The following is a 123,564-nucleotide window of genomic DNA, read 5'->3' on the forward strand; positions in this document are numbered from 1 at the left end:
ACTTAGAATATGTATAACAAAATCATTAATGTTTTATCTATAAAGGCAGGATTTAATTAGTCTTACTAGTTTCATAAGAAGGTATTCGAAAAAAACAATTATGTAATTCAATTTTATAATATTATTGATATACAATATTAAATTTCGTTTATATATGTGAGGCAGGGCTGGTTTCAAATTTACAAGTTTCAGAAATTATTTTAGTTTATTTTTATATACACTTTTAAGAATTTTTTTCTAAATATTTTCAGAAAGAAAGAATGATGAGAAACGAACGGAGTTGAATTAAATAATAAAAATAGTTAACAAAAAAGAATATCAAATTTAGTGAATCAAATATTTAAATTAAATTGAAACTTCTTAACATTATATGAAGTATATTGTGCTGCGATAAAGAATAAAAAGGTTTTAATTAAATTAAATAATTAATTGGCAACTAACTGTGCTGTTTTTTTTTTTAATGTTATACGTGCTAGTATAGAGAGATAAAAAAAATAGAGGAGAAAAGATATACATTAAACACAAATTAATCTATATTGATATTATTTGTATGTAATTACATTATTCGCTTTCTTGATGGATGGTAATTCTTTTGAAGCTTAATGTTATATTACTAACAAGGTTATAGGGATGGAAAATAATTCTTTTTTCCAAGTACTGTCTAAAGTCTGTTTTTGATTTTGACAAAAAAAAATCGTGTTTATTAGATATAGATATGGGATATTTCTGATTAGTGAGAATGAAATCGAGACCGAATACGTACATGTTTAAATAAATAGTTATAATTTTTTGTTGGGTTAAATATCTTGTTGGTCCCTTAATTTTTTCAGTAAAAATTAAAATTAGTTTTTATATTTTAAATTTTTGACCAATCTAATCTTTCATCTTTTTTACAATCACATAAATTTAATTTTTTTAATTAAATTTTATCAAATTTATTTAACATTTCATACATATTTCTTAATTAATATTAAAATAAAAATGTGTGAAATATATAAATAACTTGAATGTTATTACGTAACATGTTTAAAATATTAAATAATCTTAAGTTGGAAATTCCGAAAGACTTAACTTTTTTTTTTCAAGTTTCTCCACCTTTTTATAGTGACGCCATTCTTGTCAGATTTTGAGGCTATCTTTTCTGGCTGTGAAAGGTACTGGACAAAACAAAATGGGTGGGAACCAACAACTACAATGTTCCTGTTCTTGTGGACGCAATGAATTAGCTTAGCTCCATTTTCCTTGACAAGATCACAGAAGAAGTCTGAGATGCATGCAAAATAGTTTGAAAGATACAATACGTGAAGTCTCCTTTCTGCAATGCAGATTGGTTATCCACCAAACTGGTGGCTTGTCCAATGCTGAAAGCAAGAGTGAAGTGGTTCGTGTTACTGGAAAAAGCTATGCATTATACACTGCATCTGCCTATGTACTTTACACAATGCATTGTAGCCTCCCTTCTTTAACGTTGGAAAGGTTCATCCTTTTCAACATTTCATCAATTTCACTCCATTTGAGTTTGAACAACTCTGTTCCTCTAATTCAAAGTCCTTGTCCCTGTCGTCCTAACTAATGCTGTTCGATTCAAACTCATCATTTTCTCTGCTACGGGGCAGATTGCACAAGTATCCATGACATCTATTTTACTCCGAAACCTACTTTAGATTCGTTTTGAGCTGTACCTTGGGAGATTAACTACATTCGTATCACGCATAAATGTTATAAAATAAAATACATAATGGTATTTGAAAAACATGATTTGTTAATTGGACGATGATTCTTATTAGCTCTACTTCTAGATTAATTTGATATATTGTAAGGTTTAGGGATGGCAAAACATCTGCGTATGCAGGTATCCACACATAAAATTTGTGACGGATAATTAGTATTTACACGTATTTATTACTTGCGGATAGTTTAATAATATCATATTATCTGTATTTGTGAGTACTTGTTATCTGCAAAAAAATAAAAATAAAATTGAATTTGTATTTTATTAAGTTAAATTTAATTAAAATTAAAATTATATTTTATTAGGCTAAATTTAATGAAAATTTATATTGAATTTATATAATATTATATTTTATTTAAAAAATTTATAATATATATATATATATATATTTTTTTTTTTTTATATACCACTTGTTAGATTTATAGAGGAGGTTTCAATAGGGAGATACAACACCCAATGAGACTGAGTCCAATCACATAAGACATTAACATCACTTTCAACTCAAAACTTTGAGGCTATAGATTTATGAATCTTTATTCTTACATAATACTCTACTTTCTCATTTTTAGTCAATGTGGAACTTAAACTCACACTTAAATTCCTAATATAAGTTTAAGTTTGTTTGGATTCTAAGGTATAAATTATCAAAGGAGGATAAAAATATTTGTTCTTCATATTGATTAACCATTGTATTGTTTTATTTTTACTTATTGTATTCAATTTCTATTGGATTTATTCTTATATCGATAATTTTAAATATATTTTTTCTTTGAATATTTAAAAAAATATTTCCAATTAATCCACGTTCTCTCTTACTTGGGTTTTTAACTATTTTCTGTTAAAGAACAATAGTTTATATTTTTAGACCAATTATTGGAGTAAATGAATTCTTTACCAGAAAATTCCAAGTTTTATGAACGAGTTAATGTTGTACAGATAAAAAAAGAGAGTAGTTCATGAGTAAAAATATTGTACTGTAATACTGCTTTTATTAAATTTTATTTATTGAAGTAATCACGTCCAAAAATTAGATTATATTATAGTTTATTTTACTTTTTTAAGATTTAAATATACTTTCGGTCTTTCACAGTAAAATCATTATTTTCTTTTTACTGCCTAAAACTAATCGTACACAAAAAAATTAATTTACAACCAAGAATATGATATATGTTTTGGGTATAGAGACCAAACACATATCTCCAGCACTTAAGTTGTTCTTTAAATTCTTTAAGTCTTTGCCCAACACTATATCGTTCGTTGTCTCGTTCTTTCTTCCGTTCGATTTCTTTTAGTTTCTATCCGTTCAGTTGTCCAGACGATCAGAATATCTGTCTAGAAGACTCTGATGCTTAAGTTATTTCAAGTTCGATCGGGATAGTGCAATTAATGCTGTAATAAATGCGAAGTCAAAGTCCTCACCAACTTACCTTGGACTCCTATTTATAGTTTTTGGGATGGATCCGTGATTATGGTTTTTCTTAATCATGACCTAATTGTTTTGTAAATTTGATTACTGGCTTGTATTATTTTTATTTACTTTTGACTTATTGGTTCAGTTTTGGTGTGGCTGCCCGACCTGATGGGGAAAACAATAACAAACAATATACCAGAGAATGCAGCGGATATAATTTCCCCTAACTTGCAAGAATCTATGAGGAGCAATAATCAAAGAACAGCAATAATAAACCACCAAAAGCACAAATAAAGGCACCAAGATTTTTAACGTGGAAAACCCCTCAAATCAAGGGTAAAAACCACGAGTCGTCCAGACCAAAGAAATAGCTTCACTATGATCAACAAGAGTACAAAAGAGTCTTAATCAATAGCACAAATTAGTGCCAACACCCAACCAAATAACAAAGCAACAAAGCTTTCAAATAGAGAAGAACAAGAGAGGAAAACCTCTACAAATCACTGCTGCAGTGCGAAATTAATATCTCCCAACTCAGACCTCGTATCAAAGATCCGACCGGTCAGAATGAAGAGCAATGAGTTCCGAACCTGCTGTAAAAATTTCAGCCCGATCCAACGGTGAACGAATCCGCGGCGCCGAATTTACTGCGACAGCTCTATGAAAAACGTGAACAGAATTTTCCCTCTACCTCTCCCTCTATGTGTTAGGGCTTTCAGTGTATTCTGACTCTATTGTTCTGCCTCTCTCTTTATTTTATAGCCTCCTCTCCACTAGGTTTAAGTGAGACATGGGCTTCTCAAATTTTGGGCCTTTTCTCCACATAGGAAGGGAGCCCAATACCCAACAAATCTCCCCCTCACAACTATGTGGAGATAACCGCCAAACCGGCGATCTCACAACAAACTTCAAACTTTCCTCTTGGCAATGCTTTAGTCATCATATCAGCACCATTATCATCTGTATGAACCTTTTTCAACTCCAACAACTTAGCATCCAAAGCATCACGTATCCAATGATACCTCACATCAATATGTTTGGATCTAGAATGAAAAGTTGGATTCTTACCAAGATGGATAGCACTTTGGCTATCAACAAACAATGAATAGTTATCTTGCCTAAAACCAAGCTCCTGCAAGAATTTCTTCAACCATAACACCTCCTTGCATGCTTCAGTAATAGCAATGAACTCTGCTTCTGTAGTAGACAACGCTACACACCTTTGTAGTCTTGATTGCCAAGCCACAGCTCCCCCTGCAAACTTTATCAAATAGCCCGAAGTGGACTTTCTGGAATCAATATCCCCAGCCAAATCTGAGTCTGAGTAACCCATCAAAGTAGGTTTATCACCTCCAAAACAAAGCTTCATATCAACTGTACCATGAAGATACCTCAAAATCCATTTCACAGCATTCCAATGCTCTCTACCTGGGTTTGACAAAAATCGACTAACTGTACCAACAGCATGTGCAATATCTGGTCTTGTACACACCATCGCATACATCAAACTGCCCACCGCAGATGCATAAGGAACTCTACTCATATTGGTCTTCTCAACTTCATTTGAAGGACTCTGTTTAACACTCAGTTTAAAATGAGTAGCAAGAGGAGTACTCACAGCTTTAGCATTTTCCATCTGGAATCTCTGCAACACCTTCCTAATGTATTGCTCTTGTGATAGATAAATCTTCTTTTCTCTCCTATCACGTGAGATATGTATGCCAAGAATCCTTTTAGCAGCTCCCAAGTCTTTCATGGCAAAAGACTCGCCAAGTGTCTTCCTTAACCTGTCAATTTTGGAAATATCTTTTCCAACAATAAGCATGTCATCAACATATAATAACAGGATAATAAAGTCATCATTAGAAAAACTTTTAACAAAGACACAATGATCAGAAGTAGTCTTCATGTAACCCTGCTCACACATAAAAGACTCAAACTTCTTATACCACTGCCTTGGAGCCTGCTTCAAACCGTATAGACTCTTCCTTAGTCTACACACATATTCTTCCTTGCCTTTAACAAGAAAACCATCAGGTTGCTTCATGTATATCTCTTCCTCCAAATTACCATGAAGGAAAGCTGTCTTCACATCCATCTGCTCAACCTCCAAATCAAGAGTAGCAGCTAAACTTAGCACAGTTCTGATGGATGACATTTTCACCACAGGTGAGAAAATCTCATTGAAATCAACACCCTTTTTCTGTCTGAAACCTTTCACCACTAATCTGGCCTTGTACCTTGGAAGTGTAGAATTTGAATCTTGTTTCACCCTGAAAATCCACCTAGTTTCCAATGCCCTTTTGCCCTTAGGCAATTTCACCAAGTCGTAAGTGTGATTATCATGCAAAGATTTCATCTCATCTTGCATTGCATCCAGCCACTGTTTCTTCTCTTCACTATCCAAAGCCTCTTCAAAACACTCAGGTTCTCCACCGTCAGTCAAGGTTATGTACTCATCACAGGAATACCTTGTAGAAGGTTGTTTTTGTCTATTAGACCTCCTGAGTTGGACTTGAGGTGATTCAGGTATATCACCAAGATCGTCATCATCATCATGTTCCTCTTGAGCATCATCAATTGGAACCTCTACTCCACTTCCAAACTGTTGATCATCAACATCACCATGTTGCTCATTGTCTTGAGCTTCCGTTTCAACATTCTCCAAATTGTGAGCGGGCAACCTCATCGGATTACCATCAGTGAGATTACTATCTTTCTCGGGTGTGGTCTTCTCCACCTTATCAATGTCTTCAATGGTCTGGTCTTCCATGAATTGTACATCACGACTTCTAACAAGCTTCTTCTCAACAGGATCATAAAACCTGTAGCCAAATTCATCCTCACCATAGCCAATAAAGATACATTGCCTTGTCTTTTTATCTAACTTGGATCTTTCATCCTTAGGAACATGAACAAATGCCCTGCAACCAAAGACACGCAAATGATCATAGCTAACATTCTTACCAAACCAAATTTTGTCTGGCACCTCAGTATTCAAAGCAACTGCGGGACTGAGATTAATAACATGCACAGCTGCAAGCAATGCCTCTCCCCAAAAGTGCTTAGGCAACTTTGCTTCTGAAAGCATACATGTAACCCTTTCAACCAAGGTCCTGTTCATCCTCTCCGCTAGACCATTCAACTGAGGAGTTTTAGGAGGAGTCTTCTCGTGTCTAATACCATGCTGCCTGCAATAAACATCAAAAGGTCCACGGTACTCACCACCATTATCACTACGGATGCATTTCAGCTTCTTGCCTGATTGCCTCTCAACCATAGCATGAAATTCCTTGAACTTTTCAAGTACTTGACCTTTCCGCTGAAGAGCATAGACCCATAGCTTCCTGGAACAATCATCAATAAAAGTAACAAAGTAAACTGCACCACTAAATGACTTTACCTTTAATGGGCCACAAACGTCAGAATGCACCAATTCAAGCAATTCTGACTTCCTTGAGGGAGGATGCTTCTTAAAAGATACTCTGGTTTGTTTACCAGCCATGCAATGAGAACATTTCTCCAATTCTGCATTTCTCAATCCCATAAGCACATCCTTTTTAGCTAAGCAGTTAAGCCCTTTCTCACTTATATGACCAAGCCTCCGGTGCCACAAAGATGCCTCCATATACATAGCATTCACACTGTCTTTAGCAACCAAAGCTTTAGTCCAATACAATTTAGATTGTCTCTCCCCTCTGGCCATAACCAAGTTACCTTTAGTGAGCTTCCATTTACTAGAACCAAAGTGATTGTCATAACCACAATCATCAAGCAACTGCACAGAGATTAAATTAAAACGAACATCCGGAGCATGTTTGACTCCTTTAAGCAACAACTGCACTCCCATGTTGGTTTGCAGGCAAACATCACCAACACCAATCACTTTAGACTCACCATCATTACCCATCTTCAACACTCCAAAATCACCAGAAGTGTAAGATGTGAAGAACTCCTTCCTAGGTGTAACATGCAGTGTAGCACCACTATCAATAATCCACATGCTCTCATCAGATACAAGATTAACGGACTCAAAGTCACGAAGAAGAACAAGATCACCATCTGTAGCAGTAGTGACACGATCATCATCATCATGATCATTCTCTCTCTGTTTGCCCTTCTTGTCTTTGTTCTCCTTTTTCCACTTAAAACAGTATTTCTGAATGTGTCCAGTTTTATGACAAAAATGGCACTCTAAATTCTTGTATCTTGACTTGGACTTGCTCCTACTCTTCTCTCTACCACCTTTATGTTCCTTTTTCTGACTTCTCCCCCTAGCTTCTGTAACAAGCATCTCAGACTGAGATGAAGAACCATGTGCCTTCCTTCTCATCTCTTCATTAAGAGCACCGCTCTTTGCCATCTGAAAAGAAACAACACCATTCGAGGCAGAGTTCGTAATTGAAACCCGAAATACCTCCCAAGACTCTGGTAGAGTATTAAGCAACCATAATCCCATAACTTCGTCATCAAACTTTATGCCCATTCCTGACAATTGATCTAGGAGCCCTTGAAACTCATTTAAGTGATCAGAAATAGAAGAATTCTCCATGTACCTCAAATTCATCAAGCAATTTAACAAATACAATTTATTATTGCCCGACTTAGAAGCATACAAAGACTCAATCTTCTCCCACAAAGCTCTGGCATGTGTCTCATTAGCAATATGATTATAAACATTATCTTCAACATATTGCCGAATAAAACCACATACCTGTTGGTGCTCAAAGTCCCATTCTTCTTCAGACATAGAATCTGGCTTCTGTGTAGCAAAGACCGGAAGATGCAATTTCTTGACAAATAATAAATCTTTCATCTTGCCCTTCCACAAATGATAATTTGTACCATTCAAAGTAATCATCTTTGCATTTGCCTCCATCATTCAAGCAAGTAAATATAGCCCAACCAAGAGCTCTGATGCCACTCTGATGGGGAAAACAATAACAAACAATATACCAGAGAATGCAGCGGATATAATTTCCCCTAACTTGCAAGAATCTATGAGGAGCAATAATCAAAGAACAGCAATAATAAACCACCAAAAGCACAAATAAAGGCACCAAGATTTTTAACGTGGAAAACCCCTCAAATCAAGGGTAAAAACCACGAGTCGTCCAGACCAAAGAAATAGCTTCACTATGATCAACAAGAGTACAAAAGAGTCTTAATCAATAGCACAAATTAGTGCCAACACCCAACCAAATAACAAAGCAACAAAGCTTTCAAATAGAGAAGAACAAGAGAGGAAAACCTCTACAAATCACTGCTGCAGTGCGAAATTAATATCTCCCAACTCAGACCTCGTATCAAAGATCCGACCGGTCAGAATGAAGAGCAATGAGTTCCGAACCTGCTGTAAAAATTTCAGCCCGATCCAACGGTGAACGAATCCGCGGCGCCGAATTTACTGCGACAGCTCTATGAAAAACGTGAACAGAATTTTCCCTCTACCTCTCCCTCTATGTGTTAGGGCTTTCAGTGTATTCTGACTCTATTGTTCTGCCTCTCTCTTTATTTTATAGCCTCCTCTCCACTAGGTTTAAGTGAGACATGGGCTTCTCAAATTTTGGGCCTTTTCTCCACATAGGAAGGGAGCCCAATACCCAACACGACCGGAGGTCCGTGCGTCCTAACGATTGTCCTCATAATTGTGAAGACAAAGTTCAATCGGAATGAACGCGGAAGTCGTTCGGTTGTGAGCTTCCTTAAAGCACTCCGGAGAGATTGCCACATCAACAACCCAAAAAATCCTCCATTTGACCGTTTGTCATTGGACCACCTGACCGATGGTCTGGCTAGAGATGACAATACGCCATATAGTACAGTATATAAAAAGGGAAATCAAAGTTCTCCAAAGAAGACTATAAATAGAAGTGAAGCATGAGAAGTTAGTTTGAAGAAGCAAAACCATAATATAAATAACTGGGTTGAATCAGCAACAGTGTGATGACGGTTGGAAAAGTCCAATGCTTAGGGTTCTTTGTTATTTTTCTTTGTTTGTGTTGTATGGTGCACGGAGATGCTAATCTAATAATACAACCAAAGAGAAGGTTTTTGAACGCAGCAGACGTGGTGAAGAAGGGGTTGATTGTGGAAGGTGATGCACAGAAGGACGTGGCCCAAAGTGGTCCTAGCCCCTGCGGACCAGGGCATTGCCCTTAACAACTATAGCTTCGTAACCACCAAAGTTACCACTCTTCTAAGTTTTTCTGTACTTTGTATTCTGTTGTTTACGTTGTCTTTCTGTGTGTTTTGTTCATCGAACATGTTTTCTCTTACAGTGTCATGTCTGCTGGGCTGAGATCGTAACCACCCCTTTCTTTCCCTTTCTGTGTGTTTTTGTTGGAAGATATTAGTTTATGTTGTGTGATACCCTACGCAAGTGAGAAGTTAGTTAAAGTAGTTTGTAACTTATAAGTTCAACACTTCTAAAATAAGTTGTTTTGAGGTACTTACCCTATTTTTTTTTTTTTTACAAATTAGTTAATAAGTCACTAATTAATTTAAGGAGAATGATATTTTGAGAAATAACTTTTGACAACTTCTTTTATATTTTGAGGTGACATCTTGTAAGTGATTTTGAAATATAAAGAAATAAAAAAATAGATAGAAGAAGAAGTCACTAAAAAGATGTCACCTCAAGGTTATGAGAGAAAATTGTCAAAATTTAAGTATTAAAAAATTATTTTCCTTAATTTAATGATCTAACCAAACACATTTAAAGTTTTTTTTTTTCATTTTTATGTAGTTCAAAATGAACAAAGATGTAACACTACATATAGAAGTAAAAAATATTTCATTACATGATGTTATAAAAAAATTACATACAATAAAAGTTATAAAAAAAAATCCAATGTAACAATAACTTGAATTAAAAAATTAAATTATTTTACTAGTTATAAAATATATTTAGGTTGATGAAACTAACTTATAAGTTAATATCTAAATAATAGGTCACTTATTAATATCTAAATGATAGGTCACTTATATCTTATTTAATTTTCTATTATTATCATTCTTTGTATTTTAATATATATTTTTGTTATCCTTAATATTATGTAGATAAATAATTATTACATTATTTTTAATAATTTGTAGTTTATATTTTAATTTTTTTATGTAAAAAAAAAAAACCTTATAAATTGAAGTAATCAATATTTCAGTAGTCTATTATATGAAAATTAAGCATAATGAAAATTGTGAAAAAATAGTGCAATAGTAGTTTGAATGACAAATAACAAAATTTAGTTTTAAAAAATAATTAAAAGTTAAAATTAATTGATACTCAATAGATGAACTAGTTTATATACAATGGCTTATCAAATAGAAAAAAAAAAATATATATATATATATATATATATATATATATATATATATAAGTTTTAAGAAACAAATAGAAACGTTAATTTTTGTAATAAGAAGTTGACTATTTTTTTTAAAGACACAATTTTATTGGACAAGATAAATATTTGGTGTATTTTGAAAAAAAAAATAGTGTGATTTGAAAAGAAAACTTCATCAGAATTAATAAAAAAAAATTGTCAAAATATATAATCCTTTATAAAACACCTCAGTTTCTTTATATACTATCACACTCCAATAAACCCCCTTGATGCCATCTTGAAGGAGATCCATAAAAACATTACTTTAGCCTTAAGAAATGTTCCAAAACCGAAGGCAAGGAATGTACTACACATGTAGCCGAGTTCAGACAAAGCCCTTGTTCAACTCTAAACAAATCCTAACACAGTAAAAACAGGGTTAAAACACTTTTTTAATAACAAAAGATTGTTAGCATTAGACGTAAACTTTTTTTTTTGTCAAAATTAGGGATATGTTAAATATTTTCTTATCATTTATTGTATTTCTCATTATTTAATAATTTGTACTGATTACAAGGTTTTTCTTACTATCACTGTCACCGAAAGAAAATTAAACTTTTAAATAGTAAGCGATTTAATAAACATAAAATTACTTATTACTAGAGACGCCAAATAAACATGTTTTTGTGGGTATTGTTCAAACCCGTTCTTGTTTTGACGGAAATTCCCGCATTGATTGGGTATGGATATGGGTATAGAGAATTTCCGACTTTATCAATTGGGTATGGGAATATACATATCCCCGCCATAATACTCGTCCCCGTTTAAATTACAATTAACTAAGTAACTATATATATATATATATATATATATATATATATATATATATATATATATATATATATATATATACTTACTACTATTTATTTCTTCTAATTATTTGGTTTGTCATGGAACTCGTTCGCATTTCCATAACATTTATGTAATTATATTAAAAAGATGTATGTCAATTAAAAAAAAAATTTATGTCTCACATTTGAATATTTTTATTATTTTTTAATATTTTTATTTATTGTATATTTTTCTTTCATATGAGAAAGTGTAATACGCTCAATTTAAGTACTTAATAGCACAAACATTCCGTTTACTAGGTAATATAAAAAAAAATCTTTACTTATTATTATTAGTTTTTGTTTCATTTGAAGAACTCTTTTGTTTTGCTAAAATAATTTTTGTTATTTCTCAACCATTGAGTATGTATGTTGATATTTGAAAAGTTTTCTTAAATTATTTTTCATCTTATCATACCCTTAATTATATATTTGTTGTCCTTTGTGCGATTTTTTACAATAATCTCTTAAATTATTTTTGAATATTTGTTAATTTTTTAATATTTTTATTTGTTGTTTATTTTCATTATGTAGAATGCTATTTCAATATATTTTATCTAATTATTATTTTATTTTTTAACTCATTATCAATCATACTGTAATTTTTTTGCTATAATTGTATAAATAACTTTTATTTCTGCAATATAAAAATTTAATGTGATTTTCATGAATAATTTTTTATTACCATTCAACATAATTGAAGTTTAAAAGATACAAGATCTATATTAAAATTTTATTACTATGATTATTATTTATTCTTTGTATCATTTTGATTAAATGATGTATTATAACTTTTATTAATGTATAAAAAAGAGATTCATTAAAATTTAAAAGATTGAAGCAAACAAATATTTAAAATATATTTTAATTTGAATATTTGTTTTCCTTTTATATTTTTTAAAAATTATTTTTAAATTTTATCAATTAGGTTTCATTAATATTTGCAAATTTAATAAATATTTTGGTTCTCATGAAACAATTATAATTTATTTTAAAGCATTTGATATCGAAACCATCCTTCTAATATTGAATATTTGATAATATTATGTTTCCTTTACCAATTTTTTTTATTATTTTATAAAAATTAATTAAAATTAATATTGAAGTAGTAAGAAAACGGGTATGGGTATGGGTACGAGATTATATCCGTTATCCGGTGGGGATGAGGATGAGACAAAAGTTTGATACCTGTTGGATTTGAGTACGAGGATGAAGATAATTTTTTTTTACAGAAATGGGTATAAGATAGCGAAACTTGTTCCCGTCCCGCCCTGTTGCCAATCCCTACTTATCACACAGACTAACTTAGATAACAAATTATAAACTAAAAATTATCAATATTTAAAATAGGTTTTATTGTAAATAAATAAATTATAATTAATTTGTAAATTAAATTCTAAATTAATCTCTTAACATTAATTACAAGATTTTGATTACTAGAATCATTAGTGTCTAAATTGATATCTATTTAATTAAAGAATAATTTAAAAATGAATTTATTTTGTAGACAAAACCTTCTTAGTTAACGTTAGAAACTAAATTAAAGTGTTATTCACATATCAATATAATTTTTTATTTATAATATAGATTATTTTTATATCAATAATTTTTATTTATAATTTAGAATCTAAATCAACATAATTTTTATTTATAATATAGATTATTTTTATATCAATAATTTTTGTTTATAATTTAGTATCTAAATTAGTCATTAATTATTTTTTATATCTATAATTAGTTGATATTTAAATATTTTTTTGTAGTGTAATATTTTAGAAAAAAAATACATATAATAAGTTTTTAATCATCTTATAAATATTTTATTTTTATTATACTTTTTATATTATATTACCTTGTAAAGACAGATGTCATATAAAAATAAATAGTTAAATAGAATATTTAATTTTAAAATTAAAAGAAGTTAAAGTAAAAATAGAGTAACATTTTTTATATTTTGAATACGTCAATTCATTTATTACGCTTATCTTTTTAAATTAATAATATCATAACAAAATGAAAATAAAATGTATTATTTGAAATAAATATATGGTATTTGAATAACTCAATTTTCAATTAAAAAATCAAATAAAAAATATTTTAAAAAATTAAATTTTTGTTTTATATTATTATTATTATTATATATATATATATATATTACCATCCAAAATCATTAATACTTACCAATTAAATTATTAATTATGGTTTAATATTTAAATTTAATTACCCTTTTAATTTATTTAATTAATGATATTAATTAATTTAAAATCAAACAATATTTATACCATTAAACAAACTCTTTAAATATATATATATATATATATATATATATATATATATATATATATATATATATATATATATATATATATATATTCGTGCACAGCTATAAGTGTATTCACACTCATACGAAAGAATGCACCTTTCACACAACAGAAAGAGTATCATCACTTTTATAGGCGTCAAACTTCTAGTATATTCTCTCTTCTATTACATACATCTTTTTCACGCAAACAAATGTTTAAAACATTTTCTCCTTCAAAACACTTTTTCACACACTTGTAACTATTACACTTATTCATGATATTATATATAATAAAAATTGCAAAAGCAGGACAAAAGAAATACCGAGTATGAACAACATTGGGTTAAATATTTGGTCCACCGTACGGTGTTTCCTTCAATGTTCAAAATTATTTTTTCTTCTTATTACATTGTCTTTTACTTACTAAATATAGCGTATTATTGAATTTTTTAATGCCAAAAACGTGAAATGTTGTACTATCTATGTAATAACGATGAAGCTGTACCTATCATAGTCATGCGCTTTGCAAAAATAAGTTTGGTTACTACTTTACATATTAATTAAATTGTTATAATTATTTGTTTTACTTTCTCCTCGGTAAAAATATATTTTAGGCAACATCTCAGGTCAAAGATAAATAATAGATTGAATAAATAAATAAAAAAAATTTAAGATAAATTTTTTCTCATAATTCTGACACTATATTAAAATTTAACTTTAAATTAAACTCAACTTTCACATGTTCCATTCACTTCCACCAATTTAAGAAGACAAATCGGAATTCAAAATACAATTTTCCTTCTCCATGTGACCCTGGTCTGAATGGGCAATTATTTGTCTGATCCAATTGAATTTTCTTTATTATGAGATGTAATTTCCCTTATGTGACCATTGTGCCTTGAGGGACAAGTTCTAGGCCACTAAGGCATTATAAATGGCCATTATTGTACTCATTTTTCCATGTCTTACCTTTCCTCCATCAAAACAACGTTTGCAAATCCAAGCCAATCCATGGATTCCAAGGACAAAACCCAGGAAGAGCTTCACGTTCTTCTGGTCGCTTTTTCAGCCCAAGGTCACATCAACCCTCTGCTTAGGCTAGGCAAAAGCCTACTAAGCCGAGGCCTCCACGTCACCCTTGCCACCACCGAATTAGTTTACCACCGCATCTTCAAATCCTCCACCGCAGACGCCGCCACCGTCCCTACTTCCATCACCATCAACGGTATCCAAGTCATTTTTTTCGCCGATGGCTTTGGAAACGGTCAAAACAAGCGCACCGTCGACTCATACATGGATCTCATAGGAACATTCGGACCCGTTAACCTCTCCAACGTCATAGAAACCCACTTCCTTAACTCTTCCAAAAAACTCGCTTGCATCATCAACAACCCCTTTGTCCCATGGGTTGCAGATGTAGCTGCCAACTACAACATCCCCTGTGCATGTCTCTGGATCCAACCCTGCGCTCTCTACGCCATATACTACCGTTTCTACAACAACTTAAACCAATTCCCCACTCTCGAAAACCCTTCCATCAGTGTCAACTTACCCGGTCTTCCATTGCTAAAACCCCAAGATCTTCCTTCTTTTGTTCTCCCGTCAAACCCTTTTGGAAGCATGCCCAAGGTACTTGCCGAGATGCTCCGGCACATGAAAAAGCTGAAGTGGGTACTCGCAAACTCCTTCTACGAGTTGGAGAAAGATGTGATAGATTCCATGGCTGAGTTATGCCCCATCACAACGGTTGGTCCACTGGTTCCCCCCTCCTTACTTGACGAAGATGAAAACGAAGATGTGGGAATCGAAATGTGGAAACCACAGGACTCGTGCATGGAGTGGCTCGACCACCAACCTCCTTCTTCGGTTATATACGTCTCGTTTGGGAGCCTCATCGCGTTCACCGCTCAGCAACTGGAGAGCATAGCGAAGGCTTTAAAGAACAGTAACAAACATTTTCTTTGGGTGATCAAGAACAAAGAAGGAGAAGAAGCGGTTCCGCTGCCAGAAGGGTTTGTCGAAGAGAGCAAAGAACAGGGCATGGTGGTGCCATGGTGCCCGCAAACCAAGGTGCTCAGTCACCCTGCGATAGCGTGTTTCTTAACGCACTGTGGTTGGAATTCCATGTTGGAAGCCATAACCACGGGCACGCCCATGATTGCTTGGCCTCAGTGGACCGACCAACCCACAAACGCCAAACTGATTTCTGATGTGTTTCATTTGGGGGTTCGGCTCACGCCGGGGAGTGATGGGTTTGTGGCGACGGAGGAAGTGGAACGGGCTATTGAACAGGTTTTTACGGCAGAGGAGTTCAAGAGAAATGCTTCGGAGCTGAAACGGGCCGCGAGAGAAGCGGTGGCTCAGGGTGGCTCGTCGGACCGAAATATCCAATCCTTTGTGGATGAAATTTTTGGTAGAAAATTAGACACTTAGTTGGGGATGACAGGCTAACTTGGGCTTAGTGTCATCAGTGGAAAAAATATATTTTGATACCATCATCTCGGGATAGGGATGTAAACCCGGGTAGCTCAGGTTAGTGGCTCCTTCATATTTTACTTGTTCAATAAATATCTTTGTCGTATCGTATTTATTTATGTGGGTATATATTTATTTTTTTCATAGATATTTACGAGTATTTGTGAAAATTATTTTAAAAATAAATATTTAATCATAAATTCAAATAAAATAAAATATATCATTATCATAAATTTTAAATAAAGTTCAAATAAATTTAAATTGATAAAAGTTCAAATAATTGTAGAAGTAAATATAAAATGACGTTTAACCCAATGAAAATTCTTTAATTAGTGTTTTGATCAACAAACTCGTTTCCTCCAATTGATTTCTAAAAAATAAACAAAATAAACAAATAATAAATCTCAATTGCCACGTGACAAGTATATTTAATCATTTGACAACAAACATATCATAAACGTCATTGTCTATATAAAGTTTGATGTATATGCCCGATTTCAAATAAAGGAAAGAGAAGAATATCAAGGGGACGAGTTTAGCGGTTACGGGTATCCACGGGTACGGATATTATAATACTCGTACCCGTCCCGTTAACATAATATCCGTACCCGCAGGTAACGGGTATCTATTTTTAATATTTGTTTTCTACCCGTTGTGAGTTTTATCCGCGGATACCCGCGGATAAAGATTCTTTTGACATCCCTACTTTCATCTCATCAATTCTATTTTTTTAATGTAATAATATTAATAATTTAATTAAAAGATAATAAAATGTAATTTGAAATATTAATTAGTATGATTAATTGTGAAAGGGTTCTTTATTTCTAATTAATTTTGTTTTATCTCATTTACTATCCATTAATGTTATAATATTATTTCGAAATAACTTTCTATCACGAATGTTAATTTTAACATATTATTTTTCTATTACTTACTCATTTTCTTGTCTTTTAAACCGGTTGATTTTATTTTAAAGTTTAATCAGATATTTAGTTTCTTAATCTATTAGTTAAATTTATTTTTGGTTTTTTAATTAATTTTTAATTTAATTAGTCTTTAATCTTTAAAAAAATTTGTATTTAGTCCTTTAATTATTTATAAATATTTAATTTTAAAAAAAAATTAATTTCATATCTCTATTTCAAATTTCAATTTACATGATTTTATCTTTTTTTTTTATTTAAAATCAAATTACTAATTAAGTTTCACTACAACTTATATATACATTTAATTTTTTTTATGATTTATACATCAAATTATTTCATCTAATTACTCAACTTATTTTATTTTTAATCACTGTATACTCAATTTTTTTTTCTTTTACATTTAGATAGAGTGATTTAATGTATAATTTCTAATTTTGTTAATATTTATATAAAAGTTGTAATTAAACTTAATTATTGATTTGATCTCAAACTAAATTTGAAGATATTAAAGAATAAATAGATTAAATTGAATCAAAATTTTAAATAGAAAGACTAAATTGATTTTTTTCTAAAAATTAAATCCTTTTGAAATATTGGAGGATCAAATTGAATACTTTTAAAAAATTAAACAACTAAATTAAACCCAAAAATAAATAAATAAACCAAACCAACCAAATAGAAAAATAAATCACTAATTAAATCTATTATATATTATTATGCTTCTAAAAGTGTTCTTACGATAGTGAAATACATCGAGTTAGTTTCTTTAATATATATATATATATATATATATATATATATATATATATATATATATATATATATATATATAAAAGGAAGAAGCTTGACGCTTGATGATTTTAAATGTTTATTTACTTTTTTTTAAATGTTTATTAATTAAAGATGTTTTACAAAATTAATAACCACTTCAATGAATTTTACAAAAAGGCATAATAATTATTTTAAAGAAAATGACAAAAAAAAATGAAGACCAATGGATTTTTGCACAGGGTTACTTCAATGAGTTTTACAAAAAGGCATAATAATTATTTTAAAGAAAATGACAAAAAAGAATGAAGACCAATGGATGTTTTTACACGGTTACGCACAGTTCTAAATGCCAATAAAAAAATATAGTTTTATCAAATGTTAAATAAATTATTTTTAGATTAAATGTGTTTTTAGTAATAAAATTTAATATGAAATTGAAATTTGTCTTTGTTTAAAACTTTGATATATTTTTATTTTCAAACTTTATGATTAAATGAATATGGTCTTTTTAAATCCAATTACGTCAATTTTTTTAATATGTCAAACGCGTTTTCTAATTAATATTGAAAAGAGAACATGTCAAATATTATAAATAACTCAAATGCTATTATGAAACATATTTCAGATATAAACAAATTCAAATTTAAGATCAAAATTTAGGAAATAAAAACATATTTAACCTTCTTTTTATTATCCAAACATTATTTTAATGCGAACAAATATGTTGAGAATATCATATTAACATAATATCTCAAAGAATATGTCATGAAGTTTTGTGATTTCATCGTCATTATCATGACTATATAAGTTTATAGTCTCTTAATATTTAGTAAAAGTTTGAATTAGTTTCTCTTTCAATAAAAATTGAAATTAGTCTCAATTTTAGAAATACACGTATTTAATCATTCTAACAAAATTTTGTTAAATTTGTTTGATATTTGAAACAACTCAAATGATTATTATGAGATGCGTTTAACAAAATTCGATTAAAAAAATTAAATTCACGCATTTATAAAATTTAGAGACTAAAATTATCAAAGTTTTGAAAAGAATTGGGTTAAAAGGACTATATTAATTTATTTTTAAAGTTTAGAGACCAAAATTTATTAAAATTTCGACCAATGACGAATTTTAATTTTTGACCAAAGTTCAGGGACTAAAAACATACTTAACCCTTAAATTTTTTTACAAAAAGTTTATTTTTATTAGATAAAAAGTTATAGTAATTATTCAGGCGCAATAATTTTCTTTAATCAAATAATTTTTGTTGAAAATATTATTTCTTAAGTAAATGGAATATACAGAATAATCAACCAAATATTATAAAATTTTGATATGTCAGAATTTCGGTCTATATTGGCACTATAATATGAGATTGGGGATAAATTAGAATTATAGATTGATAAAAAGGTAAGGATATAAGCTCGTGTAAGTAGGAAATAGAAAATATATATTCTAGTTTTATTATCAACTATAAATTCGAATTTAAGCGAAATTCAAAAATGTTTTTTATCTTAAAATTTTCGTGTCTTTCATAAATGATAAGGATAAAAAAAATACATCAAAAGAAAATGTCATTTTGGAGTTTTATTGACAATTTGTTTGCATTGGAGGAGATATAGTATTTTATGAATCTTTATGGAAAGAATTACAAAAGAAAGAAAAAAATCAACAAAGATGTGAATTAGAAAAAATTGGTCGACAAAAACTTAATCTTAATATACCCCAGAACAATATATTTTTGTTACTTTGAGATATATTGACAACTGCAGATCATTTGATTGGCATGAAATTTGGAATGACTCTGATACTAATTTTTAAGATCGAACACTTGTCACTAGGTCAAAAGTTATAGTAACTAGTCATGACACAACTCTTTTTACTTAAGATTATAACACAAACTCAAACGTCATGATTGATTCGTTTGTGATTCAGTCCACTTAACCTCCGCTAAAGAATAGTTGATGTCGGTTTCAACACTAAAAAACACGAGAGATCATAAACTGAAATCCTAAAATTGTGTTACTATTATACTTTTGGAAAGAGTTACATGAAGAATTTGAGAAGTTTATTCAAAATTATTAATAATTTGATTGATATAATTGATAAAAAATTAATTAATTTTTGTTATGATTAAAAGAAAGTATAAAATAAAATTTTATTATTATTATTTTAAAATAATATTTTTTTGTGCTATTTTTTTAATTTAATATTTATTATATATTCTTTAAAATATGAAATCGATTCCATCGTCATGTCTCATTGCTTTCGCAGCTGCCATGCATAGCAAAAGGCAAAAGCTTCCAATCCCGTGAGAAGCATGAAAAATATTACCGTTTGACACTTGAAATTACAATTAGGGTAATATCGTAAAAACACATTCAATTTACATTACTTACCTCCAAATCTCCTTCTTTCGTTAAAGATTATCTACTCATAATCCTGCAAATCTTCATTTTCAATTAACAATTTTATTCTTTCAAATTCACTCCATTCATTTTCACCTACTCCAGACAACCTGAATCTAAAAGATTACACTTTATGACTTGATGGATTTTAGTCATCAAGTTTCATAATTTACTTTAAAATTCTACAATTTTCATCATCTTTTTATGAGTAACCTTTTTTATATCATTTTTGAGTTTTTATTGAATCATTTTATATTTATTAATATAAAAAAATTATCATATTTTCATTTTTATTATAAAAAATTATCTGTACTCATCTTCTTTTGAATATTAATTAATTAATCATTTAAAAAAGAAATTGATAATAAATAAAATATTATTTTCTTATGTATTTAACATTGGAATGGTGTATATGTATTTTTTTAATTTCAAAAATAAAAAATTATAATTATTTAAATATTAAATTAAGACATTAAATAATAATTAAATAAAGTTTAAATGATTATAAAACTGATTAAATGTATATTTTAAAAAATTACAAAATTAAGAATAAAGATGAGTAGTTCTTTTATTTTTTTTCCCAACACATATAAAGATGATTATTAGGAGGAGAAAGTAGTTTTTTTTTCAACCATCTTAGGTCGAATCAAGAAGCCTGTTGGTATTATAATCAGAAAAATGCATAATTCTTTTTAAGACGTCTGTACTGGAATTTAATAATATGTTCTGTGACGTTTTCTTTATAAAATTGATAGAAGAAATGTTCACTATGCCAAACTTGTATAAACCGAGGAATGTATACAGTATTATCTATGATGACAAGTAAGAAAAATTCTCTCACACGCATTATATTCTTATTTTGTTTTTAATTATATTTTAAAACTAAATTTTCTTATAAACGTATATGAAAAAAGTGTTCATTTAATAAATTATTGAAATTAAATAATTTTTTTACCGATAAATTTTGATAATTTTTTTTATAATTTGAGATGTTATTTTTTAAATAATTTTTAAATATAAAAAATAAAAAAATAATTATTTAAAAAATATCATCTTATATTATAAATAAAGTTATTAAATTAGTTATAAAAAAAACATTTTTCTTTATTATTATTGAAATATTATACGTGATTACTGTGTAATCATATATGTTATTGTTTTTTAAAATCTCTATTCCAGGACACGACGCCAAAATTTAAAATAGAAATTAACGTTAGATAGCGTGTTTACCTAATTTTTTTTTGTCTTTTATATTTTTTCTTGTGACACACATTGGTGTGAAATCTTAAATACACCTCCCACTTCACATCCAAAAAAATCACTTTGTCTCACCAACTTCCAGTTATGGTCCAGTTAAAGTTTTTTTTTATTTTCTAATAGAAAATCATATACATATATATATTTTTTTCTCTTATAAAAGAGTTTATTGGAAAATTTGTCACATACGCATTTAGTAGCTTTCGCATTGTGTAGTTGGATTTGAACGAAATTAGGTTATGTGGACCAAAATAATGCCGACGGCGTTTGTGAGAGTATCGACGTCAATGTTTGGAGTAAAATGATGGCGATTTGAATAGTCGTTTGGAGGTGTGAATAGTAATGTCAAAATACAAATTCTTAGTAAATGTTAGTGTTGTTGACTATTGTTAGTCCTTGGGAAGCAAAAGGAATAACACATTGCACTCTTACAACTAGCAATTTACTAGATAGAGGAAAATTTTCAACCCTTTTCTCAAAAATCGAAGTCGGAATGAGAATCTTCAATGCCTCCAAATGTTTTTTCTGTCGTAGGCGTCATAGTAATGGAATCTATGGAAATAAATCCTCAATCTTACTTCAGATTTTGGATTCACATAAGGAATCAATCAGGCTTCGAAAAAAAAAAAAAAGATTATGGATTGATGAAAGGAATTATGGATTCACAAAAGAGTTGTGTTCAAAAAATACTGTGATTTCAAATTAAGCAAAGTTAAGGAGTTGAGATTCAATCAAGTGCATTAAAAAGTTGGATAGGAAGTTTCTATCAGGAATTGAATAACATGCTTAACCAATAAAAATGAAAACAATTTATTACATAAATGAATCCTCTCAACTATATTTACATATTAATAAATGAATCCTATCAACTATATTAAATGCTTACATTTATTTTATAAAATTTAACTTTTCCTAACTCCATGTACAACGTTTCTTCCTTAAAAATAACGTAAAATTATTGTGCTGTGACGCCTTTCCTTAAAAACAACATCAAATTATTGTGCAGAATTATTGTGTTGTGGCGTCTGTGTGTACGTATTTTTTTAATATACATGTGATATTATAATAGTAGTGGATGATAATGTAATGTTATTAAGTTAATATATAAAATAAAATTATATTTATTAAAAGTAAAGCGAAATATATCAGAAAATGTGAGAGAATAATTGTTGATAAATAGAGAAAAAGAGAAGAACAGAAATAGACGATTTTATAAAAAAATTTGTAAAAGTAACGGTCAATTCTAAAAAATTTAATAAATAATTATATTTTAAAGGATAAAATTGGTATTTTAAAATGTGGACACAAAAGAAGAAATCCTCTTTATATATTGTTATATAAATTGTGACAACTTAAATAACTAAAACAATAAATAAAATAAAAGTAATGAATTTATATTTTTAGATTTTTTAAAATAATTTATTTTAAAATATTATAATTTTGGAATACAATTTTTATTAATATTTTACAATAACTTTTATTTAAGTTTAAAATTTATTTTAATTCTAATTTATATTTTAATTTTTTTCATAAAAAATATTTTTAAAAATTTATCTTACAAAAATAGTTTCTAAATATATTAATATTCAATAAAAATCATATTATAACATAAATCAAATTATTGTATCCTTCTCCCCATTTCTCTTCGCTTTCCTTTAATTCTTACAACTCAACTTTCTAGTCTTTTTCTCTTCCTCTTATTTTCTTTTTTTCTAACTCGTTTTTTATTTATATATGATAGGAAGATACCAAAAGGTTATTGTTATTGAAAAATGGCAAGTGCACCACCGGCCACAACGTAGTAAGTAATAAGTATTTTATCATTCTTTTCTAAAGGATTTGTGTAACACAATGGAAACTCTATTTTGTATTTTTATCAAACAATTGTTGTGAAATAAGTATTTTATCATTCTTTCGTAAAGGATTTGTGTAAAACAATGGAAATTCCTTTTGTATTTTTATCAAACAATTGGTGTGTAACAAGAATTTAACATAGTGTATTTACAATTTGTCAAGATTAGAGTTCAACTACTTCATTTTCACGCATTCTAAATAATCTCAATTCCATATTCATGTTAAAATCAATCAATAATACTCCAATCCTATTCCTATATCCTTTGAGCCTATGATCACTCATCAAGTTTCAATCCCTTGAATCCTCAACAAGTAAAATCATGCATTAGTTTTAAGAGTCTAAGATTACTAATGAACCAAGTTTTATTCCTAGATACAAGCATCCATTAGGTATTTAATTTCAAGTATAGATTCTAAAGATATTTCTCAACACCTCATCTTCGACCAACGACCAGATTGCTCGCCCAACGAGTAAATGTTCGCCTAGCGACTCCTTAGTCAAAAAGCCCCTGACTTAGAATTCGCCCAATGAGTGAATGCTCGTCCACTGACTCCCAAGTCAGTGAGGCTCTAATTCGCCCAGTGAGTAGATGCTCGCCCAGAGTCTGCGTATTTCTGCAAAATATGATTATGCATAATTGTTCATTTCCAAAGCATACTAATTACAATTTCACAACATTTATGAACTCAATTTATCACATTTACAGTACTAATCTTACAATATTTCATAATCTCATCATACAACCCAAATCATGTAAATTTGATGATTTAACCTCCAATTCAACAGGTAAAACTCATCACACAACTCAATCATGCTAGCAAATCACAGTACAACAGTGCAATTAGAAATTCAAACATGTATACAAACTTAAAAAAAAAATAGTGCAATTAACTTCCCTTACGTGTTATCATGCTCAAATATATATGTAAACGTCAAACATCTATAACTCTATATGATGCTCCATCTACACAAAGAAACATCACAAGAATGATCAGAACATATCACTGATCAACAAAGACTCATACAGAGACTCATATTGATGATTAAAAAGACGCATGCAAGCGAAAGATGACTCACATGCAACAAAAATAGAAATATACTAAAAAAAAGGTTGAAACTCAACTTATGCAATTGGAGAATCTGATAGGTCCAAATTGAAGAGTTCGTCGCGATGATCACTTCTATTTTCTCAATTATTCAATCATATGACCAGATAAAAGTCCAATAACTTTAAAAAAGTAATTTTTAGAGACATAAAATATTTTAAAATAACAAAACTCTTTTATAACATATTTATTTATACTAAAACGTTTTAATATTAAAATAATCGAATCTCAATACTTTTAAATCACTGTGACTTTTAAAAATACTATTTTCTAATATTTTACAAATAATATATATGTGTTCTTGCTCTATTTATCTTCAGTTTCGACTTTTTTCTGTTATTGTTTTCCTTTCTATTTTCACTTTCATAGACAAATTAAGCACCACACTATTCTTGATCTGGTCCCTGAGCACAATAGGGTTCAGCAAGGAAAAGTATTTTGTAGTTATCTGTAAATTGTACATGATAAGATTATGTTTGGTGTGTTTCACAGCCACATTTCCGTGATCCATAACATTATTTCATATTTTAAAAAATATTTTATGTCCATGTATTTCTCTTGATAATTCATGCTGTTAAATATATATATATATATATATATATATATATATATATATATATATATATATATATATATATATAATATTATGTTCTTTATTTCTTAATGAAATCATTCCTACATAATATTATTGTAAATAAATATATATTTTTGAGATTTTCTAGCAATACAAATTTTTATATATATATATATATATATATATATATATATATATATATTATAATTTCCATCATTCATAAAGTAAACTTCTACGACCCAAAACATTTTTAAAACTTATTATTCATAATTTTAATGATATATTCATATTTTAAAGCATAATGACAAATAAATACTACAAACAACATACGCGTGAAATATTTCTTTCAAATTGTTAATAGCAGTAGCAAGGATCACCAAGTAAGGAAGATGTTGACTATGATACAAAAAAAAAATAGATAAAATCTTATTATTTTACTAATTTCATCTGATGTATTACATACAAAAAAGTTATATTAAAATTTATTATTTTATTAATTTCATCTAAATAAGAATGTTCATTCGAACAATGAATGTTCATTCGAAATCATGAGATTTACTTTTGACACGTAATGAAATTTGATTTTATAATAATCTAAATGTTTAGTTATTGTTGAATATAACAAATTTTTCTTTAAAATATCAACTTTATCTGAAAAGGCATAGTTTAGTATTAAGTTAAAACATTTACCTTTAAGTTTTATAAAGCGAAAATATCTAAACATAATTTTTAAAACAATCAATTTTAACCAAAATAAATTTTATAAAGGTCTTTCTAAACATGTGGCTTGAGGGTAAAAAATAGGGGTGACAATACGGGCCGGCCCGTCTTGCATAAGGCCCGCACACCGTGGGCTGGCCCGCCCCGTCCTGCATATTTTATGCGGGTCGCATATTCTGGCCCGCCTCGCATATACATTGGTCCGCATTTTTTTTTAATTTTTTTTTATGATAAAACTTTCAATGTTTAAAAATTAGGAAACTTTAAGAAGTTCATAAAATTAAGTAAAAACTTTGGGGAATTAGATGATAAATTGATAATTCAACATTTTCATCATATTCATACGATGACATACACAATGTATTTTTTAAATTTTAGCACATTAAAAATTACATAATACTTGTCTCTTCCAGTTATACAAGAATTTGAAACATTAATGCAAGAGTCCATAAAAAAAGTAATTAATATACACAAGTGCAAGTTTTTTTTTTTTTTAATTTTATGCAGGCTTGCGGACTTGCGGGCCGGCCCACGCGGACCTGCAGGCTCACTACCCTAGCCTGCCCCGCGTTTTTTCTGCGGGCCTGTGAGTCGGGCCCGCGTACCAGACCTTAATTGTCATCTCTAGTAAAACCCTTTTATCTTTGTCAGTTGGAATTTGGTTTAGGTTTAAATACGAGACAAAATGCAGTTTTAGGTGAGAAAAACGACTTGAAATTTAAAGAGAAAAAAAAATAAAAACTTTTGCTTTAACCAAAGACAGTTTTAAATCATCTCTTGGATTTTCTCTAATTCAATACTTTCTCGCATAAAATCAATTTAATTAGAAGTTTTCAAATTATACTATCATTAACGTGGTTTTTATGTTTTATGTATCGGTTCATGGTATTATCTTCAATTCAATCATAATATTTAAAATTTTGATGTAATTAAGTTTTAATTCCTTTTAAAAGAAAACTAAATGATATTTCAAATATTTAAGTGAAATAATTTAATTTATAAATTTTAAATATATATTTTAATATATATATATATATATATATATATTTATATATATTTATATAAGTTATAATTATGTTTAATTGTTGATTTAATATTTTTAAAAAAATAAATTTAAAAGAATTTAAAATTTTAAATATAAAGACAAAATTGAATTTAAGATACTTTAATAACATAAATCCAAAACACTAAAATCGATATTAACACGACATTACAAGGACCTGCCCCATGAAAAAAAAACTAAAAAAAAAAATCAAAAATATCATGAATTATCTACTGATATGCGAAAGAACACCGTTAACGTCACCTCAATTTAATTGCAAATCCAATAATTTTAGCAAAATTAAAACTTAACCAAAATAAATAAGAATTAATTAAATAATTAAAACAAAAAAAAAAGGATTTAAAAGAACTACTTTGCAGAAATATAATTTAAGGAAATTCCATTTGATTGTTCCCAAACAATCACGTAGGCGCAAATGGAAAGACAGTGTGCGTGGTGAGTAGGAAGAGTGAGCCCAGTTGATTAACTTTTGCATTCATTAATCATTTATTTATCCATTCCACCCCACAATACTACTATTTTCACGAAGAAACATCATTGATAGATTTAACAGCTCCATGCTTTTTTATGTCTTTCAGAAATGCATCAAGATTCCTGGCAGAGGAACCATTTGCAGCCACTGCAGCCTCTGCGGCCTTCTTCCACTTCAACGCCTTTTGCTTTAACTCCTCTGCTTTTGGCCCCACCGTTGCTTCCAATAACCGCTCCTTCACCTCCTCTCTGCTCACAAGTTTCTTCTCCGCCTGCCCATAACCCAGTTTAATGGCCACACCATAAACATCCACCAAGAACTTTGCATTTGTCACCTGGTCACCCCATGCCGGAAATGTCAACATCGGCACTCCCAATGTCACACCTTCCATTGAAGAATTCCAACCACAATGTGTCACAAAACATGCCACCGAACCATGACCCAACACTTCCTCTTGTGGGCTCCACTGCACTACTTTTCCCTTCTCTCTTGTCTCCTCCAAGAACCCACCAGGAAGAAAGTAAGGTGGAAGTCCAAACTCCTTAGCCGGTGGTTTCAGAACCCACAGAAACGAAACTTCAGACTCCAATAATCCATGCGCTATTTCCGTCACTTGTTCTTGCGGCAGACACACAATACTCCCAAAGGAGATATACACCACAGATGCCGCTGCCCTTGAGTTCAACCACCCTATGCAATCATCGCTCTTTAAGAAATCACCACGAATCTCACTTGTGTCTGTTGTTGTTGGGATCTTAAACAAAGGACCAATGGGTCTTATGTTCACAAACTCTGAAAGATAGTTTATGTAATCACTCTCTAGTTCCTCAAAACTATCCACCAGCACACAGAATGGCTTGGACAAGTTCTTAAATTGTTCCAATATAACTGTCCCTAGAGCTGGATATGGGGTAAAAGGATGCAGAAAGTCTGGAACTTCGTTGTACTTAAGGAGAACAGAAGGCAATTGAACATCAAGATAAGGATTAGCATGAGAAGGAAAAGGTACCAGTTTGTGGAAATAACTGTAGTAAGCAGTGAGGACAGCAGCAGATTGAACCCATAACATGGCAGAAGGAATACCATGATCAGCGGCTACATCACAAACCCATGGAACAAAGGGGTTGTTTATGATGCATGAAATTGGATGGTGTGCCTCCGCATGCTCCTTGATCACCTGGGAAACATATTGCCTCCCAAAATGCTCAACCTGAACACTGAAGTCACTGAGAGTTTTTATCTTGGAACCATCACCATCACTGTCCGTCATGCCACCATCTTCAAAGAACTCGAACTTGAGAAACCCATCGGCGATTGGAATGACTGATTTGTGAGTGATGTTGTTTGCAGTTCGCATTTGTTTGCCAGCTAGTTCTGTGGTGGAGAAGGTTACAAATAAGCCCTTAGCAGCAAGGAACTTAGCAAGTCTAAGGAAAGGGTTTACGTGACCTTGTCCTGGGTAGGACACCATGAGCACATGAATCGGAGCTTCGGAATCCATCTTTCACTATTTTGGTTGTTTTCCTTAGTATGTATATAGTAGTTGTAGCAGACAGCGATTAAATAGGAGGAGAAATTGTTGTTGCGGGTGGTCTCTACCCTTCTGCAACACGGTGTTCATACACAGGCAACACATATAAAGAAGTAAAATATATAATTTTTTTAATGACTTGGAATGATTGTGAAAAATTAAGGAAAGAAAACTATTGACAACTAAATTTGATAAATTTCTTTTATAATTTTATGTTGTATCTTTTAAGTAATTTTTTATTTTTTATTTTATTTTTTATTTTTAATATTTAAAAATTATTTAAAAAATAACATATTATATAATAAAATAAAGTTATTAAAATTTAGTAGTTAAAATAATTGACAACTAAATTTTGAAAATTAATAAAATGATTTTTTTAAAATTAACTTTTAACAAATTTATTTTAAAACATAAGATAGTATTTCTTAAATAGTTATTCATTCACTTATTTATATTTTAAAACCACTTAAAATTAACATCTTAAATTATAAAATAAAGTTATCAAAATATTATTTTACAAAAATTAATTGCCATCATGTAAAAGTTTCATTTTCTACATTTGACTCCTTTGTCATAAGGCTTTTTTGAATACTATGACCAGAGAGAATAATTTTAATGTAAGGACAAGTTTAAAACCCGTGAGTGCAGCTGTTTTCTTTATTGTGTCTTTTTATAATACTTTACTAAATTAAAAAAAAAATTGAGATATATTTATTATATTATTAATAAAGCATTTTACCGTTTATTTTATATCCTATTACTATTATTTATTATCATTTGACAGTGTATACAGTATAGAAAATAATTTTAATAAAACTTAAAAGATAATTTTTTTGTATTGTATTAATAAATATAACTAAAAATTTTATAGAATTTTGAATATTATTTTTTTACGTATTTAAAAAATAGTTACATCATATCAGTTTTTAAATATTTTTAATTAATTTATATATTTAAGTATTTTTATAATGTGATTTATTATGTATATTCCGTGTTTACCTTTTTATGCATCATTTAATAAAACTACTTTCATTTATGTTAAAATATTTATTATTGTTTAAGTACCATGTTCAATAAGTAAATTAAAATATTGAAAATAGTTAATAGTGGACAAGGTATTTAATATATTAAGTTGTTATTTGTTATATTTTAGATTTTTATTTCTAAATTAAAACAAGTAATAGATGAATGTTAAATATTGAGTCATCTATACATATCTGTACATATATATATATATATATATATATATATATATATATATATATATATATATATATATGAGTTTTTTTGTCGGCATCTTTTTTCAATTTTATTATTAAAGTGACAGTCTTAATTTTTTTATTTTAATTACATTTTTAAATTAAATAAATCAAAATTACCAACAATTAAAATATAACAATTTTGTATTTTTAATTTTATAATTATAATTATAATTATATTGTTTTATCATAAAATGTGTTTTTATTAGTATGTATATAAATAGAGTATGATTTTTTCTAAAAATTATTATGAATGTTAATAAACATTTAATATTTTATACAATTTCGTCATTTGAAAATTTTTTATTTTAATTTAAATAATTGAAATTAAATTAAATTCAGTCTAAATAAAAAAAAGAATTGAAATTAAATAATATTTCATATTGTGAGAAAGAAAACTAATTTATATTTTAACCTCTGAATTCAAGTAATTAGATTTATTACTATATTTTAAATGTATACTTTTTAAAACATAGTTTCAATGTTTATAATTTAGTTTATTCTAGTTTAAAATTAAATAATGTTTTCAAATTCATCTTTTATGAAAAACTTAAAAATTTGGTTGCAATTAAATTATCATAATCTTTTTTACGTCTTTAATAAATGAATTTGAATATAAAAATGGAGGAGTTGTTCCTATATCTAACTTGATAACTCTTTTAATATAAGATACTATATTTGACATATATTACTTTATATATAATTGTTTACATAATAATTTTTATTAATCTTTTCATACAATTTGTTAAACATAATTATCATAATAAAAAATATAAATAATTATGAAACCTAAACTCTACATTACAAAAAACTTTAACTTTTCTTGTTTTTGTACTATATTCTTAATGATATGCAAATATTAGTTCATCTAGTTAGTCACCATTCTTAATGTTTAAGCATAATCTTTCGGTTAATATTATACAGACCTAAAGAATAACTATGATCCACTAATTTAAAAAACATTTCAAAATTGTAAATATAAGTTAATCGATACAAGTAATTAATAAAACAGTTATGATCCTTATTTATTAATTTTTATATTTTAACTTTTATTTTTAATTTTTATAATTAATTTTTAATGTGATTTAATATAAATTATTAATTCTTTAAAAAAATATTAGTAAATTAATTAATAAATCAACAAGTCACATGAAAAATAAAAGGTGAGAGTGAAAAATTTTAAATGATTGTATCATTGTTCTTTCCTTACCGTATGACAGTAGCAGCCAGTTATTAAATAGCAGGAAAACAGGTTTTAGCTGGCGTCTGACACCATTCTTCAATGTACTGTCCCTGTCATATAGTCCCACACTTACATTCCTCGCCCACTCTATATAAAATTATTTTCCTGCACTCGTTTTTTTCTTCTCCTTCTATTTATGATAATCTGCTACACTTCAGACAAAAAGAAAAGACTTCTGCTGCATTTTAGAAATAATAATAATTATAAAACTAGTTATATTTACTCGATTAAAAAATATATTATTATTGTAATGCTCAAAACAACCCAATAAATATTAGATCTGAATATCAGTTTTTTTTGTTGTGAAATAATAACCTATCCAAAATGAGGGACGTATATATATTTAGAGATATATGATAATACCAATGAACTCCTCTTTGTTATTGTATTTGTTTCTTTACTCTATATTTGTTATGGGTATATTAATTTAATAATCATTTTTTATTCCAAAACTTACATCAGTGCCTCTTTTATTGACCGAAGTTTTTGTACGTGAATTCTTTCTTTTGTCGACTCAGACTTTCAATCCATTTCAGATATCATGTCTACTAGGGGTGACAATATGGGCCGACCTGCCCCACATAAGGCCCATCCCGCATAAAGTTAGTCTCGCATAAGGTCTGTATACTGCGGGCCAGCTCGCCCCGTTTAGGCCCGCCCCGCATAAGGCCCGCACACTGCGGGCCGGCTCGCCCCGCCCCACACATTTTATGCGGACCGCATATTCTGGCCCGCCCCGCATATACGTTGGCCCACTTTTTTTTTAACTTTTTAATTTTTTAATTTTTTTATGATAAAACTTTCAAAGTTTAAAAATTGAGAAACTTTAAGAAGTTCACAAAATTAAGTAAAGACTTTGGGGAATTATATGATAAATTGATAATTCAACATTTTCATCATATTCATACTATGACATACACAATGTATTCTTTAAATTTTAGCACATTAAAAATTACATAATACTTATCTTTTCCAGTTATACAAGAATTTGAAATGTTAATGCAAGAGTCCATAAAAGAAGTAATTAATATACATAAGTGTAAGTTTTTTTTTTTAATTTTATGCGGGCCCGCGGGCCAGGCCCTAATTGCCATCCCTAATGTCAGCCCAATTCCAAGAGTCTTTGTTATTTTCTTTTGAATAATAATTACCAAATTCAATCAATCACAAACATCTCAATATCAATCTCTATCAATTTCACTCACATAAACAAGAAAAACTACCTTCCCTTGGTTAAAAACTTGACTTGACTCTAAGAACACCAAAACATTTCTTAAGCAATATGGTACTCTATATACATAGAAATACAACAAAATGATCAAACCATGTCTTCATATCCCTTGATTAACACCCTTGATCAACAGAGAACCAAACAAAAGACAAAAGAAACACATGCAACTTTAAAGAGAGAGACACATGCAAAGATTATCAAAATTACACAAAAAGGGAGAGATGAATATCAACTTACTCAAATTGAGAAATTGATCGGATGAACACAAAGATATCTCTGTAAGGATTAGAGCTGTCAAAACATGCTAACCGACCTGGTCTGGCTTGACCCACCACGGGTTACCACTTAGTGAGCTAACCAATCCAGCTGAATATTAACGAGCCAAAAAAAATCGAACCGAGATGGGCCCATCATGGGTTGGTGGGTTAAACGAGTTGACTCACTGACTCCCTTAATTAAAAAAATACAATTTTTTTCTTTAGTCTAGAAAAAACTAAATTATAATTGTGATTAAAATCTAAATAAACTTCAATATAATCCAAAATAATGTTCAACCCCAAATAAAAACCAAAAGCACAAAAATATTAGGTTTTCATTTGTGAACCCAATATGTTTGACCATTTATCTGCATGTAGATTGCTAAGCCAATCTGGCTCATCACAATTTTAGTTCGATTGAGTCGAGTTCTTGGTGATGACAACATTGGTGTGTTTGATGCTGATAGCTTGAGGCTTAGATGTCATATTGCATTGTCAAGTGAATCAGAGGGTAACTTGACGGTAGGACAATGAAATATTGAATGGTAGGACAACATCATCTACAATAAGCAACCACACTGTTGACCAGGCTCAAAGACCGATCACTTTGACTTTGAGGTTTCACTCTAGGCAACTTAATTGTGACATAGATGGAGTGGAAGACTTGCACATGTTATAGAGTTCAAAGATGATGATAATGATGATAAGATTTGTCCCTTAAATATTTTTTTTTCAACATTGTGTATTTTTTTTATATTTGCATTGTAATTTTCAATGAATGTATTTTATCTTAAATCACAAATAAAATTAATTTTGATTAATTTTTTTGTACTTTACAAATTTATTATTTGTTTATTTCTTATAGTAAAAAATATTAATTAGATTAAGAAATTATAATTGTAAGTGGATAATTATAAAACAATTGTAAATAAAGGAGGTTTAAAACTTCCACAAAATGATAGTTACCAACAGAAAATGTTAAAATCCTCCACACAAAAAAAAAAACTTTGCAATATAACTCGGATACCAAGGGTCGACAAAAACCTCTGCAAATATGTTGTGGCGACTCTAACTGTGGAGGTTTGAAAACTTCCAGAAATTGCATAGGGTAAAAATATCCCACAAATTTAAATAAAAACCTCCATTAATTATCATTTTTTTTATAGTGGTAGACCGAATCAAAAATTAATCCTCACTGAAATTTGTGAAAAAAATTCAACTCAACTCAACCCAGCCTGGAACCCGTGGTGTAAGCTTGAAACGTTTAAAAGTCTTTAATTTTTGGAGAAAAAAATCTCTTTGAAATTTATAACCTTTTTCAAATTCTTTTGTAATGAAAATATTGTACTTTTATATGTAAAATTTTCCCTTTATTTATAATGTCTTTTCTCATTCCTTCAAATTAATATTCTTTTGTTACGTTTAATTATATTTTAATTTTTAACAACATTAAAATATAATTATTTTATTATTCAATTATTTTTTAATTATTTATAGGTATACATCAAATAAATTATTAGTTGCAACTCTATAATACTTATGGGCATTGTTATCTTTTATATAAAGTAAGATTTTATTAATGCTGATTAAGTCAAAATTCATTTAATATTATAATTAACTATGCACTTCTATAAAATTTAATACTTAATAATTATTATTAATTAGTATCATAAAAGCAGCATGACTCATCATTTTAATTTTATATATAATAAATTTGACATTATTTTATCTTATACACTACTAAAAAAATCCATATTTTTTGTCAATTTTGTTTTGAAATTTATTTCGCAGGAAATACCTACAAATTTTGTTGTGAAAAAAAATTTGCAAGAAATTGTTACCAATTTTCTTGCAAAATATTTTGTATAAAACACTTTTCGCAACAAATTTTGTAGGAAATACTTGCAAATTTTATAATTTTGTAGGAAATGATTACCCACGAAAAAATTATATGTCAATTAAAATTCTTAGAAAAAATGACAGAAAAAAAGTCTTTTCTTGCAAATTTTTTTAACAAATTTACAAAAAAAATTCTTATGTAATATGAGAATTTCTAGTAGTGATATATATATATATATATATATATATATATATATATATATATATATATATATATATAATTAATGATGTTTATTTTTTTTAAATATTAAAAGATGTTTTTTTATTGATCTTATACATTAACCTATTATGTATATCATTGTTTATTATTTATTTTCTCTCAAGTCATAAATTCTCCTTAAAATTTTCTTGCTTAAAAAGAAACTTTTCACACAAGCAATAACCTTTTCAGTTATATGTGTTAACTTTCACCCTAAGTTATAACCACTTACATTATATTGCCTATGTGTCACTCACACTCAAAATAGCTTTTGAATTTTATTAGACTACTTCTACCCTATACCTCATAAAAAACTATCAAAAACAACTATCTATGGAGAACAGAAAAAATAAAATAAAAAACATTAAAACCTCGTAACCTTTCACGATGGGATATTTCATCGTTAAAATGAAGGAAAAAATAAAACTTAAAATAATATAGAAAGAAAAGTCAAAATTACAGGAGAAAACTAATCTTTTTGCCTGTACATCATGACGACTTTATCATAACTACTTACTTTTTATATTATATCATATCATAGTATTAAGAATTTATATTATATTTAATTCAAATTTTCTCTTCTAAATCTATAAAATATGCACTTTCCAGATTTCATTAAACAATATATAATTTTTCAGAAAATAGAATTATTATTTCTTTAAGAATATTATGAGAATCAAAGAAAAAGTTTGCTAATCTTAAGAAAAGAAGTGGTTGCCTAGAAGTTATCGTTCTACAATCAACGGAAAGTCAGATTTATATATACAGATATTCAAACATGACTACAATTTTGTTTCTATCCTTTCGTGCCAACCACGCAAACCCACTTTCTAAGAACAAATATTAAAAGACTAATAACTATTTATGTAAAATTTTATATGACTTTCATTTATTCAAAGTCACGCCTTTTGAAAATTTTATCGGACCAATCACATGCATAGGTTGTATTTAGAAATTACGTATGTTTTTTATTATGTGGAAATCTTATGTGTCAAAAACCAAAGTTATCTTTCGCTCTTTAATTTTATTTATTTATTTATTTCAATTGGTATCTATTAAAAAATAAATACAAAGCAAATTCATCTACGTGCTACATAGTTATTTTTCAGGCCGGAATAAAAAAAAAAACATTTTCTTTTTTGTAAAATTATTGAGATAGAACTGGTGTTTAGAAACATAATTTTAACTTTAACTTTTTTTTCTATGTAAAGAAACTGTATGTGATCCTAATTTTTAAAATTTCTTTAAAGGCTTGAAGTTATATGGTATAAAACTTTCAACTTTAAATACCGAAAGGAAAATGATTTCTTAACTATTAAATCTTGACAACTTTCTCTTACTACCTTAACTATCATTTTTTAAGTGGTTTTTTCATTTTTTTCTTTTTCTCATTCTCAATGTTCAAAAATCACTTAGAAGATAATACATTATGTTGTAAGAGAATGTTGTCAAAATTTAGTAGTCAAAATATCATTTTTCAATGAAGAAAACAGTCTTGTAAAATATGATGATACAAAAATGTTCTGGAACTGGTTTTGTTTGAAACTTACCTTTAATCAACATTATCCCTTTGAATAAAAGAATGGAAAATGATCAATAACCATATTGTAATGCCAAATTAATTGGAACGTAGGTTTTCCCTAACTCAGTATAGCACAGTTTAATTTGGTGGCGGGAAGTATTACTTAAGGAAAACCTAATAAGGCTGGGTGTGTTTATCTAACATGTGGATGTAGTAAATTTGGTGGTAAGTAGATGTGATGAAATGGAATGCACGTGGAAGAGACAATGCTTTGGAGGACAATGAATATAATGTTTTTTAAAAATGGTTTTGTGATATATAAATCGCACAGTGGTGTACACTATCGTTGTACATCTCAAAGAAAAAGAAAAGTGGGTGAAGGAAGAAGAAAATGGAGTCTGAAGCTCCTATTCACGTTCTCATGGTGTCATACCCGGGGCAAGGTCACATAAACCCTCTCCTTAGACTTGCCAAGTTTCTTGCTGATAAGGGTTTCTTCGTAACTTTCTCCACCGCCGACGCAGTTGGCAAACTCATGCGAACAGCTAACGACATCTCTCACAAATCAGTCACTCCAGTTGGTGATGGTTTTCTCAAGTTCGAGTTCTTTGACGATGGCGGCGTGACGAGCAGTGACGATTCCAAGAGAACTCTCAGTGACTTCAATGCTCAGGTTGAGCGTTCTGGGAGGCAATATGTTTCCCAAGTGATCAAGGAGCACGCTGAGACAAACCACCCGGTTTCATGCATCATAAACAATCCCTTTGTTCCATGGGTTTGTGATGTAGCTGCTGATCATGGTATTCCTTCTGCCATGTTATGGGTTCAATCTGCTGCTTCCTTCACAGCTTACTATAGTTATTTCCACAAACTGGTACCTTTTCCATCTCAAGCTGATCCTTATCATGATGTTAAATTAGCTTCTGTAGTCCTTAAGTACAACGAAGTCCCAGACTTTCTGCATCCTTTCAGTCCATATCAAACTCTAGGGACAGTTATATTGGAACAGTTTAAGAACTTGTCCAAGCCATTCTGCGTGCTGGTGGATAGTTTTGAGGAGCTAGAGAGTGATTACATAAACTATCTTTCAGAGTTTGTGAACATAAGACCCATTGGTCCTTTGTTCAAGTCCCCAACAGCAACAGACACGAGTGAAATTCGAGGTGATTTTTTGAAGAGTGATGATTGCATAGAGTGGTTGAACTCAAGAGCAGCGGCATCTGTGGTGTACATCTCCTTCGGGAGTATCGTGTGTCCGCCGCAAGAACAAGTGACGGAAATAGCACATGGATTATTGGAGTCTGAAGTTTCGTTTCTGTGGGTTCTGAAACCACCGACTAAGGTGTTTGGGCTTCCGCCTTACGTTCTTCCTGATGGGTTCTTGGAGGAGACAAGAGAGAAGGGAAAAGTGGTGCAGTGGAGCCCACAAGAGGAAGTGTTGGGTCATGGTTCGGTGGCATGTTTTGTGACACACTGTGGTTGGAATTCTTCGATGGAAGGTGTGACATTGGGAGTGCCGATGTTGACATTTCCGGCATGGGGTGACCAGGTGACAAATGCAAAGTTCTTGGTGGATGTTTATGGTGTGGCCATTAAACTGGGTTATGGGCAAACTGAAAAGAAAATAGTGAGCAGAGAGGAGGTGAAGAAGAGGTTATTGGAAGCAACGGTAGGGCCAAAAGCAGAGGAACTAAAGAAAAACGCATTGAGGTGGAAGATGGCTGCAGAGGCTGCAGTGGCTGCAAATGGCTCCTCTGCCAAGAATCTTGATGCATTTCTGAAAGACATAAAAAAGCGTGGAGCTGTTAGGGTGAAGGAGATATAAATCTCCTTTCACACGTTATATCTTTGTTGCATGGGATGAGATAAATTAAATGCAACTAGCATAGTCAAATATCATTACAAGCAAAATAAATTTATATCACATTATAAATTCTATATATCTATGATTTTGTTTTTGTTTGTATATATGTGTGTGTCAAGTGTTTGATGAATAATGAATATTTTGAATGTAAATAATTCATCTTTGGATCAATATTTATGGGGTAGGCAATACCTACTCCCAATTCCTTTAAAAATATTACTGTTTTTTGCATATAAAACGATATGTAGTCGTGTATTTTTGGATATTTTAACGTGTTGGTGAATGTTTGTTGATTTCTGGAACACGTCATGTTGGAGATGAAAGTGGAATATTGGTACTTTAGTTTTTTTTTTTAACGTTTCCAACTCTCTCACGTTACATAAAGTTGAAGACAAACATAGGCTTAACCATGGAAGGGCAACAGATGTACTATATATAGAGGTCATTGAAGTCTGAATAATGATCCTTGGACACTCCCAAAAGTGCAATATATGGTGGCCCTTCAACAAATTATTTTGTTTTTCCAACGCAATTATTTTTATAAATACAAAAGTTTATTTTCTTAATTAGCACATTAGCCTTAAAAATAAATTAGTCAAATAGTTTTTAACATGTCAAAACATCATCTTTCTTCCTGTGTGGGAGTTTCTTTTCGTCGACTTTGACTTAAGACAAATAAAAATGGGAATGCAAAAATATAATAATGATGTGACAATATTTTTTTTATATTGAACCAGTTGAGAATCCTTAACCATTTTATAAAATATAATGGTAATAACATTTGAACTAACTAATAATAATATTTTGACTAATAATTAAGTAAGTGATTCTCAGATGATAGTATACCTAATATTGATTATCAATATATTACTACTCTACGAAGATGGTGTAGGACCATGACAATATATAATAAATTAAACATAATTGAGTGGTTTCATAATTTTTTTTTTCAGTTGTTAAGCTTAGTTGTCATAATTTAGCATGTAAATTTTGTTAACCTTGATTGTCCACTACACTAATAACTATTGGTTTTATGCTTATATTTATTTCTTTATTATTTTAATTATGATTTTAATAAATATATTTAATTACAAATTTATTTAAACCCTAAAAATATTAAGATGAATGCAAAATATTATAAGTTTTAATTAATGTATTACTTTTATTCAAAATAATTTCAATAAAATTATTAAGTTAACATATTATTGACTTATTACATACTATTCCATACATTATATAATTAACTTAATAAATTTACATGATTCTAAATTTATTTAAATTCTTAAAATGTTAAAAATATTGGTGAAGAATAAAGTAATTTAATTAATTAATTTCAATTTTATATTTGTGTTATCTTAGTAGTTATGCTGATACAGTGTAAAAGTTATTTGCAAACCGTGCAGTTGGGTGAAAACTATTGGAACAGCTGTGTGAATACACAATATATTTGGACAATGTATATTATTGATGAAGAGAGGGAGGGTATTTATACATGAGAGTTACAGTTATAAAACTGAAAAATAACAAACTCATTTACAACTGTCTCAACTAACAACTATACTTGACTTATTACAAAATATACTAACACTCTCCCTTAAGTCAAGTCCCTCAAAGAAACTATCCCTTCTTTTTTCTTCAAAGCTTCGAACCTATCAACTTTCAGTGCTTTAGTGAGGAAGTCAGCTAGCTGCACTTCTGTATTGCAGTACTGCAGAATAACTCTTTCTTTGTTCACCAAATCTCTGAGAAAGTGGTACCTCACCTCTATGTGTTTACTCCTACCATGGCTTACGGGATTTTTAGATAGGTTTATAGCAGATACATTGTCTATCTTTAACTGTAGAGGAGTTATCATCACTATCTTTAATTCTCTCAACAATTCTTCAATCCACACCCCTTGACATGCTGCAAAACTTCCAGCCACATATTCTGCTTCACAGCTAGACAATGCTACCACCGATTGTTTCTTAGAGCACCAGGAAATTGGAGCATCATTTAACAAGATCAAGTATCCTGAGGTGCTTTTCCTTTCCACTAAGTCACCACAGTAATCAGAGTCAGTGTAACCAATCAGCTCCAGTTCTGATTTCAGCCTTCCAATAGGGAACATTACTCCATAATCTGTTGTTCCTTGTACGTATCTCAGAATTCTCTTGGTAGCCATCATATGTGTCTTCCTTGGTTTCCCCATAAATATGCTTATCAATCCTACACAGAATGATAAGTCAGGCCTGCTGTTACAGATGTATCGTAGTGATCCGATAATCTGTTTGAAGAGAGTTTCATCCACGATTTCCCCATCCTCAACACTGGTTAGCTTCAGGTTTACCTCAATCGGACTTGCAGCAGCGTTGCAGTTCACCATATTGAATTTTCTCAACAATTCTCCAGCATATTTCTTCTGATGCATCACCAATCCCTTGGTTGTATAGGCAAATTCCATGCCTAAGAAATAACTCAATTTCCCTAGATCTGTCATCTCGAATTCAGCTTCCATTATTTGCTTGAATTCGTTGATTTCCTTCAGATTTGATCCTGTGACTAGCAGGTCATCCACATAAAGACAGATTATAATCATGTCTTCTCCCATGCCTCCCTTTACGTATACACCATGCTCTACCGTACACTTTGTAAACTTCAATCTGCTAAAGAAGGAATCAATCCTCTTATTCCAAGCTCTTGGAGCTTGCTTTAGACCATATAAAGCTTTTCTTAATCTGAAAACTTGATGTTCTTTCCCCTTCACAATGAATCCAGGAGGTTGCTGGACATATACTTCCTCATCTAGAGATCCATGCAGAAAAGCTGATTTAACATCTAGCTGGAATAATGGCCATTTCATTGCACATGCTACAGTTATCACCAAACGAATTGTTTCTATTCGTGCCACTGGTGCAAAGACTTCAGAAAAATCTACCCCTTTCTGCTGCAAGAAACCTTTTGCCACAAGCCTGGCCTTGTGCTTTGAAACTGAGCCATCAGGATTTAGTTTTGTCTTAAAGACCCACTTTACCCCAATGCAGTGTTTGTTCGCGGGAGGATCAACCAAGGTCCAAGTTTCATTCTTCTCAATGGATCTCAGTTCCTCCTGCATTGCGTTTCTCCAGATTGGTTGAGCCAAAGCTTCATCCTCACTAATTGGTTCCATTCCTGCTAATAGCACCATGTGGATCAATTCTCCTTCATCACCAATTTGATCATCAGAATATACATCAGAGTCTGCAAATCTGCGGGGCACAATTCTCTCCCTTTGCGGTCTCTGAGTTACTGATGATTGTGGTGTAGTGGGTTGTTCTGCTTCTACTGTTATGGGGCTGTCTATGCCATTACTGATCACTAGATTCTTCTTAAGACTGGTCTGCTTAAGTGCCCAGTCCCACTGCTCATGTTCTAGCATCACAACATCTCTACTTAAAACCATTTTCTCCTTGATTGGATCAAACAGTTTGTATGCTCCAGTGGAATGATAGCCAACAAACACCATAGGTTCACTTTTATCCTGAAGTTTAGTTCTTCTCTGATCAGGCACGTGTTGATAAGCTAATGCTCCAAACACCTTGAGATGATTTACTGCTGGTTTTACTCCAGACCAAACTTCCACGGGTACCCTTCCTTCCAATCTCTTGGTGGGGCATCTATTTAGAATATAAGCAGATGTGGAAACTACTTCTCCCCAGAACTTTTGTGGCAGCCCCTTTTCTTTGATCATGCTCCTTGTCATATTCAAGATTGTACGATTTCTTCTCTCTGCAAGACCATTATGTTGAGGAGTATATGGTGCAGTAATTTCATGTACAATGCCACTTGCTTGACAGTGTTGCTCGAACACATTTGAGGTAAACTCTCCTCCTCCATTCGTTCTTAAGATCTTGAGAAGCTTGCCACTCTCCCTTTCTACATGAGCCTTGAACCGTATGAACACCTCAAAGACTTCACTCTTGAGTTTGATCACATATACCCAAATCATCCTGCTAAATTCATCAACAAAGCTAACAAAATATTTGTTACCTGCCAGTGAGGGAACCTCAAATGGTCCGCAAACGTCTGAGTGTACAACCTCCAAACACTCCTTCGATCTCATCTTTAGGTGTTCTTGAAAAGATTTTCGAGTTTGTTTTCCAGCCAAGCAGGTTTCACAAACAGTCTCGGGCAAGTTGATTTTTGGAAGTCCTAGCACCATTTTCTTTGTACCAAGTTGCTGAAGACTCTTGAAATTTAGATGGCCATATCGGGAGTGCCATAACCAGCTATCACTATCACTTTTTACTATAGAGAGGCATTGTACATCAGCAGCCCTTATGTTCACCTGAAATGTTCTATTCTTGGAGAGTTTACTTCTCAAAACAAGATTTTTAGCAGCATCGAACACTTCAACTTTGTCGTAGCTCCCCATAACTGTTGTGAACCCCTTCTGCACCAACTGACCAATGCTTAGAAGATTGCATTTCAGTTTTGGAACAAACAAAACGTCTGAGATGACTGCCTTTGACCCATTCTTCCTTAGAATTACAACATCTCCAGACCCTTCTACCTCCAAATAGCTATCATCCGCAAATCTGACTTTGCTTTTCTTTGTTGCATCAAAGTTTATCAACCACTCCTTGTGACACGTCATGTGATTCGAACATCCCGAATCAAGATACCAAGACTCAGCCTTTGAGTTTGAATCTTCTGCAGTGGTGGTCACCATCAGGATAAGTGGTTCAGAGTCAGAGTCCTCCTTCGCCATATACACTTCTCTTTTCTGGAACCTTTTCTTCTTTCCTTTATCAGTGTGGCATTCATAGGAGTAATGTCCTAGCTTATGACAATTAAAGCACTCCACCTTACTCTTATCTTTCTTCTTGAAATTCTTCTCTGTTCTCCCTTTTCTTTCTACTGAATCACTCTCTCCTCTATCATAATCACTTCTTTCAGATTTGCAATTTCCACTGGTTCGTTGCCCTCTCCATTTCTTTTGCTGTTTCTTTTCATCACTCTTAAAATGATGCACCTTCAGGGCTTGGTCAGCTTTCTTGATTGGGCTTCTATTAACCAATCTCATTTCATGCGCTTCTAAAGAACTTTGGAGTTCTTCCACCTTCATTGCTGCTAAATCATGTGATTCCTCTATTGCCACTGCAATATAGTCAAATTTCCTAGGCAATGAACGCATGATCTTCTCCACAATCATCAGATCAGTGATGGTTTCTCCGCAACCCTTCATCTGGTTCGTGATGGTGAGTACTTTGTTGAAATACTCACCAATCCGATCATCTTCCTCCATCTGCAGTAACTCATACTGCTTCCTCAGTGTCTGGAGTTTCACCTTTTTAATCTTTTCTCCTCCCGCGTGACTCCTCACCAAGATGTCCCACGCTTCTTTTGCTGTAACAGCATTTTGAATCTTCTCAAAGTGAACATCATCAACGCACTGATGAATGATAAATAGGGCTTTGTTATCCCTCTTTCTCATACTCGTTTTCTGTTCATCTGTTGAACCAGCAGCCACCTTCAACCACATCACTGATATCTTGAAATTTGAACAGTACCCGCATTTGTGTGCTCCAGCGATCCCAATTCTTCTCAGTCAGTGTCAAAAAATTCATTGAGGAAATGTGACTCTCGCTTCCAGCCATCCCTTTTCCCGTCTTGATCAAGAAACGAATTCTTGGACACTACTGTTAACCTTTAGACTCTCCTTCGTGCTTCAATCACTCTGTCTGACCACCACTGCCTCTCGCAATCTGTCAAACGTGATTTCTGAAGTCACCTTCACAGGTCCTAGACGAACCTGGCTCTGGATACCAATTCTATTGGAACAGCTGTGTGAATACACAATATATTTGGGCACTGTATATTATTGATGAAGAGAGGGAGGGTATTTATACATGAGAGTTACAGTTATAAAACTGAAAAGTAACAAACTCATTTACAACTGTCTCAACTAACAACTATACTTGACTTATTACAAAATATACTAACAAAAACCTCCTAATCGTTATAATATACTTTAGGCAAGGACTTCCTACACCCTATCAAATTTCTTGGTGCACCCCATCAAAAGTTTCCTAGAAATTATTTCCGTATTAGAAATAGGATGATTGTCTATCGGAACAAATTTCTGGATTTGTTTTAATGTATTCCGGAACGATAGGATGTTGGAATATGGTGCTGGAAGTAGTAGCCTATAAATAAGCACGTTGGCTGGTCTCAACTTTTTTCATTGAACGTTTTCAACCTTAATATCTTTGCTATGATAAATATCGTTAGCTTTACCATAGGGTTGAAGGCAGACCTAAATGGCAAAAGGGTGGTTCTTCCGACACCCCATCAAATTTTGTCTTGTATCCCATCACAGACTTCTGAAAATTTTAATCCGGATAGGTTTGAGATAGTGTCTTCCGTATTCCGGAATCAGTTTAGTGCATACCGGAAAGCAAAATCCAGTTTGATAGGGTGTTGGAAGAAATTTGATGGGATGCAGGAAACATCCAATGACAAATTGTGACCATGCAATGCCAAACTTCATAGATCTGTAAATTCTTTACACAGAAAATGCAGGTGCAGTGGAGTGGACTCCACCCACACAATATTAACAATTTGACTATACAGAAAGTTTAATACTTTATGAACCCACTGACTATTGTATTACATTCATCGTGCCGGAAGGAAGCAAACTTTACATACTAGTAAATTTTCCGGTTGACTTGAAAAAACTAATCATAGGGTCATAAAGATCTTGTTTTGCTTGCAAGCTTAAAATGAAGTCAACATGACCGTAGTTTTCAAGATAAATCACCTCCGGTGTGGATCGCAATTCCTTGAGTGTGTGCTGGAAATCAGCTATATCTGCTAAAGCATCGTTTCCACCGTAAGCCATCCACAGAGGCAATGATTCGGGTATACGGCTAAGGTCGAACTTTGGTGGTTTGAACTTGCCGTACTCTATCATGTTTTTTAGCTGTCCATAATCATATTTGGAAAAGGTTCCTTTGCGGATCACTGGTGAACAAACCAGGTCATCAGAGATCCATTAAGAAGAATAATGGCACATAAAATGAATATTCATTTCTAGACCAACAAAAAAAAATGTATTAAAAAGCCAGGGTGAAAGTAGGTAAAAGCTTGAAATGTCAATACAGAAATTTCTAACAAGTTCAAACGACATGCTCTTGGAAATCATAATATATTTAATAACATCCCCTAAGCTTTTTTCCCACTTAGCAGGACCGGTTCCACGGGCTATTAGATACCATAATAAATCAAACATATGATAAAAGAATTTCAGTGCACTCATCTGCTGATTCACCACCAGTTAAGAAGGAATTGATGGCAGTTGCTAGTCGGTAGGAATTTTTGTACAGGTATGGTCTTTGGCAAGATTAAGAATGTCAAAAACATCATAAGCATGTATCCCATGCTCGTAACGGAATATAAATAACCAAAAGAGAAAATATAGCAGAACTTGCCTGGCTAATCTACTTGTCAGTTTGTAAAGAACAAGGACTATTTTGATGCATTTTGCCCAGTACTACGCAGGTGATCAATACTATTCACGAAGAGGTAAACAATACTATCAAACAAAAAAAATAAACCAACAAAAATTATGATTGACTTTTAGACTAATTATCAAATTCATTTCCCTGGCTAATGTACACAACAAAACCTTGTTTTCCATAGTTCAGACTTATTTTCCAATATTACGTATCCCATCCCTATAAAGGCCAGTTTAGCTATTTGGCATCATGCAAATACTATGATTATTATTAGACAGGATCAGAGGCTAATCTCTGATGATAAGAAGTACTTGTACACATAAATAAGAGCAACAACATTAACACATACTTGGGAATTGGGACAGCCACAAAGAAAATGTCATTAAAGGCTCAAATGAAGATAGTGAAGCATACTCTGGAAAAGGTGGTTCAAGTTTTTGGTGGATGATGGATGAGGTTCTTGTTCAAGATAAAACTCCACACGTGACTCGTTGAAGCAACAATTCTTTCCTGTCATTTCATCAAAGTGTCTTGAGTAGAAGTATTTGTCAAAAAAGAAAGGAAAAGAACACGGCAAAACTATTCAAAATTGTAGAATGACCCAAAAGAGCAACTTCTCATTAAATTGGTCAAAATGAGTTAACGAAATAGTTAATATGTTAGCAGACTACATCTATTAGCTCTAATAGAGATAGAATATGCTTTCACAAGGCCATCAATGTAACCAGATCTGAACAGCTTAATCACCATATCGAGTTTCAGGTAAATTCAGAGAACCAAGAGCAATGGCACGAATTATTTGGAAGTGAAGATAGTTTTCAAGCTGATACAACAATAGGATAAAGACACTTAATTGGGTCATTTTACTCTGCTATCTTATCCTTGAAAACTTTCCCTATCCTGATTATATGATTTTGGTGCATCTCAATAACAGATAATGGCATAACGCACATAAGGATTCCCACACAAAATCCAAACGCAATACACTGAAATACAAATTCAAATTCATGAAAAGTTCATGCATGAAAATAATTAAATAATTCCAACTTGTAATTACCCTACTGATAATTTTGTGATTAGTAAAAATAAAATTAGATAGTTGTAAACTTTCACAGCCTGACTCTCGGTCAAAGCATGTCTCTTGCTACACAATATTGACAAAACTAGATAAATATAATAATTTAGAGCATTGTGAAACAGAAAAGCAGATGAGAAATTGATAGAAACAAACTTCATTCAACAAATGGCATGAAAATAGGAGAAAAAATTGTCTTAGAAGAGTTTTCCTTCGACACAGAGTTTCCTCTTTCACACAATCTTCGTAATACGCTTTGAATGAATCCTTCCATCCTCATTCCCACTATTTAACAAACAGATCCCTTGTGACAAACTCTCCCCGACTATTCGTCGCATCCCTTCTGTCCTAACAGAGAGGGCTCACCCCCTTCATGCTCTAGACTAGAGGATGCAGATTTCACATAACATCCAATTCAATGATCCATCAATTTTAAACTGAGTAGGCAGGCAGTTTACGAATTCAGAAATTTGCAATCTTTTATCTGGACCAAGTTGAACTCCCTCGCAAACTCGGAAATGTTTCAAATTATAAGTTCCTGACACTTGGACATAGGAAGTATCATGCTTGCTGTGACAAATCAACTTATCTTAACTAAGTACTGACACTTTAATGAGGTATGGGAGGAAAAAAGGATTGAGAAAAATCCTTTCAAGATGCATAAAGAAAGCAATTGTCTTTGTCTTCCCATGTCATACACACTCGTCTATTTATGAATCAGAGAGACAAGATGACTCAGCTCCACTAATGGATAACTAGACAAACGTATGACAACAGATCCAACATAAAACAAAGAAATCAATCCATTTTACTTTTAGTCGTCCCACCGACAATGGTAATAGATAACTCCACGATGTGGAGAATATTATTTGGATAGAACAGACGGTTTAGCTCTCTGAAAGACACAATAGAGTGGAGTTGTCATAATTGAATAAGGCATTAACATTCTCAACAAACAGCTAAATTCAGCATAAAAATTCACAGCCTAGATAGTGAGCTCTGAATCAAATACTTCTCTGAAATTAAGAATCATAGACTGAGCCAGTGTGAAAGACATGAACCTGTTATGGATGAGAGCATGTTATTGCAACTTAGGCGGGTATCGCATAAGGAAACCAAGAGATTGGCCCCCCATTCGCTGAAAGTGAAATAAGAAAAATAATAAATTGAACATTTGCTAAATTAAAAATAAATCGATGAATACAACCAAAAGAAAAGGAGAAAAATGTAAACCTTTTGAAGTTTAGTTGATGAATACCCATGGAAAGAATCATCTGAGAAAAAACAGTAATCATGTCAAGGAACATTTCTGCAGTGAAACCTAATAGAACAAAGCAAGAAATACCTTATCAAGGTGCATTTTAACCATTCTAAGTACAAGGGGTGCACTGATATGATCCAAGTATGATATTGGAGATAGAAGAGCTGCTGCCTCAACCTTTTCTACTATCTCCGGTTGAGTGAAGGCAGCAAAAGATATAATTGTCCCCTATGAAGCATGGGAAACATAAAAAACGTATGCTATATAGCAACCGCTAAATAACAAGTGAAAAGGACAATGTCAACTATAATAAGTACCTGCGAATGCCCAACTACAAATATCTTTGAGTTTGTTACTGAATTGATGTAATTGATCATTTCTGCAACATCATACAGGGCTAATTCCTGCCAGCTCCAATCCCAGAATTTCTACAAAGGAACCATCCCAAGATCAATTGGTCATGCATCACGGACAAGGTGAAATGTATTAACTAAACTAAATATTTCAGTACCGAACTTCCAATGCTAGATTTTCTGTTTTATCAAATACATCCTTAGTTACTCTATAGAGAAAAGAAGAGTACCTCTCCTTTCATCTTAATGATTCTCCAATAGTTTACATTTTATAAAAATATCAGCTCCATTTGATGAAAATAATAATAATAAAAAATAAAAAAAACTATCACAAACAACTAACTGACACTCAATGAATTTTATAACACGAAGGATGAGATAAATATACACCTTATTCTTCTCCGACAAAGATATATGCCCATGGCTCCAACGTGTCCCACGCACATTTCCTACCCAAACATCAAAACCTTGATCTGCAAGTATGAAGCCAAGTGATTGGTCGGGAGTGTTTAGAAACCATGCGTCACCAGCCTGATCGCATCAACAGATCACTGCTTAGATTCAATCAAACAGTTTAAAACTTAAAAATGAATACAAATGTCTCGACCTGAATATATCCTAAATAGTCCTCAAGGAAATAATGATATAAGTTATGTCTCAAGCATTGCACATCAATCGTTTTAGTTCCTGAACTGATGTATTTTTACTAACTTTGGATACTTGGGAACCTACATAGAATGATTTCCAGGAGTCAATGAACTACTTACATAATTTTGTTTTTACCATTAAAGAACCCCGTAGGAGAGTGGGTAATAATCTGAGATTAAATTGAGGGTTTATTCATTTCAAATTTGGTTGTAAAGAAGAAAAGTTTACAACTATCCCAAATACAGTCCAAGAACTGTGCAAATATATAAGTGAACTGCAGTTACAATACCATTTGGAAACTTCCTAGACATCAAATCAACCACAAAGCCGTTTGGATCTTCACCAATAAAAGAAAGAAAAAAAAAACAGTGGAGACTTATAATAAACCGTGAAATCCTTGAGTCAAAAGCCAATCGATTCAATACGAGGAACAGAACGGGGAAATTAAAAACCAGAAAATTAAATTGGATGTGATCGACGGGAGCAAGCAAGCGCCATATTGCAGTTTAGTCAACGCATTTATTGCATGAATTGCGTGGAAAGCGAAAAGTAAAATGAGGAAGTGAACAACCATGAATAAGCCATGCAGAAGCAGAACCGGAGGACCTCGTTCTCCACGGTTCCCAAGACGAAGAGAAGAAGAAGAAGAGACGCGCTGAAGACCTAACAAGAAACCGTCCTTCGTTTGAGTCTGAGAGTAACAAAACAAACAAAGGAGTTGGTCATTCAATTTTCAGATTAAATGAATAGAGAAAACGAATACGCTATCACGATTGAAAGGTCAGAAGAAGTTTATTCAGAAGAGAAAGATTGTAGGTACCGTATATTCGGAACAGGGGTAACCGGAGGGAATAATGAGCTCTTGGCACAGCGTGGGTTGCTGTTTTTGGTGGCTACCACCGCCGTCGAAGCTGAGAACGTGGTTTCCGTTTCCGAAGAGTATGGAGAGTGTTATGGCGAGAGTGGGGAAGAACCTCTGAATCCCCATCATCCCCCAAATGCATCCACCTGTGATCCTCTGCTCTGCTGCAACTCTCACTCATATATTGCTTCCAGGTTCGACCATTCATAATCCGCCACGCGCCTCTCCCAGCGCGTTTTTCTCAGAACTTTTGCAGGTAAAACTGTAAGAAACATCGCAGCTCTCAACTCATAACTATAACTGTTTATTATTCTGTCTCATTGATACGTGCCACAGGGGTAACGTATCATCAATTTCTCGGATTATTTTGATACAGGTAAAATATCGTGTTTATATTTAAATTAGGGTTAAATATATTTTTTTTCTTGAAATTAGTCCCTTATCAAAAATTTTGATCAATTTAATCTTTTATATTTAAAAATGTGTGAATTTAGTTTTTTTAGTCAAATTTTATTAAATTTATATGACATTTTAAGCGCATTTCATGATAGTATTTGAATTATTTACACAGTTTGAAACATTTTTGCTTCAATGTTAACTCAAATATTATCACAAAATGCGTTTAAAATGTCAAATAAACTTCATAAAATTTGGTAAGAATGATTAAATTCACGCATTTTTAAAGATAAATGACTAAATTTATATAAAATTTTAAAGAGAGACTAATTTCAAAATTCACTTAAACTTGAGGGACTAAAAATATATTTAACCCTTTAAAATATATTCAGTTTAATTTCTTCATTTTTTGAAAACATTATTTTTTAGCCTAATAGTTTAAATTGGTAAAACTAAAAAAAAAATACTTACATCTCTAAGAATTTTGGTATATTCCAAAAAATACAACTGAAGAGATAACAAATTAGGTGCTGTGAGTTTCCGTTTGTTGGATGTATTTTTGTTGCAATTGTGGAAGCATATTGATAAGGGAAGTTTCATGGAATTGAAAAAATGTACTTATAAAAAATGGTTTTGGGCACCCAACAAAATTACCGTTTACCAGTTATGTAAATGTCTGAGAAAGGTTGGACCATAACCCACGCGCACTTGAAGGCAGTGGAGAAGGATTAAATATGTTATCAAAATCATATTTGTCTTCATTTATTCATATTATAATGAATTATTAAGCGTCAATAAGTGAAGTCTATTACTCTGTGTATTCTACCAACTGTTAAGTTAAGTGTATATAAAGGACTCTCTTTTATTGGTCCATGTGTTTTACTTGTGGACCCGCTTCAGAAAAAAAAATTAGATCCTCTTTTTATTTATTTTAGAATAATAAAATTAAAATATTTATTTTCTTCTTTTTCTCGGTCTCATTTGTTTGGGTGAGCAAAAATATGTTCTATGAGGGAACACACTGATATTCAGGATCCGTTGGGGTGAAAGAGAAATATTTTTCATGGAATTGTACAAATTAAGAGCATAAATTTTGTTTCATTGATGTTAAATAATTAATAATATTTATATTACTTTTTTAGAAATAAATGATAATTTGGTATATTTATTATAAATGTTAATTTTTTATCATATTAAAATTAATGTGATATTTACTCTATTAATATTTTTTTTAACTTAAATAAATTCACCTTTTCCATAAAAAAATTGTGAAGATACTAAAAAAAATCTAGAAAACATTATTAAGCTTTCACCATTCCCGTATAAGAAACAATAGTTTTAATTTATTTATTTTTATTGTTTTCAATCATTTTTCTCTTTAAACATTACATTACATAAGTGATGTAATCTTTCTTCAACTTATCTGAGTTGTCTTTTTAGAATAAAATTATAAGAAGCTAGCTAATGCGGACTATTGATCAATAATTACAAACAAATTGCTGAAAATTATTGATCAATAATTATGTACCTGGATGATTTTCAATTATATTAAATAATTATTTATTAAAAATTCTATACAGCATCATTTTAAAATTCAGATATTGAAAATCAAAATATTTAACTAGCCAAATGATCAAATCAGTTATTGATCCTTTATATGGATACACATTTAGAACATCCACATTAAATTTTAAACAATATACAATCTTGGAGGTAACTGAACATCCACATTAAATTTTAAAAAATTTCAATATTTGAAGATGTGACCTCCGGAACACAGGACAGCAGCTATCTGGTTATTGCACCAAAACTTGTCTCCAAGAAAATACAAACTATTTGTGTTTGGTAATATGAGGTTTACCGAACCATATGTTGAATCCTGGTGATGTATACATTTTAAGGTACTTGAGGGTCCTAAACAAAATATATACATACATGATGCATCAAGAGCATGAAAGTTTAAGCAAAATTTATCTAAACAATGAAATTCAATCAACTACGATTAGCTGTTTTTATTTCCTCTAGAGTTACCTGATATGCTCCCTCTAAATAACTTCTTGTCTACCAAGATCTTAGTTTTGGAAATGTTGCTTTTGATGCCATGAAAACCGAATCAAATGAGTTCTGAACTTTTTTATTTATGAACCAGAGAGGAAAGGAACCTCTGCTAGAGTTGGTAGGGAGATGTTGAGTTGATGAAGTGCTAGATAGGCAACAATACCAGCAGCATAACCTGCAAAAGCAAAGCCACTAATCTGCAAAAAAAAGGAGATAAATGACTTCTGTTATGAACTACACACAAACATTTTATCATGTCAAATTATCATGATGTCTGATGTGTACAGAAGGAAATACCTTTCGTAAGTACCAAAAGAAGTCCACCTTTTCCATCCCCATGAATGCAACTCCAGCAGCTGAGCCAATAATTAACATGGAACCCCCGGTTCCGGCACAAAATGCAATCAATTGCCAGAACTCAGAATCTTGAGGGAAAGAAACGACATCATACATTCCCATTGTTGCAGCAACCAATGGAACATTGTCTATTACTGCAGATATGACACCAATAGAACTTGCAATCAGTTCACTGCTAGCAACATGTGCATCAAGGTAGTTTGCTATTTCTCGAAGAATCCCTGCTGCCTCCAGGCTGCCAAACACGAGACGGGTAAAATTGGTAAAATAAAACCAGTTAACCTTAATATATTGGAAATTTCATGATGTTAGGTAATCACAGTTCATACGGAAAAAATAAAAGATCTTTCTATTTCATAATAATAGAAGGTAAACCGGGTAATATATCATATTTCCAGAAAGACTACTGTTGGGAAGGCCAACTAAATTTTTAGGGTATCAAAGTTTTAAGTTTTCTGTAAACACTTGTATAAGAAGCAAATAAGAATAAAAAAGGTAAACAAGCTTATCTTTTACAAGTTAAAATCAGTTTTTGAAAAGGATAAATTGGATAGCTTTCATAAATTAGTTTAAGGGAGAAGCTTATTTTATTTTTTTCTACTTTCTGGATAAGTTTATCCAGAGTCACAGAAAGTCCTCCTCTATTGAAAGGGACAATGACATATTGCTGACATTTTCTCGTTGATTTATATGCTTGAACACTGGGAAATAGTGCAAAACTCACCCCAGCAGAAAAATTAACATACATTTCCACATTACCTGCTAACGGATAATAGAATTCCCAGGAAGAATAGTATTCCTTGTGTGTCTATCCTTGAGAGAGCCTGTGGTACTTTTAGCTTCTGCCTTTCAGATTCACCGTAATGGATTGCATCTGTGAGGATCCAAAGCACACCGAGTCCCAGCAGCATTCCCATGTAAGGAGGTAAACCTGTTAGAGCCTTGAAGACTGGGACAAAAACCAAAGCTCCTAAACCCACTGAGAAAACAAGCTGTCCTCGAGGAGCCATTTGTTCAGATGCCAAGACATTGGGAGAATTTTGTCCCTTCCCGTTAACTTCGCTGAGCAGAAGAAGAAAAACTAACATGTCAGAGCTAAATCTCACTATTCAAAATAATCAACCTTTATGGCTGACTTTTGTTGTGTAAATAGAGTACCTAGTCAGAGACATTAGAGCCAGTGGAACAGCCAGAGAAACGGCTGAAGGCACAAATAAACCCTACAATAACCAAAGAATATTTCAGAAGATATTACTTATTAGTACAAATTTCATATAGCATAAATTTATTGTGCAGTTTCACGGAAATATTTGGCTGTAGATAGTTGGCCATGCATACAAAAAATCACACGGGAAAAAATATCCAACAGATAACCTTCACTGTTTGAACTGTAGATATTTGGCCATGTATCCACAGCATAGTAGTTGTAACATCACCGATAGGAGTCCATGCACCCCCAGCATTTGCTGCTATTACAACAACAGCTCCAAGAATCCTGTCAACAGAATCCAAATCAACAGCTTGATGATTTGATAAAGTGTAGCCAAACCACGGAATAGTTGGAAAATTCTACAAATTGCAAACTTAGAAGATTCATTCACTCTCTAAACCTTATGCCCTCAAAAACTTTTCTTCTTCTAAAATATCACTAAATACATATTGCAAATTTATATAAGGCTAACACCATTTCATATCATCTATAAACCACAAGCACTAGCAGGAACTAATAAAGTAAAAAGCTTAAGATTAGTTTCACGATGAAAAATTGTCCAGATTCCTCAAATGAGAATTGAGAATTTTTAAGAGAATGGAAAAAAAAAAGTGCTGTAGTATAAAATTCCCCAGGAAGGTGCAGAGCTGTCAAGCTTATAAATCTAGTGATTGAAATGAAACCTTAGGCAATGCATGATGAACCTTCCCAGTCTATTAATACTGTGGTATTTTAGAAAATATGGTCACGTTTAATACTTCACCACATGGCTTAAACATTACACTAGAAGTTAACAACATAACAGACACTTACTTTCTATATTCAGATGGAGGTACTAATTTCCGCAATAGGGAAACCATAACTATGGTGGATGTAAGGTTGTCTAGAACTGCACTGAGAAAAAACGTAACAAATCCAATCTGCAAATTGAACTTAATGTGTCAACTTCCATTGTTGAGACAGAATAGTTAGATATACAAATACAGAAGATTTAGAACTTAGAGTTGGGGAAGGGGCAGGGGGATTTGGAGCTTGTCTGGTTCAGTTTATTTTAAAAATAATTGGTTTTTAATAAAATTTTGAGAACTTTAAACGAACAATTATTTTCCAAAAGCAATCGAGCAGCAAACGTGCACCAAGCCTTTGGTAATTTTTTGTTTGTGATGTCTTTTATTCTCTTAAAATGCCAACATTTATAAGGATCAAAATTTGAAAAATTGTTGATATTGTGCAGCCTAATTGGTACAGCATCTTTCTACGAAAAGGAGCTCTTCAATCTGAGTCCTTTCCTGCTGTGTGTATCATCCAAATTTGACCACAAACTGTAGTGTTCAACAACTAACGTAATCATATTTCCAAGAACTCTCAATTTGCAAAGAATCTGTAGGAAGCTTTTTTAGTAGGGTTGGCCATGCAGGCACAAAGTAGCGAAAGAACTTACCACCCAGAGGAGGAGGCGTGGATTTCGGGTTGTTATATTGTCAGTAACCAGCTTAAATCCTTGATGAGAATCAACAATCTCAACAATGGTCATTGCACCAAGCAAGAAAAATACTATTTCACTGACTTCCGCAGATGCATGTGTAAGCTCTGAAACAGCTATATCAGTTGAAGGAGCCTATAAACAATCCATACAATTAAATAGAAAATAGCAGTGGAAAGTCCGATTGAAAGAAAGAAAGAAAGAGGAAGATAAAAACCGACTTAAAAACATATAAACAGACCAGGGACTAGACATGTTGAAGTTCAACAAGTGAAAGGGTATTGGGATATAATTGGGGCCTGCAAATATTTTTCAAGTCACAAGTGTCTATAGCTAAGAGATCAAGGGGCAAACTATCATTTATTAAGTGGTCGTATTATGGGATACTGTCACTAAGGAGAGAGCAACTATAGGGTCTGGAAATTACATTTTTCTACAACATATTATGTGCATCAATAGCTACCAACACAAAGTAATCCCCATATGAAAAAACTTCAAGGTAAAATCTAATGTGTAGTTTGAATCAAACCAACTTACATTCCTTAGGCAAGGAAGTCCAACTGAGTGTTATAATTTTTCCATGGACTGTTGTATTTGGATAACCAAAGTTAGACCCTTTTTTGACATGTGAAAAGTTAAGGGAAGAGGGAGATTGCCCCCATTTACCAAATTGTAGCTTAAAATTATTGCTAAGGTTAGGGGATGGAGGAGAGCAACTCCTTATCTTTGCATCAAAATATACTGGATGAGATGAGAAAAGCAATTTAGGTTCAAAAGCATTTTGAAAACATAACATCCTATAGTTCACCATTGAAACTGTGCTTCTACATAAAGGCGGGATATGGAAGGGTCATACTTTTGAACATAATGGTACTGGTGCCACATGCATAGAAATTGTCCTTGTTCTAATCCTTGTAAGTGCCTCCTTATCTTTTCCAGAGATGACTAAATAAACACTAAATCACTAAGGAAAAAAGTGTGTATGGGTATATGGACCAGACACTTGAGCATCTTTTTTCAATTGTTATTTACACATGCATATGCGGGAGTAGATGCACCAAGTGAATTCACACTGTTCAGTGTTCTACACATGATGAAACAAACAGCGATCTAAATCTAAAAAGCATGACAATGGACACATTAAATCCAGACTAACTCAAAAGTAAAAACAAAAGAATGTGGGCATTTACCCCTAGACTCCGTATCACCCATAAGCTTACAGCCATCAACAGTCCCACGCCACTTTTATTGAAGGCTAGAGATTCTTCAAAAATGATCCCTGCATAACCTAGTACAAATAGCAAAGCCATAGCAAGATCCTGCAGACCAATGTCAAAAAACGAATAACTATTATAATATGCATATATAGAAATGTATTCCCAAAAGCGTGTACTTCGTTGTGAAATGAGCAGCATAAAAATTAGGATAGACCAAGAGAGGATATTGATGAACCTGATTGGTGGCCACCCAAGAATGGTTAATTGCCACTGCTCCAGTTGCAGCAGCTGCTAATATTGCTACAGCTTTGAGCGAATCAGTCTTAGACTGGTAGCGTTCTTCAAACTCTTGTGAGCTTGTTTCATCGAGTGAACAGAGGGGATCGCAATTTCCAGATTCCGGTGTCAAGTTCTGATACCGTTTTTAAAGTGAAGAGAAGTGTGACCATTATTAACATGCAACAAGAAGTTTCTCTAATCTTGTATCAGAACTAAAGTTCAACCCACCACCATTTTTATTTTTTAGTTTTTGAAAGATTTGGTCAATCCATTAAACACTACAGTGGTGAAGCTATCTCCTTAATAAAAAAAAGTCATTGCATGAAACAGAACTGATTCTAAATAAAGACTGTTGGAATTGAATATTCAATCAATCTACAGAAAATTTCGATCTTTCATGTAAAAGTGAGGAACCCTTAACCCAGACTATGCACCCCAGCATCAAATACCCAATATCGTAAACTATAAAAACAGCAACTAAAAGGGTATTGCTAGAAACTTGGTTACTCGGTCATACAGAAAAAGAAGCCAGAACCTGTGACTGTGAACTTTGTTGAGTCTGAAGCGAAGATGTAGGGTCTCTGGCCTTATCTTCAGCACGTGCCAATACATTGCGACGGAGCAACGTGGGAATTGGACCCGTGAATCTGGTTCTGCAAGAAGAGGAGCCAAAGAAGGGTGGAGGTTCAACGGTGCACAGACCATGGAGGGGAAGTTTGGAGTTGCGCAAATGCTGGAACAGGGACAAGTGTGTCCCAATTGAAAACGTCGTCATTCGAGCAACACAACCAAATGGGTGTTCTCCTCAAAAAATGAGATTACAAGGCAACAGGGTGTGGGTGGGTCTATGGAGTTTCATGAGTACCAAAAATAACATTATTACCTGATTATGTTTTGTTTTTACTTCAAATTGCTTGTAACCTTTTTTTATTCCAAGAACAAAAACTTCAAATTGTTTGTAACTTTTTTTATTCCAAGAACGAGAACCATGATTTTGACATGCTCTATGTGGATTAGCATTGCTCGGTCGCAATGCCTGATATTAATTTTTAAATTTCAAAAATTACAATTTTTACGTTTACACATGTTGTAATGACGTAAATTATTGTTAATTACCAACTTTTAATATCAAAAAGTTTATCTCCTTTCTTCTATTATGTATTTTCCATATTCAAATCGATAACACTACTTAAAAAATCAAAACTCTGCTACCAATAATATATCATATATAAGTATACAAAGGAAATTCTTTATTTTGTGAATATTTTTTATTTTTTAATTTTATCCTTAATTATTATTTTATAATTATTTTTTCTGTAATATTTTTTTTAATTTTTTTTATTATGACTGTTATTCTAAAAATCTTTTTAAATAGTTATTTTATTTAACAATTATTTTAAAATTTATTATATATTTTTAAAAATAAATATTATCAATCTTATAAAATTAAAAGATTCGGATACACAGATACTATCGCACATGTACGTTCACTAATAAAAAGAAAATGAGTTTATATAAAAATTTACAATTTAAGAGAAACAATTATGAATATACTCTTTTTAGCTCTTTTACATAAAAACGTGACATTTAGAAAAAAAGAAATATCTTCTTTACATTTTATTATTCGAATTAATTTTTTAATTAATGCATTTTTAAATATTTTAAAATTCACCTTTACATTTTCATATATATATATATATATATATATATATATATATATATGGTGTGATAATTTGTGTCTATTTTTTTAACAATAATAAATAATAATAAAAATATGATTATCAATTTAATAATTAAAATGAAAAAATATTATTAAAAATTATATTAAATTTACAAAAAATATCTACAGAAAAATATTATTTTATTAATTTTTATAATACTATAATTGCATAACGGAAACATTTTGTAATTTTTATCAAGGTAATCATTATTTATTAAGAGTAGTTATTTTATTAGGATATAAAATTTATAAATTTATTTGTATTTTGAAATTAAAAACAACTAAACAATGTAAAAGAATTATAAAATTAAAATTGTAAGAAAATGTGTAAATCAAAATTCTATTATATATATATATATATATATATATATATATATATATATATATATATATATATATATATATATATATATATATATATATATATATATATATATATATATATATATACACACCGTGGTGTTAACAAGTAAAAGAAAATCATTAAAGAGGCCACGTGGGACTTAAAGGAGCGTGAATGAATGGTTATGGTGTGGAACAAGTATGAGCCACTGACACAGCTTCAACAAAAGCAAGAGATAAACATTAAACTGCAAAATTCGTAGGCACCGCACAATTGAGATAGTTGCAATTCACCACCATGGCACTTGTTCAACCCTCTGCTACTCTTTCTCTCTCTGTTCGTGGTAATCTCTCTCTCATCACTTTTTCCTTTAATCAGAAGCAGTATCAAGTTCAATCTCTAACACTCGGTTAAAATGTGTCGCAGATGCATGTGTTTTCACTGCTCCAAAATACTCTCCCACCGCTCACTTTCCTCATAGGAATTTGATTATAACTCGAGCATCATTCATCGCTGGTTCCCCACTGTGTAAGTGTTCTACTTCCCGTGGTTTCTCCTTATCATATTTGTTTACTTTATAATGTGAAAACTGCATTCAATTATGCCACTGTCACTGGAATCCCTTAACAATAATTACTTCCCTTGACTTCAAAATTGAATGCTCTGGTAACTTGGCGATCTTTGCTTCTTCCTTCTTTCTTTTTTCAGATGTTATTCCAACCAAAGGATATTTGTTTTGCATCAGTTTGTTGGGATTCAGGATAAATTAGAACTCTTTGTGGGGTAGTCTATCTTGGAATTTCATATTATGCGGGCTTCGAATTGACGAAAAATTACTCTTAAATTTTTGCAGTAGGAGGGTTACTATAGGCCACGGCTTCCTTTGTTATTTAACATATCTTTTGACCCTAGACTTAATTTTAGCCGTTGAGTTCTACTGCGAAATCTTGTAATTTCTATATTTTGGAGACTGCGTTAGTTAAGCCTGTGAAATAGCTAATTTGAGGCAACAGTGAAAGATGGTAATGCTAATGCACAAATGATATCTAAAACTCTTGCTTTTTATTTTTTTTGTTTTTTTATTTGTTATAAACTTGCAAAGTTGCACATTTGTAAAGCTTCTTATTTTAGATAGACTGTATGAGTTAAGCCTGTGAACTAGCTTATTTGCAGCAGATGTAAAAGATGGTAGTGGTACAAATGTTATGTGAAGTTGATTCATTCATTGAGGATTGTTGCCTTTCTTTTCTTTTTGGTTTTGCCAGTTTCTTCTGGTCAGTTCTTAGATTGCCCTAAAACTCTTTTAAAACTAGAAGCTTGGATTTGTAGTTTCATCCATGTGTTTATGACGCAAATGATGTTATTTTCTTCATTTATGGGTTTGAGGGGAGAATGAAACTAAATTAATGTTGAAATAAAATAAGGTCCTTATTAAGTTATTACACAGCTAAGTATTGTTTGACTTGCCTCTAGTGATTACACAGCTAAGTATTGTTTGACTTGCCTCTAGTGATTCGAAGAAATCATGGAAGGAAATCCACATGCAAAGCAATGCCTGTTTCAATAAGATGTGAGCAAAGCACCCAACAAGGGAACAGTTTGGATGTGTGGCTAGGCCGGCTGGCCATGGTTGGCTTTGCAGTAGCCATCACTGTTGAAATTTCCACTGGGAAAGGACTCCTAGAGGTATGATACAGTATATACTATGTAGTAACTAGTGAATTATTACTTCAGGCATGACTTGGACCGCTAGCACTTGTCTGCATCTTTGAGCCATGATCCAATTTATCATTTTCATCAAATGATTAACCCTTTGTAAAACCTCCACACCAGTCAAAAGTTTACTTTGATGTTCTAACATTAATATGCTTGTTTTTCTCTCTGTTTCTCTACGTTTATTGTGTTTATGAAATCCAGTAAATTCAGCTGAAGTTTTTGTCAATAAATTAATAATCTAATGCTGTCAACAGTTTATGATGTTTTAAAAGCTCACAATCATGGTTATGAGTTCACTTACATTTCTGATTAATCTTAAACTAAATAGAATTATTTAAAGTTTTGAGCTTCAAAGTGAGTGCAACTGACTGAAAACTTAGATAAGTTTACTCCTCTTTGTACCTCCCCTTCACAGATTTTAGAATAATGTTATGACATATCTGTTGCAAAAGAATAAAGTACTTTTGTACCTCAATTTTGCAGAACTTTGGACTAGCAACTCCCCTTCCTACAGTTGCCCTCGCAGTAACAGCACTTGTGGGTGTCTTGACAGCAGTTTTTATCTTCCAGTCAGCCTCAAAGAATTGATCACATATTTAGACTCGTTGTGCTTGTTGTAAATTCTGAAGCTCAGAGGTTTCGGTTGTTGGAGATAAAATTTCATCATTCTTTTCTGTACTATTTGATGAAAAAATTAATTGGCATTGAAGCCTGAAAAGTCACAACTGTCAAAGTATGACAATCCACTTAGATGTGTCTATCAGATGAACTTTCTCACCATATAGATCAAAGTATTGATTGTACCTAAAAATTTACTTTCTTCAGGTCCACTTTACTTGCACAGTTCCTTGGTAAGAACATATCCCGACTGGCAAAGAGGTTCTTACACCAGTGTGAATGGAGGATTTAGTAGGTCTTCATTCATCTCAGGGATGAAAACAAGTTCGTGGAACCTAAAAGTGAGGAAAACAAAGCTGTCAAATATCTGATTTAGAAAAAGAGGAAGTGGGAAAGATAGCTGGGTCTCTTTTAGACTTCCATGACATTGAATACCAGTGATAATGTGTTCTGTGATGGATCAGGTTTTAATTTGCTGAGTAAAGAATATAGAAACGGAGCATTGAATTGATTGACTATTGAACAACATTTTGAACAAGGAAGTCTGACATAATCCTGGTCATATTTCCTTTAACAAATGTTAAGTACAGTTATGCACATGATTAACTCCCACCCACAGATGGCCTTCATAGTTTTAAACAAACAAATTTCTGAACAATTTTTAAAATCATCAATAGTCAAAGGCGGTGGCGAAAAAATGGATTTGAAACGTTAGATGCATCAGTTATCGAACTATAGTCCCAATCTCAATTTGAAACAGTTCTTCTCTTCCTTTTAAGAAGCTTCAATGTTCATAACAAAAATTATGTATGTAGGAAGTTTCATGTGAATCAGACTTTTTGAATAATAAAACTGGAATTTCAATTTTCAATTATCCGGTATTTCATGAAAAAATTAAACATTTTAAGATAGAATTTTTGTCCTAAGAAAATTTCAAAAGGAAGTGAAATTACTATACTGCAAAATAAATAATCAAAGTACTAACATTTTAACCAAAGTACTTCTAAAAGCTAAATCCAAATACCTGAGACAAAAACTTAAAAGTTTATGGTTCCAAAATCAAAGAGTGTTGAATATATAATTGTTAAAACTAATTAACATCCAAAGTATATTATATTTGTTTGTTATTTTGCGTTAAATAAAAGTTATGTTAATTGTTAGGAATAAAAAATAAGTCTGTCATTTTAGCATTATTTTTATTAGTTATTATCTGATAACTTTTGATACATCTTTCTATTTTACTCATGTTATATAAATACATTAATTTTCATATAAGCAATGCATGCCTTCTACGCATACAATTTCTCATAAAAAAAAAAAAAAATCAATGAATGAATGAATATGAGAGTAGTTGATTTTGGTTACCAACTCATGAGTCCTAAAATGGATTGGGTGAAGAATGTTTCTAGTCAAGCAAGAGTACAAACAATGTGAAAAGGATTCGCAATTGAAAAGAAGTTTATTATAAGTTAAAGTCATATATTAAATATTACAAAAGAAGGATGACATATTCAGAGAAAAGACCTAAAGCCTATTTTACTATTTTAGATTGAAGAATGTCATGATTCATTATATAAATTTGGTTATAAGTTATATGTCCCAAATCTCTCCAATATCTCCCAACACTAATATCAAAATAGTGACTAATCACAATAGCCATTGATTTTTTATTCATAATTCGAGTACCTAACGTTTCACATAAGTAATATGATTATGAAAAGACCTTCCAAAAAAACAGATAACTATAGGAGCCACACAATGACTAAATTTCCATAGATTGTAGTCCAGTCAGAGCCTTTGATTTATTCTTCTTTCTGGATCCATTTTTGTTCGCTTTTTTCTTAGGCTGTTCCTCTACAACTGGTTGTGTCTTCTGTAAATAATGCTGAATGGATGACAGGGGATCTGCTTGAAAGTTAGGATCCTTAAAAACAGCAGAAAATCGATCTCTTTCCCTCAACCTAATGAGCAAGCACAATGGGTTACAAATACAATTATACATATCAGATGAGAAGTTGGCAATGCAATATTTAAATAACAATGAGAAACACTCACACCAACGTCTGCCTTGATTTACAATTAAGTTTCGAGTCATTCTCATGACCTGTTTTCTTTGATGGTTTCACCTCAGGAAGGGCCTCTAAAAGTGAAGATAGGTTATATGCCTCCAATTTCTTTTGCCGTCTTTGTACTTTGCTCTTTTTCTGATAGAAGACAACAACATTTCATAAAATCAACAATACTAATAAAATCGATAAAAGTGCTGGAGCATGTATCTCCAAAAGAACATGATTCAGTTAGTACAACAGCACAGCAATCGTATCTCCAGGACATAAGAGATGAATCACTAGTTCAAGATAGTTCACAAAAGATAGTTTATTAAGAGAGAAAACATAAAAATTATTATATTATAAAATTCCATTCATGTCAAATATAAAAAGTGCTTTGTAAATCAATATTAGACAGGTAACCAATGCATCCAGTGCCTTGTAAACAACATTATCACCACATACTTTCAAAGAGTACAAATGATGTTTAAAAAATGAAATTCAGAAACTCCTGTTACTGATTGTTAGTTATATTAGTTGATACTCGGTTGGTTTCCATTACACTCTTAGCAACACATATAGTTCTCTCCTATTTCATCATTTTTTATTTGAATCAACATGGCAAGCAACGAATGGAACTCCTGAAAGTGTTATTTGAGTTCTGTGACTTCTTGTCAAATCACATGGGTGTTAATTGCACACCAAACAATATTTTGACATCCTCTGAATATTTCTTTCAGCAAAATCGAAAGAATGCTTAATTATGAGTGTGAGAGAGAGGAAAGAGTGCCCAGGTATTTGTCCAACACAATACATTAAAACCAATAAAAATGATAAAGTCCTTCCACAGTTCAATCAATCCATCTTGAGACCAGTAAGAATAGAGTTGAAATAAAATTCTCACCCTCAAAATAGACTTTAGGGGGGCCCTCACGGAGACAACAGCTTTCACCTCTGCAATAACAAAAGAAATTTGATCAGAAGGGTTGAAACTTAGAACAGAAATTGACACGTAATACCAAACCACCACTCAATAAAACTTTACAGTTAAACACAAACAAACAGATAGAACAATATCCAACATTTTATTTAATTTTCTCAATAAACTTATTAAATAGTTTTGCTGTATTGTTAAAAAAAAAAAGTAGAAAAAACATTCAGAAATTAATCCGGAAACATACTGGAATAAAATTGGATCTTCTTCTGGAACCTGAGGCCGGACTTTGAGTCAGACCTGTACATGTGAAAACAGTGATTAGAAACTGAAACTAAAAAAGAAATGGGAAGTGGAAGAAAGGTACGAAGAGGAAAGGCATTAACTTTTTCTTGCCCATTTGCTGCAAAATCTGAAGAGGAACAGGAACAGAGACAGAACAGACGATGTGGTTTTAGTGTTTTGGGTATCTCTCCACAGACAATGATCTCGACTCAACTTTCAGCTAACGGCCCCAAATGATCTCACTACCTATGCAAAATGCACTCCAAATAGCAATTACTTTAGCAAGACTGTCCCAAGTATACATTAAAATCTTTGAACAAAATATGCATAATCAACAGCAAACCCTTTATATAAAGTCCAGGATATTTACATATACATCCTATTAGTGCTTACACCAATTTGATGAATCCAACACAGTACCATTATTATTCCGTGATGCTTAACTATTGTTTAATTGAAATGTGATTTGGAAATACAAAAAGATTAACAGTTCGTACAAGGACACAAGATCCTTTAACAAATACCCTTCCTTCAGATGCCGGTAAGGATTCGTTGCAAGGCTTAATACCATTATCACGAAAAGGTTAATCCGTCCAGGGACACAAAATCCTTTAACAAATTGATTACAAAACTACAAAACTTACAATATTTCACGACAATGCCTGTCTTCTTTGTTCTCTTAGTCTGCACCAAAGGAAGGGCAACTGTGGATAACAAAAGTAGAGAAGAGTGAAACATTCATTTATCAATCTGATATTGTAAAGAAAGAAAACTGATACAGAATTCAGAGTTTTCTTAGAAAGATTGCATCAAAAATAATTTTTACACTAGAAAGAAGAAGCATACTTTTGTATCTGGGTCGAAGGAGATGCGGCGTCTGTTAGGTAAACCACAGAATCCCAAATATATAAACCTTTCTTTTCTTTCTTTTCACTTTTCCGTACATTAATCCTTTAAAACATATTCATTTATAAAATTAAAATTCCGTTGTAGTCTAGTTGGTTAGGATACTCGGCTCTCACCCGAGAGACCCGGGTTCAAGTCCCGGCAACGGAATAAATTTTTTTAGATGTTAAGTTTCTTCTCCTCGATATTTTGAGCATTTATTACATATTTAAAAATTATAATATATTTATTACATTAATTTAAATTTATAAAAGTATAATTATAATTTAATATAAATAATCTATTTTATATAATTAAATAATAAGGTTTTATTATTTTTATTAAAAAAATATTTAAATTATTATATATTTTTTTAATAAAATATATTTTATGTAATTGTTTTAAACAAGTGTTAAAATAAAGTTAATTAAGAACACAAACTCAAACAAAATAATATCTAATAATCTTATAATTGATCAAATATCTTATTTTGATAAACAAAGTTAATAAGATTGCGAATAACAAATATGACTATAAGGAATCATTTTAATAAAAAACATTTTTATTAAATATAATTAAATAAATATATTTGATTTTAGATATGAGATCAAATTTACCACAAAAAAATTCTAGTATAACAAATATGACTGACTATAAGAAATCATATTAATATTAAAAGGTATTTTTAATAAAATATATTATTATTAAATACAATTAAAAAATATAACTGATTTTAGATATGAGATAAAATTTGCCAAAAAAATTAAAATATCATGGTTATATTATGTATTATTCTTTATTTTTTAAGATTTGAATGTTAAATTGAACATAAACATTATATAAGTAATGATATTATTTTAAGTTCTAATACATTTGTGATCATTATTTTAATATAGATATAAGTCAACCATTATATCATATCTATGAACAATTTATAAATTTTAAATGTGTGAAAAAGAAGACAAATATATTCATTCACAATGATTAAATAAATTTAATATTTTTAATATTTTTGTCTTGCTAGTAATGTATACTGTTTGATAAATTAATTTAATTTTCACTTTCTAATTTTATAAATTTTATTTATTCATTCTAAAATATTATTAAAAAATTATATAAGTTAGCTAATAGAATTAGAAATACTGTAATCAAAATAGAAAATAGATATAAATGTCATTTTAAAACAATTGCTAATTCTATAAATTAAAATTATATATATATATATATTATTTATTAACATATTTAATTTATACACAAAATCATAAAAATAATTAAATTCAATATTTAATTATATTTTAAGCTTTTGATAATTTTGAGAATTTTTAATTTAATATTTACTTTACCTATTGAATACTAAAAAAAATTATATTTTTCAATTAAATACCAGTTGACTCTTCTATTGACTCAGTGAAATGGTTATTAAATGATTGAAACATGATATTTTTTATATAAAACTGTGTTTTCAAACTTAAATTATTCATACGCTATAATTTAAAATATATATTTATCTATTCAATTTTAGTGAAAATTTATTGCACCATTGGTAAAATGTTCAATTTGCTCGTTTTGATTCTTTATATGACTAATTGTTGAAATTGTCAATAGTAATGCAAAATGTGCTTATGATGAGATTCATAGGAAGTAAGGTTCTTAGTTCTCCAAGATTTCTAGTGTGAAATGGGAATAATTGGGTAAGGAAAATAAAGTTTTTAAATTTTTAGCTTTTAATGGACCTAATTTAAACTAAATTAATATTGATTGAATTAATTCAATTGAGGTGTGATTATAAAATAAATCTTTTTGTTGAGAAAAGTATGTACTATACTAGTTATATTTTTAAAGATGATTGATTTGTTTTAATATTAGATAAAAAAATATAACCAATTGAGATTAATTGCATTTTATTAAAGGAATGTAGATTTATTTTAACTCTGGTCCCACATCTTATATCAAATTAAATATACTTTTTATTAAATTATAACAGTAATCAATAATGTAAACACACAATAATAAACATTGCATTTTCTTACATAAATCATGTAAACACACCATAATTAATATATATATATATATATATATATATATATATGGATATTTGCATATTTTTTTAATACTCATATTTTAAAAAATCTAAAAATATTTAATAATTTATTTTAATTATAAATTCAAATTTTAGGTAAAGTCTAAATAAATTTAAATTTACAAAGATTTACAAAGATTTTTCACTTGTTTTATACTTTCTTTTGGGGTATAATTATTTTATATTTTTCACTTATTTGTTCCAGACGTATTAAATAACAATCTATAATATATTTTGATAATTTATATAAATTCTTAGATTATAATTCATTAGAGTATAGTTATTGATAAAAGTATAAAATTTTGTAAGAAAATAACGACAAATTGTCATATCATAACTAAAATTTATAAGTATACTAAAATTTTAAATCAATATATATAAACAGTTATTTGAAACAAATATGTATAATATTTTATAATTAATTTATAAAAATAAGTAATTTAAAATTAATGTATTAATATTTTAATTATTATTTTTTTAATTTAAATTAGACTTTTGTAAATATCAATATTCACGAATATGAGAATAATATTATGATAGTCGTATCAGTTCGTTTGCTACCAATATTTTTTTAAATGAAATCAGCATCAATATTTATTTAATTCCACCTAGTAAATCTCAGTAGCTCTACGAGAATAATGTAGCTCAAATGCGAAGTGGTCACAAAATAGCTCTCTCACTCAAGTAGGTTTAATTATGTCTTTGATTTCCATTTTGGAGTCAAAATCTCAAAATGGTACCCAAATTTTTAAAAGTCTCAAAATGGTCCCCTTTTTTGTTGAAACGTCTCACGTTTGCCCTTTCCGTTAAGTCAAGATTGACGCCGTTAAAGGGAGTGCCACGTGTCAGTTCCTCGATTTTTTGAATTTTTTTATTATTTTTTTTGAATTTTTTTTAAAAAATTAAAAAAATTGCCACGTGTCAAGCTGTCATCGTGACACGTGTCAGTATTACACCACGTGTCATTTTGTTAATCTCAATTTTGGTCCCTTTATTTTAATTTATCTCAATTTAGTCACAATTTTTGTAAAAAGTAGCAATTTTGTCCCCTTTCAAATTGAAACAAAATTTAATTTTATATAAATGTTATACAAATATTTTTATTAAATTTGATATTTGTATTCAAATTGATATTTTTATTATATATTTTTAACATAGCTAAGTTTAGTTAAAATTATGTTTCACATTCAACTTTACTTAAAATTTTTAAAAATTTTAAATTTATATGTGTTTTATTGTAACATGAACTAGGTAATTTAAGAATTTTTTTCTATTAACATTATTTTCTATTAACAACTTTTAAACCATTTTAAATAAAGTTCAATGTAAAATATTAATTAAATGAACTTAATTTGATTAAAAATATTTACTTGAAATATCAATTTTGATGGAAATATTTGTGTACATTTATACAGAAATTAAATTTGATTTCAATTTGGAGAGGGACAAAATTGCTAATTTCTACAAAAATTGGGACTAAATTGAGACATATTAAAATAAAGGGACCAAATTGAGACTAAGAAAATGACACGTGGTGTAATACTGACATGTGTCACTGTCACTGCCACGTGGCACGATGACAACTTGACACGTGGCAATTTTTTTATTTTAAAAAAAAAATTAAAAATAAAATAAAAATTCAAAAAAAATAATAATAAAAAATTCAAAAAATCGAGGAACTGACATGTGACACTCCCTCTAACGGCGTCAACGTTTTGAGACTTTTAAAAATTTGGGTACCATTTTGAGATTTTGACTCCAAAATGGGAACCAAAGGCATAATTAAAAATTTGGATACCATTTTGAGATTTTGACTCCAAAATGGGAACCAAAGGCATAATTAAACCAATCGAGTATGAGTTGATGTGAATCAAATTTCAATTATTTTAACTAAAATAAGATTGTGCATATAATACATTACTTGTCTTAAAACACGTGATGGAAAAATAATAAAGCGGGAGAGTGTGATTATTTATGGTTTTGTTTTTTGTTCATAAGATGTATAGACGTTTTTGACGGAGACGTTTTTGACGGGTAGTCGGTGGAAGGGACGGGGCTTCCTTCAACTCCACAACAGATATGGGCCTCTCATCGTGGACGCTGCTGGGCCCATCACAAACTTCGCATCTAAACCTTTCAAACTAAATCAATGCACAACACTGTATCATGCACATGTGTTCTCATTTGTGTGGTATAGCTGTAATCTAAATTATTTAAAAATTCAAGATGTCAACGTCATCCTCGCAAGAACAGGGAAAGTATGAACACTATTGCATTACCATTCTCACTCTCTATACTTTACTGGCACCATCATCTTTTATTCACTAGTAACGCACTTCTAACAAAAACCTTTTAAAAAAAAAGTACAAAAACCTATCTATTTATAGTTTAATTTTTTAATTTATTTTAACCGACAACAGGTATCGGTGTTGGTCTACCACTGTAGGCTCGCTTGCAAACTGAGATTGGTTTCTGTGCCGGCGAGCACAGCTGCGATGACCTTGGACACTCCTTCAGACAATTGTCCCCCAGACTTCCGGTGACCTCCGTGCCGCCGGCGACAAGCCCAGCCGGCGGCTTTCCGAGGAGGAAGTTTCCGTCGAGGAAGAGCCTCCTTATGGACTTCATTTGCCCGTACTCCACAGGGATCGCGCCACGTAGCGCGTTGTAGCGAAGCGACAGGAACGACAGCGCGGGAAACGAGGCGAGATTCGCGGGAGCGTAGCCTTGGATTCTGTTAAACCCAAGGTCGAGGGCAACGAGGTTGCCGCTGCTGGGGGCCGGGCGTGGTCCCGAGATCTGCGTCGCCGTGAAGGTGTTGTTGGCCAAGTTTACCTGCTGCAGCGACGGTAAAGAGAAGAACCAGGATTCCACCGTTCCGGTGAGGGCATTATCGCTTAGCTCCACCACTTCTAACTGGTTCATCCCTTGAAAGTTCTGTTTTTGGAGAGGCCCAGATAGAGAATTGGCCTTGATCGCGAGTTCGAGCAAGTTGGGTGGGAGTTTGGGGATTGAACCGGTGAGATTGTTGAAGCTGAGATCGAGTCTACGGAGTTTGGCGAGGGAGTTCATAGAGTTTGGAAGATACCCAGAAAGAGAATTGTGTGAAAAATCAAGAGATTGGAGTGATTTGAGAGTGGTTATGGAGGGAGGAATTGAGGCTGAGAAGAAATTGGATCGGAGGGTTAAGGTTTGGAGGTTGGAGAGGGAAGAGATTGAAGAGGGGATTGAGCCGAAGAAGTTGTTATCGGAGAGGTCAAGTGTGGTGAGTTGTGTGAGTTGAGAGATTAGGGGGGTGAGTGTGCCGGAGTAGCCTGCTGGGTCGAGAGTGATTTGGTTGATAGTTTTGGAATCAGCGGTGCAGGTGAGGCCGCAGATGAAGCTGGTGCGGCGAGGTATTGAGCAGGGATCGGTGGTGAAGTTCCATGAGGCGAGGCAGGACCAGGGTGCGATGGAGGAGGGTTTGATCGAGGCCTTGAAGGCTCTGAGGGCTGCAATGTCTGAGGGCGAGGTGAGGGCTTGGACTAGGATGAAGGTGTTTGTGTTGTGGAAGAGAAGGAGAGAGAGGGAAATGATGGCGAGGTAGAGGATTTGCATATTGGATTTAGTGTGTGGTTTCTGACAAAGAGATGGTTAAGAATGATGTTAATTTTTAAGGAGTTGGTTTGTGTTGTGTTGTGGTGGGGTTGGAGTGTGGTTGGGTTTTTGAATGATTGGAGAAATTTAGGAGGGAAGGGCCACGGTTGAGGTACAATGTCTGGTTTTTCAGTGCTAAAAAAAATGAAGGTGGATGCCTCAGCTGGACATGGAAGGAGAGGGGAGAAAGGTGCTATGTTCCAGAACGGGAGGTTTAAGAGAAGATATATATAAAGAAGACAAATGAAGTATTAACAAGAGAAATGATTTTTCTTTTATTTACATTATCTATTTGTAACTCTTTTATAATAATACACTAATAATAACATCTAAATCAATTAATAATGTTATGACAATTAATCAGATAAATAATTTCATAAAATTTATGAAACGTAATAACTTATCATAGTTTGTTATACTTTATTGTTGAAATACATGCATTATGTGTAAGGGGATTTATTTATTTTGTAATGATAATAAAAATAATTAAATTTTAGTTATAAATATAAATATAAGTAATTTTAGTAAAAATCAATTGTTTAATAATATGTGTACGTATTATTTTTAAATATGCATCATATTATATTATAATATTATATTTATAGATGATAATATTGTAATGTTTTAAATTAGTATATAAAATAAATTAAAATTTATTAAAAATAATGTAAAATGAATTGAAATAAATAACGATGAATAAATAGAAAAAAATATTTTATAGAAAACAAGTAAACATAATTGTTAATTTTTAAAAATTTAATAAATAATTATATTGTAATTAAGTGAATTTGAAATTATGAAACATATATTTAAACGAGAAAAATTTCTTATATATAGTTATTTAAACAAGACACATCTCACACTACAATCCTTTCTTTAAGTGATTCACACAATGGAATAAAGTTACATCTATACATATGTGACATCTCAATACTTAAAATTAAATCATAAGAACTTTTTACCGTTAAGATCTTCTTCCTTTCAATGAATTTAATACAAGTTAAATTATTTCTTCTAATATATCAAATTCAATACATAACCTAAACATTAAATATAATATTTTCTTCTTGCAGATAACTATACCTACTACACATCACTTGTCATGTCACAACTTAACATTATATATTTTTTATTCTTTTACATTTCAGTTCAATTTAAATACCAACAAGTCTCAATTTATAATTTCACCAATCAAAACATTGTTCAAATATAATACATTATAAAATATATAAAAAATAATGGAAGATAAATTTTTCTAACATTTTATAAGTATTTTAAAACAACTTTTTTAAAGTGTATATAACATGTTCAATCACCATTGTGTTTGTTTGACGAATTAAGCACATATCTAAATTTATCGATCATCGTTTTTCTCGCTCAACTAAATATATGCTGGTCCAACAGTCAAAATAATCATTAACTAATAAATATTTAACATCTTTGGTTAATGAATTCGGTCTAGCCAAAAACCACTCGACAATATTTCAAAACATTATAATATTCTCAAACAAAATATTATCTTGTTCAATCACCATTGTGTTTGCTTAGCAAATGAAGCACACATCTAAATTTATCTATCACCGTTTTTCTTGTTCAGTCAAAGGTATGCTTATTCAACAAGCAAAATAATCATTCAACTAATAAGCATTTTACATCTCTAGTTAATGAATTTGGCCTAACCAAAATTGTTACTCAATGGTATTTCAAAAGTCTTCATCACATATATTATTCATATCATAATTCAAAACGTTGTAAATATTCTCAAATAAAACACAATCCTTACACAAAATTCAATATTGTAACCATTTCACATCTACAATTCAAATTATATATCCTAAAGTATTATCAAAATTATAACCAGCTTTCTTTGTCTTTATAACTTAATCAATTTTAAACTCTGAACTTCATATCTCTTGTATAAGAGGATTAAACTTATATATAATATTATTATCAACGTTCTAAACACATAATTGTGTATTTATACTAACAATGATTCATCTTTATCCTATAAACTTCACGTGAAATGTTTTGATTTTAGACATGCATCATTTTTCATAAAACTGCATAAAAAGGAAAAAAAGAAAAATATATTAGAAAACATATTATAATTAGACTAAATAAAAGTATTTTATTTTTCACCGTGTGAACTAAAATTTATGATATGATGAATAATCATTTGAAAATTGAAAAAAAAATAACATATTTTAAACTTTAATTAATAAAGTATTCATACTTATCTCTTTTAAATCATTTTGCATATTAAACAAATTAGTTTCATTCTCAAAAATACATTAATAATATTTAAATAAATGAACTATGATTTTATAAATAATTAAACAAATTATTATCAACTAATTGTGCATACTTTTGTTGAATATGGGACCATTAAGTATAGTAAATTTACATATATAGAGACACTTAACTTTTTGTTTGATGCTACTCTTATTAGAGATATGATAAAATGAATGTGTGAGTAGATTGGTTGTTTATTTTTGCTCATTTGCATCGATTTGGAGGAATGGATATTCTTAGAGGATGGTTAAAGACATTCGTGTAGAAGCCAAGAGACCAAAATAAAAGTGACCTTAGTTTTATTTTCAAATTAACACAGCTAATCAATTAAAGGAAATAGTTCCCATGCATTTTTACAACTTTTAATAAATCAACATTAAGGATATTAGTATTAATAATTAAAATTACAATTAATATTAATAATAACAAATTTAACAAATTATAAATTTATTGTTGGTTTTAGTTAATATTAATAATAACAATAATAAATATTAACACTAATTTAAATAATAATAATATAAAATAAATTATTTAAGATAATGACTTGAATTTATTCCATATTTTTTATTAATTTTACTTTTATATCTTTCCATTTTAAATACTTTTTCATTACAATCAAGTATTTTTTAGTGCCTACACTTTGATACACTTTGACCTGAATTTGAAATTTGTCAATATAAATATATATAGTTCTTTTAATGCAATTACGTTAATTATTTTTGTACATGTCAAGTATATTTTATGTTAACATTTGAATTATTTACAGAGATTTATAAAGTTTGATACGTTCCTTCTTCAATGCTTAATAGAAAAGAAAATGCATTTGACATTACTTAATTGGTTAAGAATGACTATGTCTATCATTTTTTAAAGCTTGAGTACCAAAATGTGTCAAAGTTCCAGATAAAGACCAATCATAGTTTCATATCAAAATTCATGGACCAAAAACATATTTAATCTCTTTTATAATGATTTTTAAAGGTATTTCTATCAGAAATCCCGCATCGACTAAATATATGATTATTTCATAATATATAAGTAGATACAAACTTCATCGTTATTTTGTAGTCATCGTCGTTGTTCTTGATCACTTGTGTTTAGGGTTGAATTGAAATTAAACCAAATCAAAATTTAGTTAGTTTTTATGTTTGGTTTGAATTAAATATTTTTTTTGCTTGAGAGGGTGACATCTATCTTGTTGAGAGGGTGTTAAAGGTCAGGTCTGGGGTTCGACCCCGACTGGCAACAACCTACCTGGTGGTCCTTGTGTGGCCTGAGGGGTGAGGGGTTGGGGTGTATTGGCTGCAAACCTGACAGACCCTCTTGATTAGAGGGGTGTTATAATTAGATCCTAACTTTTTCTCAATTTTATTCAATTTGGTCATTTTTCATAATGACGTTTAAATTATTAGCAAAACATTGTACAATCTAGTGTTGTTTGCATAACATGTGTTATTTTTGCTTATTGGCCCATTTTATGTATTGTGTGAGTTGGAAATTAGGGTTATGATTTCAAATTAACGTGTTTATATATATATATATATATATTATTTTATGTTATTTTTTGATTTGTTAAATTTTATTTATTTATTATTCTTATTTATACATTAAATATTAAATCACTTATATTTATTTATATTAATCAAAATTAAATTAATCAACTTATCTATATAATGATTTTCTTTAAAAAAAAATATGAGTAACTTTTAACTAATATATGTTTATAAAAATGCAATAACTACAATTATATTTTATTTTACTTTTAATTAATTTACCCGTGCAATTACTGTGATGTTTAAAAAAAAAAGTAATATAAGAAATTTCACAATTATTTTATTCAAGACAATAAAATTTATTATATTATGGGTTGTTAAAAAAGAAACATAAGATGTAGACAAAAACCAAGAGAGCGATACATTATGTTAATGTTAATGAAGAGTTTAATATATCGTATTTAATATAATATTTAATATATGCATGATTGGGAATTAGACCAATTTGTGTTTATGACTGAATTGGAATGAAATATATAAAACGTACATATTAACTCTTAACGCCTGTTGTTGAGTCACACATTAAATATATGTTTCAATGCACTGAAAATCGGTTACTATTTATAATAGATGTTTGACGGGCAGCCCGTTCCACGCTCCACGGGTCGAATTGATCCGTTTTATTACTTGTATTCTATTCTATTGAACCAAAATTTAATTATTATAACACTTTTTGTTATTTTACATATTATAAAAGATAAATAAATTTTGGGATAATATATAACTTATAAATTATAACAAAATAAATGAAACTTGAGAAGAGTGAAAAGAAATATTTGGAACCAAATAAAATATGTTTATATAGATGGAGAATGCTAACCAGTGTCCTGGTCAAGGAAAATTAATTTGTATTTATTTCTTCATTTTGAGATTGAAAGATTAAATAATTAAATATATTAATTAAGATATTATAAATGCATATAACACATTTTATAAAGACAAAAACATTTTTTTAAATTTGTAGACAATAACATATAGAAGAATGACTTTGAAATTTTTAAATCTCTACTAAAAGAAAAAAAAATGTGACATTTCAAGAGTCTCTCAAAGTGAAAGTTGCAAATGTGAAGATGGTAAACCTTTGAAATGTATATCTTTAAGTTTTTAAAAAAATTGATACTTTAGTTATTTTTCTATAAATTTTTTAGATGTTTAAACACTATTTTATTTTTTACTAGTTGTTATGTTAATTTAAACTTCTCTATGCTTATTGTTATGGACAATTTTGTCTTTTAAAAAAATAAAATTGTATTAATAATGATTAAGTCAGATTTAATTTAATATTACATTTACTTATGTATTTTTTTAGAGAATTCAACACATATTAATTATCTTAACGAGTATCTTACAATACTGATCAGCAATTAATGATATATTGAAAAATAAACTATTTTCACAAAAAATCCGCTTTAAATACTATATAGTACACTTAATACATAATTAAACATGACGTAAGCATCGAATAGAATATAATATAATTTTCCTCACTATAAAAAGATGTTTTGTAATTTTGTTTGGAATGTGATATCAAGAATTCAACATTTATATATTAAAGTGTGATATAGATCGTATAGATCTAGGGAATAAAATGAGAAAGAATGAGATGAAAAATAGCAAAATTGTGCTTATGATTACGATGATGGTTATGGTGGAATTATCAACAGCAACTCAGAGTCCTCCATATAAGACTCTTTTAATCGACTGTGCTACCAAATGTGAACTGGAATGTGCACCATTGCTGTTACCTCCTGCTTCTGGTTTTTCTTATCTAGTATGTCTCTTTACATGTCGTCTCGAATGTCTCGGAAAACCCACCGATGCTGTTCCTGGTTGCGTCAAGTCTTGTGGTAATGTTCTTACTATGATTCTGTTCTGTCCTTTTAAGCTTTTACAACATTTTTTTATATTTAAATTAATTGTGTTTTTGTTAACTTTACATATATATCAGATGTTCGCGATCGCGATCTTACGAGCAGTGTGGCGGATTCCTGCGTCAAAAAATGTTTGAAAATGTAATGCTTTATAAAGTCATAATCATAAACTATATTGCAATAAATACATCATAAATTATGAATAACATTTGCACTTTTATTTTTCGTAATTTTTTTGTCCGATAACTATTGTTAATGGTGATACTGAGAAGTACTTCGTAAAACAAAAATATATAGAGAAGGGTTGTGTATAGGAAAAAAGGGTGTGAAATAAGAATCTAAATATTTTTTGTTGCGTTCCATCGTTCCATCAATTAAACGGAAGATTCAATGCTTTCACTAGAAAATTCAATCCAGTTTTATTGTTTTCTACGTTATAGATCCCTTTTCACATCAAAGTCAAATCACATGTTCCGGTAACGTTGAAATGATAATGTATTAGTTTAAAGTCAGCCTATGACATGATCAACTTAAAATCGGTCAAAATTGTTTAATTTTAAATACTAAATAACTGTAATTAACAAATAAAAAATCATAACAAGGTTAACACTAATTATTAACGCTGTCGACATATTGAAAGTGAAATTTATCTGTCCATCTATTTATATATGATCTTTTTTCTTCTTTTAGAGTTAGATTTAGTTGTATGTGTGGCTGAGTTATCTTTATTTAAGAGTAAAAGGTTTGTTGAGAGATATAAACAATTATTATTGATAATTATAAAAGTTTTTTTCTTCTTAGTTTACATTATAATATATGTACATATAATAATATTTAAGCTACGGTTAAGACATTAAGATATAAATAACAATAATTAATTATTAAAAAATGAATTTTAAGTCTTATAATAATTGAATTTTAAATTTAATTCTTCTCATAAAAATAATTTGTAAAATGAAATTTATAGTTATTTATATGTTATATATATATATTTTTTATCTTTAGTCATTTCAACTATTGTTTCCTAGTCTCTTTATAATTATTTTTTTCAACTCGTTTTTGTTTTGATTTTTTTTAATCTAATGGCATCTTTATTCTAGTGTTCAACCATAGGTTTGTTTCGAAGTCTGTTGATATTGTATATGGATTTTCACTATATTTCATTTTTTGTTTTCTCATCCTCCTTCTACCATAAAAATCATATATTATATTAACTACAAAACTATATCGTTTAACATTAACACAACAACACATAAAACAACTATGCATAGTGACAAGGTAATATAACATCTATGTCATTGATTAATGGAAAAATTAAGCAGTAAAAAATCAATTAAAAAATATTAATTTTTTAACATTCAATAAATAAAAAACTTTTAACCAAAACTCGATTAAAAATATCAGAAAAACTTAAAACTTAATTAATCTTATTATATTTAACGTAATAACAAATGTATAAGTGTGATCGGTAAAACCAAATAAACTGATTCCTAATTTATTCGATTAGTTTATAAATTTTTGTTAAACAAAATAAAAGTGTTTGATAATTTCAAAATAGGTATATAATGAAATTGTAACTTATAAGATACTAGTTACTTTAAGTAGGTTTTTATAGTAGTTTTGCAACTTATTTAATTTTTTCTATTATTATTTTTTATATTCTATTAGTGTAATATACTATTATGTTTTCTTCTTATTGGAGTGAGATAAAAAGAGAAAGAAAAGAAAAGGAAAAGAGTGAAAAGTAAGATGATTTTAATTCAGAAGAAGTGAATACAAATGAGTGAAAATTTTACAAAAGATTTAATTGACATAAGGTTAAAAATTTTGATAATTGAGTAAGATCATACATGACTCGAATACCTTTCATTTTATTTAAATAAGAATGAGTATAAAGTAATAATAAAGATGACTAATTATAAAAATTTACTTTATAGGATTTTAAATAGCGTTAAAAAATTATTTAAACATTGTAACTTAATATATTTAAATAAGTAATAGAGAATAATGTCAAAAGCATTTTCCAAAATAATTAATAGGTAAAACAACTTGAATATTATGTTTTGTAGCTATAATAACTAATATTTGTCAAAGGAGGATTTATTTATAAATTATGAAAAATGAGAGGAAGAAAAATGTTATAGAAACAGGACAACATTTTAAAAAATTAAATGATAAAATAAAAGAGTATTTATTCACATGTCCTAAAATTCAAAATGTTAATTTCCTTAGTTTTTTTTCAATTAACAAAATGTAATAAATATTTTTATTTTTAAATTAATTTATAATGAAATTAATGTTATCAAAATTACTTTTCATGTTTTTTAAAAGTTGAGATATGTTAAAGAAAAAAAATATATGAGTATAATATATAATAACTTAAATAAATTATGAGTATTTTAAGGGAGATTAGTATAATTTTTAATTAAACGATCATGGTCAAAACTGCACTAAGAAAATGATTTTTTAAGTAAAAAAAAAACATAAAGGAGTAGTTGATTACATTCACTCTTTTTTGTTGTTGTTGTTGTCAAAATAAAAAAATAAAATAAAATAATTTTGTCAAAGAGGGTGAGTAGAACTGAAGAAATATAGGCACCAATTGCAAGATGATTCATTAGTCTAATTCAACTCACTGAACCATGAACTCTCTATCACTCTTTGCCATCCTCTGCTTAATTTCGGTGCAATCCATCGCCATCTCTGCGAACTCCGCCGCGTATCCTTCCATCCCCGGCGCGGACGCTAAAGATGGGTGCCCCCTCCGCGGGGAGAGCCGCGACGCTCTGATTCCTCCGCGGCGAGAAGTGTACGACAACGGGCGAGTCTTCGACATCAGCCACAGGTACGTGCCTGAGTTGCCGGTTTGGGAGTCGACGGAGGGGCTCGGGCAAGACTTTCTCTGGCTTACAACTAGCATTAAGAATGAGTCGCGCGCTAACAACTCCAAATTCAAGCTCGGTGCTCACACCGGCACTCATGTCGACGCGCCCGGTCACTTTTACGACCATTACTATGACGCCGGCTTTGATGTTGACTCGCTCGACCTAACACTGCTCAACGGTAGCGTGTCGATCCTCTCCCTGTCCCTGTAACTTTTATCATTTGTCAATTATTGTTAATTTGCTGTTGTTCTCCTTTGGTTGGTTTCGTTTTTTCAAATACTGTGTTTGTTGATTACCTAGAAGTTTTAGGTGCGGACAACTAATACACTGCTTGTTCTGTTAATAGGCCTTGCACTTTTGATTGATACTCCACGGGATAAAAACATAACGGGTAAATGTTACTAATGATCCATTTTGTTTTTTCTGCCTTTTTTTTTGTTTTATTGAACTCCTGCATCCTGCATTCTGTGTATTGAATTGGTTGGGATATTTTTTTTTTTCTGATTAACTCAGCAATTTCTTGTACACACGAAATCTTGTTTTTATGAACTTTTTCATAAACATTTGTGGTAGACAAATATAAACTAGTAAAACAACTTCGAACTTTTTTCATGCTAAAATAAACTTATGCACCTTAGTTCCTGGATAAGTTAGATGAAATAAATTTTACACGCAGAAGTTTTTTGCTCATTTCATTTCATCTTCTTTTATTCTTATAAATACTGTAAGGAAGTTTAGTCATACAAAGTCTTAACGCCAGACTTTCCTACACAGTAAATTTGTTGGAATGTTGTACTTGCCTTAGCCTGAAGTTGTACTTTCCTACACAGTTATAAAATGCAAGCTTATCCTTGTCATCATTTGTCACGTTTAATTGAAGCATTACAAAATTTCTCCTTTTTCTAGCTGAGGTTATGAAGTCCTTGAATATCCCTAAAGGTGTGCGTCGCGTGCTTTTCAGAACTTTAAATACCGACAGGTGAGTTCTATAAGTTACATGTATCATAACTACTGTGAGATTATTTTCTTGTTGTTAATTTAATAAAGTTTCTTCAGACTTGCTTTTAAAGTGTTTCTCTGACGCGGCTTCATAGCTCTCGCATATACACGAAATAGCTTGTTTTGTGCGTCGTTTTTTTCAGATTATTGCACTATTTATATTGAAAATTATCTCTGTGATTTTAACTTGCAATGTTATGAAAAACGAGTTCTAAGAAGGAAATTATATGTTGTTAATCCTGAAGTTACATTGGCTCTGATAGTTTTGAAAATGGAGGGAACAACAATTTTATTTTACATGTTGCACTGCAATCATTTACGACTTCAGTCTTTTGGTACCTTTTTTTATGTTCAAATTCAATTTTTGGTTGCTCCTTTATCGTCATTGTTGGGTGGCCGTGGATCTAATATGTTGACCTATACACAGGTATTTCCTTAATTGTAGTTTCCTTCAATTTATGTATATGATCTGCTATGAATAGGGTATTAGTATTTAGAGAATGGAGAGGAAGTGGCCGGTAGCTGGAAGTAATAAGAATCACTAATTACCGGTGATGCATAATGACTTATTGACTCCTAATGGGAATTTGAAAAACTGTAAAGTGAAAACGGATTTCATGGCTATTTATGTTAAGAATTTTTGTAAGTTACTATGAACTGTAAATTAGAATTACGAAGGAACACCATACCAACTTTTATATGGTTTCTATGGAGGACTATGGAGAAAATGCAAGGCATGCGAAGGTTTTTAATAATATGAATTTAATTAAAATGTTTATAGTTAGTGCCTACCTCCCCTTTCTGTATACCCACACACATTTAAGTTTTTTTTTTTTTTTTTTTGTTTATTTGATCATGTATTTAATCTTGATGATTAATAAATAGTAATATAATTTTAGCCTGAAATTTCAACATTTTGCTTAAACTATATACTGATTTGTAGCTTTTAGTTAGAAACTACATGAGTTAATCACTGCTGAATTGTTAGGCGACTCATGTTTAAGAAAGAATTTGATACAAGCTATGTGGGATTCAAGGAGGATGGTGCAAAATGGCTAATACAGAACACTGACATCAAACTTGTAGGTGAGAGATATTGATGACTTCTTAAGATTTAGGCTACTTATTCCCTGCCTAAAGCATTTCCTCTGACTCTTGCTCCACTCATGACTGGTCCCAAGTCTGCATTTTTATTTTCCTCTTATAAATAAATATTCTAATTGCTTCTAATAAAGTGTAGTCATTTAGTTATATAGGTTTCCTTGTCACATTTTTTAACTTACTTTTTGTTCTAGTCATTTCTTTTGTCTTGACTATATCTTACTTTTTGTCAACTCAGATAACGTCCATTTTTAAGCATACATTTTATCTTTTTACTGTCTTTACGAGTGCATGGTAGTTATTAGTATTTATTTGCAATTTAGGAATGAATCAAGATGAGTTGATGTCACTCTATTCCATTCTTTGTGGTTATGAATTAATAAATAGCTGCAAACGCCCAAGGTTCAAAGTGCATATGATTATTTTGTGTTTCTGACACCACTCACTTCTTTAAATTTCACTTGTGAACTGTTTATTCGATCAGCTTTTTCTATATCTTGGTGGTTGTTCTGAGACCAATCTATTATAAATTCATTGCGCCTTGATTGGTTCGTTCAGATGTCAGTTGTACTTGTATTCCTCATATCAAGCTAGTTACAGAAAACATTCTCTGTTGTGGTATCATCACTCTGTCCATAACTTGGCCAACCAAGAGCCCTTTTTTTCATAGAAAAGTTATTTCCTTCTGATCTCTTCAACTTCTGCATTACCTTGAACTATATTCGTTGAGGTTACATTATGTACATAACCGGTTTTTGTCCCACTGAACTAAAGATTGGATTTGGTTGGTTTGATAAAACATTTTCTGTTTTCATTTGTAGAAGATGCCACCTTATTTTTCACTGTATTTCATATTTACAAAAGTTATACCAAAAACAGTGAAAACAACTTATTTTATTTATATTTTATGCAAATGGCAGGAATTGATTACTTATCTGCTGCTGCTTATGATCACTCGGTTGAATCTCATCTTGCTTTTCTGGCAAGCAGGGTAAGAAATTCTCTGCCTCATGGTTGAAATTTATGCACCCATTACTCCTTATTAATAACAAGCTACTCATTTTCCTCACTATCGTGTTGAAAAAAACTAGAAAACTACAAATAAGATCTAGACTCTAAATATGTTGATTAGTGCCTAACATTGGGATAATTTTCCTCGTTAAATTTTTGTACTTGTATTGGTAACGGTGTGTTAGATTGGATGTCTAAACTCTGATTTTGATACTCTTGGTGTCAGTGAATCTCATTTAGATTTAGCTTTTCCAGCAAGTTTATGGCAATATTAATTTATCTGCATCATTTAATGACTTATTCAGGGAAAATAGCTATTTCTATTGGATTGCTTCTTTAATTGTGTTTCTCAAATTAGTGTACCTTTTATTTCTAACTAGATTTTTCGATTCTGTATAAACTTTAAGAATCATAAGAATCAGTTGATCACTATCACTACTGCTAAATTCTTATATTTTGTTTTACTCCTAGTATAAGTTTATAGCTGGTCGGGTTTATCACTCTGGCAGAGAACTTTTAGTTTCCACTGCTTAACCTGTCCTTTCTGTTAATTCATAATGGTTACTTTAGCTGATTCATCTTTAGATAGTGTCCCAGCTTTTTGTTATCCAAATTTATGGTACATTAGCATTCATATCTTTGAGACTCTAGAGAAATAATCTTCAGTTTATTTAGAAAGATATTTGTAGCTTAATATGTGGAAGATGCACTTGTGTAAACAGAAGAGATTGTTAGGATATGTCTTGACTTCCTTGTTTGAAAGAAAAGTTAAAAATTGCATGATTTGTGACTTGGATTAGAGCAAGCATAAGCAATACACTGACAAATTCCAAATGCATCAGGAGATCATTCTCGTGGAAGGCTTGAAACTTGATGATGTCCCAGCAGGAGTATATTCACTCAGTTGCTTGCCTCTTAGATTGGTTCACTCTGAGGCATCACCAATACGATGCATTCTGATCACATGATGAGGTCCATGCAAGTTTGTGGTCAAACCTGGTTTTCAATTGCACGGTATGATTATATTACGAGAATGTGCCATATTTTCCATATTGTTTCTGTGCATTATTCTTATCCTTATTGTTTTGTCAAGATGCCGATGCTGAATGGTGAAACTGACGCAACGTAGCCCGAATATAGTTAGGTCCACAAAAGGCAGTTCATGATAGCAGTATGTTGTAGTATGTTGAATTCTCTTTTGTTTTACTTCGGTTGCGGACTGTAATAATAAACTTATGTTTTTAATATTTACCTAGGTTCCTTAAAATAAACTTATGCGTTTCACAAACTCCATTATCGATCTATTTTGCTTCTCTTAAACAATTTTCCAATTACAGTGTTATCAAGCAAGCGTTTTTTTTTTTTTAACTTGTTCTCAACAATAGCTTTTCTTTAACCCTTTTTAGAAACTAAAATAAAACGTATTAAAATGTTTTTTTTTTCTTTTCATTTCTCTTTATAATGTGAAACTTCTCTTTTTCTAAAAACTGATGTGGTTAATCACCATATTAAAAATCTTTAAAATGGAAAAATCAATTTAAAGAAGAATGTTAACCGGTGGTCCTGGTGGTCGAGGAATAGTATCAAACCTTCTCATAGCTAACATTTTATCTAGATTTACAAAATAGAATATACGCCAAATTCAATTTATTTAAAATATCAACCAGTTTTAAATTTATAAAAAAATGTAGGCTTAATTTATTTAATATAAATTGTTATATTTAAGAATCAAATTATTAAAATTTAATATACATTAATTGAGTAATTCTATTTAATTCCTTTATGAATTTTTAACTTTTTATTGACACAATTTTTTTATCACATTAATTGGAGTGTTTAATACACTATCGGTTAATCATGCAGTGATTCTAAAATTATCAACTTTTGTAATTATTATTTTAAAGTATTTAGTTACACTTTACACCAAACATATATAAAAAATAAAGTAATTTAATTTTATGTTGAAATATCGTTTTAAGTATATAAATATAAGAGGATTTTGGTTTTTAGTTGAAGATTTTTATTACCTTTAAAATATAATATTTAGAAAATACGATTTGGATGAAATGGTTTTTAGCTAAATTTTCTATAGAAGTATTTCCACGAAAATAAGTAAGAAAATATCTTTCCTAAGAAAAAAATGAAAAAATTACTAAAGAATATTACTTTATTAAATTATAATCCTTAATGTGGTAATTGACTAAAAATGTATTTTCAGGAGTATATCTTTCCAAATAAACAAAATTTAGTCATGCAATTATAATTATTATATCATGATTTTAACGAGTATAAAGTATTTTTTTCCTTCTATAAAACTTCCTCTAGAAGTTTCTATCCCAAAGTAAAAGGAAAAAAAAATGAAATATTCTTATTACACTGTTTTTTAATAATAAATTATTACATACAGTAGGGGAAAAATAATTCTTTTTGTGCAATAATAACTAATTTAAAAATAATATTTAAACTATTTTCCATTTATCACTAAAATACAAGATCTTCCGTCTAAAAGTGAAATCTGCGAAAAAAAAAACTCATTGAAGTTAAAGAGGATTGGACATGAACTGATACTGTTGGCTTGACTGTATCTTTGTGACCACATTGAGAACAAATCTGACGATGAAGTGTGTAGCCTTGCTGTCAGTGGTAGCGTGCGCCTTCGCGGCGGCGATTTGGGCTGCGAACGGCGATGACAGCCTGGTCCCGCCGCGCAGGGAAGTATACGGCAATGGCCGAATATTCGACATCAGTCATCGGTACCACCCCGAGATGCCGGAATTTGACTCGAAGGATGGTATAGGGCAGTTCCTGTGGCTTCCGAAGAGCATGAAGAACGGCTCCATCGCTAACAACTCCGAAATGAAGCTCCCAACCCACACCGGCACGCACGTAGACTCTCCCGGCCACGTCTTCGACCACTACTTCGACGCTGGCTTTGACGTCGATACGCTCGACTTGGACATCCTCAACGGTCACCTTTCTTTATCATTCCTTTCTTATTCGTATTCTTTTCTTTGATCACATATAATGATTGGATTGGTTGTGGAGACTAAGAGTGAAATGGAATGGATTGAAATATAATAGAATGACATGAATAAGAATGGAATGGAATAAAACTTGTTATCATTCTACTCTTTGGATATCCTATAAGGAAGGAAAAAGATATTTGATTACACTCTTTTCCTTGACTCAGCACTTGGACTAAATACTCTTTTTGAGGACAAAATTGCGAGGTTTCTGGTTCCAAATGGACAATACCTGAAATGTGTAGATCCTAATTGTGTAATAGACTTAAGTTTATAATACATATAATATTCTTACTATCATTTGGTCTAAATGCTGATTGTTTGTGTGCAGGACCTGCTCTGTTAGTCGATGTTCCAAGAGATAGTAATATAACTGGTATTCATTTTTTTCTTCATGTGGCGTATGAGGATTGGACGACATTGGCAACTTTATGGTTTTAGAATTATTTTTGCTCCTATAATGCTATTATCTGATGGAAATGTGTTGTCCTTTTTTAGCTGAAGTTATGAAGTCGTTACATATTCCAAGAGGTGTAATACGTGTTCTCTTCCGAACGTTAAATTCAGACAGGTAACGTCTAAAGGCTAAGCAAGTATTACAATGTTTTGTTAACACTGGGCTATTCAAAAGTTCTGTTATGGTGGTACTTAAAGATTATTAGATTTGAGTAAACAACTTTGAAATGTAATAGTGGCGTTCTTGGAGTTATGTTATGTGTTTACCTCAAATAAGTTTTCGAAGTCTGTGTAACTTTAAATTTTTGTGAGGGAACAGTAATAGTTTTTTTTAATGCCTTTGTCAACAATTTGTTATCTCTTTTTTATTTATTTTAATTTCTTTATATGTGAGACTTGAGTGCGGGCTATTTATATTTTTGTTCATTGTACTTGTGTCAATAACTATATTCTCCTTGATTAAAAAAGCAGAGGTGGATGATAAAGAAAAGAAATATTTAATTATGATTTACAAGTTTGCATAAGATTTGTCCAAGCTATGTTATCATTTCCACAATCTTTGAATTTCATTGCTCATTTGAAATCAAATGTTGAACTGAGCATGTTGAATTATTAGGCGGCTTATGTTTCAGAAGGAATTTGACGCAAGCTATGTAGGATTCACAGTGGATGGAGCCAAATGGCTTGTGGAGAACACTGATATCAAACTTGTAGGTAAGGTATAAGGGTTGCTTGTGACAAACACTGATATCAATCTGTCTTTTCTTGTCATCTCTGAAAAATGAGAACCCACTTCTGGATTGCTAACTGTGATTCACTATTTTTTACTTATTTTTTTTGCATTTTCATTGCATGTTTTTAGCTGAGCATATCTCCCCCAACTTCGTTCTTGTTCAACTTTTCCGCATTTTTTCCCTACTTAATTATGTTGCCTGACATTTATTTTCTGTGGTGTAATGCAGGAATTGATTACCTATCTGTTGCTTCTTATGATTACTTGATTCCATCTCACCTTGTTTTTTTAAAAGACCGGGTAAGAAAAATTTCCTTTTGTGGCGAGGGTTTGTATTTGTTATGTTTCAACGTTGATTACTAATTATACCCTGCCCTTTTTGAGTGAGAGTGAATCTTATCTTGAGGGTCATAGGGTCAAAGTATTTTTCAATCTTTGTATTTGTTTGTTGTGGCTGAAGTGGAATCTTTGACTTTTATTACTTGTGATGTATGTACTATGAACATTATTTGTTCTTTCTACCCCTATTAGTATATCACAATACCAGTTAATCTTTCTCTCGATGTTATAGCTATAATGTGCACTTGTCAAACTGTTAACTGGGAAGTATCTGGCTTTGAAAGCTGACCACTTAAAGACTGTTGGAAGTTTGAGTCATGGCTGTTGATATTCTCTGTGCTGTAATTTTATCAATACGTATAATAAAAATTTCTAAGATCGTGCCACATGGAAATTTATCACAGCTTTGTTTCCTTCTAAAACTAATAATTACCTTATTGTAATTTTACTGCAAAACTAATGATTTATTTGGATGACTTTCTAAAACCTTTTCAGATAATGTTCTAGTTAGTTTAAAACTTATATCAGGCTTATTTGCATTCTGGCCCTAATATTTGTATATACCAGTATAGGTTCCTGGCAAAGGACATCCTAATAAGTATAGTTTTACATAGTACATGTCAATGAGGGCTCTAAAGAGTTACTTAAGTCGTCTTTAATTTTGAAGCATTTTATAGCAGCTAACTCGTAGTATCTTTAGTATTTTATCAAGGTAACATCTTAGCTTGCTCAATGTCTCCATCCATGTCTCTCCCAATTTGAAATTTGATTTGACGTATGCCCATGTTAAAATATTTTACTATTTAGTTTGAAAGATAGTTGTCAACAAGTCAGTAAAACTGTATTTTGACATGCGATTGGTAGTTGTGTCTTCAGATTCCTCTGTAGGAACAAGATTGAATATGTTTCATTTGTTGCTTTTTTCATATGAAATAGAATCAATGTGAACAAGTCCTAACAACTGAATATGCTTCAGGAAGTCATTCTTGTTGAGGGCTTGAAGCTTGATGATGTTCCTGCGGGATTTTATTCAGTGCATTGCTTACCTCTTAGGTTGTCTGGTGCCGAGGGATCTCCAATTCGGTGCATTCTGATTAAGAATTAAGGTACGTGTGAGAGATGGGGGTGTACAAACTTTGGTTTGCATTTTATTTCATTAGGGGAGAGGGGTTTGAAAAGGGCATCTAATAACTATTGCTTGCTGTCTTGGTTTTGATTGAATTCTCACAACAATGATATGTAGATAACTTCATAATACAAACACCAATTTGACATTTTTTATTTCTCAATCTTTTTCTTCTTATCGCCTAATTCACTTGTCAAATTTACATTTCTTTCTCTTCTATTTTTTTCTTTCTAGGTGTCAAATAGTGTTTGGTTGTTCTATTATATATTTTTTTTCTTCTATACAAAAAATTGAATATTATGTTGAAATCGCTGCAGGAAACAGCGTTGTCTCAAGTGCAGGGGGAGGTGCAAATCATCAGGGGTTTATCATGTGAAATGTGAGGGGATGCAACAATCTTAGCGTTATGTTGAATTTGGTGTTCTTTTGTCTGTTACGCTGGAACTGATAAATTCACAGTGGTGCGGTTATGGAGCAAGATAGTAATGAACGTGTTGTGCATCGAGTTTTGTGGCTTAGGTTCACAGTTACTAGATACACGCATAAGACGTTATATTTAGATAATGGCATTATGCTTAATTTTGTTTTCTCTTGTCCCGTATGTTGGAACAGAATAAATTGGCACAGTGGTGTGTATCTTTATATATCAAGATGGTAGCAATAATATTTTTGATCTCTAGGGACTAATGTGTAAACTTGTAACCACGGACAAGCACTGCAATTTGACAGATCTTTTTGAAAAAGAAAAGAAAAGATCATTTACGCAGAGCAATACTTGGTCTCAGTTTCTTATTGGAAATGGCTGCTTGTGGCTCAAATTCAATTGATAGTAAAGGCTACTGTATGTTGATGATGAACTCATATATTTGGCTAGAGCAAGGTATCCACTCGATTGAAAGCATGTTACTGGAATTGGTCCATAGCCAGATTATGTTCACTATGATACTTATTGTTGCAGGATTTCACTACCATGGCTACCCATGCGTTATTCATATCATTTAATTCCCACCCCCATCATCCCTCAGATGTTTCTGTTAGAGTCATTGTTATTTCGGACAGCAGAAGATGTTTTGTTCTTTTATGATTTGGTCTTAATCTACTGTGTACATATGGTGTTTTTCCTTTTTTTGAAGCTGATCACTCTGCGCTTGTGAGATGAAACATTGAGGCCAATGATTCTAAAACACTGTTGAACTGTTTTGTTAATGATTTATTTCTCTACAGAAGATTCTGTAGTTATAGCTGGCGTCCTATGAATTTATAGGAGGTTTTGTATAGATTGATGTGGAAAGTTGTGCTTCATAACCAAGATCTCTCAAGATTTGAACAGATGGATGTAAAAAGGAATAGATGAAAAGAAAAGACAAAAATAGATTGAATTCTAAGTTCTGACAAAGCCTTAGTCAAATTGAAGAAGGATCACTTGATGTTAGTAATTCATTCTAGCTGTGAATCAGGATGCTGTGCCTACTGTTCATGATTAGCTTGTGTTTTTCTATCTCACTACTGCCGTCACCTTAGCTGTCATCATTTCTCATTCTTGAAAACTTGACATTCCATGTGGGAAGCAAGAATTCAACAAAAAATTCTGTAACACTTCAGCTTATAGGTTGACGGTATATCACCTACAATTCTCAAGTTACAAAATCAAGTTGTAAATTAACAACTCCAAATGCAAAAGTTATATATTAATTTTTTTACAGATCGTAAAACTGAAACACTAAAAAAGAAAGCGACCCCAACTCTGGATATTATATCATCTTCATACGATTTTCACATTCATCATTGTCAAGTTGTCTATATGTAAATCTTTGATGTCAAATAAGCTATGTATAAACAATCTAATCATTATCAGGTGAAAGACCCTAGTTATACTCTAAAGTAATCTACCATATTACAGCAATGTTGTATTTGATATCTTAAAGTTTTCACAGCAGTAAAAATTACCATATTCACAGTGAACTGTAAATTAGAGGAACAAAGAAATCAGTCTGGAGAGAAAAACAGGAACAGCAGAACAAGCGAATATGAAAGGTTGATCATGAACTTGAATTCTAGAGTAAAGATTGAGAGAACTATTCCCTATAACAAAGGATTCCTTTTCATGCGTTTGGGAGGAGACACCGAAGAACAAAAGTCGACAAAACTCTATCATATAAAATGAATAACTAGTGAAATAATGTGACATACTCTTTCAGTTTTCAGGTTTAGTTCTTTTATGATTTTCAGCTTTTAAATGATTTACGAAACTAACTAATGGACTTTTAAAAAAAAAAAAAAATTCAGAAATTTCAGGTTTAGTTTCTAATAATTTCCAGCATTGCAATGTTGAACGATAAATTAATGACCTTTTGCACTTACCCACAAATTAAGGTTCACCATAGCACTCTTTTTCATTTCCTAGACCAAAGCTTTTTATACATAGGCTTGGTGGGGTACATCACAAAGTAAACCCACTGACATTGGATTTGACTCCTAACAAGCACACAATTATTGTTTCAATAGTTGGTATAGAGCACCATATTTTTGAAAGTTGATCAACCGAATATCACGGCAAAGATTTTTTTTATTTTTTTTACCAGCAACTATGACAATCTTCCAATTGAAACATTTGTAAAGAAAAACAAAATAATATAGTTCAAGGAACATGAATGAAGTGCTTATGTTAACCTTAATTTGTCGGTAAGAGCAAAAGGTAATTAGTTCATCAAATGGGTTGGTCTTCTATTCAGGGAATCAATAGCCAACAAAATTCGTTGAAGTTACTACAAGGAAATAGTGTTGTCTGTCATCGTTTATGCATGTGCAAAGCAAGAGGAATTCAGTCTTAGAATTGCGTTGAATTTTGTTCTCTTTTGTCTGCTAGGCTGGAACTGATAAATTCACTACAGATAAACATGCTGTTTTTTTACCATAGACAAAGTCTTGCTTTTCAGAGAATACATGATATAACTATAGAGGATACAAGTGTTTGTTACTATTTTAAGTTCTATGAATTCAAAATTTTTAATCAAGTTGTATTCCAATGACATGAAATGTGATCCTTATAATTAAGACGTATCTTAATAGATACATAAATAAAAAGAAAGTTAGATATTTCTAAGATATATAAATCATTTGCACATAGATAAATGATCACTATGATACTTATTGTTGCAGGATTCCACTACCACGGCTACCAATGTGTAATTCAAATCAATCAATTCGCACTCTATAAATCCCTCGATCACTGTTTTATCTTTTTTGAGAGCAGCACAGTAAGAAATATATGTGTATATGAATAAAGTCTTGCAATTAAGTTTGATTCTCCCAGTATGGTAGCAAACAAAATGAAAAAAAAAAAAAACTGTCAGAGAAAGATGTATCACTCAATACGGCTCCTTTTGTTATCCACATAGAAAGATGTAACACTCACTATAACTCCTTTTGTTATCTGCATCGAAAGATGTAGTACTCAATATAACTCCTTTTGTTATCTGCATGTACTATTACACTTTGTCTATTTCGTATCTTGCTCAATACTTCGTTTAAATAGAGAAATTTAAAACAAACAGTTAGATTGCATGTTTAACAAGTTTTTATTTTGAAGTGGGATGTGAGATAACATGATTATGTTTTTAATTGACTTGCTTTATAAACAGAAGTTTCTATTAGAGTTAATCATGTTGGAGAGCAAAAGTGGCTTTTTTTCTTTTTATGAATTGATCTTGATCTACTGTGTACAGAAAGTTTTCACAGGTATTTAGGATCATTATTGTATCTTCATATCTGGCATGCATTTGCAACCTATTACAGATTCTCTTTTTGGGGATGATTATATTTCCTTGAATCTTGGTCGCTGAAAAAACTGCGCTTGTGTGATAAAACATTGAGGCCAATGATTCTCAAAAATATTGAACTGTTTTGTTCATTCACACTCATTACGTGTGCAGCCTTTCTTGCACGTTTTGACATCAAAAGAATATGATTTTTTTTTTCCAGAGATTTGTACAGTTTTTTTCTTTTTTGAAGTTTTATGTGGTGTACTGTTATGGATGATTTAGTAGTCCATTTGTTCTGTTGTAAATTATTGAAATATGAATGAAATTTCTAACACAACCAATCCCATGTAAGTGTTTTGGAATGAATTTCCTTGGGTTGTGTTTGCTAGGAGAAAGAGGCTATTGGATGAAACAAACTTATTCACTTTTCTTTATGTTTATTCATGCCATCAACAATACAATCTATAGACTTACAATTTTCGTCCGTTGTATTTCCAACAGCTATAAATGACTAGTACGTTAACGGCTAGTTTCTTACCACTAGTTATCCACAACTGCTAATACATTTAAGTTTATTAAAAGCCAATAGTGTTGTGGTGCATGAACTAGAGAGCTTGTGGACAGTGTGAAGGCTCATATTTAGAGTTGAATTTAGTGCTGCAACTCTGGTCTGCTATGAATTTGTTGGAGATTCTTCTAAAATTATTATGGAATGTTGGAACAGAAATGTATTTTGACCAAGGATGTAAAAATTAATAGATAGAAAGGACAAGAAAAAACAGATGGAATTCTAAGTTGTAACAAAGCACTAGTCAAATTGAAAAAATGATCATTCTAAATACGTAATTCGCTTCTGGCAGCGATTCAGGACTACTCTACCTACTATTCTGAAATAGCTTGTCCGTCCCTAAGTTGGTGCAGTCACTTTTTGTGTCATCATTCCCTTGAAATCTTGAGATATGCCAAGATGGAAGAAAAAATAGAACACAAATATAAAATTTTGAGTTCTCCAATTTTCACCCAATTGTTTCACAGCTGGGATTTGTGATTTCTGGTGACATAGATGATGCACAACAGCTAAAAATGTACCATGAAAAGAGTCACGGGTTCTATCTTTCTGTGATGCATTGAGCCATGTGGGTCGAGTAACACGACCTGCAGGCCATAGTAGTATATGAAGTGACAACCCCCAAGCAAATGCCTCATAACTCACTGGACCATATCTTAACTCATCCACATTCTCCTATTCTCTTCTCATCATACAAATATCTGGTTTTGAATTTTACACGGATCAAAAATACCTGTCTTGTTAAGTTTCTACGTTATACCAGTTTTTTTACTGTTTGGTTTGCATCTAGAGTTTTTCCATTGTAAAAAAGGAAAGACAAATCATACACTAACATGATGTGATTGTCTAATGTTCAAACACACGATAAGAAAACTTTTACTATGCGCAGACACAGAAGAGTTTTGTGTTCTCCGAGGGGGTGTTTTCCTAGATCAAGCAAACACGTTGTACTTAATCAATGATTAGATTTCCAAAAAAATGAGATGCATTACAATTTAGACATACAAAACAAGACTAATTGTTTGATCTGTCGAAGGTGCTGTTGCATATATTTTTTCTCATGTGTAAGAAAAAAATAAAAGAATAGAAACAACGTTCTCTGTTGGAGATAGTTTGCTGCGTGACAATTACTACGGTAGGATTTTGACTTTTCACTATCTACGTACACAACACATGCTGCATGCTTTGTTTTGTGTATTTGTTGGCGTCCTCTACTTGTCGCTTTATACCCACAGTGTTTTGTACCAGGAACAAAGACTTAAGGTGATGATTACCCCAGATAAGGCCATATTTAGGGTATTCATCATTTATCAGCATTCACTTGTCACCTAGCATATGTTCACTGTTAGATAGTGTTTAAAGCTTTGAAAACTTAACTTGTGATAGTGCTAGGGTCACTCCTGTCTGTCACAAGATACCCAAATCTTTGTCTGATGAGGCAGACATGCTTGCAGAATGGCAGCCAAGTTTCACAGATTTGGGACACAAGCCATGCTGGGGTTCATAGCTGGCCCCTAAAACATCAAAAACTTCTCTTGTCCTTTTCTTCTGACCTTGTAAAGGAACCCTTGAAGGGATCCATATCCTCCTTGCTTAACAATAAATCTTGCCTTGTTAGAAGAGAGGGAAAGAGATTTAACCTTGTTTCTTTGAATTGGACCACCTAAACGCACCACTGTTTCAGCCTTTTTGTTTTGGCATTCAATGCTACTTGTCTACTTCTCCTTTATAAACGTTTTCTTTTCCATATAAGACATTGCATCAATTTGGTGGGGTACCCCCTTAAGGCGCCAAGAAGATTATTTTCGACTTCCTGCTATGAGCTTCTAAACCAGTAACCTCAAACCCTTTCCTCAATTTATTGATCTTCTGGACTTGGTGACTGTAAGTAGGTAATGAAACCAAACACTCATAAAAGAACTTGTTCTCAGTTCATTTAATATTTCCGACTCAGTAAAATCTCTTATTTATTACCCTATTCCAGCTCATCAACGCATGTTTATCTATTTCCTGAAGGGACTGCCACCATCAATCACATTGTTGCTCTTCCTCAGACCACCAATCCTGGATGCAAATTTATAACATTGCAAGAATGCCATCCAAATAAAACAGAGAAAATAAAAAAAGAGAAGAAACTCATCAGAAAGGTTGTAGCTTTCAGAACTGCAGAAAATCCAAAGATTTTCCCCTCTTAATACATTTCCAATGCTAAGAAAGCTTAATCTAAATTGTTTGGAGTTTGGACCACAATGTTCTGACTATGGTGTTCATTTTAATATAAGAAATAGCGATGTACATAAGGTTTGTACAAATTTATATACGTGTGGCATAATGAATTTTACTCGTACAAGTTCAGGATAACATGGCCAAATCTAATTATGTTTCTTGTGTTGGCATTTTTGTCTCTGCCTGAGAAGATGGTGGCCAGTTAGTATAGGATCGTTTCCTAGCACATTGGATGCCGATTGCTGGTAGCAAACATTAACTGTAACAATTAAAAAAGGAACGTTGTGATAATAATTTGGTTCACGCATTAGGTGTGGAAATGCTAGTTGACAGAGGTTTGGGGGCTACATTTCTGATCCATTGGGGCCATTCACAACAGTGATGCATCACCTGCTTCGAATCCATTGGTATTTGGGACCATATGAATCTTGGATAGTTCCTTCAGAGTTTCAGAAGCAAACATCAACACCTTCGTTGTTTAGAATGTTAATTTCTCCGTGCCATCACCAACTTTACACCCAGTTGAAAACATTACGGTGTCAAACAAACTCAAGGAATCACAATTCTTTTCTGCTTTCAGATCCATCTTTGACCTCTCTCTATTAACTAACAGCCGAAATCTTACCATAAAAACTTCATTTTTAGGGTAAATGACCAATTAGGCTGTTCCTTGAATACTATAGTTAAATGGAAAGGACAACTTACAGTGTACTGTGTAAATTTTGTCCTTATCATTTTGTGTCAAATTTGTTTTTAGAATTATAAGTTAATTTGTGCAAATCTTACTCTAGTAAAAAATAATCACTATGAAGTATTCATCTAAATATTTAACAAACACAGATATCCAAAACTCATATTTTGGTAATAGGAACTTAACTTTTGTTCTCATACTGATATTTTTACCCGTGCATTTTGAAAATTATAATATATTTATTTTATTAACTTGAATTCATAAGAAATATAGTTATAATTTAATATAAAAATGTTTTATTTTATAGAATTAAATAACAATATAATTCATAATAAATATTTTGTTAATTTATTTTCTTTCTCATCCTTACCCTGATGCTGAAACCTGGAAACTTGTGATGAATTGTTTATTATTTTATAAGGCGATTGCAATAACTTTCAGAATGGTGTGCAGGAAATTACACCGTCAACAAAAAGATTGGTGAAGATTTCCATTGAGAGGCAGGTAAACACATGAATTTCAAAACTTCAAATCTTTGAGGAATATACTTCTTTAAAATGTTGACTTAATTCTTTTGGTTGATTTAGCACATAACAGACAAACTAATAGCTCAATGATGTGACATATTACCTTATTATGGAGTGAATTACTTCTCCCTACCCTAATTGTCTTTGCTGTGGAACAGTCAAACTCTTTCCTGTTTCATATGCTTTGGTGAAAAAGAAAAAAACAAGTTTTGAAATCATTTTTTTTAGTGAAAAACCTAAAATACAGTAATTCATGATGATGCAGAACTGTAATCATTTTGTTGTATCATGCATGGCATGTGTTAGAATGCAATCCATCAACTATAAATCCTACATGAGCATTACTTCTCTGTTGGAGAAATCTCTGGACATTGAAAATGAATTTTTTATTGGACATGGTGAAACTGTAAGATAAAGTAAGTAGTAGCACTAAAAATGAATCGCCATTAATTGCTGTTGTGATATTTTGATTTTGCTTGTAACAAATAGCAGCTGCCATTATTAAAGGTTGGAGTTTAATAATTTGTAGCATTCTGGGATGGTTTACAGAAAGAATAGTGAGCAGCTTCAACTTTCCAGAAGTAGATACGGCTGTATGTAGCTATGAAGTGGCTATTTTATCAAAGATCGAAGAGAGTATGTTTTATTGTGCAGCCTAAGCAGTGTGTTTCTGTGTACTCTAGAAAAATGTTTGTGGGGTCCACAAGCATATATATGGCCCTCTTTTGTTGTTCTTTTAGACTTTACAGCTGTAAGCATGAAAAGAGCAGAGGAAAATTACACTGAGGAGTTTTAGCCAAAATCTGTATTCATTTGAATTTATTAAGCAATGACAAACACAGATGAGACTAGGTCAAAAGAGAAAGTTCAAAATCACCAAGCTATCATATTATTCTACAATTATTGGGGTGGGGGCACACCTTACTGATCTCACAACCTTTGGTTCTTCCTTAGGACTAAGGCTGTTTCCTTTTGGAAAAACATTTTCCCCTCTTCAATTTTTCTCCCTCTGTCTCATGAAGTCATCATCACTACCATCTAGTACTATCTTTAAACTGCTAAACTTAAAGTTGAGAAAAATATTAACAGAACCAGAGACAATCTTCCTACAAAATCAGATTTTGTCCCCCATAATAAAATCCACCACCTTTATGCATTGGATCATAATTTACAATTAATGGGTTGTTTTGTCAAAGCCACCAAGAAACCAAAACCATTATATCTGTATGTATATGTATATGTATGTACTACTTTTCTTGTTTGCCACTCACACTCCATCTCATGGAGACAAACAAATATGGCTCTCTATGCCTTTAAACTACTCCAACAAAAACTGTTCTAAAATACTACTAAACCATTCCATCATCTTCACATACCTAGCGTTATTACATACACAACTTTATAGAAATAATTTGTGTTATACACGTGAAAAAAGCAGAATGAACTTTATTTTTGTTTTCACACGAGAACAAAGACAAAAATAAAAAAATAAACAATTGCAAAGAGAACAACCTAAAGGTGAAGCATGCACTATAGTGAATCCACTAGAATGATCATTATGAATCTTTGCATTCATAAAAGAAAAAGGGGTAGGAAGAAAAACAGAAAAGAAAAAAAAAATCTCCACGCAACTTAGAGAAAGGGAAGGTCTACGGAATGTTATCCACATGGGGTATGCCACCTTTCTTGTTTCTGTAAAAAGGGTGTGTGCACTTAATCATAGTTAGTCTAATCCAACTAACGACTAACAAAGCAAGGTTTTGCACAGGTGTTGAAAAGTTAATCCTGTGTATCCCACTACGTTGAATTAGTTGCAAAAGTGTCTCCCCGTATTCTTCGCTGTGTTCTTGGCTTGTCTCATTAGTGCTATAATCGACATGATTAATCGATTCTAAGACTGCAAAATGCATGATAAGTTGCCGTGCAAATACACCAGATAATTGAACAGATAGTGTGACAACTAATAACAGCTAGCTAAAACCAGCAAAAACTAATTTCAAGTGAGTTTTGTAACTTTATATACATGTATGCATGCAGACTTTGCTTTCAAATTATACATCGCTGAGATCATCAAGATATGCTATCTATTCACATCGATCACATCAGAATGAAATTGACACAAGTTGTATTCTTACAAATTGTGTATATTATTCGACAAAAAAGAGAAAGCAGAGCTTGGATACCATAATAAGCAATCTGTGAAAAGTTGTAATATTATAATTAGAGTTAGAATAAGACATTTTGAAGTGGTGATCACGTTTGAGAGAATTTGAATTTAATTGAGTAAAGTAAAGCAACGCTAGAATCTAAATTATATTGCGCTGGATTGGCAGAGATGCACAGGAGCTGACCAGAGGCTATAAGTCATGTAAACCAAAATAAATTAAGATAGCATGTTCGTCCTTACATGCCTCTAAGATTGTGCAGAAGGAAGAGAATGCAATAAATATTGTTGCACAGTGACAACACTCCTTTGAAGTTTCCAACTAAAAGGTTCCAAGGTACGAAATGCTTATTTAATGCTCTCTTACTCTAATAATCCACGGAATAATGACATGCAAAGGCAACAAAATGTATAATTAAGTAGGGACATATGAAACCAAGAGCCCTATAGCTAGGCCTGATGAATAATGAACAGTAGCAGCAGTAGAAGAAGTTTAGTGTTTTGAGTAAGTAGGGGTTAGGTTGTGGTTGAATATTATAAGACCAAGGCTTTGGCCCTTGTTACGAGGTCAAAAGACTGAATCCCCCAATGAAGAAGCCCGCACCCTCCCCTATGACCAAAAACCCCACTGGCCGACAAACTACTTCTCCCTTCACATGCAAACAAACCCTCTTCTTAATCTGTCCAAAAAACCCTTCTTATTTTGTTCTGTCTCAATGGTTTTTTCTTACCAAACTACTTAATGAGATAACAGAACATATGGTAAAAAACTCAGCTTGGACCATTTTCTGAATCTTATCCATCATCTTTCTATCGTGTAATGTAACCATTCAAAATTCAAGCACACACAGGGAAGCGAATAAGAGCATATACACATGAACAAAATTGTTCCCAATTTATTATAGAAAATATGATATAAATATGTCCAAATTTGGTATGGTCTATATGAGACCCATTGAACAAAAAAAGTGCTTGAAATATATATTATAGAGAGCTGATGATAGTCACCATCCTTCATTGCCAACTTTGTCCTCCTCTTCTTCCCTCAGAGACCACTCCTTCCTCTTCGTGTGATGTAGACAATTGTGGGACATTGTTGGAAATGAAGAGATACACATAGAGGGGAAGGCACTATAGTTTAGCAAGATATGCATGGAAAGATTAATTACCACAGTAAATAAATATAAGACGTTTTTTTTTTATTTTGGTTTTGAAAGAAAGAGAGAAAAAGGGTATCAAGGAGAGGTGCCAACAATTCCGACAATGACCCGATTAAGTGGTGACAATTTCATTTGTTGTCCTTGGGTTCTGCTCTTCTTGAACAGAGGCTCTGGTGATGAATACAGTGATGACCCCACTGCCCACGAATCGTTGGAACCATCAGAACCAAATGCAGCATCAATTACGCCACTTGGGCTGTCTGGAATTTCCTCATACTTGCGCTTGTAAATGTTGTTGTTATGACCATAAATATTGGCATTTGAGCGTTGGAGAATAGCATTATAACACTCATCTACTTTCTCCTGTTAAAATGCACAGTAACTAGTATCAAATAACGTGCTTATCATGTGCATTAATGACACTGTCGGCTTTTATTTACTCTTAATCTAACATGTTCATGCAAATCGTGTTCTTAATCGTAATCATAAACAAATATTATCACTTGGACAAACCTTGCTAATTTTGAGAACACTCAGAAGCTGATTTTTGTATTCCATCCCACCACTGTGTTCAATCTGGTCTATTACATGCAGCATTGTTGCAGTGGCCAGAACAGAAGGAAGGCACCCAACAAATCTCGAATCTACACATAAGAAAACACAGAGATACAAAATGATGAGAAAATCAGCACAATAACATCTTCATTCATTCTTTGTACTGATGGAAAAGTTAAGAGTCTTAAGTCAACTCAATAATGGTATCTGAAATAGTGAGGACTATAGTCATTATTCTTAAATGCTTACCCAAAAGCACAGACAGAAGGAGATGCTCGCAGCGCCTGAGAAACTCCCAGTGAAGATGAGTTCTCAATCCAAGCCTTCTTATGATGTGATCTAGAAAGGAAAGTGGGGTCACGGGATGCATCTTCCATTTGAGGGTGGACAGCACCAGCAGCTCCATTCTCTGAATAGTCTTTGCCTCAAACACATACTTTGTGTCCTGCACCTGAAAACATAACATCATTAACAAACACGCATGAGACATCAACCTAAGACGAACAATTAAAAAAAAAAAACACTCAGATGAAACAAAGGTTTGTGATGAAGCTACCTGAAGGTCTAAGAGAAGAGGCACTTGAGTTTCTTCAACTTTTGCAGCCAAAGAGATGCAAGTGACAGCCACGAGCTGGATCATCCAAGGCTTCTCCCTTTGAAAATGGAAGCTTAGAAGGAACCTATCCAGATAAGTAACGGCCAGTGTTGCAGTGAGAGCAGAGAATCCATAGTGAGCATTGACTTTGAGCATCCATTCCACCGCCTCACGACGAGGCTGAGAGAAAGAAGGGTCCAAATGCACATTATTCTTAGTACTGTCACAAGCATCATTATTGTTATTATTAGCATCAGTGTTGAGATTGTTATAGCCGTAAACTTGTTGATGCTGAAGCTTCTCTTTGGAAAAGAGAGTGTTTAGTTCCTGGTCTTCCCAGAAGAAGTCTTGCTCCAACAAGAGCAGAGGGAAAAGAGTGTCGTGCATTCCACGTGCCTCACTGTTTGTGACATCACTCTCTTCATCTTCTTCTTCCTCTTCCCACTTTGCTTCATCACAGTAAAGGGCATCAAGAACAGATGAGACATTCTCGTTATGTTGTAGTTGGTGATTGTGGTTGTGGATTGCCATCTTCTTCAGTGAAGAAGAGGGTGTGTAGTCCTTTGTTCATTATAAAAAGAAAACACTCATTCTCACACCCATGACTCCCTTTTTGGATTTCTCACTCTCTCTTTTCTCAGTGAGTGAAGAAGTGAGAGTAGATGAAAGCAGAGAAAGAAGAAAAGTGGTAGGGTGTGGAGAAAGGTGAAAGGGAGAGATTGATTCTTCTTCAACTTAGTGGGTTTCAGGCTTGTCTTTTATACACACATTTATTATTATTAAAAAAAAAATGGCAATATTAATAGATGATTATGCTTTCGGTGTTCTTGTTTAGTTGGCGGCCAGAATTACATAAATCTAACGGCACACACCCCAAGCTGGACCCATCACACCAACTTCTTATACTGCCAATTTAATTTTCCACATTTTTATTTGCCCTCTCATTCAATTTCCTCATGCAACACTAATCCACTTATTAATCAATTAGTTTTTTTTTTAGTTAACAATGATTTCACTTATTATCAAGATACTTCCTTAGTTAACAATGATTTTAGTTAACATAATATCAATATAATCTTTTATGTCAGTCAACCAACTCAGTTATGGAGGATAATTAAGAATTTTCTAATTAATTAGGCAAATGTAGTGAGTGTTTAAATGAATAATGCAAATCAATCAAATATTGTAAATGAGTAGAAACTGAAGGCAAAAAAGAATGAGAAATAGTCATTTTGGTAAATTAGGTGTATGATAGAGTTTAGAAGTTATTGTCCCCTTGGCATTTATAAGGTTGTATAAGTAGTTAACTCTACTAAACCTATCTATCAGCCTAATTTCATAAACCTCTGGTTTCTTGTAAGTAGTGTTTCACCATTGGGAAAGTAAGGTGCTTTAAATCCAAGATAGTGGTTTCGTGAATTTAAATCCTAAAAAAATATATGTACTTAACATAGCATCGAATTTATCATCATCGGTGCACAGGAAGAAGAAGAGAAAGAATAGACAAAATGCAAACACAAAAAACTCGTTTTTTCAGAATTGATTTCATGTGTTTCGGAAAACTTTCGAAACATATTTTTATGTATTTTGATTTTCTTTCAAAACACATTTAATGTAAAAAAGTATTCTAAAAAATTTATTCTGAAAAATATTCTATACATTCTGAAAATTTTATTCACGAAATCTTATTCTGAAAATCGAGTCTCTTTTATATTATATATTTCTCTTAAAGTGTGCAATGATATTTACTTATATCTTTATTGTTGTAATTGAGTTATTATTATTGTGGTTACAATTATCTAAGTTGATCACCAAATAAATTCTGATACTATTGTCAAGATTAGTAGAATTTTGAAAATATGAGAAATATAAGATATATGACGTGAAAAAAAACTTGTTATATTTATTTTATTTACATATTATGTGTATACATGGCACAATGTAATAGAATATAAAATATTTGTAATATTCTCCTAAATCTAAATAATACCTAATGGATATTTTATTTTTAAATAAAAGATATTTCTAAAATTGAAATTTTTCTTAAAAATCAATTTAATACAATTGACAAATCTAATTAACAAAATATTTATGAGTTTTAATTGTTTTGACATATAATATACTATTCTTTAAAAACATTAAGATAAAAAAATGTAATTTAATAAGAGAAAAATATTTCATAATTTTTTTTTCAATAGTGACTATTGAAAATATTATTATTCAATGACTAATAATTAATATTTATAATAGAAGTGAATTCTTCTAATTTCAAGTTTTAATTTAGATTTAAATTTATATAGTTTAAACTCTGTTTATATCTATGTTTGTGATAAAGAGGGAAAATGACAATTGAGACTTCAAAAAAATAATAAACATGAGATAAATTGTTGTCATTTATTAGTCTAATTAAATCTACAACGTAAAAGAGAGTGAAAATTAGATCATAAATATATTTTGTACTATTCTATTATAAACAAGAGATAACAAATGATAAGACGAGGCACAATAAATATAAAATTACAAAAAAAAAATCAGATAAAAAAAAGAGAGAAAGACATTGAGGGATGAAATTAATTTTTTCCTCAATATTTACCATTAGAATTTACCGGATTTTTAATTATTAGAACATTTGATTTGTCAATGGTACAATTTTGTGTTAAAAATATCTATCGTTATCCAGAACAACATACATTCTCCTCAAATTACCAACTTATTACATACAGCGTACTGGGTGGAGCCCAGGAAACGGACAAAAATTATATCGATAAGCCCAATATTCACCACAAAAGACTGGGTATAGATTTTATGAGAGTGCAGAAAAAAAAAATAATGAGAAAGATGTGCCTTGTAATTTTGGTCATGCAAAACCACCTCTAATTACATTAAAATTTTATAATAAGGCAACGCAATTAAATTCTTATGTTTAAATCATTTTAAATTTAATAAAGTTTTTTTCTTCATATTTAATATATGTAAACAACACATTCCTATACTATAATCTTAATTAAGAAAAAAAAAAACTAAATAAAATCAGTTTAGCCGTTCAGCAATTTGTTCTGTTCTGCACAAACTTCACAACTATGAATCAAATCTATAATATACATAAACTTTTAGTAGAAAGTAAGCTAAAACTAAAATTATAATAAAGATTTATAAACATAAAATTAGGTTTCAGATTTTAAAAGAATCATGATATAAGAATATTTTAATCATTAAAGATTTGTATGCACAAAAATGAAATTTAATTTAGAAATAACAATTTGTATGCATTAAAGATTTCTAACTGCCCTCCTTCCTTGAACTTGTCAGCATTTGTACCTAAGAAGTATCAAGGAAAAAGGAGTTTTATTATTTTATAGAAGAAAAATGATAATTTAATAAAACAAATTTAATAAATTTTGTCAAATTATCTGTTTAGATAAAAAAAATACTACTTTATTATGTCATTTTAGTTAAAAAATAAAAAAATAATTTATTTTAATTTTATTTATGAAAATTTTATCAAATTTGTCAAAAAATAATTGTTACAAAATAATTTTTCTTTATGAAGGTTAAGATAATTTTATTATGATTGAAGCAAGCAAACACATTGTTTGGTGGTGTTGGCAAAGCTTCTGCAAGGAAATGGATGCGAGAATACTTGAAAATTTGATGAGAGATGTTGTTGCTGGATAGTATGTCCTTGCTTGGAGCTCAAACTCCTCTACACATTTGTTGGTCCATAAAAATAACATGAAAATTTTCATATCACCTAGAATAATTTAAGAATGAATGTTATTTACTATATAATAAATTTGAAGTTCATAATGTATTATATATGAATTAATAATATAATAGTTCTAAATTCCTATTTTTTGGAATGGAAACTTAAATTTAATAAATATTGTATTATTTATTCACGTGTTATTTATTCATTTATAAGTATTTAAATTGATTTTAAATATATAAAAATTATTTTAATTATTAAAAATATATGGAAATATGATTTATAATGTATTATTATATTTATTAAATAAATTTAAGTATTCATTTATAAAAAGAGTAAATATTATGATCAAATACAGTCTAAGATCAAGTTTGAAGTCACGAGATCACAGACAAAAGGCAGAGTCAAAATTGGTAAACTTATTTATTAGCTTTTGCGGAAAACTTGTTTGTCCTGTTCTGTGGAAAACCTGTTTAAGTTTTGTGGACAAGTTGGTTAAGTTTCCTTCCAGGAAAACTCTAGTGGAAAACTTGCTTTAAGTTTTTTGAGTTTTGGTGGAAAAGTTGGTTACATAAATCTCTTATAAATAAGTGATAAAACTTCAGTAGAAATTAAGTTATTGCAGTCGTAAATTGTGGTATATTGTTTCTCTTCCTTCTTCCATATTATATCTTCAAAACAAAAACTCTCTTTCCTGATGGATGGAAGATTGGCTGAGGCTGCAGCCACAGGAAACGTTGACGAACTTGAAAGGTTGATGAGAGAAGAGATGTTGTTGCTGGATGGTGTGTCCTTGCATGGGGCTCAAACTCCTCTGCACATTGCATCAATGTGTGGTCACGTTTCCTTCGTCCAAAAGATGTTGGAACTTAAGAACCAATTTGCGTATGAACTCAACCAAGATGGGTTTAGTCCTATGCACCTGGCCTCTGCCAATGGCCATCTTCAAGTGGTGCTTGAGCTTGTGAAAGTTGACCATCAGCTGTGTGACATTGAGGGGAGAGAGGGAAGTCTTCCTCTCCACTGTGCCTCAGTCAAAGGAAGAATCGATGTTATGAAGGCGTTGCTCTCCGCTGCTCCACTCACTGTTCAAAGCAAAACGGTGAGAGGGGAAACTCCGCTTCATATTGCTGTAAAAAACAACCACTTTGATGCAGTTAAGTTGGTGGTGGAACACGCCAAGGGATTGAAGATGGAAAGAGCAGTGTTGAATGACAAAGACAACCAAGCAAATACCGTCTTGCATATCGCTGCGTCAAGGAAGCAATACCAGGTATCTCATTCATTCTTCAACAGATTTAAGATCATTTACATAAAGCATCGACTTCTGAAATAAATTCATCATCTAAGTCATTAGCATAATTAATCTTGAATGATGTTAGATCATATATAATTAGTAGAATTTGGATTGCAGATAGTTGATTTGTTATTGGTTGAGGATGATGTTGCGAAAGAAGTGATGGTGGTGAATCCGGTGAACGAGAGAGGAATGACCCCTCTGGATGTTCTTACGTTATTCCAAAGCGAAGTCGGTGATTTAGAAATTTACAGAAGCCTTGTGAAAGCAGGAGCTAAGAGTGGAAAGGACATTGAGAATGAAGGTGGTAGAATAGGGCAAGCAGTAGCACCTTTGGAAATTGAAATCGTTCATGGAAATGAAGTTCCTCCAACGAACTGCACTAATGAAGAATCATCAAACCTACCTACAAGAACAGGGTACAACTGGCTTGGAGAAGAAGAACTGGAATTATTCGAATACAAACCTAACAGGGATTCTACAAATGATGTGCGTAATATACTGCTAACCATAGCTGCACTTATGTTGACAGCAACCTATCAAGCTGTGCTTAGTCCCCCTGGAGGATTGTGGCAGGAAGACAAGGATGGCAACACTGCTGGAAAATCTATCGTGTCTACCAAATCAAAACTAGCATTTTTGTTTTTTATTCTGGGCAACAGCGTTGGATATTATACCTCTTTCTATATGATCATGTGGCTAACATCCGGCTTCCCTCTGCAGTATCCTCTGCAATTGTTGCTATTTTTCATGTCATTCAACTACACTGTATCCATGCTTTTCCTCGTAAGTGGTGACAATATTTACTATATGTTAGCATGGCTAGCTATATCGTTCGGCTGGTTCGCACCGTTTGTTCTTCCGAAACTGCTGAGGAGACTGCGTTTCCTACTACAAAACTGACCAAATCTTACTCATTTCCATGCTCCTTTTGCTTCACTTTTATAGTTGGATTACTTTCATATATCCAAGACTTAGATTGCATAATTCAAGTTCTAATGTTATTCTCTAATCTTCATTAGGACTCCAATACTACCAGAATATGGATTTCTTTGTCTCTGTAATTTCCTTCTTGAGTTACAAAATTTCAATTTTACTTTTTGTTGTCTAATTTTATTACAAAATGTTAAAAAGTTTGTGTGTGAATGATGCCACATTTCCAATCTCATGCTTAGGGATGTCAAAAAAATCTGTACCTGCGGATAAAATCTGCAACGAATAAGAAATGGATATTAAAAAATAGATACCTGCTACCCGCGGCTACGGGTATTTTTGATACCCGCATGTTAACGGGGCGGGTACGGGTATCATAGTATCCGTACCCGTGGATACCCGTATCCGCTAAACTTTAATTTACAAAAATACCCTTACATATATATATATATATTAGTAAAAAGTATTCTGACCTCATTTTTTCTAAGTTGCACATCTTGTCTTCTGTTTTCATTCTTCAAATTTCAAGTATTGGTACGTTGTCTTCTTCCAAGTACACCCTTGACATTCTTCTCTTTCCTTTATTTGAAATTGGGCATATACATCAAATCCAATATAGACAATGGACAATGACGTTTATGAGATGCTTGTTGTCAAATGATGAAATCAAAATAAGAATACTTAGCAAGTGATAATTGGAGTTTATTATTTGTTTATTTTTGTTTATTTTTTAAGAATCAATTGGAAAAATTGGACTTTTTTATTTAAACACTAGTTAAAAGAATTTTCATTTTGTTGAACGTCATTTTATATTTACTTTTATAATTATTTGGACTTGTATGAACTTGAGTTTATTTGAACTAGTTAAAATTTATGACAATGATGTATTTTATTTTATTTGAATTTATGATTAAATATTTGTTTTTTAAATAATTTTGTAAATACCCACGAGTATCCGTGGATACCCGTAGATATGAAAAAAATAGACGGGTGCCCACATAACAGATACCCGACAGATATGGGTACGGGACAGGTATTTATCTAGCGGGTAGGGTACAGGGAAGCTACTCCCCGTACCCTACCCGCCCCGTTGACATCCCTACTCATGCTATATCGTGATAATAAATTAAACCCTAAAAAAGAAAAATAATTAAATAAAACTTTTATTACTTTTTATTTTAAGCCGTAGTAATTTTTCACAGCAATGCGTACTTTCCTTATGCATAATGTCATCATTTAATACATTTTTAAAAAATTAGATGGTACGAATCAAAAGATAAATTTTTGGAACTTATACTTTGGTTTTGAAAAAAGAAATAATCATAATTAAAAAAGTGAGTAACGATATATGTTTACAAGGACTCTAAATTAAATTGGACTATGTATTCAATGCAGACGGTATTGCATGGGGGAGGGGGCCAACTCGTACAAATAACACTGCATATTCTTATTTGTAACTTGTGCATTAAGTCAATGAAGCATCCAGATTTATCATTACAACAAACAAACAAACAAATGGATGACCAAAATATTGCTGTTGAAGTTGCAAGCAATTTTATGTACAAAAATCGAAGTATAAAGACAAATTGAGGTAGTTCAATCACTTTCGTAGTCTTCGTCATCTCCAAAGGTAAAAACAGAAGCATCTGCAGCCATGGCCTTAAACTCACTTTCTGCGCTGGGCACCTCGATACTAGACACTGTTTTACCGTCAACATTACTTCTTGGCTCACTAGCGTGATGAATTGACGTGGAGGAACTCTTGTTTCCCAAAGAAACTTGTTCTGTTGCACGTGATAAGTTTGCAATTTGATTTGAAATTCTGTCGGATTCGGAGCCTCTGGTATCATTTTTAACAGTTTCAACTGCTTCAGAAGGTGGGTTCGTTTGCTTGGTTGCTGAAGAAGCAGATTGTTCTGCCTCGCCATCTGAAAACACATCATCTTTATCATTATTATGGCTCTCTGATTCTTTGACTGCATTCTGTGAAGGGGTGCTCCTTTCCACTGGCGCAGGACCAGTAGGACTGTTACTTGAACTCTCATCTGATTTCGTTGTAGTAGTTTTAGGTTGCGAAGTTTCTACACTGGCATTATGGTCCACGAGCACAACCTCGACCATAAATCCTGGAGAAGGCAATTTTCTCTGCCAGAAGTTCAGGTCAATTAAAAATAAAGTTGATAAGAAGATCCAATTGTGAATGATAGACATGGAAAAGCTGAACTCAACAGAAGCCAGATAAATTTTTTTACTCATACCAATAACCACAAAACTTACCTTGTCAAAGCCATCAAGATCACCGGTGTTCAATACTTTTCTATTTTCTGTCATAGTTGTGTTCAACCAACTAAAAGAGTGAAAAGAGCAAGAAATTTCAATCCAACATTAAGACCAACGCCGAAGAGAATTGATCAATAATAATGAAAATTAATTAATACCAGTAAAAATCTCCTTGGCGATCATGAAAATGAATTTTGAAGTCCCCAGCCAACTCTGTAAGACCAGGCTCTCCCGGCAAAGCAAATACCATCACTCCCTTCTTTGGTGCACTAAACCAAAAATCTTCTGGCTGCAAATTGTGAAATCGCAAGTCACGCAGAAATTCATCATACTTGGGGAGGGGTGGGAGGGCAACAAAAAACATAACTTTGGAACAATAATTCAATACAATATTTGATACACAGATGACATAATACTAATGAAACGCACCAAAAGATCCTTGGTTCTCGGATGCTTTTTGGTTGAGAACAAAACACCTACACATCAGAAATGGGTTAGAGTAGACATCAACAGGGCAGTCTGTCAGACACTAAGATCTTACATTACAAAAACAAAGCAGGTCATACTGTCATGCAAATATATATCTAGTTACCACTACTCATAACTAGTAAAGCAAACAATTCGTTCGCATTGTAGCTAGAAAGAACATGCATAAACAGGTAGACTTTCTCCGTGATTTTATATCAATCAGGACTCTTGCCTAGAAACAAAAACATAGCTATTGTCCTCGGATGAAAATCCTAACGAGAATATGCCTTCTCAGTTCATACTAAAAAGATCTGAGTGCATAACATAGAACTAAACATTATATAAAACACACCACAATAGAAACAAGGACAAGTTTAATGACCAGTACAAAAGATTAGTTTATAAATCTACTAATAGAATGGTCAAGGACTACATGTATACTTTAAGGGAAATTTTACTACAAGATTGTCAAGCATACCACTATGATCTGAGACAGTTACAGACGGCCTAATCCAGTAAGGGCATCTGTGAAGCCGGAATCCCCTAAGCATGCACCTGTACATATTATGTCAGTATGAATACTAAGACAAGTAAATACTACAGTCACATCTTGGCCGGTAAATACCTGCGGGCAGGAGGGTTTTCGCCATTGAAGTAAGTTAAGACTCGTTCAAAATATTTGACATACCTCTACAGAATACAGTAAAACATAAAAAATTACTGCAGAACTAACAAAGAAAACATTAAAACTCTAGTAATAACTCCAGAATCTCCAAATTTTGACCTAATTGACCTATTGCAGAGCAGGAACTTACAATCTGACTCGGCAGAACAAGTCCCTTTCCATCAACGCATCTTTTTTGATTATAGTAATCCATCGATTCCTCAGCGGTTGGGAAGAACTGCAGTATATTCTAGTCATCAAATCTAAAAAATCTAGCACAAGAAAGAAAGTGCAAATATCAAGCACATTCATCATGTTTTCAAGAAAATGCCGAGAAATTCTTTACCTTTAAGAATAATAGAAGACTAGAAATCATCAACCCTGTCCTAGCCATTCCAGCCTTGCAGTGGACAACTACAACATTCTCAATGTCTTGTTTCAACCATGAGTAAGCACTTTGACAGAAGGATATAACCAGTTGAATTGGCGGGCAATTGTGGTCATCAAAAGGGAAGCTAGCCACCTAAAAGAAGAAATTTCAAATTTCAGATGCAAGAATACAAGAAGCTGTTCAATAAAGTCCATGAAAATATAACGTGGCCAGAAAACAAACTTCGAGTAATCTAGGTTGTCTAGCGTCATGATCAAGAAGTACGAGCAGATGGGATGTGAATGAATTGTTAATTGAAGAAAGGATAACCTCAAGGCTACTATCCAAAATTAAAGGTTAAAACTAAAGTGATATGTCCATGTTATGACCAAAAGGTTATGGTGTATAATTAAAAATTACAACCCTTAAGAAAGTCTATCACAATTGTCTAAATAAAGACTTACCTTCCCCTCAAACAATGATGCATCATACAACCGCTCGGAACAAAGATTATAAACCTTGTATTTATCCTGCACACAGCAAGGAAAAAGTCAAATGCAAAACTAAACAAGGCTCGTTAAGTTTCAAACTTTGAGGTCCTTTGATAAAAGAGACACCATATAATTGAATCTTGTCAAACTATAAAATATGAAACAGACAGAATAACAAAATATATGAAGCATGAGCTAATATGTAATAATAGGGACTATTTTATGATAGTTGAAACAAAGATAAGGAATAAACATTTGACAGAAAATTGCTCAGGAGAGTCTCTCGGTCCATCCTATCTTATAGAGAGAGGGAGAGAGAAATTTTATACAAGAGGTTTCCCATAATTAGAGAAAGAATATTACAAGATCTGCAAGACAAACAGACATTATCTGGATTGTATTCAGGTGGTAAAAGGAACAACTACAACCAAACCAATAGAATATTCCAACACAATTTCAACCTATATCTCAAAGTCTAAACAATAAAATTTTAATGTAATACAGACATTCACCCTCAAGCCAGTGCATACAAGTTGTATCATTGTATATATATTTAGCTTGCTACGAATGTATTCCTTGGTCCTCAGAGATTTACTGAGGATGTCTCACAGTTGATCATTACAACCAACAAATGTTGTAGTGAAATAGACTTAATAAGTCAAAAAACAGCTATTTGAGGATCCAGAACCACTGGATTCATGTCAGTTGAACCTTTGGGGAAACCGTGGTAGACAAAGGAGTTTTAGACGACCTCCACACAAAAGCCTCAAGAAAAACTCAACAACAACAGTAAGCCACAAAGTGAGGTTTTAGGGCAAAAACAACCTAGATGCTCAGAAAGGAACTGCAAACGAGATGCTCATAAATCAAACTGGGTCAGAATGAGGCCAGAAAACACCACTGAATGGGATTCTAATAAAGATGAAACAAATGGAGGGATTTTCAGAATTAGGATCAACAAACAAACCTGGATCACTGGCTGAATGGCACAACAAATAGGGTTGTGTTGAATTTTACGATGCAACTTGACATGGGCTATGATACCAACTTGAAAGTTTAGGGAAAGAATATTACAAGAGGTTCAGCCTACTTGCCCGAAATATGTACAACTAATACAACAATAATAACTATAAAAACCTTATCCCACAATGCAAGGATGGCTAGATAGATCATACAAGACCATTTGCCTTGATTAAAGACCAAATCTTTCTAGATACTATTCATGAGATTGAGAGATACCTCTCCTTTTTGCTCTCCCTATTTAAAAACGATACAATCCTCTCACCCAAGAGACACTTCTAGAGGACTTCTGTGTACAGCTAATAAAACAAAATAACAATGATAAAATATTCCAACACAATTTCAGCCTATATCTAATAAACCTTAATAATCTTATCACAGATTCAACAATGCAATCTTATGGTATTATCAACAACAATAACTAAAGTAGGGAAATTAAAATAGCCAAAACTGTCAAAGATAAGTTCAGCAGTTTAATATCTCCTTGTGTTGTAGAAATGTGAGCATAATAGCATATGTATTGCAAAAAAGGGCCCAGGAAATTCAAATCATATCCAAGAGCAAACAAGTTCCCCATACATATCCGAAGCTATCAGAGAATATGATAGGAACACAGCGCCGAAGCGTAAAAACAGGATATTCTATAGAAATTTAGACTTCCTCTGGAATAGCAGAAATACAGGAGAAATAAAAGGAGACAAAACACGCATTCCATGATTTTTTTTCTCCATGTTTGGCAGCAAAAAGAACAGAAGAGAATATGTAGGACCCACCTTCAAACTTTTCTCTCCTGTATGAGAAGACCACACATAAATCAATGTAAGCTCATTAGAGTTCCAATCCAATCCCTCAACTTCTCCTATCTGACAGTCTTTTTCAATTTGAGGGTATTTTTATCCTTTAAACAAAAACACTTCGTTCTTTCTTTTCACCTTCTATCCAACTAAAAAAGTGAAGACTTCTTTGTCTTCATTTTCGTAATGATTTTCTTTCCCAACATTTTTTTTTCTCCCCAACCAAACCAGCATTATTGTAGGCATGAAAAGAGGTAGACAGAAGTAGAAAAGGAACAGAAATGTAAAAGACGCAACTAATATTTTCCCTACAGACATCTCTGCACTCTGCTTACAACTTACTTAACAGAAGTATAATCCTTCCTCAAACTCAGACAAACTCCGTTTCCACCCTACCACCACAGCCACTTTCTTGTGCCTTACTTGTGTATAACTTACAGCCTTTGACCCCGAGACAAGTGGTCCATCATCTGTCCTCTAGGTTATATTCCGATTACTAACAAAATAGCCTAGCAAGACTTAACTCTTCTAAAGTGAAAGAAAGAAGAGTGCACTGCAGACAATAAAATGCAGTTATAACCACTGGTATACAGTACACGGTGTAATAAAATGTATGTACATCTTAACAAACTATGGACTAATTAAAAAATCAACTTTTGAGCCCAAACCCCCTTACTTTACAGGAGCTAAATCCATGCCTAGCTAGAGGGGCGGGGTGATTGTACGTTCATAGGTAGCATTCACTTCCAATAAACCAAATTAAACTTATAATAAAATACAAATAATTTATGGTATAGACATTTCTAAATGAAACAAAAACAACATTCCATACACTACAACATTGATTTGTATTATACAAAAACTACAGCAAAGGCATAAATATAACACTGAGTAACTTCATGCATCAGAGTGTGTTTACTACCTTATGGTGAGTTTCAAAAAACTTAATCACTTCTTCCATATGATTTCTGTAAAATCCCTGCATTACAATTTTAGATAGTCAGAATAGTGGTGTTAAAGATTAAGACAGCAATTTAAAAAAAAACATACAGAATTTTAACTCACTTCAACATATCCGAAAAACCCAGAGCTCATGTCACCAGCAGGGAATCCCATTGCAATGATGTTCTCAGTGATATATGTCATATCTAAATCAAAACCTCCTTCCTGAAAATTAAAGGTAAAGAGTATAAAAGGGGACATGGGTATGCAACAACCTGGTTCTTTGAGAAGGGAACATACAATTCAGAATGAAGCAAAGAAATACAAAAGTTCAAACTCAATGCACTCACCAGTCTCAACAATAGTTAAATAATAAAATTCTAGTAACGGTTTTTTCAACACACTATAATATTCTCCGTACAGAACACTAAACTATATAACGTATTTTTAACTGGGAGAAAGCAAATGTCTGCAAAATTCAGGGCCTTATAAACTCAACACCAGCTATGAGATCTAATTTAGAAAAGCAAAAAAATAAAAGCATTGGCTGGACTCCCAAAGATATGCTGCACCCAATTATTAAGGGATTGAAGAAATGTTCCCAATATAAGAAACGAAACAATATTTTATTTTTTAAAATGAGTAAGACTTTGTGAAAATCAGCTTTACAATGATAAAGACAAAGTATATTAGTAGTTTGAACACGAACATCACCTGATATCTGCGTTTATTCTGGGAAACAACATGGCGTGCCTTAACCTGCACAGCTTTCACAGCATTCTTAGAAGTGTCAACCAGGCCTTTCGTAATGCTTCCAAACAAATTAGATTGTACAGCAGTTTCATTGGAACTGTCATCTGATCCAGGAGACTTTGGAGACAACCTCAATCCCAGATTACTAGTGAAGCGAGCAAAAGTTGATTTCTCAACATTTCCACCTGATGGGTCATCTTGGGAGCGAGAAAATGACTGAGAAATTTTCAAGCTTTTGGCCCAAGACGATATGCCTGGTGGGGATGACATAGGAGTTGTCTCGTGCGCCGAATTATCTTGCTCAGAAACTGAAGCAGCAGAGGCTTGACCATCACGCTCTTTATCAGGAGAAAAAGTGGGTGGATCTTTGATTGGATGTGAATTAGACACATTATCAGGCACTGAATCCATTTGATTACAAAAATAGCAGCAGCAACTTATGTAAAAAATGGAAGTTTTATCATTAGATGGCTCCGGCCCAACAGTATCTTACTAGTCGAAGCTGCACAGGACAAAAAATTCAAATAATGTTTATTCTTGATATGTTGCCTATTCATTTAATCATTCTTCTTCTGTACTCAACAATAAGATCGATCATAACAACATGCTACTGGGTGGAAGAGATAAAATGTATACATAATCAAGTAATGGCCAAAATCAAATCCACACACATTTGGCATAACAGTTTTCTGGAACTTCACTTGCAAATGGAAACTTCCTAAAAAACCTATCCCGGAAACCTTAGGAAACACTTACAACACTTCTCAAAGATTCAGTCAGGTCCCTAACTAAAATCTAGCTAAAAGCGTTTCAGGAGAATGATATCCGTCAATTGAACCTCGTGATTTTCAATTTCCAACTAAAGTGAACCATATGAAGATTGAATAAAACGTAAAAAACTGAACAATTAAGCGTGGATTGGAATTCGGATAAGGAGTCGCGTCACATGCTTAAGAGACGTAAAAAATCATTAGAGACAAAGAAAGAAACGGCTAAAACAAGTAATTTCAGATCTGGGAAGAAGAGCTTGTGTTACCAGAAGCGGAATCAGAGGGAAGTGCAGAGCAGTGAAGGAGTTTATTAGGGTTTCAAGAAAGAAGAAAGAGAACGGAACGGGTAGTTGAATTTAGGAAGGTGATGCTGATACCGATTGACATGCACGAATGAATGATGATGATCACTGTAATGTCAAAGACTTTTTAATCAAACGGTTGCTGAGAGTCGAGGGGTATTCTGGGTTATGCTGCGCATACCATCATATATAATACGATTTCAGGACATTTATTTCTAATTTTCACTCTTTTTAACTATAAAAGTGTTTGCATAAACATTGTTAATTTTTTTTTAATTCTGTTATTTAATTTTTATTCAAATGGATATCATGAATTTCACCTGAAAGTTATTAAAACAAGTTAGAAGTATTCATGCTGATAAATCATAAGGTGTGCATTGCATTTTTCGAAGAGCTGATGATACCTCTTAATTTTGAAATAAACATTAAACTTTTTTTATATGTTTAATAAATAATATTTGTTACTTTTATATGTTTAGCAAGTGGGAGTCGCTTCTCTTAATTCAAAATATTACATTAACTATTTACATAAAATTAAAATAAATATACAGCATAAATAAATTTTATTAAAAACATAATAAAAATAAGTGTCTATTTAACAAAATGTTTAAAACGTAAAAAATAATTATTAAAAAAATAGAAAAAAGAATTATGATTATTTTAAAATTATAAGAATAAAAGTGTCATTTATATAATATTTAAAAGTTGTATTTTTTCTAAACTTCTACCGATTATAATTAAAAACTCATAAAAATTATAAATAAGTTTCACAAACTCAAATAAATTGTTTAAAAAACTTTTAAATATAACAGAGTGTTAGTTGAATGTTAATTTAATACGATTTTAATGCCATGGTTTTTATTAATTATTAAAACTATAAAATCATAAATAAAAATTATTGAATCAAAAGAGAGATTTACAAAATTCATAATTAAAATATCAGTAAATATAAATCATTGTGCTTAAGAAACACGTTCGAAAATATGTTATTAAAATATTTCCAATATATTAGTAAGTCAAAATAGACTTTCTAGAATTTATCTAAACCATTTATGATAGATTAAAATCAAATCTTGGAAGGAATTTGTTTCAATGAATCTATTGGTATTACAAAAATATAAAAAAAGTGAGAATATTTATTCTTATGTTTGTTACACGTTTATATTTTATTTTTAATTATGTCTGTGCCAGCTGAAAATTGCATAAAAATAAAGGAAATTGTTTCTTAACCATTAATATAATTTTATCTTTTGTATCACTAAAACATAGAAGCCCAAAAGAGACGGACTAAGCTTGCGTTGTGGGCCACTCCATTCTTTATTGGTAGCTTTATTGTGTCACGGGTATGTGCCTTACAAAGAAACACCCTTACATTTTTCGCCATTTTTCTTTCTTAGACACTCTAAAAATGTTAATTTTAAGTAATAAAGATAGTTAATACCAATCCTTTTTTTTTTTTCATATTGTCAACAAATCCTTTTGCAATGCCAAAATCATAAATTTATCTCATTAGTAAACTGTTTTTCATGCAACTTTAAAATTTCAAAATATAGTATTATTTTTTGTTACCAAGTTTCTTTCGCATCAGTTACATATATTTGAGCTAACGTTTGTCAATTTGACTTCATAAACTGATCGCAGAGAAAACTAATCTTAAAGTGAAATAATTTACGTTTTCAATGTTTTATTTTAAAATAAAAGAATTATAAAATTTAGCACCATTTTTTATTTAACACAAAAACTAATAGGTTTATTTTACTTAAGTAATTTGTTGAATCCATAAAAAATAAATACATCTCAGAATATTACAATAAGAAATGTTCAATCTACTATGGTAGACTTGGTTAATTCAAACCTAAACAAAAACATATGAACATGCATTTAAAATAACCTCACTTTTGATGTTTCAAAAGCACCTCAAGGTGGTATAATATAAATTTTAGAAAATATATTTTGTTTAAAACAAGTTTAAACTTGTACCGATTGCACTTGAGTTTGTGTCACCAAAATCACACCAAATATATGTAAATATGAAGATGATCAGTGGATGAGTTTCAAGGGTCTCATCATAGCATTGTCTTCATGATCCAATACCTGCATCAATGCGTGTGCACCATTAGTTGCTATGGCTGTAGTAACAAAGTGAAAAACAAATGGTGAGTGAGTGAGTGCTTACATGGCAATGGTATACGTAGCCAGGTTCTGCGGTTGCATCAAAGTCATAGGAAGCGTTGGTGTGTATGTAAGAAAACCTCACCGCAATCTTCGTTACATGCCCAGGTATCATCTTGAACACATTCTTCCACCCTTTCTCGTGATCTTCCACCACTACTTTCTTCCCACGTGCGTGCTTCTTCAGGTGGCACTTCACCGGGTCGTTCTTTTTTGTCATGCATTCCTTAAACTCGTCAAGCTCCACCAGCGCCGTCTGATCCAACACCTTCAACAAACCCAGATGAATGTGCAGCGGGTGATTATCCTCCGTCAGGTTTATCACGTACCACACCTCCGTGGAACCCACCCTCGGGGTTTCCGTTACCGGTGCATCGAAAGGTTTTGCATTTAGATACAGGTGGGTTGGTTCATCGATTTTGCTCGTGTACTCGTACATGGCAACGTACCGTGTACGCGTCGCAGTCGATAAATCCACGACGGGGTATTCCACCAATCGTCGAGGAATCCGTGACGTGTCGACTTCTTGATCGGGTAGAATGATAAACTTCATAACCTTGCCGTTAGCCTCGTTAACGGGATCACCAGAAGGATAAGGATAGTTTGCATCGTTAGATAGAATAGCGACGTTAGTCTTAGATTGAGAGAAGTCAACAACGATGTCTGTGATCTCAGATGGCCCCACCAGAGTCTCGTTTGTCGTCACGGGCTTGTCTAAGTAAGCCGAATCGGACGCCACGTGCGTGAATCTCAAGCCGTTGGAGAAGAAGAATCTGAAGAACCGGGCGTTGCTGGCGTTGATTATGCGGAATCGGTACTTACGACGTCGTACTGTGAGGCGCGGCCACGCTTTGCCGTTGACAATGATGGCGTCACCGAAATACTCTGGCTGCCACTGAGGGTGTATGTCGGGGTTGTTACCCATGGAACTCATGAAGATGGAACCGTCGGTGCGGAAGCTACGATCGAAGACGACCAACGGTCGATCGAATTCTTCACCCGTGGGTAACCCTAACGGCTCCTCCACGACGGGGTGGCGGATGATGTAACTGCCAAGTAAGCCGGCGAGAAGGTTGACTCGGGTCAACCCCATGGCATGGTCGTGGTACCATAGATTCCCCGGGTGCTGATTATTTGGATAGTGATAAGTTTTCCTGCTCCACGTGGGTCCCCTTTCGTTGAACTTAGAAGTGAACCATGCATTCGCGCTTCCGTCGCTGTCGGGCGCGTGGATGCCACCGTGGAGGTGGACCACTGTGGGAATGCCACGTGTGGTGTTGGTAATTGCTGTAGGGATCGTTGGGTCCCACGGAAGTATGTGGTTTGGAGGGAGGTGATTTTGCCACCTCACGTGCGTATCAACCCCGTGAAGGGCTTCGATAGTTGGACCAGGAACAGTTGCTGTGTGCTTGGTTTTTCCGAAAGCATACACTGTTGTCGGAGGTAGATCCCTGTGAAATTTCTGAAAAAAAAAGAACAGTAGATAGTTACAAATTGTGAAAAAAGAAGTATTACATTAGTGAAAACAAAGATGTAATTACAACGTTAACGTTATGAAAGAAAGAGGTAGCAGAACCTTGAATTCTAAATCTAGAATACTGTGACATGACTCTGACTAATTGTCTTGACAAACTGTAACAGTGAAGTAATTAAGAGTTTAAGAGTGAGAGAATGGTGTGAACGAGAAGACATTGTGGTTAGTGGATACTGAGGTATGTATGAATGTGAGGGCCAGAGTGGATGGCACTTTCAAAGCTTTGGGAACCAATTCTTTGCGTAATTATATAGTGACTAATCTTGAGAGCCTCAGGTCCATTGATGTGAATTAAATAATGGCCATTAGAAAATGCACTCGCAGAATGATATTTTACGATCTCTTTTTCTATTTTCCCTAATATAAAAAAGGTTTGAAGGAGATGGCACCCAATCCAAAGGAATATTATTGAAGGTAAAGTATAGTACTTAAGGCTGAGAATTGTGTGGTAAAGAAGACAATAGTGGCAGTGGACGCTGAATTATCAATGTCAAGGCCAGAGTGGATATCACTTTAAAGGTTCTGCGAACCAATCCTCTGTGTAATTATCTAATAGTCGTGAACAAGTGAACAAGGGTCAGTGACATGTTATGTTAACCTGAAAGGATTAATCAGCAGAGACTAGAACCACCAATAATTTTTTCAAGAGACTAGAACCACCGATGATCATTAAATAAAGTGGTTAAAAGTGATTTTTTTTGTTTACACGACGAAAAAGTTAAAAGTTAAATACTTAAACAAAGATACTTTTCTAAGTTTCTAATGTGATATATGTAAAATTCAGATAAGAAAGGGACACATACTTTACCTACCCTTCTTTTTACTTTCTATTCCTCGACAACTATCAAAGTTATACACAGATCTTAGAGAATATAATCATGGTTTTCTTGTTGTATGTTATTTTTCTCCAAACCTGGTAAGATTGTGAAGAGTTATTTTACATAAATCATCTCTTTCGAAGAGAAAAAGGGACCATTGAAATACAAGAGTAGAGCATCCTTTACAAGGTGGGCCTTTCATATGGAGATAGTTTGAGTAATTTCACCGACTAAAAAGGGTCTACATTTAATTGCAGCATTGAGTTGGGGAAAGCACAGAGAAAAAGAGAAAATCCGGAAACAAGAAAATAACGACAATTTTGTGAACAAATTGTGTGTTGCTTTCAATGAGTGCATTCGTTGACAGTTCTGATTGGAAAGTGTGGGAAGGAGAAAAAATTGCCATCATGTAGACTTTTGAACATAACCATTTATGAAAAACAGAAGGAGCCATCTAAAAACAAATAATCTTAGATCTGCAACACCAAGATCAATCATTCAAATTCTTGTAGTAATCCAAAAAATCTCAATTTTCATAAAGAAGTTGGAGTAAGACCTGATTGTGAAAAAAAAGAAATCGAAGGTAGAGATGACTAAGTTGACAGAAAACAAGGAAGAGAATGACCAATACTTATTTTATGGACAAATAATGAACATTTCAAGTCATGGAATTGCTGAAGGAATAACTCATGCAAGCATTATTGCTAGACGGTAGACTTAGACTGTTTAAAACAGATTTCAGTCAATATTTATTTAGATAATCACTGTCACTGTATCAGTACTTAGGGAAATCCAATATCGGGAAAAGAGTATAAGATACCACACATTGATTAGAAAAAGCTAAAAAAATTGCAAAATTTGAATAAATTAACTATGAAATAAATTATTGGTTTGAATTTCAACTACAAGTTAAACGGAAAACAGTTCTTAATACCAAAACTTATGAACCACACAATTATCTAGAATTATTCACTGCACCAGTCCAAGGAGGGGTTTCAAATTTTGAAAGTTTAATCTTTAAAAACTATTTGTGAATTGAAGAACACGATGGAGAACAAATTTAACTGAAAAGGGAAAAAGAAAGACACATACCCATTTCTTCTTGAACATCCCAATCTTGAGAGGTTTGGATTTTGGGACACCATTCAAAAAGTGATAACTATGGATTCTGGGCATATCTGGAAGCTCTTCGACAAACATCTCCAACTTGGAGACATTAACCAAATGATCTGAAGCTGAGGAACATCCTAGGAGAACAACCAGAGTGAGTAACTTGAGGAGCAATGTTCTGTCCATGGGTATTTCAGAAATGAACAGATATGCAGCATCAAAGGGAAGGGGAGAAGGGCTATTTATAGGATCAAAATTGGTAGATATTTAATGTCTGATGGTGGAGATCTTGTGCTGTGCCATTGTGTGAGTGTTGGACCCACTGTGTGAACCTGTAGATAGAAAAATGAAAGCCACACTTTTTTGTTTATGAGAATTGTAGTGAAAAAATTCAATGAGGGTTCTTGTAAACTCAACAGAGACATGGTTTTTTTTTTTTTTTTCTTATTCTCACTCTGACAATGCATGTTCTGTTTCAGACTTTATTCTTACCCTCCCTCTTGTCACACTTCACCAGTTTACACCTTTTCTTTCTCAATAATTAACTACACTACACCATATTTAATTTTTCGTGTTATTTTAATGGCATGCTACATTATATTTATTTCCATATTTTATTTTGAAATCCTACATTATTATTTTTCAAAATAAAGTATAATATTTTTATGATTTTGAACAAATCAAGAGTTATAAAAAAATAATTTTTGATACTGGAGAATTTTATCTCTTCTTTGTAATTAATAAATCTTGTATATAAATTCTTTATTGAAAATGTACTACTAACAATTTGAAAACTATTACATTATATTTCTACAAGGTATGGTATATTTGTAAAAGCATGAAAAATTTATGCAATGTTATGAAATCATTGTAAACTATTGAAAAATTCACTTCGCCATGTTTACCGAAAACAATTATTAAGAAATTAAATTTCAAATTAGTTATTTTCTAATAAAAAATATTTCTTCCACTGTAAAAAAGTTGCAGTTTGTGTATTTTCTACACATATTAATAACAATAAAAAAATACATATCTTTAGTAACAGATTAGGGAAAAGTAATACTTTTTTCAAATGTGAAAATCTAAGTCAAATTGGACTTCTATTTATTTTCAAACGGCTAAAATGGCAGATGTTATGGAGAATCATTAATGAAGGTCTTATGATACGTTTAATAATTTATAGGTAATTATAGTATTAAATAAATTATATTATAGTAACTATCATTGTATTTTTATTTTATTTAAAAGAAAAAATGTTCATAAATATTATACTAATAATTTATTTGATGATTTAAAAAAAAACATTAAATAATAAAATAGTTATATTTTAATATCACTTAAAATTAAATATTAATTAAACATAAAAATTAATTAACAAAAAATATTATTTATTTTTTAATACAAACAATATTATGTTAATTATTTTTTATTATTTATTAAAATAACAAACAAAATTTTATTTTCTAGTAATTTAAATTTTTTTAATGTTTAACTATATTTTAATTTTAAACTATATTTTAATTTTAAAAATATTAAAATATAATTATTTTATTATTTAATTTTTTTTATATATAAAAAATAAATTATCAATTATAATCATAAAATATTTATGAGCAATTTTATTTTTTAAATAAAATAAAATTGTATCAATAATTATTAAGATTAAAATTCATATAATATAAAAATTATTTTTAAACTTTTACAAAATTTAATACTCATTAATTATACTTTAAATTAAAATTAAAATGTATTTAAATATTATTAGCAGAACCTATATTAAAATATCTTTCAATGTTTTTAAATAGTTAATGTTATTTATGACATCTAATAAATTACAGTTATACGTTTATGCAATATCTTTGTCATTTAAATTTCCTTGAATTTTTTTTTTCAATGTTTTTAAATAGTTAATGTTATTTATGACATGTAATAAATTACAGTCATGCAATATCTTTGTCATTTAAATTTCTTTGATTTTTTTTTTTTTTTTTGTTTTCGACTTCCCAACCTAATTAGTGCGTTGACCCTAATTAATGCACTTTAATTAATCAGTATTGGCCTAGTAACGAATAATACATTCATTAACCTAATAAATGAACAGTGAGTGGAAGACCAAATAAAATGCATGCACTACAATTTTCCAGATTAAAATAAAAACGAGTGGCTAAAGTGACTGGAAAAGCATTTGTTGTTTATAAAATATGTCTTTGCATTTCTTTTTAAAATTATTGAAGAGGTTGAAATTTAAAAAATTCAAAAAAAAAAAAATGAAT

The 123,564-nt window shown here is 31.5% G+C and overlaps 14 protein-coding genes, 1 long non-coding RNA gene and 1 other non-coding gene across 21 annotated transcripts; 8 read left to right on the forward strand and 8 right to left on the reverse strand.

The window, feature by feature from the left end:
• Positions 1–14,384: 14,384 nt before the first annotated feature.
• On the forward strand, positions 14,385–16,247 carry LOC114189844 (UDP-glycosyltransferase 84B2-like). The gene has a single exon (XM_028078561.1). The coding sequence runs from the start codon at positions 14,618–14,620 to the stop codon at positions 16,088–16,090; it is 1,473 nt and encodes a 490-aa protein (XP_027934362.1). The 5' UTR covers positions 14,385–14,617; the 3' UTR covers positions 16,091–16,247.
• Positions 16,248–27,143: 10,896 nt separating this feature from the next.
• On the reverse strand, positions 27,144–28,913 carry LOC114190015 (gallate 1-beta-glucosyltransferase-like). The gene has a single exon (XM_028078759.1). The coding sequence runs from the start codon at positions 28,783–28,785 to the stop codon at positions 27,334–27,336; it is 1,452 nt and encodes a 483-aa protein (XP_027934560.1). The 5' UTR covers positions 28,786–28,913; the 3' UTR covers positions 27,144–27,333.
• Positions 28,914–36,753: 7,840 nt separating this feature from the next.
• LOC114190301 (gallate 1-beta-glucosyltransferase-like) lies at positions 36,754–38,391 on the forward strand. Its single transcript, XM_028079133.1, has one exon. The coding sequence runs from the start codon at positions 36,817–36,819 to the stop codon at positions 38,248–38,250; it is 1,434 nt and encodes a 477-aa protein (XP_027934934.1). The 5' UTR covers positions 36,754–36,816; the 3' UTR covers positions 38,251–38,391.
• Positions 38,392–44,776: 6,385 nt separating this feature from the next.
• LOC114190476 (triacylglycerol lipase 1) lies at positions 44,777–50,186 on the reverse strand. 2 transcript variants are annotated; one of them, XM_028079373.1, is made up of 9 exons: positions 49,925–50,186; positions 49,676–49,795; positions 48,847–48,987; positions 48,421–48,531; positions 48,188–48,331; positions 48,076–48,116; positions 47,904–47,980; positions 46,182–46,277; positions 44,777–45,273 (listed from the first exon to the last, which is right to left on the reverse strand). In XM_028079373.1, exons 1-9 carry the CDS (start codon positions 50,093–50,095, stop codon positions 44,951–44,953), a joined length of 1,224 nt encoding a protein of 407 aa, XP_027935174.1. In that variant the 5' UTR covers positions 50,096–50,186; the 3' UTR covers positions 44,777–44,950. The 2 variants fall into 2 exon arrangements, with proteins under 2 accessions (XP_027935174.1, XP_027935175.1); XM_028079374.1 differs by lacking the exon at positions 46,182–46,277.
• Positions 50,187–51,978: 1,792 nt separating this feature from the next.
• Positions 51,979–57,865, reverse strand: LOC114192076 (sodium/proton antiporter 2-like). 3 transcript variants are annotated; one of them, XR_003606059.1, is made up of 11 exons: positions 57,502–57,865; positions 56,923–57,099; positions 56,661–56,789; positions 55,429–55,605; positions 54,801–54,907; positions 54,152–54,272; positions 53,936–53,997; positions 53,537–53,839; positions 52,718–53,012; positions 52,394–52,617; positions 51,979–52,241 (listed from the first exon to the last, which is right to left on the reverse strand). XR_003606059.1 is itself a non-coding variant. In XM_028081650.1 (10 exons), the coding sequence occupies exons 1-10, from the start codon at positions 57,739–57,741 to the stop codon at positions 52,501–52,503; spliced, it is 1,728 nt and encodes a 575-aa protein (XP_027937451.1). In that variant the 5' UTR covers positions 57,742–57,865; the 3' UTR covers positions 51,979–52,500. The 3 variants fall into 3 exon arrangements, 1 of the variants encoding a protein (XP_027937451.1); XR_003606058.1 differs by having other exon boundaries at positions 51,979–52,276; XM_028081650.1 differs by having other exon boundaries at positions 51,979–52,617.
• A 1,287-nt stretch (positions 57,866–59,152) lies between these two features.
• On the forward strand, positions 59,153–61,605 carry LOC114190229 (stress enhanced protein 1, chloroplastic). Its single transcript, XM_028079027.1, has 4 exons — positions 59,153–59,372; positions 59,456–59,557; positions 60,540–60,715; positions 61,229–61,605. Exons 1-4 carry the CDS (start codon positions 59,327–59,329, stop codon positions 61,331–61,333), a joined length of 429 nt encoding a protein of 142 aa, XP_027934828.1. The 5' UTR covers positions 59,153–59,326; the 3' UTR covers positions 61,334–61,605.
• Positions 61,606–62,989: 1,384 nt separating this feature from the next.
• LOC114190090 lies at positions 62,990–65,564 on the reverse strand. 3 transcript variants are annotated; one of them, XM_028078854.1, is made up of 7 exons: positions 65,477–65,564; positions 65,275–65,334; positions 64,732–64,890; positions 64,593–64,645; positions 64,316–64,365; positions 63,419–63,567; positions 62,990–63,324 (listed from the first exon to the last, which is right to left on the reverse strand). In XM_028078854.1, exons 3-7 carry the CDS (start codon positions 64,743–64,745, stop codon positions 63,126–63,128), a joined length of 465 nt encoding a protein of 154 aa, XP_027934655.1. In that variant the 5' UTR covers positions 64,746–64,890; positions 65,275–65,334; positions 65,477–65,564; the 3' UTR covers positions 62,990–63,125. The 3 variants fall into 3 exon arrangements, with proteins under 3 accessions (XP_027934655.1, XP_027934654.1, XP_027934656.1); XM_028078853.1 differs by having other exon boundaries at positions 64,732–64,876; positions 65,477–65,550; XM_028078855.1 differs by having other exon boundaries at positions 64,732–64,872; positions 65,477–65,511.
• A 49-nt stretch (positions 65,565–65,613) lies between these two features.
• Positions 65,614–65,686, forward strand: TRNAE-CUC. Its single transcript has one exon. It is a non-coding gene; the product is annotated as a tRNA-Glu (tRNA).
• Positions 65,687–69,784: 4,098 nt separating this feature from the next.
• On the reverse strand, positions 69,785–71,582 carry LOC114190096 (leucine-rich repeat receptor-like protein kinase PEPR1). The gene has a single exon (XM_028078863.1). The coding sequence runs from the start codon at positions 71,190–71,192 to the stop codon at positions 70,002–70,004; it is 1,191 nt and encodes a 396-aa protein (XP_027934664.1). The 5' UTR covers positions 71,193–71,582; the 3' UTR covers positions 69,785–70,001.
• Positions 71,583–76,610: 5,028 nt separating this feature from the next.
• Positions 76,611–77,177, forward strand: LOC114189579. The gene is made up of 2 exons (XR_003605694.1): positions 76,611–76,923; positions 77,025–77,177. It is a non-coding gene; the product is annotated as an uncharacterized LOC114189579 (long non-coding RNA).
• Positions 77,178–79,540: 2,363 nt separating this feature from the next.
• LOC114189848 (cyclase-like protein 2) lies at positions 79,541–84,231 on the forward strand. The gene is made up of 7 exons (XM_028078564.1): positions 79,541–80,010; positions 80,179–80,223; positions 80,739–80,811; positions 81,820–81,917; positions 82,853–82,923; positions 83,786–83,957; positions 84,037–84,231. Exons 1-6 carry the CDS (start codon positions 79,590–79,592, stop codon positions 83,909–83,911), a joined length of 834 nt encoding a protein of 277 aa, XP_027934365.1. The 5' UTR covers positions 79,541–79,589; the 3' UTR covers positions 83,912–83,957; positions 84,037–84,231.
• A 1,238-nt stretch (positions 84,232–85,469) lies between these two features.
• On the forward strand, positions 85,470–89,392 carry LOC114190077 (cyclase-like protein 2). Its single transcript, XM_028078842.1, has 7 exons — positions 85,470–85,911; positions 86,298–86,342; positions 86,465–86,537; positions 87,039–87,136; positions 87,385–87,455; positions 88,471–88,600; positions 88,938–89,392. The coding sequence occupies exons 1-6, from the start codon at positions 85,560–85,562 to the stop codon at positions 88,597–88,599; spliced, it is 768 nt and encodes a 255-aa protein (XP_027934643.1). The 5' UTR covers positions 85,470–85,559; the 3' UTR covers position 88,600; positions 88,938–89,392.
• Positions 89,393–99,427: 10,035 nt separating this feature from the next.
• On the reverse strand, positions 99,428–101,610 carry LOC114189617 (cyclin-D3-1). The gene is made up of 4 exons (XM_028078235.1): positions 100,829–101,610; positions 100,522–100,723; positions 100,231–100,361; positions 99,428–100,080 (listed from the first exon to the last, which is right to left on the reverse strand). The coding sequence occupies exons 1-4, from the start codon at positions 101,396–101,398 to the stop codon at positions 99,793–99,795; spliced, it is 1,191 nt and encodes a 396-aa protein (XP_027934036.1). The 5' UTR covers positions 101,399–101,610; the 3' UTR covers positions 99,428–99,792.
• Positions 101,611–105,178: 3,568 nt separating this feature from the next.
• Positions 105,179–106,929, forward strand: LOC114190778 (ankyrin repeat-containing protein BDA1-like). The gene is made up of 2 exons (XM_028079812.1): positions 105,179–105,846; positions 105,988–106,929. The coding sequence occupies exons 1-2, from the start codon at positions 105,271–105,273 to the stop codon at positions 106,771–106,773; spliced, it is 1,362 nt and encodes a 453-aa protein (XP_027935613.1). The 5' UTR covers positions 105,179–105,270; the 3' UTR covers positions 106,774–106,929.
• A 1,300-nt stretch (positions 106,930–108,229) lies between these two features.
• LOC114191109 (phosphatidylinositol 3,4,5-trisphosphate 3-phosphatase and protein-tyrosine-phosphatase PTEN2A) lies at positions 108,230–115,824 on the reverse strand. Its single transcript, XM_028080285.1, has 13 exons — positions 115,622–115,824; positions 114,547–115,087; positions 113,956–114,057; positions 113,813–113,869; positions 111,050–111,115; positions 110,562–110,738; positions 110,367–110,453; positions 110,177–110,241; positions 110,030–110,106; positions 109,513–109,559; positions 109,242–109,372; positions 109,081–109,150; positions 108,230–108,948 (listed from the first exon to the last, which is right to left on the reverse strand). The coding sequence occupies exons 2-13, from the start codon at positions 114,994–114,996 to the stop codon at positions 108,400–108,402; spliced, it is 1,878 nt and encodes a 625-aa protein (XP_027936086.1). The 5' UTR covers positions 114,997–115,087; positions 115,622–115,824; the 3' UTR covers positions 108,230–108,399.
• A 1,653-nt stretch (positions 115,825–117,477) lies between these two features.
• On the reverse strand, positions 117,478–121,663 carry LOC114191819 (multicopper oxidase LPR2-like). Its single transcript, XM_028081226.1, has 3 exons — positions 121,274–121,663; positions 117,834–119,291; positions 117,478–117,751 (listed from the first exon to the last, which is right to left on the reverse strand). The coding sequence occupies exons 1-3, from the start codon at positions 121,475–121,477 to the stop codon at positions 117,698–117,700; spliced, it is 1,716 nt and encodes a 571-aa protein (XP_027937027.1). The 5' UTR covers positions 121,478–121,663; the 3' UTR covers positions 117,478–117,697.
• Between the last annotated feature and the right edge of the window lie 1,901 nt (positions 121,664–123,564).

This window comes from Vigna unguiculata, chromosome 7 (assembly GCF_004118075.2).
Source record: "Vigna unguiculata cultivar IT97K-499-35 chromosome 7, ASM411807v1, whole genome shotgun sequence".
NCBI lineage: Eukaryota > Viridiplantae > Streptophyta > Magnoliopsida > Fabales > Fabaceae > Vigna > Vigna unguiculata.

Coding starts and splice junctions, on each gene's coding strand:
- LOC114189844 (XM_028078561.1), top strand. CDS start 14,618: ATGTCTTACCTTTCCTCCATCAAAACAACGTTTGCAAATCCAAGCCAA.
- LOC114190015 (XM_028078759.1), bottom strand. CDS start 28,785: ATGGATTCCGAAGCTCCGATTCATGTGCTCATGGTGTCCTACCCAGGA.
- LOC114190301 (XM_028079133.1), top strand. CDS start 36,817: ATGGAGTCTGAAGCTCCTATTCACGTTCTCATGGTGTCATACCCGGGG.
- LOC114190476 (XM_028079373.1), bottom strand. CDS start 50,095: ATGATGGGGATTCAGAGGTTCTTCCCCACTCTCGCCATAACACTCTCC. Junction 47,981..48,075: donor CATCAACTAAACTTCAAAAG/GTTTACATTTTT, acceptor TTTCACTTTCAG/CGAATGGGGGGCCAATCTCT. Junction 46,278..47,903: donor CATGCTCTCATCCATAACAG/GTTCATGTCTTT, acceptor ATGAAATGACAG/GAAAGAATTGTTGCTTCAAC.
- LOC114192076 (XM_028081650.1), bottom strand. CDS start 57,741: ATGACGACGTTTTCAATTGGGACACACTTGTCCCTGTTCCAGCATTTG. Junction 55,606..56,660: donor GGGTGATACGGAGTCTAGGG/GTAAATGCCCAC, acceptor GATTGTTTATAG/GCTCCTTCAACTGATATAGC. Junction 53,998..54,151: donor CTACAGTTCAAACAGTGAAG/GTTATCTGTTGG, acceptor TGGTTATTGTAG/GGTTTATTTGTGCCTTCAGC.
- LOC114190229 (XM_028079027.1), top strand. CDS start 59,327: ATGGCACTTGTTCAACCCTCTGCTACTCTTTCTCTCTCTGTTCGTG. Junction 59,373..59,455: donor TCTTTCTCTCTCTGTTCGTG/GTAATCTCTCTC, acceptor AATGTGTCGCAG/ATGCATGTGTTTTCACTGCT. Junction 60,716..61,228: donor CTGGGAAAGGACTCCTAGAG/GTATGATACAGT, acceptor TCAATTTTGCAG/AACTTTGGACTAGCAACTCC.
- LOC114190090 (XM_028078854.1), bottom strand. Junction 63,568..64,315: donor CCCTAAAGTCTATTTTGAGG/GTGAGAATTTTA, acceptor GTCTTCTATCAG/AAAAAGAGCAAAGTACAAAG. Junction 63,325..63,418: donor AAATCAAGGCAGACGTTGGT/GTGAGTGTTTCT, acceptor CTTGCTCATTAG/GTTGAGGGAAAGAGATCGAT.
- LOC114190096 (XM_028078863.1), bottom strand. CDS start 71,192: ATGCAAATCCTCTACCTCGCCATCATTTCCCTCTCTCTCCTTCTCTTC.
- LOC114189848 (XM_028078564.1), top strand. CDS start 79,590: ATGAACTCTCTATCACTCTTTGCCATCCTCTGCTTAATTTCGGTGCAA. Junction 80,224..80,738: donor ACGGGATAAAAACATAACGG/GTAAATGTTACT, acceptor TCCTTTTTCTAG/CTGAGGTTATGAAGTCCTTG. Junction 82,924..83,785: donor TTGCTTTTCTGGCAAGCAGG/GTAAGAAATTCT, acceptor CAAATGCATCAG/GAGATCATTCTCGTGGAAGG.
- LOC114190077 (XM_028078842.1), top strand. CDS start 85,560: ATGAAGTGTGTAGCCTTGCTGTCAGTGGTAGCGTGCGCCTTCGCGGCG. Junction 86,538..87,038: donor CGAACGTTAAATTCAGACAG/GTAACGTCTAAA, acceptor TTGAATTATTAG/GCGGCTTATGTTTCAGAAGG. Junction 87,137..87,384: donor CACTGATATCAAACTTGTAG/GTAAGGTATAAG, acceptor GGTGTAATGCAG/GAATTGATTACCTATCTGTT.
- LOC114189617 (XM_028078235.1), bottom strand. CDS start 101,398: ATGGCAATCCACAACCACAATCACCAACTACAACATAACGAGAATGTC. Junction 100,724..100,828: donor CTCTTCTCTTAGACCTTCAG/GTAGCTTCATCA, acceptor TTATGTTTTCAG/GTGCAGGACACAAAGTATGT. Junction 100,081..100,230: donor GTGTTCTCAAAATTAGCAAG/GTTTGTCCAAGT, acceptor GCATTTTAACAG/GAGAAAGTAGATGAGTGTTA.
- LOC114190778 (XM_028079812.1), top strand. CDS start 105,271: ATGGATGGAAGATTGGCTGAGGCTGCAGCCACAGGAAACGTTGACGAA. Junction 105,847..105,987: donor CGTCAAGGAAGCAATACCAG/GTATCTCATTCA, acceptor TTTGGATTGCAG/ATAGTTGATTTGTTATTGGT.
- LOC114191109 (XM_028080285.1), bottom strand. CDS start 114,996: ATGGATTCAGTGCCTGATAATGTGTCTAATTCACATCCAATCAAAGAT. Junction 110,107..110,176: donor GAAAACCCTCCTGCCCGCAG/GTATTTACCGGC, acceptor TAATATGTACAG/GTGCATGCTTAGGGGATTCC. Junction 109,373..109,512: donor CGAGAACCAAGGATCTTTTG/GTGCGTTTCATT, acceptor CACAATTTGCAG/CCAGAAGATTTTTGGTTTAG.
- LOC114191819 (XM_028081226.1), bottom strand. CDS start 121,477: ATGGACAGAACATTGCTCCTCAAGTTACTCACTCTGGTTGTTCTCCTA. Junction 119,292..121,273: donor GGATGTTCAAGAAGAAATGG/GTATGTGTCTTT, acceptor TTTTTTTTTCAG/AAATTTCACAGGGATCTACC. Junction 117,752..117,833: donor GCTACGTATACCATTGCCAT/GTAAGCACTCAC, acceptor GCATTGATGCAG/GTATTGGATCATGAAGACAA.